The following is a 144,179-nucleotide window of genomic DNA, read 5'->3' on the forward strand; positions in this document are numbered from 1 at the left end:
AAATGTTCAAAAAGGGATAAGCCACAAAAGGTCACATCTCACATCTCAAGACAATAGCTGTTCATAGTGCTCTGTTCAAGCATATTAATGGAAAATTAAGTGGAAGAAAAAAAGGTGTGAAGCAAACCTTTCAAATAAAAAACCCACAACTTAATTTTTAAATGAAATTAAATATTTCAATTTATTTAGCTACATTTTCGTTAGATGCTCGCGTGAAAATCTGTTATACTTCATAAGTATAAAACCTCTCATAGCTTTTATGTGACAGTTACACAGAACACATTTACCCACTCATCTAAAAATATTAATTATGAATTGCTGTAATTTCAAAACCAAAAATCTTGATAGAACCAAAAGACAGAAATCATCTGGGAATTTTTCAGAAATGTTTATTTTCTACAGTTTTTCCAGAGAAAAGGCCATCAAGCTCAGTTTCATAACTCAGATTTTGGGATTTTTTTTCAGGTAAAATATTTGTTTAACCATTGAGAAAAAACAAAACATAACACAAACACCAACAACATTATTAGCTGTAAAACAACCCTGTATGCACAAGACTGCAAACATGAAAACATTTCCCTCTTCCATATCAAATGAGTAACAATAAAAAAGACTCCAGAGGCAGAATGGGAGCAGCCAGGAAAACAAATGACTTTCTATTTTTTACATGCAACATTACGTGAAATCTCCCATAACTGACAACATAAAACATTAGAATGATCTAATTCAGTCGGCATGAGCTTGTTTGAAGAATAAGAATTGGATTCTGACTTTGCTAAAAACTTATGACATCATGTATTTTGGTGTAAATGGTGACTGTCCTTGTTTATAGTCACAAAAACCATAAAGCATGAATTTTATGGCATCATAAGACAGTAAAAGCTCTAATTTGGTGTCACTGTTTGGGTCTTAAGTTTACAGCTACAGAGGATGAACCAGTTAAGACGTCTGTGGTGCAACTTTATTGCAATTTTAAGGCCTCAAAGTGGGATTCTGAATTTCTGCATAGATTTCAGAAAACAACCAGTTTGCTAACGCTACTAAATTAAAGTGTTGCACTGCAAATTAATAAAAAATAGAAAATTAAATCAGTATAAGAATTGCTATGAAGTGAGCATTTAGAGATGAACAGGGAGCATCTTTGCACGTTGTTATTTCCTAATTTCCCACAAAGCGCAGAGACAGTGAACTGCTCACACAGAAGCATGTTTTCACTTGAGGAGACTCTGCAGCATGGCGGTGGCGTACGTTGGCCGAGCCTGCTTGTTCTCTATCGCCCTCTTCAGGTACTGGATCCCGTCGCAGCGCTCCCAGATCTCCTCAAACTGCCTGGGCAGGATCTCAGCGCCCCGCTTCCTGGTCAGACCCGTCTCCTCCAGACTCAGCTCACACATCTCCATGTCGTCTTTACCTTCATGATGAAGGAGGACGAGAAAGCAGAGAGATTTACGCCCAGCGCTAAATATTAAGAAGAAAACAACTTGATAAATGAGAACATTATGACTGAATTACTAAGTATAAACCTCTCAATTAAAAGTGATCTATTATAAGTCCTTGGACAGATTAGGAGAGATTACGGGTAACAAAACATCCTACGTTACATTTTTTGTACAAAATTATTCTTGGATCTCATTATCTACCTATTTTCAGCTGTTTTAGGGTCTCTGTTGCTTTAAATCCAAATAAGATGCTGCTGGCCACGCCCCCAACTCAACATTTACACTCACACATGAAAAATGGCTGCAAACAGATGCGTAATTACAACTATACATCTTTGAAAAGCAGAAGTGGAACCTCCTGCACAACCAACAGTAACACAGCAAATGATTTCTGCAGTGCAAGTCAACAACAAAACACTTATCTTTTCCAACAGCCATTGTACAGTGCATACAGAACCTCCTGAGGTCCGGCATGTATTACTGTATCATGCCATGCTGCATTGATACAGTAATTCATGCAAAAGGAGCCCCAACCAAGTCTAAGCTCAAATTTCTGGACTGTTTATTATTCTGAGGTAATATTTACACTTTTTTGCTACAATCAATTGTTGGTTTCTATCAGCTGTAAGCCAGAGTCATCCAAATGAACAAGAACAAACATTTAAAATATATCAATCTGTGTGTGTGACCAAGCATGATTAAATTTCCTTTGTGTGTATGAAATGATTTTCCTAAAACAAAGCCTTTTGAGGAAACATGACAAAGAGCGAGCTGATGACTCACCTGCGACCAACACAATGGGCTGTTTGTCTGGATGCAGCTCCATCTGTCTGGCTATCCACGGCCCATCGAAGTGGGCGTACCACCAGCCCTTCTTTTTGTTCTGCGGGTCCTTGTACTGGTCAGCGGGTCGGATGAAAGGAATCCGAAAGTATCGCTGCTGGCGGTTCATGGCGACTTCCTGATGCTGGGCCGGAGTTGGAGGAGCCGGGTTCTGCTCAGCTGCAGTTCAATCATTTGAATAACAAATGTAAAATCCAGAGGAAAATCAAGCTGCCTGGTCTGATATAAATCAAAGAATAATATTTAAAAGTTCTTTAAAAAGAGGACTTTGGTTTGGACATAAAGATTTATACTTTATGTCACAAATGTTCAAAAATGTAGCCTGAAAGAGCTTTTTCTTGACTGATAAAACAGGAATTTTCCTACTTTGACAATAAAAGCACAGCTTAGCCTTCGGCTTTCTAAAAAATGATTAGTATGAACTGCAAAAGGGAGGCTGTCATCCATCCAAATATTCAGCTACATAGCATTCAGGTTTTTCAATAAGGTTTACTCTAAAAGTAGAAAACTAGCATTATCTGAGATTTGAGAGGACATTTTGGATCATATGTTTTCATCTTAAAGGAATCACTTTTTCATACTACAACTACATTTTTTTGAAGGAAAAAGATTCTTTAGAGTAAAGATAAAAAAATAGTTTATTTCAATCTCCTTAAGTCCACAAAGTTAATATTTAAACAGACGGTGTTAGCTTACGTTGTCTGGGAGGTTTACTGTGTCACGTCGGATCCAGGAGCTTTACTGACATTTTAAAGTCGCTCTCAAACATTAGCATCATAGCATTAGCTTTTAGTGTTAGCACAACTAGCATGTGACATCTGTTTTTGTCTGTCCGTCATATGGAAAGAATCTACAAAACAATGCTAAGGTGTTAGCCTTGTCAGCTAAAGATGGTCCCATATTTTTATTCTGGCTAAACTCACCATGTTAGAGTGTAAACCCTTCAGCAGCAACTCCACTGACTGCTATCGGACAAAATGTGATAGTTTGGGCAAAATTGAAATGATCAGTTTGCATCGATTTTGACACAAGTGAGTATCTTTTCTGGTAACAATCACATTGAGATCTTGGTTGTTTTACAGCTGAAAGACAGTCTGAAGCCTGACTACCTGGTAGTAGAGTCAGTGGAGTAAAGTAGGGTGTCATCTGCATACAGGTGAACTTTCCTCTTAATATTATTGACCCAAATCTACAATCAAATGTGGCCTAAAATAGAGCCTTGAGGGATTCCTTTTTAAAACATCAGCCTGGGCAGCTATAACCTTTATCACAATATTGACAAGCTTTAGAGTAAACTGTGGTGTCATCTGCATTAAGATGCACTTCAACTGTGGAAATATTGTTCCCAATGTTTTAATAACTTTAACTTAAATAAGGTTTAAAACTGAGAATAACTTTATTAGAGCCAACAGAGGAAAGCAGAGTGTCATCTGCATAATGGTGCAGCTTAGCAGTATTGATCTTCTTTCTGGTTTTATTAAAGCCAAATTAAACATAAAATATGGGTTTAATCTGTCCATTGAGGAAATCCTTTTAAAATATTCAACCTACTGCACCAAGGTCTCCATCTGTAAAGATGAACTAGATGTGAAAATGAAAAAGCAAGAAAAAATCTATGAGAGCTGCTCAGGTTTATGAGGCGTTTACTATAACCAGATTATTTTTCCTGCTACTATAAGTACAACCAGAGCAACAAGGTGACAGGAACAGTAATGCTGTTTACCAACCATAGTCAGTGATAGATTTAGGAGCCCTCATGTCGCTCCCGTCATCATTTTGTTTCTTGTTCTTGGACTTCCAGGAGTGATAAACCTTCAGACGACGGTGGAACTCCTCTCTGCAGGCCGCCAGCAGCTCAATGTCTTTCAAAACAAAGAAAAGTTTGTTAAAACTCACAGAAATATTTACATTTAAAAGGATAGGCTGGGATCTATTGTCTAGAAAATATCTTAAAACTTCAAGATCTTCAGGTTAATCTTCTACCTCAATGGATTTTTAAAGTGATGCATTTAAAAAGCAAATCAAAATACAACAGAAGAAATTCCCCCAGATTTGGTCTCTTGCTGATCATTAGATTAGTTTGCAGATTGAAATAAGTTTCCAGCTGGTTTGTTTCACAGCAACAAAATTCCCAAAATATGCCAAAGTTAGCTGCCTGCAGAATGAGTCTAAGTGTAAAATATCTTCTTTAACATAGTTTGTTATATTACAAACACAAACCTAACTGGCCTTTTATTGTTACTTTAAAAATATGGCCTCCATGAAGAAAGACATCACTGAAAGAAAATTCATAAAACATTTACTAAAAAACTAAAGTTTTAACCTGCGTGGGAAACGAAGTGGGAGAACCTTAAACACACTTAATGGAACATGGTGGTGGCAGCGTCATGCTGTGGGATTTCCCCTTTCAATACAGAATGGGAAGAAAACAAACTTATGTACTTGCACTACCTTATCACGCATAAACTGTATGGTTGCCAGAAAAATGTTTAATTCAGGAATTGATGTCTTAAACAAATGTATTTTAACCTAAAAAGACTTTATTGACCCAAAAAGGAAACAAAATATTGTATTAACTCATATTATTTCAAATTCTTCAGATTTATTGTAGATTTACTTGTTAGTAATGCCACTCATAAAATCATTACCAGATCAATATTGTCATTATTCATTAATTCATTAACATTAAACCTTCAAACGTTCACAGCTAAAATGATTGTGAAAAGTGTTTCTACAAAGTTTTGACTCAGCGAAGTAAATGCAAATTAATATTCTTCATATTTTTACTTGTTTAATAAAATGCACTTTACATTGCATTGGTGTAAAAATTTAGATGGAATTGTGTTAAAGTTTGTGAAAAGGTTCTGCTGATATGAATACTTTTGTAGGTACTGATTTCACTTAGATTCTGAGGACAAATGATCAATGCATTGAAATGAATTAATAAATAAGGTAATGATGAGAATCTGCCACATTTCTAATGAGGTACTTGTGAAACATCATCGACACCATTGTGGATAATTATCCAGATGTCCTTGGAAAGTCGAGGCCTGATGAGAGTTTAGCATGAAGAGAAGCATCAATGTGTAAATCAGCCAAAGGTTGTCGGGTTTTCATGTTGCCTCAGACTGAAGAGGAAACATTAACAATCCTTTTACTAAGAAACAGTTTCCTCTCCTCGTCACGAAGACACAGAAATGAGCAGCAGATGCAAGAAAATCCTCAACTTTGCTCTTTTGATGTCTTTTTAGGTAAGACATCGTGTTCACAGCTGGAGTCAAAGACGATCAACAGACACTTTGGCAACTAAAAAAAACAAAACTATCAAACAGATGTAGAAAGATGGCGCTGAATGAATTTGGTTATTATTAAGCGCCAAATATGAGCTGGTGCTGAATTACTTAACATGGTGCCTGAAAACTGTAAGCAGGTTGGGAATGAAGGAGGGAAAATATAAATTTCATTAACAGCTCTCACACCTAAATCTGCTGGTAATGGAGGTTTGAGAGCTGAACAGGATTCTCACCACAGGAAGTGTTGATGACATCTCTCAGCTCAGCATACTTCCACTTGCTGAGATCGTACTTTTTCACGCCGGCAGCAGCTTTGGTCGCCTGCACCTGAGCACCCCTGTGGTTAGGAACAGACGAAGGTGTGTGAGAAAGGTGAAACAGAACCTGCAGGTGCAGACAGGTAAGGTGGGAAAGGTGAGATTAGTAGAGAAAAAGTAAATGTTTTGCATGTCACTAAGGTGATTGATTAAGAAAATAATTCAGTGCGGTTGAAGTAGTACATAATAGTCATATATCAAATATGACTTGAAATAAATTTGACTTCAAAATTGGGCCTCTGTCTCTTTAAAAAACTCCTGCTCTTTCTGAAACTCTGCCTTCAGAAGTCATTACAACATGGCTCCTTTATTAACCCTTTAACAACATTTTAATCAGCTTTTCACTGAGGAGTGGCTCCTATAATGAGCCCAGCGGAGGAAATGTTCCACCAAGTGTTTGCTAATTGCTGCTGGCTAGTCTGAAGGGGCAGAGTGGCTGTTCTGTGAGGTAGAAGCTCAGTAGTTTGGAAACTGCAGCTGAGAGGTGGAGCTGCGTCTCGAAGGCGGGGCTAGGTCCACCCAGGCGTTCTGCACAGCTTTTTGATGACAAATGACATAAATAAACAGCATTTCTCTGGTGGAAATGAGCTGCAGATCCGGACTGGAACCGGAACCGGTGGCTGGTTGCCATGGAGATTAAAGGATTTCTCAAACATGCTTGGAAGAATCAAAGCAAAATTCCAGGTTTGTTTCTGATGAGGGAATAATATGACATGAGGTAAAGCTCAAAAAGTTGATTTTACTCAACACTGCCCCTTTAACATACAATCCACTCTTTTCTTACTTTAGTTTAAATAACATTTCAGCTGTTTTTTTCTGGATTGTATAATAAATAGTTCAGTAAACATCCGACTCAGATCGCAGAATTTTAAATATATTACTATTATTATTATTATTATTACTACTATTATTGTTATTGTTATTCTTGTTTCTTATATACGTTTTTTGTCTTTGTGTGAATCTTTACACCTGACGCTCCTGAATTGGACAGTAAAGCCGTTTCTCTTCTATTCTTGTTTTGTATTTCTATTCTGCAGAACACAGAAAAAAGAAAAGGGAGGCAAAAGACGCAGTGCTTTTATATAAATCAGATTAATAGCACCAGATGTAATTTCAGCAACTTAACAGATTGCTCTGTTCTGATCTCGTGTCTGCAGCCCTCCTGCTGAGTGGAACCAGCTAATTCCATAATAGGAACGAAGGGATTTGCCTCTGCTAATTACAGTCAGCATAGTGTCTCTGGCTGCTAATCTATGAATCATTGGATTATCTTTTAGAAATCTTACTGACTGGAAAGATGAAACGGATTTGGGATCATTGTCATTCCGGCTGCGACTTGTGCCTGAGTGGAATGGTTGTAAATCTGAAAAGAAGCCTTGATTTTGTCGCAGGGAGAAGTGGAAGTGGAGGAACGGCCAGCTCTTTGCTCCTGGCAGCAGGCTAAAGGGAAAACTCCTGGCTGAAGAGAACAAGCGGAAGAGAGATCTTCTCCAAGAGCCGTCTGCATATTTCTGCTGCACAAACGCTCTCCTCTGTTCACAGGCAACGCAGATTTAAATATGATCTGCAAAACATCTGATTGCTGTCAAGGATCAGCTGAATCATAAAAACATTTTGTGTTTAACCCTGGCGTATGGCTGAGCGATTTTTGGGGTTTTGAAGATTTAGTTCAGATTGATTGGGATTGTTTTCATAGTTCAGAGTTCAGAGTGATGTCAGCACGCCCACGGTGGCCATCTTGTTTCAAAAACATGTTTTACAGCTTTTATTTGTTTGGATTTTGAATTCAACTCTACACTAGACCCAGGATAAGATTTTATTTTTATTACAAGAATAAAGTTGTAATATTAGGAGAATTAGGTAGTCATTTTATGAGGTAGTCATTATTTGAACAACAATGACTACCTCATTTTTTTTTTCAACCTGAAAAAAAAAAATCTGATTTGTGCCACTTATATGTATATGGACCTAAACTGGATTTGACTGTTTTCAAAGCATCTGCAGTCTGAATGTATTTTATCTGACTTTCAAGTAAATGACAAGAGACATGCATCATAATTCTGCTCCAGAAGAAGCTAGATGTGGTAAATCAGGATGTAAACAAAGGCTGAAAATGATAATTATGAAATTATGAAAGAAGTCTGTCAGTGGAGTGCATCACATCCAGACACACTTCTCTGCAGAAGTCGATGCTCCACAAAAGGCCGTTGCTGTTTCTTTTCATCAGCTTTATTTGTGATCTTGTGACGGTGCTGTCAGCTCTCTTTGCTGAATAAACTATAAAATCCATCCACAGGCGGCCGTTTGTATTTCTGTCAACAGATGCTGCTGCGTGATGTCAACGTTCTTCTTCTGTGCATGCGGATCACTTTGGGGTCGTAATCCGTTCACACAGAAGTCTGACTGCGGTTGCAGTTAATTAGTAATATGAACAAAAATCAAAATCTTAATTTAGCATCTGCAGAAATGAGCCAGCACTGTGGGGATCATTATTACAACATTTAATTTCTCTATGGGGTTAATAAAGTACTTTTTGATTTGAATTCAATTCATGACCAAAGTAAATACAAAGTAAAAAATCTTATAACTAGAAAGTCCTAAAAAGCCTGAAGACATGAAGACATGATTTTACCACCAGTTCAATCAGACAATGTGATCATAAACAATATTCTGATTTCACTTTCATTAAAATTAAACATAAATGTACCAATCATATGATAGATAATTATAAATGACAAAAAATCAGCATCAAATCATCAATAATGTTGATTATTAACCTCAATAATTTGATTGAACAAGTATAGAGGAGTAGTTTTACTGCTGGATTATAATCTGGTATTCATTTCAGGCAGCTGAGAGATGTGGTGCTACAGCAGGGATTAAGAGAGTCTAGGATTAAGTGAGCGACTACGGCTGGCGTTAGGTCCACCTGCTCAGGTGTCTTACATGACTCTGGTTGAGGATGAAGAGATAGGAAGACCTGAAAAGAAGTCATCGCTGGAAAAACACAGCAACAGGAAGAGGTCAGTAACTTTTGACTTTTGCACGCTCAGATCGGCCTGGGCGGGCGTTGTGCGTGCGGCGCCGTGCGTCGGCTGAGCCTACCTGCGCAGGCCCGCGTCGCCCTGGCCGTCCTCGCTGATGAGCTCGGCCTCGCTCTGAGCGATCCTCATGGCCAACTCGCGGTCGCGTCTCTCCTGCTCCACCATGGCGGCGCGCTGGACCTGCTCCTCGCGCTCCAGAGCCAACTGTGCGTCCAGTTCTGCCTGCAAACAAAAACCACAAAACACACCTCACCTCTACATCAGGGGGGTTCAAACTGTGGCCCAGGGGCTGTTTGAGGCCCTCTGGGTGATTTTGTTTGGCCTCCAAGCTCAAGAATGGAGCGAATTTGAGATTCATTTTGAGATTTTTGTGAGGGCTGTGAGGGAGATTGGTGATCAGCCGATTGTGAAGCCGATCTTATCTACCTCAACAAAAGCCTAAAAATAGATTTATCATAGAAATTGTGAAAAACCTGGTTTATATTTTGGATCAACAATGGTTAGAGAAGCAGCATTCAGCTTCTATGCACCTAAAATCTAGAACAAACTTCCAGAAAACTGTGAAATAGCTGAAACACTGAGTTCCTTTAAATCAAGGCTATAAACCTGCCTGTTTAGAACCATAATAAATAGAAAGTTAACCAACATATTCGATGTGTGCTGATGACAAAATGCAATGTTCACTATTAGTTTTCACACCTGCTGGCTATACATGTTTAAGATTTTTAGAAATGTTTTCTCGACATAAAGGCCTTTGAACTGCCATGTTGCTGAAATGTGCTTTACAAAAAACCCTGACTGACTGATTTACAGATTCATTTTTCTACAAAAATTAAGCTACTTTTCTTTGCTAAAATACCGTCTATCTGGCATGTTATTGAAGAGAGATACATCTTCTCAGTTTTAATTTAAAAACATAATGTGGCTCTCGAGTTTTCTCAGCACGACAGTTTGGCTCTAAGGGCAGAAAGTTTGGAGCCCACTGAGCTACATAAACATGCTCCTGTAAAGCTACTGATGCTGCTTTGAGTACCAGACATTTGGTAATAATTACAGTAATATTTAAACTCCACAGGTTTCCTTCACTAGTTTTATTCTCCCTGCTGTGCAGAAGAGGCCAAGAAAAAGCTGGAAGCAGGGGATTAATAAAACTAATTAATCTGATTTTTTATTAATTTTGTCAGCATTGCATGGAAACTTTTTAGTTAAAGTTCAAAAAACATCTCAAACCTGAATAACTTTTTCCTCCTCCTTCCTCTTCTTCCTGTCTTCCTCTTCCTGCTTTCTTTTCACTTCCATCTCTGCTTTTCTAAAATGTTGAAACAAAAGGTTTTTCTCATTGCAAAGAATCAAATCCATCACTTACTTATTATTGATTTACAAACATGTAATCGGTTATATTTAGATCTTTTCCACTCACAGCCTTCTGTCCTCTTCCTCCTGTTTACGTCGCTGCTCTTCCTCCTCCCTCCTCTTCCTCTCCTTCTGCATCTCCTCCTCGATGTGTTTCAGTCTCTCCGTCTCTTCCTCCTCCCGTTTCTTCTTCTGCATGGAGGCGAGCAGCTGCTCGGAGCGTTTCACCAGCGCCTGGTACTCGGTGTCGATCTGCTTCCAGGTCATCACCGTGGCCTGGAGGTCAAACGGGAACAAATTAAAGGTCACGGCAGGAAATGAAAAAAAAAAACTCTGGTTACCTAGCAACAACCTGTTGAGTAACTTGCGCAGCAGCAGATTAAGGTTACTTATTTAAAAATGAACAGAAGTGAAAACTGTGGTTAAAACATGGAAGGATCTGCCATCAGTTGGGAGTTTTTCAGATATTTCAAAGAAAAAAAATATCAATAATTGTAAATATCGACTTATAAGGCTTATAATGCGATACATTTTTCAGTCATAACCATTTCTACAAGAATTGTATTTATTTTTTATTTTTAAACTCAAATATTACAGGACATAACACTGTTATCTTGCATTTGTAGGAGTAAACACCACGGAGGTCAATCATAATAGTGGTATTGATTAGCAATGTTTCCCATGAGGCCATGTGTTACACAGAGTGACAGTAAGTCTGTCAGTTGCACTTTGCAGGCTTGATGTCCAGTTCCTCTAAATATCTGCAAGGCATTGTGGGGATTCATTAGGATGAGTCTCTAACTGTGTCATGAAGAGGTGAGATGACAGATGTATAGAGGGCTGAACGACAGCCACTGGCATCTGATGCATTATTCACGCCACGCCAACAGCAATTGCCGAACCTTCAGAGTAACGTGTGTTTGACAGCAGGGATGCTAATAAATCAACAGTTAGCATGGAAAAAGTGTTTGGAGCGGAGAGAGAGAGTAAGAAACCAGGTCAGTGGCTCCTTAGTGTCAATCAGGATACCAATGAACACCATAATTACATTTGGTAATTACATACAGGAAGCCGCAGCGCACAAAAATGGCATCATTGCTACTGGAGAATTTTGAGCACCAAATTCAAATAGCATGAAATCGTGTTTCTGATTATTTGCTGCACCTTAAGGGTTCAATAATAAAAGGTGCATATTGCATGGGGAGAGCTGGGATTTACCTAAGCAACTGTGATTGATCACTGAGCAAAACAAATTCAATAAGTTAAATTATTGGAGTCTTTATCACAAGCTTTTCTCCGCCTCAGGTGATTGAAAACATTGATTCTCAGAGAAAGAATGAGAAAAGGGCACAAAACACTTAAAAAAGGTTATGGTGTGTTATACAAGGATGAAGGCTTCGTCTACATCCGCATCTCCGCATGTACAGAAAATAAAATCAAATAAATATGAGTCAGAGGCTTAAGGAAAAAAAAAAGACCTTTGTCTTCCATGAATAAATATGTTTATGAAACTCAAACTGTTTAATGTAGATATTCAGGGTTTATGCTGGTTTCACCAACTCAAACTTAAGACTTTTTAAGACCATTAAGGATCGAATTTAAAACCTATATTTCCACCTAAATGTATGAATTTTGTAAAAGCTTGCTAGCTAGCAAGGGTATGTTAGCAGCTAGTTAGCGTTAGCCTCAACTGTTCTGAATCACAAATGCATGAAGACGTCTGACTTTTAAACCTTTACCTGACTGAAAAAAACACATGAAATATACGAGATGAAAAAGCCCTGTAGAGACAAAATTTAAGACCTTTGATTAACATATTAAAGGCCAATTTACTTAAAAAAGTAAATCAATTTCAGACATTTTAAGGCCTCACTTCAAATACATCAATCAATAACTTGATTATCTAAGCATCAACAAAAGAAAAAATTAAACACATTGTGCAAATTTCAGATAAATAACTTCAAATAAATTCAGATGGTTGCTCCAATTAAAATACACTATGTGAACAATTATTAAGCAAGTTTAAAGTTTCTATTTATAATGTAAAATTGACTTTAAGTGACTTTAAAAAGTCAAAAATTGGAAACATTCTGAGTCAGATGCATGATGTCAGAAACAGCCAAGATATTGAGGACAAAACAATCAAAAACAGAGAATCAGGGAAAAAGAAGCACAAACCAGCAGAGATTTGAGTAAAATCAAACATGAAACTGAAATACAAATCTATTCTGTGCACTTTTAAAATATTAGTTTTACATACAATAAACGTCATTGGATATTGACACAAAAACTGGTTCTTAGTTCCAGATGGAGGAGTTTCTACCTTGATCTTGGCTAACAGAGTGTCTACGGCTTTGGCCAGCTCTGTAGCTTGTTTGGCCATCTCCTGCTTCCCTTCCTTCAGTCCGTTCACCACCTCGTTGAAACGCTCCATTTGCTTCTTCAGCTTCTGGACTTTCACCAGACCTTCAATCCTGAATCAACAGAGTAAAAGAATTACCTTCCTATCTATAAAAAGCCTTTATTTTAAAATGGATGTTCTGTAATGAAAGAAGGACTGCAGGTATTTTATGTTTGAATCAGTTCAATCAGTTTCAGTTTGGATATTAATAGTTATTCTAAACTCTGTTTGCACTCGGACATAATTAACGTCTCTAAGCTAATAAATGTAGCTGATTAGCAGTAAATCAGCCATGCATCAGTGGGTATGTTGCTACATGGTTTGAATGCATCAATAACCAGTATTTATAGTATTTTAGCCAGATCACTGAGCAGAAAGCTGATTACTTTATTTTTTATACATCAAAAATGGTTCCATGATTTAGAGTCTGCTACAAAGCGTTTACTAAAATCAGATAGACACAATTTAAATCTAAATATACAAATCAAAGGAGAATTCAGTTCCTATTTGGATTCTTTTATAAAAACTGCTAATATTTAATAGAACTACAGCAACGTTTACAGTTACATCATTATAACAATACTCAAGTTACAGTAAAAAGTACAAGGTATAAAAATGTTTCTAAAAGTTTTTATTTTCCAAAATCTTACTCAAATAAATGTAACTGAGAAAATCTAATTACTATGCAAAACAAAGTAAACAAAGGAGACTTTTTTGTTTTGGGTTCAAACCAAACTGCTGTGCTTTTCCTCTCTGCTCTGAGTCAAACCAACCTGTTCCCCTCCTCGCCTGTGGGGGCGCTGCACCAAGAGCCACTGACGGAAACGACACAAACACCTCCAAAAAACATCTTTCTTCATGAAATGTAAATAAATATGGAGTGGCGTCATATTTTAGCAGTTGTAGGATTTCTCTTTAGTTTTTGGCTAAAGCCCATGAGCCATTTCTCCTGCTAGCGCTAGGCTAACGCGTTTGTTTAGGTTGTGTTTACCCAGAATGCTCTGCGCTGTAGTCCACTTTCTGATTTTGGAGCGGTCTCTGGTCCGCTTGGTGTTCACACATGCATTCGAAACAAACCAGAGTTCACTTGAACCGAACAGAGACCGAGGTTTGTAGGCGGACCAGAGTGTTTACGCATCCACACTTTCCCAAACGAACCAGTTTCTAGGCAAACGGACTGCAGTTGGATGAAAGTGGACTGAACGTGTTTGGTGTGAATGCAGCCTTAGAAGCAAACAAAGCAGAAAGAAAAGAGGAAACTCACCTCGGCTTGTGTTTCTTCCTACACAGCCACATGCGGACCGACTTCTGAATCTTAATACAGGCTACAGCTCTGTAATGCATTTTATTCCTCACTGCAAAGAAACAAAGATACTCAGTGTCACCAGCTGCTTACTTAGATTTTAAAGAGAATGTAACCTGACCATATATTTCGCTCTGACTCCACTGAAACAGAAATGTGAGAAAAACAGAACAATGCACGGCTGCAGGTCTGCTTGGGCAGCAGATTCTGGTCATTTGATGCTTAAAACCAAGCTGGACCCGGGCGGTTCTGTCTGAAACAGTGAAAACCAGCGGCTTGGAGCTGAGCATAAATAACCAGGCTGTGCTTCTACAGTGGTGTTGAGGCCGGAGGCTTTAATATTCAGACAGAAATGAAAAGTGGTAAATTTAAAATGGCGGACAGCCACAGGCCGCTTTGTATTTGATGCTACAGTAAAAACACACAGAATATCAACTTTACCATAACAGGAACAAGCAGCTTCAGCTTCACCACTGAACACATGAACCAAGTTTTTTTTTTATTTTTTAAAAGAGACACAATTTGTTCCTTCAATCACTGGCGTTAAATCAGACGAAATGTTTCAGATTGGCTAAGAAAATGATTTCTGTTTCCAGAATAATGAAAGATGTCATTTCTAATGTTGGTGGAATTTAAAAATGTCTATAATTTTGCATAGTATTCAGTATTATTGTCTTTAAAATGAAGGACTCTGGTCAAACATGCTGACTAACTTCATAGTATTTGCTATAATTCTGACAGAACTGGTGCAACTGGGTCACACACACTTTACTATAACTCAGAAACTTAAAATCATTAAAATCATTTAATCATCATCTTCCAAAACAATTTAACTGTGTTAACTTCAAAAATAAAGATCTTTTTCTCTCGTCATTCAGACATTAAGCAAACTGAAACAAATCTGAGCATTCAAACCAAACTAAAACAGGAAGTATTTACTCTGATTTAAAATTTAAGGGGTGTCCAAACTTTTTGTCAATTTATATTGCGATGTTTTTACAATTTGATAATGTAAAAGTTTAATTAGCTACATGTCAGATTTATTTTGTTGGAAAGGAACTTAAAGGTTTTTCAGATTCCCTTGATTAAAATAAACGTTTGTTGGGTGTTTATTGAAAAAAATAGCAGAAATTTAATAAAATAAAAGCAGGATTGAGGTGAAAGATTTTGTCCTTGCAAAAAAAAAGAGTGGTTATTTAAAAATACTTTGTATTTTGATGAGATCAATTTGTCTTAAATCTTTCTGTCCCAATTAAAAATAAAAAATCTATTGCACAAAATCAGTGCAGGGACACAAATAAGTGATCAAACTAACCTGCTAACTGAATTGGGCCTATGTCTCTTTAAAAAAGGGAATAACAATATAACATGATGTGAAACTGAGAAAAGATGATTTTCCTCAACATTTCCCCTATAATTTTATGCAAAAAGCAGAAAAAATGTTTTTTGTTCGTATCAGCGGTAAACTGTAAATCATTGCTCATATAAAGTGGTAAACAGTTTTCGTACAAACATGAATTAATAAAGATTAATTCCACGTTTCACACCACAGCTGTTGGCTCATTCTGCAGCTTTTTGGACCTACGTTTGATGACAGACAGGCAGCACCACTGGACCTTCTTCCAGCGGCTGCACAGCAGCCACTTGTTGACTTTCTTCAGCAGCTCAGCGAGATGCTCTGGATCGGACTTCATGATCTGGTCAAACTCAGCAAACTGAGGCACAGAAACGCGTCACACTTTCACTCTTAATGGAGACAAATTTCTGCTACACATTAAGAGTAAAACATCACCTTTCCTGGGCGGAAGAACACTTTGGTTAGTCCAAACTTGAAGTCTTTTTCATTTAGTCCCAAAGCTTTGAATAAAGCCTGTAAAGGATCAGATCGACAGTCAGTGATGCGTCATTAAAACATTTATTTTAATCACTTTTAAACAAGTTAATCGACAAACAAACAGAAACAGAAGAGCTGACCTTGCAGAAGAGTCGAGGATTCAGCCGTGTGAGTTTGTCTGGCATGTAAGCCTTGTACATGTTGTAGAGTTCGTGGAATGGCGCCCTGGAGGGGAAGCCGCCCTGCATCAGGTCCAGAACCGAAACCATCCCTAACAGGTCCAAACACACAGACAAACCTTCATTTATCCAGCATGCATACAGCAGAACGTCCTTTAAATGTTTGTATCAGGATGAATGGATTCGGCAAATTTATGTCCGACAGAAGCTTTTGTGCAGCATTATTAATCTATATAAACATGATTTTTAGCAGCACAACAGTTCAAGTGATGGTTTGGTTGTGAGTTTATGTTTGATTAACTGATTTTTACTTTTTTTTTTTCAAAGTTGCATCAATGCAGTGACTTACCAATTCTAGGAGATTTAATCACAAAATAATAAAATTACAAGCATCTATTTACTATGACTGAGGGCCATGCTAATAAAAAATAAATAAATAGTCAGGATAAAGTCATAACATGATAAGAATAAACTCATATGAAAATAAAATCATAACACTACAAGAAAAATGTCAAAATAATACAAGAATAAAGTCACAATAAAACCAGGTTAAAATCATAAAATTACAAGAATAAAGCTGTAATATTATAACTTTATTCTTGTATTTTTTTATTTTTTTACTTTCCTAGAGTGGCCATAACAATTCATCGTAATTTAGGAGCAAAATGGGTCCAAATTAAAAACTTGGACAGAGTCACAGGTCAGATTTAAACATTTTACAAATAAAGTTTTTTCTTCTTTCTCTTCACATAAATAGAAGAAAAGCCACATAACAAAAGCAGATATGAAGTAAAAGTGAAATAAAAAAGTCTTATGTATCTTTATATCTCTATATTGTTGATGTGAAACTTAAAAACCTTTGTGGATAAAATCCCAAAGCATAACAAACTTGTAAGAAAAGTTAAGCTGTAACGCTTTCCACAGCTTTTTAATTTAAATTAATCAAGTTTGAAGAACTGCAAGTAAAAATGTATATGTGCATTTTATCGTTTATATAATTCCTGAGCTGTTTTTTTGTCATAAACTTAGTTTCCACCTGAGCACTGCAGCTGTGAGAGGATCAGCGCTCCTTCGAACTGATGGCTGACCATCTTCAGGTTCGGTTTCACGCAGCGAATGAAGCTGGAGCCCTGCACACAAAATGAATCATAAGAAGATCCAGTTATAACCACCAGCTTCATTTTTAACTCGACAATGAGAAACTCTGGACTCACCGTGCTGCGGAGCTTCTCAAGGAGCAGGTTTAGTTGCGTCTGTTTGTGCAAGAAGAAAAACTTTAGGCAGAAGTTTTAAAATAAGAGTGATATGCAAGAGGGAAAGATTTTAAAATTAAATAAACTGTTCAAGGAGAAAAAAGGATATATTTCTCCAGAGTCCAGAGTTAATTTTGAGAGATGTCACAAAAGTGAGCAAGAGAGATCATATTACACTGCAAAAACAAAATCTTATCTAGTTTGGTCCAGTGCAAATAACTTAGTGCACTAAAAACATCCAAAAGCTTGTTGTAAGTAATAAGTCCTTAATATTGAAGTACTTGTTCCACTGGCAGATTATTTCACTTATAACAGGAAAAATGTCTTATTTCCTCTAGTTTTTAATTTGCTTTGGAGATGGTATTTTTGTAGTGTATTGAGGAGAAATGTGTAACTTTCCAAATTCTACCTAAATTAAAAATAAATACTAAATTATATTTTTGGTTATTCTGTTATTTAGTAAACAGAAATGATTTTTAACTAACCTAAAACAGTTTGGTCTCAATTTTTGGCTTTTTCATGCTGTAAGTGAAATAATCTGCCAGTGGAATGAATTATTGACTTAAAACAAACTTTATTTCTTGCTGAAAAGTTACTTTTAAATTGATTTTGTGTTATTTCAAATGTGCAAAAGTAGTTAAAATGAAAACTAGGCCAAAAATACTTTTGGTATTTGATTTTGTGTTTTTGCAGTGTACATCCTGAGTTACTACAACAGTTTAATAAAATCCCACGTTACGTTTTTAAGATCTTAAGTTGTTATGGAGGATTTCACAAATGTTCCTGAGTTTTTCCTTCACATATTTAAAGTTTTTTTTTTTGTGAGATCTTGAGTTGCTTTTTTCAGATCTTCTAAAACTTTTTCTTGTTTTGCAAGAAGCAACAATACTTAGAGATTATTTATATGTAGCTGATTTGAATGAAAGCTGATTTATTCTAATAAAACAAAGAACAGCTGTTGTTTTATTTTAGTTTCCGTTGCTGTTGCTTTAAAACTCCCTGTTTTTATACCTCAAGCTGACTTTTTCCAGATCTATCCACCAAGGAAGGTTTTCTCAGAGGAAAGAGGTGAGACTGGAGGAAATCTAAGAGGAGCATCCGAACTAAGGACAAGAAACTGAGAAACAGGAAGGAGAAGGGAAAGGAGATTAGAGTTAGCTCACTTTCTACTAGTCTGAAAAGAAGCTTAGAGAGATTAGAGGCAGCAAATAAACAGAGAGAAAGTGAAAATGGGTGGATTTCACATTCTGATTTCACAAACTAACTTTGACAAAGTTCCTGCTCAAGCAAAACCAATCAGATATCTGTAAATTAAATACTTCATGTTTAAATCAGATCAGGAAATTTATTAAGAGACAGAAAGTAAAAACTGGACACACTTACATATAAAACTAAACAATAAAAGTTCATTCTATAGTTTGAGATAGATTAAAACTGCTGTGCTTTATTTTTGTCAGTCCCTCCAGTTTTAAGCAATAGCAGAAATTTACGCAAAATCAACGACTCACGCTTTTTTTCTAATGCATAGTTGCAAGTTTTTTGCAATTTCTTTTGCAAAAATGATGAAAACATTGGGTTTACATGATTCTACCTCCCACCTGCAGGTGGCAGTATGTTCTACTCCACTGCTGCCTCAGCCTTTCTTAATGTCAACGTCAGGGATCGATGTGGCGAGTAAAATAAAAAAGAGCTATTTAAATCGCTTAAATAATAAAAATTTCTCATCTTTTTTTCTTCTATATGTAGATTTTGGATGAGTTTAATGGAAAAAAATATCACAAAATAATTCCTTGCACATATTTCAACAGTAGCTCCACAATTTCAGTGATTTTTATTGCAAAAAAATTTACAAAACAATCGAGAAAAGCTGGAGGGTTTGTTTAGGATGTGTTGATTAAAGTACCGCTTACTGCAGGAGCCATTTGTGGCCCTTTTAAGAATAAAATCATCATTGATCAGGTTATAGCTTCTTAATTAGAAAATGTTTGTCATTTAAACCGTTTCTTTTTTATTAGCCACAAACCTTTTAGTCAAAATCAGACTAACCCTGGATAAAATTCTCCTTTTTGTAACTGAAAACATTTTATGGAGCACCAAAGTAGAAAACATTTGGTACAAAAAGTTAAAAATAAACACCTGAGGCTTTTTCAGATCTACAATAATCTTTTCTACTTTGCTTCACTGAAATACAACAGCTTTAATTCGTTTTTTGTGACGGCGAAAATGAAAGAATTCATGATAAAATGATGTTTGACTTTAATTTGAAAAAAAGAAGAGAAAATTGTGACCTCAGAGTTTTTCCAAGTTGCCGATTGGTGCAGAAAGGGGCGACCTGCGCCACTGACCTTGAATTTGTTGCCGACGCTGATGAAGCCGAGTTTGCCCGCCTTCTGTTTGGAGTCCTTGGAGGTGCTGGAGTTCTCAAACAGCTCTCGAACAAATTTGTCTTTTGATTCACACACTAAACTCTCCAAGGACATGTGGAGGGCGTCATTATTCTTCTCCACGAACCGCGTCTGTCAACACAAGCGCATTCGCATTCATTTATGTAGTGGAAGGCTTCGTTTGCCACATACTGATGGAGCGTTAAACCCAGTGAAGAATGGGATACGTTCTGCACATACCAGCAGGTTTCTATATGTGACGGAAATATTCGATAACTCAAAATATTCACTACCACAAACGTCAGGATTTGACACACCAACTCAAACTGACGCGTTTTGGATCTATAAATTTACACATTCCTCTTTCTACAACAATCTGACTTATTTTTTGTTTAATTAAATTAAATCAATTAAATCAAAGTCTAATTTTGAACATAGCAGTTGCCAGAACTATTTTGAGCAAACATTTCCGCCTGTCTAAGGTTGGAGAATCAACCGATTAATGAGTTGGTGGACAATACAGACATGAAATTTTCAGTTCAAAGCTACTAATTCATCCCAGAGGGAAAATACACTTAATTTTAACACGATATTTTGTGATAGTATTGTGATAACAATAAAAGTGACAATAAGAAATATTTATAATTATTTTTTAGACCCACAAACTCAGATACTTCTCTTGAAAAACATACCAATAGGTAAATAACACAGAAAGTGTGATTTATGTCTCTAAAAAGCAAATTGTATCTGAACTTCAACACATTTTTAAATGTATTGATTTTTATTCATTCTGTAGTTGAACAAATAGTGGAACAAAATTGTAAAATTACCAACCTTGACAGTTTTGGTGGGTTTTAAACATCATTAATTAGAATTTATTGTGACGATAAATCAGAATTTGTTTATTTTTCATCATAAATTTGTTATAATGAAAAACGATGCGATGTTTCTAAATCTGATAAAAATTTCACAGCAAGTCTTAAAAATTGCTTAAATTTCTGTCCAATCATATCGAACCCAAACAAATTTGCAAACCATAGCGGCAAAAAAATATTAATCTCAAAAACGAGCAAAGCTGGTAAAGATCCTCAGACCTTCAGCTGCAGCTGTTCAACACCATTCAGCTCATTTTCCTTCACCTTTACACCATTTCCTGTTGCTTTGTCACACCAAACCTCAATAATACACATTAAAGTGAGGAAACTCAAAGGGTGTGAAAACTTGTACAAAAACAGCAACTTCTGGTAAAAAATATTAACGTTATAAATACCGTTTCATAGCAGACGGCTCCTGCAAAGTGGCGGATCATAAAACCTTCGTCGTCTCGAAGGTTCCTGTGGATCGCCAGCTTCGACTTCCTGGGCACCTGAGCGGGAAAGGAAACACACATTTTGGCTAATATCATCCTGGATTGGAGGAATTTTTTCCAGAACTGTTGTTATGTCCTTGGTGTTGAGGTGAGCAGAGAGCTACACTTTAAGAATACGCGCATCCTTTAAAACTTAGTTCAAGGATTCGTTGTACTTATTCAATGAGTGTGCTTGAATAGCAGGCTCAAGAATTTCTGAATGCCACTTTCATCTTGTTGAGTTTAAGTGCTGTGAAAGGGTCCAAACATTGATCATTCCAACCAACAATGAAACAGAAAAAAAAAACGGAGGCAGAAATTGAGGGAAAATTGAGGAAAAACGAGCCTCTGAAAAGCTGCAGAAGACGTGCAGTAGAAATGTTGGCTCACAGCACATTCAAACTTCATTTTTCACCCTATTACGTGCACAGAATAGTCTTCATTTAAGAGACAACAATGGCATCGCTGCAGCCAGCCACCTCTAATGGCGGGCTTGAATAAGTGTCAAGGCTAGAGTCTTTAAAGAATTTCATGTTGGCAGATAATCAGGCAGACTGGCAAACAATATGGACAAAGACGGCGACCAGGGAGGGACTGGGACCGTGCGTCACTCAGAGCTGCAAAACTGATCACAACGACACCAAGAACAGAACATAGACTCTCTGCATTTAAACCTATGCAAACCAAGAGACTCAAAAGAATCAATCATTGCAACTAAACAGTGAAGTGACGATGTGCGACTTCAGTACCGCAAACCTAAAACAGATTTGATACGTTTGGTTTAGTTGTACAGAAGCTCAGACTGATTGTCATGATAAGAAATTTTTCAAGTAATAAAATGGAAATGCAAGATCAATGAACTTTAAATTCTAACGAACATTTAACACTGGAGCAGGAAGACATTTTAAAGATGCAAAATAAATAAACAAAACAACAGAAACAAATAAAATGAATTATAAAGTCTCAGGATGCAAAAATATCCTTCAAAAAAAGGACAAGTTGAGACCAAAGCAGCAGATTAAAGACTTTTATCATCCAGTTCTTGGTAGAAAGAGAGAAAAGAGAAAAACTATAAATCCCACAAATGGAAATGATTGATCTGTTTTTCATCTGTCATGTGATTAATTGATTATTACCAACAACAACATTGCATTTGTTAACCTACATACATTAAATAAACATGGTGTCATCAGAGCATATTTTATCTTTCAATGCTGAAATCATTTCTCTTTGGTTTGCTTAATCAGAAGTGGAGAAACATCTGTAACGTAAAACATTACCCGTTTCCAAAATAATCACAACTTGCCAAATACTTTGCTTTCTTTTAATTGACTCAACTTAAATAGATTAACTCATTAAGCATTTTTTAATCCAAAAGTTCCACTTGTTGAAGATGAGTACGAACCACAAGTGGATGAGAATTAAGTTGTATTCACTTGAAATCCTTCCAGAAGGTTTTGTTTCACAGTGAGGTCACGTCTTCCCAAAACACCAAAAAGACCAGAAATGAGGCCAACAGAAAACAGTCCAAATGTCTGACCGTCAGTCTGAAGTGATCCTTGTGTTTGGTGTGAACGGCCGAAGTGAAGTGCTGATCGCTGGCCTGAGGAAGCCGGTTCTCCTCATCCAGGATGTCCAGGATTCCCACCAGCTTCGCCTCCACGAGATCTGGACAGAAATTTAAAGATCCACCACAGGATTACAGCTTCTGTTTACACTTAACGTCCAGTAACTTATGCTGAGTAGGGATTATGATTGGCTTTGCTGATGTTGTGAGACATCAAAGTTTTACGTCTTAAACGAACCTTTCAGACGAGTTTCAATAAATTGGGTTCATGATTGAGAAATTACAAAATCACAAAATGTTTTTCTGACTTTGGGATTCATTGAAACTTCCACTGCTCATCATTTCTGAATTTGATTATTTAAAAAGTATAAAACATGTTCCTGGATGCTCATTTATACACATGTTTGAATTATTCATCCAACACGCTGTTCAGAGAATAATGTTACAGCCAAGGACCTTAGAAAAATTAGCATGAGCAAGCACCTGTGCATAAATGCAGAAGATTGATGAGTGAATTAATGGCCATCCCAAACGGTCATTTGCAAGTCATAAATGTTATTCACTGCTGTCAGTTAGCCTCACACCTGAATAATCACAACCTTTGAAATACAAATCAAACTCATTCACCTTGGTACGTGGACTACTTCAACTCATTAATTCCAGGATTGATTCGAGGACAAACGGAACCAAAACAAGAGGCGTAATCTGAGCTCCTCGCGGCGCTGAGGGGCCGTAAAACCCTCCGACACTCAGCGCACCGTCTCCCTTCAGTCAAACAGACACGGACGCTTTGGGAGGAACAGGAAGTCTGCGTTTCTGCATGTATCGGCTGTGACGCGGATCCCAGAGGACGGATTCAGGTGAACGCCGCGTGGCTGGGCGGATATGAGGGGCGAAGTCATTTCAACACTTTATAGAAACATTATTTCTTAGCTTCATTAGCGGCATTTTCTAAAAATATTAGCATGCATGTAAAGCAGAAGTGATAGTTATTGTAAATGGACACTAAGATAACATTTAATATTTTATGTATTTGTTACTTTAATTTCCATTAGAACTGTACATAAATAAAGCAGCATTAATACTGTAAAATTTGGTTTCCGTCTAATTCAGTACTTCAGACGTGTCAGAAATAAATAGAAAGAGGAGAAAAAAGCATCAAGTGATAAACGATCTCAGGATTTCAAGTTAGCTGCTCAACATCTTTATGTTGCAATAAATGCTTTTATGTGCAGCATCAACATTGTTATTCCATAAAGTTGCGTTTTAAGTTGGTCCAAATTTTTCATTTTCACCTTCCCACTGAACCAGCATCATTCTGTCTCATTTTTCTTTACTACTGAGCAGCGGTGTATTTGGGGGATTCCTCTGAATAATTCAGGTTTCTTCTTCCTAAAATCATTGCTGTGAAGCACATAATTAATCACAACTGAACAGTGTAACTGAATCTACTGCAAATTAATATGCAAGAAAACAAATTAGTGCAACAACTTCAGTGTACCGATGCGTATTTTACTTTAACAGAGCTGATGATGAATTTACAAACTGTAATAATGATTCCAAATGTTCATGTAAATAAATATCCTAAAGGTTTCAGTCAGAAACTCACCAATGCAGTCCTGGTTGTCCACATAATGCACCTCGTTCACCCCCAGCCCTTCCCTCTGGTAGAGCTCCTGCTCCTGTTACCACCAAGACACAGAAATCAAACACTGAAAGAAACTCTTCCAGGTTTTCAAACAATCCAACAAGCTTCAAACTAACAACTTCTATATAATAAGTACTGAGCAGAACCAGAATTGACAGCCACTAATTAAATGACATTACAGGAGAGGAAAAAAGCTGAAATTAGCACTCTAATGGGAAAGCTCAAAGGAAATGTGGGCGTAGAAAGCGAAAAAGAAAGCAGAGTGAGAGAAAAATCGTCCGCATGCAAACAATGTTTCCTTTTTTTGCGTTTGGCTCATCACCCACCTCTTTGAGGATGCGTTCGTTGAAGAACTGCTGCAGTTTCTCATTGCAGTAATTGATGCAGAACTGTTCAAAGCTGTTGTGCTCAAAGTATTCTGAGGAGCAAAAAACAGAAGATACATTTCAATTAAAGCCCTGACAAATAAATGCAAAGCTGATAGTAATTATAGGAACGAGGAAATGAGTTTCTCCAACAAGATGCCTGGTGAGGAGTGTGTTTACGCATCATATTAGCTAAATTAAAAATCAGGCCACACACACAGGCAACATCCTCCTCAACGAGGCACAAGAGAAAAGAAATGCAGATTTTGGCAAATTACAGGTAAAAGGTACAGCATAATACTAAGGCTGTTGAAGATAAAGAAAAGGGATTAAATTTCTGCTTTTTTTAGGATTTTTTTTTACTTTTGGAGTTCAGAAATAAAACAAAAAAAATTTAAAGAAAATTCCTGAGATTCATCTCGTTATTTTTTCCCTGAAATTTAAACTTTGACCTTCTTGTTTTTTCTAGAAAATTTCTGAAATCAATCTCAACATTTCTCAGATATTTTCAGAATTTTTCTAGTAAATTTGTGAGATTAATTTACATTTTTTTGACTTTTTTTCTTCCATATATTTGACTTTTGGAGCTCAGAAATCTTCAAGTTTTTCTAGAAAACTTCTGAAATTAATTTAAAAAATTAAATTTTTTTTCTAGCAAATTTCCCACTTTTAAGACATTTTAATGTTTTTTTTTCCTAGAAAACTTTTTTCCCCTGTTTTCCTAGTAAACCAGTGTTTCTCAGAGCGGATCTGTCGTTACCAAACCCGGCGATGTCCAACACGCCGATGAAGTTGGAGGACGCCTGGAAGGGGAAGCACTGGTTGACCCGTTTGACCACGTGATCGAAGAGGCGGCTGTACACGGCCTTGGCCAGCGCGTCCCGAGCATTGTTCGCCTGCTCCACCTTTAGAGGAACCCTGGAGGGACACAAAAAATGGGGCAGTGAGAGAAAGTCTAACTGGGACAGCGCCGCTCTGTTTTCACTTTTTCCAAATCAGCCCCATTTCTAAAGTGGCGTCTTTCAAGTTGCTTGGAGCTTAATATTCCAGCTAGGAGTTTAGTTTTAAAAGAAACCTGAACTTTGAACTCTACCTGAATCTCTAATGGCGCTTTTCTCACCATTCATGTTCGAATTATTCACAGAGGTTGCCTGATCTCACAAAGTGCAGGTCAAAGAGTTCGACTGAGCTGTCCCAGCTGGGAAGAAGCTGAATTTTAATTTAAAATAGCCCCTTTAGCCGTTTTATCTCTTTTCCTTCTACTTCCTTTTGTTATTTGGCTCAGAAAGCCCTTCAGATACAGAAGCCCATCTAAAACAATCAGCCTGTTAGCAGATTTTCTTGTTTTTACCAAACAATTACTCTCATTGACAGTTAATTTCATCAGCTGCAATGTTTCATCTGATGAGTTAAAAGACTTTTCCCTCCCAGGGGACGCCTGGATGTATCTGCAGCTTGGTAACAAAGGGGCCCCGCCCCTCGCTCCACCTGCTCCCCAGACACCGGGGCTTCAGTGCGCTGCAGCCACGCTCCCCTGCCTCCTCAGACACAAGCTGCATTATTGATGTGGAGGAAACACTTCCAGGCCAGGCCAGCAGCTGGCCCCTTCTGAAATATTCATCTGCCAAACATGGCATCACCACCAAAGTACAGAGGAGCAGTGTTAATATCATATCCTCATTTGCATACGCTCGTTTAACTCACGGGGCATGCAGAGAGACAGATTAGGAAAAAGAGAAACATCTCCTTTAGCTCAACTCTGATTATTTCACTGAAATCACCTCAATGTTTATCCTTCTGACTGAAGCAGGACTGGTTTCCTTACTTGATAACCGTGCCTTTGGCGCCCCCTGCTGTTGTGAGCATAACTCTAGTTGTGAGGCTGACCCGCAGGTCGTCCTGGTCCAGACCCAGCAGCTCCGCGCAGAACTTCAACGTCTGGTCCGACTGTTTCTTAATGGTGCAACCACCTGGAAGCAAAAGCAATAAAGTAAATAAATAAACAACAAAACCTCGTAACCGAGGCGTCCTGATAGGGTTTTGTTTTTACTGGAGTCTTGAAACAGAGACACGACCTTCACAACGGACAACAGAAAGAAACTGACCAATAAACAGCAGCATCTCCATTTTTATTACCTCCTCAAACTAAGTTGCTGTTGAAGGGCTACAATTTACTTTTCAGTTACAAAAATGTATGAAAATACCACTTAGATTTTTAAAAAAACAATTTTTATCTACTTTGTTCAAATAAAATAATGACAAAACGCAACATATACACAACGTCTTGAAAGATTAGACTTGTCACAATATCACATCTTACTGGACAATAAATTATTGTGATAGACAATGTATCATTTTTCAGGTAATATATTGATAATAGAATAATAATGCAAGTTCACCATGAAGTTTAAAAGATATTTTAAATATCCAAAAGCAATAAATAAAACTGAAACAAAAACCAAACACAACCAAAACCCAGATATAAAGTGGAATATTGTTCAAAAAACATTAAACATCAAATCGGAAGTTGAGCTGATTTGAATTAAATGCAGAAAATAAATTTTGTCATAAAACCTGAACTCAAATTTTAGGTGCTAGAACAGAAAATAGTGTATAATTGTGGGGGAAAAAACATACATTTTAAATGTGGGTGTGTTTTTGTAACAAATAAAAACCTAAAAATGTTTCCAAACATTTGGATTTAGATCACTTCCTGATACCAACTCTGGAGGAGCTGCAGAGATTCGACTCTGAGATCTAAGTCACAAATCTGCACTTTATGGGAAGAAGAAAGCAAACATCGCTATGATGAAACATGGTGGTGGCAGCATCATGGTGTGAAGATGCTTTTCTTCAGCAGTGGAGGAGAATCTGGTCAGAGTTGATGGAAAGATAAACAAAGGTAAATCCAGGACGATCCTGTTAGAGGCTGCCGAAGACGTGAGACTGGGATGAAGGTTAATCTTCCAGCACAAAAAGTACAGCCTGAGCTACAATCAAAGGTTTAGATGAAACCAGGACCCAATCCAACTGAAAAATCTATGGCAGAACTTTAAAATGGATGTTTACAGAAACTTTGTGTCCAAATATGACAGAAGAAAAGTTGAAAAACGTAGGTAGAAATCAATATAAACTACTTCAAGATCATCAGTTGCATAAAACAGCAAAAAAATAAAAGGTGGAATTGAATGATGCTTGTAAAGCCGTGGAATAAACTGATTATCCAACCCAGGGTTTGTGTTTTTTAGAGCCTAAATAATAAAATATTCTTGATTATCGCTTGTTTCTCACCTGAGGAGCTCCCAGTTTCTTCAAAGTCGATGTTTCCCAGATGCAGAACCCCAGCGACGACCCTGAATAGGTCCAGCTTCTCCGTGTCGTTCAGGCCGATCTTCTTCATCGCCACACACATCCTGTTGAAGTCGCCCTGGTCGTCCAGCAGGGGGTCGCGGAGAGCGCCCAGCTTCACATGCTGTGGAGGAGTCAGGAAGTAAACCGAGGCTAAAAAATTCAGCTCAGATCAAGTCACTCAGACACAGGGATGCACGGATATGAAAATCTGGACCGATATTGATATAAATACTGCTGTTATGTACGATGGGGCTGCATGACCCCATGCAGCCCCATCGTACTGCTGATCAGCTGATCACTGCTGATGCCTTGCAGCACTGCTGCAGCACTGCTGCAAGGCACATGACAAACCTCCAGAAATAAATGGCAACAAGATGGAAAGATTGTTTATTTTGGCCCAGTTTATTTATGTTTAATTGAACCAATACCGATATGTTAAAACTAATATCGGCCGATACTGATGTTAGTGCCGATATATCGTGCATCCCTATTCAAACTTTACACTATAAAACTGCAAAACAGGTTTGAAATATGAAAAACAAAGAAATGCCTCCACCAGCAGAACTCAGCAAGCTTTATAGAGCAACAGGTTTATCTCTGTATGTGTTTTTTACTTTATTTTTCCACCTTTGGAACAACAAAAACAACAAAATGTTACTAAAAGAATAAAATAATGATCCATGAATATATAAGAATGGTTCTGCATCACAATAAATCTTGTAAAGTGATCACTGAAGATGAATTGTTCTTCAGTATTTAAAAAAGGAGGACATTTTTTTTTTCTAAGAGGGTGGCATAGCTGCATGTGAAATTTGCATGAAGTTCTGCAGCCGTGCCTTCAAGGTCTGAAGACAGCTGAATAATTAAGCAACACCAAACCCAGATCCAAGCTGGCATGCAAATGCAAAACAAAAATAAAATAAAAAAAACTTCATGCACCCATTTCCTGTTTTCACTAAAAGCGAGAGCATGGAAAACTCTGACGGCAAGTCAGAAAAAACACAGGAGGAAAAACAAATCACCTTATTTTCCTGTTTATTATCAGCGACGGGACAGAGAGGAAATGACATCATCAGGAGAGGAAATGACATCATCAGGAACGAATAAATCAGTTTTACTTACATCACAGGACGTTCATCATTCAATTACTGATTATGGATATTATTAGCAAACAATATGATTAACACGACTGATTTCAAATGAAGCAGTTTTTATTATTACAGATACAAATATAACCTATTAAGTTTAAAAGACAATGTATTAGGATCTCACTGAAAAGTGAATTTATTTAATTGTTTCAAGTGTTAATTCTGATTATTCTGGCAAAAAGTTAATAAAAACCCAAAATTTCTCAGAATATTTTCATCAGATCAATAGGAAATAATATTTTTATACTTTTATTTTGAAGTATCCAGACAGGAAATAGTCAAAAACATGGTGTGGAAGTCATGCAGCCAAGGTCCTTGTTAGGGAATCAAACTTTGATTAACAATAATAAAAAAACAACAACTAATGTTTATAAATACAGATATAACAACAAATGAAGGTTTTAAGAGTTTCTAATTGTTTGATGTAATAATTTTAATGAATTTTCACTGCAGAGTGATACTAAAATTAACAGCATATTCTTTTTTATATCAACTTTTCTTCATTAAGTTGTAAAATGTGCTTTTTTTAACAAAATAGTCTATAAACATTAACATTACATGAAGGAAAATGCTAATATTTTATGCTTTGGCTTTATTTTAAAACTTAAAATTCAACTTTCCCTTCCGTTACCTTTTGTGGCTAATCCTCCTTGTGGCTGATGTAAACAACTGTGTGCTGAGCAAAAACACTGCAAAAACACAAAATAAGTCCTTTATATTGATAAAAGTATTATTTCCACTGGCAGATTATTTCTCTTACATTTTCCCATGTTATAAGTAAAATAATCTGCCAGTACAACCGGAACTTTTTCATTAATATGAAGGAATTGTTGACTTAAAACAAGGTCTTCTATTCTGCTGAAGTTACTTATAAGTTAGTTTTGTCTTATTTCAAGTGTGCCGAGATATTTACTGGGCAGGAAAATAAAAATACTTTGGAATATTTTGTGTTTTTGCAGTTTGCCAAGTCAGCAGTGTTTCTGCATTGAAGCCTCTTTTTAAATTGATCTGATGTAATTTTCATATATTGTGGGTTTTCCATTAGCTGTTAGCTACATTTATCATATTAATGAACAAAATTAAAACCTTAAAATGCACCACCTTCTGTATAACAAATCTATTTTCACCAAAACTCTGCAGTTTTTACAGAAAAAATGAAATAATTTGTCCCTTTGAGAGGAAAATAAGTTTTCCTATTATTTTATAATATTAATTAAAAAGTTTTGCTACTCCAAACTACATAACCATTTGTCTTAAAAAGTAAATTTGCACTTTAGAGAATCCTCGTTACCGCTGAAACTAGAATATTTCATTTCTCTGCTAGTAATTTATGGTCTAGAAACACCATAAATTGAACGTTAGGGGGACACAGGAGGAACGTTACCTCAGCACTCTTGCGGCTCTGTAAGATTTGTTTATCAGAGTCCTTACTGGCGAAGTATCTGGTGCATCCTCGGTTCAGGTACTGCAAAAACAATCCAGACAAAAACTGTTTAATAATGTCAAGATTCGGAAATATTAAACTCATCCTTGGTGAGAAATCCTGATTTATTGCAATATTATTCTGAATAATTAGAAGGAAGTGGCATGACACAGCAGCTTCTGCTGATGTGGAAGAGGCCTTGGGGACTCGATGCTGGTAAACATTTACAGGAACAGCCTGAGGCGGGTTTTGTTCTGGTTTCAGATCAAAAAAAAAAAAAAAAAAACTTTTTATAGTTTAGTTAACTGAACTGAAAATAATCAGTCAGATGTCAGTCGACGCAATATTGGTTGGCTACAAAATGTGTCTGCCATTTCTGGATAAGGTGTGTGGTTTTCACAGAAAACAATCTGAAACGTGCGGTGTGCATTTTTATTCCGATTCCCTTAAATGTTCTTATTGGGGTCTGCAGGAGTATATATAATACAACATTTCAGTTACATAATATGAATGAAGCTATATCAGCCGATTGCTGAATATTATAATAAAAAGAAAATTGTATTGATGTTTTTAACAATCTTATATCAGTTTTATATAGAAATGTATATTTAAATATGCAATTCCCAAATAAATAAATTTAAAATCTATTTTCCAAAGTAGATTGGTCAAAAACAAAAATCTTTTAAAAACTTTTGGTGCATAAAGCTGGTAGAGACGGATCCCAAAATGAAATCTGCTCATTAAAATCTGTAGTTTTAAAAAGACCAAACATGACAAACTTGAAGGACATGAACACTTCTGTGAGGAGCTTGTTGTTGCACACTGACCCTGAAGTTATCGGGTGAGTCGAGGTGTAACGTCTTCTTCAGGTCGTCAGACGCCCCGGCACACAGCCGGTAGAAGATGTGGTAGTTCCTCTCCTCGTTGCTTTGCATACAGATCCTGGATTTCTCCAACAAGTAATGGGAGACGAATCCACCCACAACGGCGTTCTGGTGACGCACAAGACAAGTTTTGCAGCAGGTGTGTCAATGAATAATTATTTAGACACTGCAAAAACACTAAATCTCACCAGGTGTTTTTGGTTAAGTTTCTACCGCGAATATCGCAGTACACTTGAAATAAGACAAACATAACTTCCGAGCTGGTTTTAAGTAAATAATTCGTTATATTGATGAAAAAGTTCTACTTATAAGTGGACATTTTTAACTTATAATATGGAATAAATGTCTTGTTTCACTGGCATTATTTAATCAAAATTAAAGATCTATTGTCTTAAAACAATACAAGTTCTTTGTAAGTTAGTTTTGTCCTATTAAATGTGCTAAGATATTTACACTAGAAATTTAACCAAAATTACTTTATTTCTGCTTTAAGTGTAAACAAACCTGAAAAAGTCATCACCACTTACTTTGTCATTGAAGTGAATTTCTACAAACTTCCCAAACCGACTGCTGTTGTTGTTACGGACGGTTTTCGCGTTTCCGAATGCCTCCAGAAGGGGATTTGCTGGAGCATAAAGTATAAAAATCACAGTGAGAATTACCCCAAAAGCACACATAATCCAGCAGTAACGTGGTCATGGATTACCTTCCACAATTCTTTCATCAATATCTTGACCACTGCCATATGTTGTTGTCAGGTATCTGCAGGATGAAGCAGAAAAATAAACACAGATGGTGGTTTTACCTTGCAAAGCAGCAGTGCATGCTGGGTATTCAGCTGCACAGTCAACAATGAAGTTAGACACAGTGATATTGGTTATTATGTTTATTAAATATTGAAGCAGTAGTTCTATGTTTTAATGTTGGATTTGTTTTCCCGTCCTCAGGAACATTTTTATTACTAAAAAGCTGCAGATCAGATTTTCTAATTGTGTCATTCATAAATTTAAATTTGTCTCTGTTTGGTTTGCAGGTCACAGCCTGAGGAAGAACTCAGGTGATAAGACTCTAGATTTAAAATCTAGATTTTGTTGAGAGAAAACATCTGTTTAAAAGTTTTTTTATCTTTAAAATGTCTAAATTATTAACTTCATGAGAATAAAAAGCTTCATAATTGAATTACAAGTCAAGAATAGTTTTTATATTAATAACAAGACCTTATTATTATGTATTTCACTGGATGCGATTTAATGAATCACTATAACTAATGTATTTATTGTTCAAATTAAAAAATCTGAAATGTGTGGCATGGATTTTCCATTGTAGTATTATTTTCTTAAATTCCACTTTTTCCATTTTTATTTTCCTGAATATCTTTTTAGTCATATTTATTAATACAAAAAATTAACCAAATATGATGGGAATGAGGTCGACCTTAAAGGAAATGAAATTGTAACAGATTGCTTGAACATTAAATGGTTTTAAAGGTGTTAAAAAGTGTTTCCAATTAGTTTTTCTAAAAATGAACTGAAACATTGTGAGCTAAACTAGGATTTTAAAAAAATTGATTATAGTTTAACTGAACACCAAAATATTTGTCAGATAAAAAATTTGCAAAAAGTAAAAGTGTGTTTTATCTACTTAGGAGACTGGCAAAAGCAAATGGATGCAATGGATTTTACTTATGAGTATTAAACACAAACGCAGTTTAATCTTCAGATTTGTATTTGTTCAAATGTTTGACAACCAAGTATTTTTCAAAGCACAACTTTCTTTTTGGTCTGCAGCACCAAATAGAAATAAAATGCATTAAAGCATTTATACACTCAGGGTAAAAATGTTCTGAAGGTCATGAATGGTTTTATGAAGAATTGGAAAACTGCTTTAACAATAACCTGAAATAAATCAGAGCACAAGAGGAAAGAAAGAAAGAGGGAATACCTGAGGACAAACTTTGTGTTTTCAGTCTTTCCAGCTCCAGATTCACCAGAAACGATGATGGATTGACTCATCTTTAAAACCTTCATGTCCCTGTAGGCTTTATCCGCTACAACAAACAAAATGGAGCACTGATTATGTCATTTCCTATTGTCCGTGCACATTTATTAAATAAAATAATGCATTATCTCACTTATTAAACTGTAGTGTAGAACATAACAGAACAAGTTTATAGAAATCAAACATCGTGGTGTGAAGACTTTCAAAACTCATCAGTCCTCCTTCCTGCCTGCTTCTGGACATTCAGTGTCATCCTCGGTGAGCAGGAAGTTCAAAGTTTGCACGGCGTTTTTGCAAACATTAACCTGCACGGCGTCAGTCTGACAGGTGAGTTCTCACCTATAGCGAAGACGTGGGGTGGCAGAGTTCCCAGCGACTTTCCTTGGTACGACTTGATGGCATCAGGCCCGTACAGTTTCGGTACGTCATAGTAAGGATTAACGGCTATCAGGATATTCGCCACATACGTCTGCAGGAGAAGCACATGCACAGTTAGAGCCACTGCAGATGCATAATTTAGATTCTTCAACAAAAACATTAACAGAGGTGAAAGAGAGAGCACTGAAAACGAGCAAGACACACCTTCTACTGGTTTTCATGTCTTGAATTTTTCATCTACCAGCTGTTTCTAATTTCCTAAGTGAGTCAGTGAGGTAAAGGCCGGGTTTCCGGGTCTGACCCGGGTCTGACCTCCCCCCGGTACCACCTGGAAGTTCTTCCCAAGGGAGTCAAGGACGGAGATCCTATCTCTCTGCTCTGCAACCTGCTACTTAATCCAAGTCAGTACTAACATTTCTGTACCATAATAACAACCTAAGTGCATGCAAGGAGAAATTAGCTGGTATGATTTTCATCATGATCTCCTCTGAGTGCCAATAATCCGACCTTTTTCTGATCAGGGAACACTCTTCAGTGTGGACTCTTCCACTTAGCAGAAAGTAGCACTTATCAATATCAGGCCGAGGAGTGGAGAGATAAAAACCTATTAAACCTATTTAATACCACATGTTTGTGATTCATTCAGGCTGGGAGAAAGCAAGAGAGAGCAAGATTTCAACAGATAACAGGAAGGCTAAACCAAGCTGCCTATTTTTAATGATTTTAGCTTATTTAGTTTCTATTAGAGGTGAGACTTTGCTTCTCATATAAATACTTGAAGTTGGTAACAGAAGGAAGGTGATGAATATTCTGAATTCTGCTCTTATATCGTCTTATATTGCAGTTATTACAGAAAAATCAGCACCAGCAGATCAAAACTTTGGAAAATATTCTGATCTATTAATTGCTGTAGTAAAATATAATATTTTCAAGGCTGTAAATTATAGACAGAAGTAAAAACATACATAGATGTGGTCCTTAGTGTACCGAATTCTGACATTGTTGAGAAGCGTGGCTTCATTTAGGTACATGAGGGAACCTGAACGGAGAGAAAGGAAAGAACAACTGAAGTCAAATTATAAAAGAAGAAAGTGAAACTTTTAAAAACTGGAAACGTACAGTTGTCATCGACGTGTTTGTTGACATCATCCTCTGCTGGGAAGACTTGGTTCATAGGAGCCAGAAACGTCTGAAACATGAGCCACATCAGTGATGGTAACATTTACACCACGACATTTACAAGAACAGAAACACAAGGCGTGTTTGGTTCAGTTATGCAAACATTATTTACCCTTTATTAGCTGCTACACTGCAAAGACACAACATATTACTAAGTATTTATGCTGCAGTTTCTAGTGCAAATATGTCAAATAAGTCAAAACTAATTTATAAGTAACTTTTCAGCAAGTTAGACGAGTTTAAGTCAGTAATTTTTTAATACTCTTTAAAAAAGTACTAGTTCCACTGGAAGATTATTTAATATAAAATAAGACATTTTTCCCATGTTATTAGAAATAGGAAATAGTAGGAAACATTTTTAATGGGGCATAAAAGCCAGATGTGTGTGTTAAGCACAGAGAAGATCAAATCAACCCGACATAAACATGAAGGATTGATCACGCTTAAAGACGGCAGTAATGATGTTCAACGCTGCGTGGATGTGTTAGTTACTGCTGCTCTGGCTGCTCGTCTCTGAGTCAATGGAAACAAACTCAATGGAACGAGTCGGCTGTGAGAGAAACAAGGGGAGACATGGCAGCGTGATGAATAATTTGGAGGGAGAGCAACAGGATCTGAACATCTGACTGAGTGAGGAGCCGACGATGATGATCTGGGCCGGCCCAAGGCATGTGCAAATGAAGCGGCTGCTTAGGGGCTCTACACCACCAGAGCGAAAAGCTAGCATGATAAAAATATATCTTTGTTTTTGAATAATACAAAATAAATGCTATTACACATGAAAATAACCACATTATTATTAGAGTTGGTACATACATAAGAGGTTTATCTTCTAAATTCAGTGTTTAAATAGTTAAGATAATATGGCACACTTTTATTGGCAGATTATTATGATTTTAATAATAATCATAATAATGTGCAAGTGGAAGCATAACTTTTTCATCAATATTAATGAATTATTTTCTTCAAACAAGCTTCTATTTTGTGCTGAAAGTAACTTATAAGTTATTATAGTGACTTATTTCAGGAAGGCCTGTCACGATAACCAACCAAACGTTATTGCAATAAACGATAATATTGTTATTTTGAGACCGTTTTATCAAGTGATATAATGTTAATGGCACATTCTCAACGATCAATAAACTTTAAGTTCTAGTGAACATTTAATGCTAGAACTTGAAGACATTTTACTTAAGCAAAATAAATAAACAAAACAACATAAATAACAAATAAAATAAATTTTGAAGTAAACAAAATTGTCCTTAAAAAATGGCCAGTTGAGACCAAAGAACCAGACAGAAAACTTTTGTCATCCAATTTTTGGTAGAAAGAGAGAAAAAAAAAAAAAATTATAAATCACGAAAGGGGAAATTATCTAGTTTATTTTAATTTATTGTGCGATTAATTGATTTATTGCTTATTGTGACAATTATTCAGGGTATCTGGGGTGTCCAGGGTATATTACTGTGTTTTTGAAGCGTATCTCACACACACAGAGTGACCTAGGAATGACGAGGCATCTGGTGTTGATTTTAAAATGGGGGCCCGCATCACAATTTGCTCAGGGAACTAAAATCGCTTTGTTCAGCCCTGATGAGGATGACGGTGAACTCATAGGAACCAATAAAGCTGCTCTATTATTAATGGTGACAAATCAATCAGGACAAACATAAGTTTTACTCCTACACTGTATTTAGGTTTCATAAACTCCATTATATTTAATGGCTGGCCTCCACATCTCTATATTAATGCTTGGCAGTGTAAACCCGGCCGGCTGCACAATGCTGCATGGTTTATTGCCACAGGGAGCTGGTGATCGTAAACAAGGGGAGCTTTGTGAGCCTCCTGGAGGATGTTGGCACAAACACAGACGTGGTCATCCACGATAACGACTGTGTGAATAACGGCTAACCAATAAAACCCGACGCAGAAACACAGCCGCTAATGAGCCGGCTGACATGTTTCAGGGGATCAGACTCTAAAACAAAGATGTTTTCAACTTCAAAGGGATTTTTTTCATCACACAAACAAATATTAATGATCCTGAAAACATTCCAGCTCAGAAATCAGGAACTGATTTCCGCATGCAGATGGTTTGCAAATGCATAATTTTCATAGGAGCAGGAAAAGTTCAGAGGAAGCAGTAAAGTCGAGGTGAAAAATGCAGCGCTGCATCCCTGGAAGTAATTAAACAAATTATCTGCAGCAAAATATGTAAATACAGCTGTGAGAAAGGGATGGTGCTGTTGTACGTTTCCACTTCATGATCGTTGCCAGTTTTACTTAGCTTAATAAAATAAAAATAGAAGTACTTTTAATTTTCAGTCATTTGGAAATGTATGACAATTAAAACACAGGAGCTTCCACTGGGTAGAATTTATTTATTATTTAATATTTAAAATAACTAAATTAACATCTGGTAGAAAATAGAAATAAACTGTTTTTGAGGATATTCTAAATTATTGAGATATATCTGCATTTGTTGCATTGAAATCAACAAAATGCAGCCATTTTAACGGTTATGCAAACATAATCCATTTTCTTTTTTTTGCTTTTATGCATTTATTTATGCCTGTTGTACTTTTTGGATGTGCTGTTTTTATTGTTGTACTGCAGTTTATAGCCCCTGTTTCCTAGACAAATTTCTCTTACGGGAGACGAATACATGATCTTATCTTATCTTCTGTGTTGTATGATAGCTGAACTGATTTAGCATAAAATTGTCTTGTGTGTTTGTAGAAAAGCTGCAACATAAAACACTCTTATTTTAGGAAAAGACACTGAATTTGTTGTGTTTCTGTATAAACTACACCTTACAGTTTAAGAAAAAGCTCCTATCAATACATTAAGACAGAATTTCAAAAGATTTATGAAATTATTTAAAGAATAAGAGGCATCTAGTAGCTGCTGAGGCGGTGACTCAGGTGCAACAGGTGGCCTTCACCTCCTAATGAGCTGCTCTCTCTCTTTCTTTCTTTCTCTCTCTCTTTCTCTCACTAGGCAACGCTATCAGCACACCTGCTGCTGCTCTTTACTTATTTATGTTTCTGTACATGTGGTCTCTCGTGTTTCTCCCATTATGCACGTTGTTGTGCTGACGCCTTCCAGCCTGAAATCACACTGGAGACTGGCTGAAGGAAAGTTACAGAAATATTTATTCACAGAATTTATTTTTGGCAGAAAAATTTGGGGTAGAGCGAACGTATGCTGCGTTCGCTTCCACCTTAGAAATGTAGAGCGTATGCTCCTTCACCCTCACGTCACTTCCTTCGGGGGACTAGTAAGGATTTCATATTTATTTGTTCATTACTTTGTAGTAAAACACTCATAATTTTGATGTAATTACTATTATTTTTCTTTGTTAGCTATACTTCAAAAAGTTATTTTTTTACTGTTTTACTGCGTTTCTATAAAGGTTTTCCAGTTGGAGTCAAAATAATAGCATTCAGTTCATAATTATTCTATATTTTATACTGTGCACAATGATACATTTTGCATGTAAATGGAGTAAATGTCATGACCAATGGTTATATTATATGTACTAAGTGTCATTCAATGGTAATCAGTGATTTAGTTTAAAGAAATTCCCAGTATTGATGTGAAAAACACATTTGGCAAAGTTTGGAGACATTTTTGGATAAATGTCTCCAAAAAACCTTGAAACGCCTCATTGAAAACCTTGTATTGACAGCGGAGTGGCGACACTTTTGAGAACAAAGCACAAAAATCAAGCCGATGCACATCATCTTTCTCGCTGGATGTTCAGAGTGAAACTTGATTGTGTGCTGAGAGTCGCAGTTTGTGTGCAGCAGTGCGATGACCCACCTTGCCCTTCTGGTTCAGCGGTTCTATGGTGAGCGCGTCGGCTCCTATGTCAAAGATCATGCCCAGCTGGAACCCATCGGTGGGGTGGGGCGCCCACACTGGCTTCCCATCTTCCATGGCTTACCTCCGCTCAGCCGAGCCGCACCGCTGCTGAGAGAGCGACAGGAACAGGAAGGTGGGTAACAAATAAAATAAAAAACTGTTTTTGCAGAAATATGCAAAGTTTTTAGCCCCTGATTTGCATTTTTTACATCCGTTCATAAAACCAAACCTGATTCGCAGCTTCTAAAATTAACTAACTTCCAAATGCATCTTCAAATGCACAAAGGGCGCTTCAGTCTGTTATCAGAGCTGCAAAAACTCAAAGTCTTACCAAATACTTTTGGTCTAATTTCAAGTGCAAATATCTAAGAACTCTTGAAATAAGAAAAACTAACTTTTCAGGAAGACATATATATATATATATATATATATATATATATATATATATATATATATATATATATATATATATATATATATATAGGAGCTTGTTTTAAGTTAATAACTCCTTGATAATGGTGAAAATGTGCTATTTCCATTGGCAGATTATTTTACTTATAACAAAATGTTTTTCCTATGTTATAAATAAAATAATCTGCCGGTGAAACTAGCACATTCCATCAATATTAAGAAATTATTCAGCTAAAATAAGCTCCTATATCTTGTTTTGTCTTATTTCAACTATACTAAGATATTTGCACTAGAAATTAGACCAAAATACTTAGTAAGATTTGGTTTTTACAGTGCAGTTAATAGTCCTACTCACCAAATTTCTTGTCTAATACTAAACAGATTGACATCAGCTTTCCATATGTTTCTAAATCACATTTTCTAACATCATCTGACTGCAGTCTGTTAGGTGAAACAGAAAAGCTGCATCAGAGTAGCTACTAGAACTCAATGCTGTCAGCAGTGACATTTCCCAGTCCTTTGCATTAGTTGATTGGGACTGGACCAGCTGCTGCTGTCTGCTTTGCTTTCCACTAACCTGTTATTCCCCTTCTGATCTTATAAGAGAGGATTCCCCAGTCCAATGTGACTGAGAATACGCCCCGCAGGGTTCCTGCAATCACTCCAGGGGGTAGCATGACCTCAGGTGACCCCACATGAACATCCCAAATGAAGATTATCAGGAATAGTTAACCGGATTTAAATAGTTACAGCTTTAAAACTATTAAAGTTACTGTTTGTTCTGTTTAAAGCTGATTTATTGCAAGGGTGACCAGAGTAACACATCTCTCCTCCAACTGGGCTGCTTCTTAAATCTGGGCTTCATGGAGCACTGCTGCCTTTCTGTCTTTAGCTAGCATGTCAACATTTACTCACCCCATTCAGTGTGTTAGGTTTAGCTTTTCTTTTTATTAAAATTAGTTAATATGCTAATGTTTCCTAACAATGCTAATATTAGCATAAAGGATAGCATGTTGACATACAGCCCAAAGCCTGTAACATACTCCATTCAGTATGCAAAAACAAACACAAACAATTATTAAGTAATAAGCCAGTGTTAGCTAAAATGCTCTTAATTGCATATGGGTAATCACTAGCATGTGGACAAACATTTCTCATTTATTATTTTAGCTAATTATAGCAATGTTACCAACACTGATGTAAATTTTAGCTAATTTTATCTGAAATCAGGCAACATGCGTTTCTTAAATATGCTAATGTTAGCACAAAGGATATCATGTTGACATGTAGGAACATACCCCACTATGAACACTGCTGTTGTGTTCATAGTGGGTAGATTCAGCACATGCAGTGATGTGTAAAGGTTAATGTAAAAATCCTGTTTAAAAGGTGATATTTGTTGGCAGTTATATTCCAAGTGATGCTTTGTATGCTAACAGCAAAGCCTGTTGGATGGAGTAGATAGTCGCACCCTGCACAGATGTGAGAGCCAACGCCGATAAAGGTCACAGATGGTTTTGGAAGCATTGCAATGAAAGAGAAAAACAGGGGTGAGGAAAATGTGACAACAGCAATTGATTTTGCTGCATATTAATTTGCTGATCACAGTATTTGATGATGATACTGGCATAATTTCCATAATCATGTAAAAACGTTGCGTTCTTATTATAGCTGGGACTTTAACATGATAATTTTGATTCGATTTTAACATAATTATTCACTTTTTTATTTAAATTTTCTGAGTGGAACCTTTGGATTCCAAAGTTTCTGGTATATCAGCAAACGGTGATAGACGACAAAGTTGCTTCTCTTCCCCCACTAGAAGTTAATTTGTGCTTTAAAAAAAAACGATCTGATTGGACGCTAACAACTATAAACATTTGTAATAAATCTTATAGCTGATATTCGTCTTCAGGGGTTGGACATTCAAAAAGATTGGTGATGAAACTACTGATAAAGTTCTTCAGATCAAACCTGTCAGACATTACTGTCACACCATTTCTCTACATTTGTTGATTACAATGTTTGAGTTGAGGCTGCATAGCAATGATTTAGTCTAAACAAACTAAATTTAAGGTCTCTAATGTAATTTTATAGAACATAACTTACTTAAGCTGATATGAGATACCTGCAGCATGATAAATTATATGGCTTATGCAACTCGCAGTATGATACAAGGTATCTATACTTAAGATTGCAGCAATAATGTGCTGTATGACTGCTGTCAATAAAAACAGGAAAGTAGAGTTGCACCTATCAGATTCAAATTTTATATATTTTTAAAAAGGACTATAGTTGGAGTTGTGCTTCGTCTTCTTTAATGTGAGCACTGCTCCAGTCTGTTAGGCTGCCCCTGACCTTCATCTGACCTTTATTAAACTAAAAATGTTCAAGTTGTTTCATGTGCTTACTTCTAAATTTTGAAGCATTTATTGAATAAGGAACATATAAAAAAAACAGATTATATTTTTTGGCCTACTGCTCAACAATCAAAGGTGATTAAAGGAAATTTGGATTGTCTGGTGAATTTATTGATGCATCTCTACAAAAAAAACATTTAATCTAAGTATAATATACAATAGAATATAACATACAATTTGTCAAATTTGGGTGAAAAGACAGCAGTGCATTATTGCACCCATTTTAAACAAACATTGTCTTTTTAAAATGACTTTATACCATAACAACAATGTAAATGTTTGTAACTTTTTCTGTGGATCGAGACTCCAAATTATTAATTTAGATTTTCATCAATATTATTGATGCTCCTATCTTGCAAGTTAGTACACTTGAAATAAAACTACGATATTTGAACTAGAAATTAGACAAAAGTAGACTTTGTGTTTTTGCATTGAGGGAAGATATTTCAGGATCAGCCACTGAACCCAAATCAAGAACAATAAGGAACTGAGAACTCTTTATGGTGGCTTATAAACGCTGATAGTGGCACAAAATGTGACGTCAATAAGAAAAGACAGGAAGCCAGCCATTAAAACGGCAAGAAATCAAACCCAAATCAGGAACCAATGTTGACAAAAAACCACATGGACCTCTAATTTTTATATATACATAAATAATTAGAGCCAAATGTTGAAAGCAGTTAAATTAAAAACCACAGCAGAGTGGTTTATCCCCGCAGTCGTTTATCATCAGCCTTGAAGTGGTAGATCAAGGCTGTGAGGGGGAAGAGGAATGGAGTCACTGTTTTTGTTAGATGGATGATAACGACAGAATTATGCTAAAGTTCATAACCTTGATCTGAGTTTATTTACGGTCAGGGCCGGCTCAAGACTTTTCAGGGCCCTCAGCAGATTTCCATTTGGGGGCCCCTCACCAACAACTCAACTCAAAGTGCTTTGTCATCCCTAAGCTACTTTATGTGTGTAACACACCTGCTATCATTACCATAATTGGTAATTATTTTACAACATTCCAGTGTTATCATGACTGTTAACCTTACAGGAGGAGCAAACTAAAAGAAAAAATGGATTTTGAAATGCAGATTGGTATTTAAGTGTGCTATTTTATTTTAACTATTTGAATGTAAGATCAGCTGAAAAACACTGAATTTACAGTAAATAAATGTTGGGGGAATATTTCATGTCCCTGGTGGTGTGGAGGCCCTAAGCAGCCTCCTAACTAGCATATGCCTTGGGTTAATTCACTTAGGACATAAACAACTTTTTCAATGTTACTTTAACTCAAACTCTGAAGAATACATCCCAACTCCTCATCAAACCATGATCAGTTCTTCACCCAGAAAAACGTTGACTCTGCAGCCTGAAATCCTCTTAGTATTTGACCCTAATCCAAACAGAGAGGTGATAGGCTTCAAGTTGGACCAAAGTCAGCCAGCCATCAGCGTATGGACCATGCAAATCAGAAGACAGCAAGTATGCAAGTGTCCACGGACACTAGCTCAGAGTTTGAAGCAGGACACACTAAACACGCCTCTTGTTTCCTGCCACTTGTTTCCTGACTACAGCAGGCCAAAGGGAGAATGGAAAACTGGACAGCAGTGAATACTGGGAAAAAGCAAGGTTGCACTTTTTAAAAAGGTATAAAACACTGGGTCAAGATAGAGATTTGTATTATTGGAGAAGATTTAAAAGAACATTTCAAAAACTGTAAAGTTAAGCATTGACACAAGAGGGCTGGCCATGACTCAACATTGAATGAAAGGATCTTGCTGCGTTGTTCTATCATGAAGTAAGAACGCAAATTTACTTTTAAGACTCAATAAAACAGCTAAAGTCCGAGGAAATTATAATAAACCAACACTATGAATAGAAATTAAAATTCACATGACAAATCATTTAATTAAAGAAACCTGAGGGAGTTTCTGCTAAAGTTTGATAAAATCCCGCGCGCTTACCGTTAAATCTCGTTCAGATGGAGCCGTTTCGGTGCAGAGGGACCGTGACAACTTTCATGCCCCTCATACGGATCTGATCCTCCGCGTTTCCTCGCGCTGCTGCGGCACAGGACGCCCAGATGAAAGGCTGCAGCAGAACGCTGTGTTCGCGCCCCGGTGAGCGCACGTGACGTCATCCTGGAGGTGCGTTAAAGTGCTGCTCGTAAGATCCCGTGTCAGGTAGATTTACTGGCGCTTAAAGGCGTGGAAAACGTGCGTTGAAGACAATAAATAACTAACAAACTTTTGAATATTTCTCGTGGGAATATTGTGAATATGGTCTTATCTACAAAGTTTTTTAAATCGTTTCGTGTGTGTGGATTTGAAGTTTATAAAGTCTGCACAAAGTTTTCAAAGGGGCTGGACATTTTTCTAACTGTAAATAAACAGCTTTGCTCCTGTGTAAATTCATATTCAGTAAGTTTGAAAAACAGTTCATTTATTTCAACAACTCAGTTCACATGATAGAAGATGGATGTTTTCAAGTTTCTGTTAATTATGTCAATTTTCTGCTAACGGCGAATGAAAACATGACATTTAAGATCAAAAATATTAAACAATATCTATCTATCTATCTATCTATCTATCTATCTATCTATCTATCTATCTATCTATCTATCTATCTATCTATCTATCTATCTATCTATCTATCTATCTATCTATCTATCTATCTATCTATCTATCTGTGCTTATACATTCTCATTTTTCATATCCTATTTATATTTGGTAGCTGTAAACAAATCATTTTGTTTATTTTTTGTTGTATCATTTTCAAAAACTATGAAGCTAAACCATCAAAACAGATTTAATTTAAATCACTAGTTTTTCTGAAAAACGTTGCCTGTTTGGACCACTTCATTCTTTAAAAAATATTATGATGACCCCATGAAACTAAAATAATCATTTATTTGAGTTGCACCAAAATATAGCATCAATAAATAAACATTAAATTCAGCTTGATTAAATTTCTTCTGTGTTGTGTTATTGATAAGAAACTTTAAAAATATGACAGGAAAGTGGGGAGGGTTGGTTGCATAAATGCTGGGCTGGACTCTACAGGTATAACACTGAAGCAAAGTAACAGAGAGAACCGATGACCTCTTCATCGGCTTTGATGAAGTGGCTGCAACTGTTGCCTTGAGAGTCATGAATATTTGAGAAGCAGGTAATGTAAAACTTTTGGGGGGAATTTTGAAGGAGACACTCAATCCTCAGCTGAAACAGTGGCTGCCACAGGGTTTGTAAATCTAATTAGGACATCGGATACTCCCACTTTGGACCGTATCTGATTACTAACACAAGATGACAGCATGTTCAACAGTGGCTGCACATTTATTTTTTGATACCGTTTTAATACCAGGTTGGTGACGTTAAGAAGTCCTGGACACAGCAGAAAAAACAAACAAAAGCACCACAAAGACACATGCAGTGAAACGGTTCAAATACCAGAACATGCCAACAGGACCAACACGTTGGATCCAGTTACCGTACTCACTGCTTTTATGGACGCTGGCGCCCTCAAGTGGTCAAAGAGGTGAAAAAGCTGGACGCAGAAAAATACAGGAGCAGGACATTTAGGTTCTACAAATAAGTTTAATAATGATAAAACATAAAATCAGTGAATTGGAAAATCGAAAAATTATTTCAAATAACACTTGTCATGAGTTTATCTTTATGAACTGAATAACTAAAATGAGTCATTTATTCAATTATTTTCTAATTTATGGAGCATTAGCTGTACAAAAAAGAGGAAATCCAACTTCATTTCGGTTTTGTTTCAGCAGAAAATTACAACAGCAAGTTAGGGCCATTGTTGACAGAAACAAAAGGAGGAATAAATTTCCACCAGAAAACTTGCAAATTTATGAGTTTTAAAAGTTGAATAGATTAATGATTAATGTCAAAATGTCTGAGTTTTTGGCAGCAATTTAATCTTCCTCTTTTTCTCTGTCTAGAATAGCCCTCATATACTACCTCAGTAAAAAGATGAACACGATTTTTATGTTTCTTTCTGGAGAATGTATAACCGGTTTATTAAAAATAGCAGCTTTATCACCAGATGTTTAGCTAAAATATAATGATGCACAATTTTCTTGAAATAGGCGCTAAATCAGGGGTGTCAAACTCAATTTCACCGAGGGCCACTTCAGCATATTGGCCCCCCTCAACAGGCCACATTTACGGTACAGATCAGGAGTGCATCCTTGCTAAAACACCCCAGACAGAAGGTTGACTTCCCTCATTCAGTTCTGTAGAGGCTTATAATGAGTCAATGGTCCAGGTGTGTTAGAGAAGGAACGCATCTAAAGCTGCAGATGGTAGCTCTGGAAAACTAGACTTGGGCAGCCCTAGCATAAATGTATAAAAATACAATGTTAAAAATAAATTAAACACCTCATATTGTTAAATAACTGATTTTATGTACTGAAGTTTTAAATATTACATTTGAGTTTCCATGGATGTAAAATTACTGCTCAGTTTAAAAATTACAATATTTAAATCAGTGTTTAAAGGTAAGCAAACAAATAATAAAAACAAGTCACATGGGCAGACATTATAGACTTTATGCAAAGATTTAGTCTCAGAGGCAACTGAAACCAAATAATTAAAAAAACCCTTTCTGAATATCATCTCATGGTCTCTGAACTAAATGCATCTTTCTGACCGGAGCTGACAGCGTTGTTGAAGAGTTAAGGACCGGACGCTTTGGAGCGTCTGGTTAGGAAGCGCATTACAAACCTTTGGTTGAAATGTAGTTTGTAGTCAATTCGTGCTCAAAACCTATTTTGAGCATTACGCCATAGAACTGCCAATTGGTAATTGAAGTAAAGTAGCTTCGATTTCAAAGAAGCCGACATTGAACTCGATTGGCAAATGAACCATCACCAAAGAGAAAGGCTCTTGTTGTCTCACTGCACCCCAAGAGATGCATAACCTACAAAAACTGCTTCTGTCTGGTTTCGAACCAGAGACCTTTAGCGTGTAAAGCAAACGTGATAACCACTACACTACAGGAACTGAACTCCTCTGCTTTGATTCAGTTTGAGGTTTCAAAGTTGATGATGTGAGATGCAACGCATGAAAATTTCAACTGAGGTTTGCACTCAGATGCCTGGATTCAGAGTACAGACCATGACACCACAGAGCCTTGTTGACCTTTAGTAAACACCTGTGATGTATAGAACATGCAAAATCTGTTTCTGTCTGGTTTCGAACCAGAGACCTTTAGCGTGTGAAGCAAACATGATAACCACTACACTACAGAAACTCATGCTGTTTGCAATGTTCCTGGTAGATGATCCACATTTTGTTAGTGACTAACGCCAACAATGGGCATGGAACAATGTCAAATATTTACAGATCCTCTCAGAGAGCACAGTAACTTGGTGAACAAACTGTCAGACTTATACTTGTGCCTAATTTCATATTACAATCCATAATCTAAGCCTGGGATCAAAAAATGTATTGAAGATGTCATTAGCAGAGACAAGTGGTTCTGCAGAGACTTGGCTAAATGGCTATAAAATAAAATCAATACTTACAAATAAAAGATGGTTCAAAAATAAAATTAACACATTAAAATAAAAAATATCTCTGAAATACAATCAACACTTGAAAATTAAAAATGGTTCAAAGATAATATCAACACTTCAAAATACAAAATCTCTGGAAAATAAAATATTATGTATGTTGTTTTGAAAAACATTGGAATATAAGCATTTTATCAAATCTTCATTGTGGTGAGATCATGTAAGTTCTTCTTAAATCCATGGAAACTCAGCAGTTTGTAAGGTAGGTGATTTAGCTCAGCAGGTTAGAGCACCGTGCTGGTAATCCTGAGGTCGTCGGTTCAAACCCCATATGGGGCAATTCATGTGTAAGGTCTTTCAGACAATCAACACTTCAAAAATAAATAAGGGTTCAAAAATAAAATCAACACTTCAAAATTAAAATCAACACTTCAAAATAAATAAGGGTTCAAAAATAAAACCAACACTTTACAATAAAAACTGGTTCAAAAATAAAACCAATAGTTCAAAATGTATAATGGTAACTGTTTCTGTTTGTTCAGTCCATAAACTAAGCCTGGGATCAAAAAATGTATTGAAGATGTCATTAGCAGAGACAAATGGTTCTACAGAGACTTGGCTAAATGGCTATGAAATAAAATCAATACTTACAAATAAAAAATGGTTAGGAAGCGCATTACAAACTTTTGGTTGAAATGGCGCGTTAAATTCAAGTCTCCATTACAGACCAGAGAAAACTAAAGAGAATGCAACGTTGTGTTAATCCATTTGAGGAGCCGGTAGTTTATCTTGAGGAAATAAATGACGATGCAAAAGTTAATTAGACTGTAACATGCGGACTGCGGACTGCGAAGAATTAGAAACCGCTGGAAGAAACTCATCCAGCGGATTTAACAAATGGAGCCTTCTGGGTTCACGTTACCCTGGAGGAGCTGTAGACGTAACATCTGTCCGTTTCGGAGAAGCAAAACCACGCAAAAATAAATAAATAATCCCGGTAAAAGCGCACACCGGACCGCACAGGGTAAAACACTCACAGAGTTCAGTTGATCTGTTTGGACCAGACAGATCCAACTGACTGATGAATTAGCGCAGATTTTTCTGCAGATGGGAACCAGGAGGAAGTTGTTCAGACCCCAGCGGGTGAAGTGATGCTAATTTAAGTGAAGTCGCATAATTTAATTTATTAAAAGTTATTGGGGCCTCAGTCAGTGGTTTTTGTCACTAAGAGAAAAATGTAGATGCATTTATCTGTTTAATCTGGGATGGGATCTGGATTCACGGTGAATATTAACTAAACCGCATAAAATGCGACTAAATAGCCGATGTTAATATGATTGTAATTTCACGGATAAAAATAGTACATGACCGATTTTTTTTATTTTTTTTTATGTTGTCTGCCAAGATAACGGGTAACAAAAAAAGTCTAGCGCCACCTGCCGCCCTGACACCAACTCACACATCTTCATTCACAGTCTTACTTGTAAATCGATGTTTCTTTTCTTGGACGTTTTGATGTTAACTTGTCGATGTCTCAGTTTTATTCGCTGGGAAAATCAATAAGCAGCTTGAGGTGACTCTGCTGCTCTCTAGTGGCGAGAAGCCGTAATGTTGGCTGGTAACAATCGGAATGCATTGTGGGAGATGTAGTTTGTAGTCAATTCGTGCTCAAAACCTATTTTAAGTCAATGTCGGCCTATAAAATGCTGGGGGGGGGGGCACATAAAATGACATGGCGGGCCACATGTGGCCCGCGGGCCTTGAGTTTGACACATGTGCGCTAAATGAACAAACAACTACACTGAATTACACAGGAAACTATAAAGATATATTAATTCCTTAACAGAATCTAAGCCTTTAAACAAAACCACACTTAAAGTATTATGAATTATACATATACACATATAACTGTAAAGATCTAAATGAATAATTAAAAGGCGTCGAATGAGTGATCCAACTGAGTCTGTGTATTCAAACTCACATCCATCACAGGCTGCTTTCTCAGCCAATTATCTGCAGGGGCCCCAACTGCTTCAGGACGTTATCTCTGAACTGTTTATAAATGTGCTATCACACACACACTCTCTCTCTCACACTAACTTTCACACACACACACACACACACACACACACACACACACACACACACACACGCACACACGCACGCACACACACACACACACACACACACACACACACACACACACACACACACATCCAAGGAGGAACATGGAAACTTTTCAGTAAGACGCCCAGAAATCAAAGCTCCTGCAGATCTCTGGACGCTGGAATCGCCGGTCTGGTCTGGAAAACACTCGTCAAGGTGAGCGTCAGATTATCCAAAGGTTTTAATCTTAGACTGTGAAGTATTCCTAAAAAGGTTTTCATAAAATAAATCATGTGTTTTGTCTCTGCTCCAGGGTTATTATGTGGACCTTGTAAAGGAACGACTGTTGTTGAAAACTGCATTAATACAAACTTTTACCAAGTATTCTAGTGCAAATATCTTGGAGGAATTAAGACAAAACTAACTCACAAATCATTTTTCCAGCAAGATACAGGAGCTTGTTTTACTCCATATACCTTAATATTGATGAAAAAGTTCTAGTTCTACTTGTGGATTTCATTTATAACACGGGGAAAATGTCTGGTTGTGACGTTTTAAAATTTATATTAAGGAATTACTGACTTAAAACAAGCTTTATATCTTACTGAAAATTAACTTGTAGGTTATTTTTGTTTTATTTCAAGTGTTCTAAGGTATTTATACTAGAAAACCAAAACTTCTCAGTAGGATTTTGTGTTTTTGCAGTGAATCTAAACATCACTTCAGCTCTGATCCAGGTTTGGTCCTCTAACCTAATATTTTCTAATCTTTTCTGTTTCTCCAGTAAACACATCATCCAGTCCATGTGGAAGAATGGCACGATGGAAACCTTTACTTCATATGACTCTGATATCTGTGATGATGACGAGTTTATTACAAGTGCAGCTATTACATGGACAAGTGGCAGAAGACCCCTGTACAATTCAGATCCTTGTCCCTGGACTCAAAGGCAAATGATCCACACGGAGCATAATCTGCTTTCTCAGCACAACAATCATATTAAAGGTGAAATATGTCTGACTGGATTTTCTGCTGCTGCAGGAGAACCAGGAGAAAAAGGACAAAAAGGAACGCCTGGCAGACCAGGACGAGTCGGGCCTCCAGGAGAGAACGGTAAACCTTCACGCTGCACTGCAAAAACACCAAACTTTAGTCCAGTTTCTAGTGCAAACATCTTAGTACACTTCAAATAAGACAACTAACATGCAAATAACTTTTCAGGAAGAAATATGAGCTTGTTTTCAGTAAAAAAAATCCCTATATAGAAGAAAAAATACTTGTCACATTAACAGATTATGTCACTTATAACAAGACATTTTCCCCATGTTATAAGTGAAATGAAACTTGCACTTTTTTATCAGTATTAAGGAATAATTAAGTTAAAAGAAGCTCCTAAAAAGTTACTTGTATGTTAGTTTGGTCTCATTTCAAGTGTACCAAGATATTTGCACTAGAAACTACACCAAAAATATTTGGTAATACTTTGTGTTTTTGCAGTGTTCTCCTGAATATTTGTTTGTTTCCCTGAAGCCTCTTTTCTGTATTGTAAGACTTGCAGCAGTTACCGGGGCAAAGATCACATTTCTTGTGCTGATAATGTGCAGTTAAGTTGCGTCCAGGCCAGCCACAGATCTCCATGTGTTTACATTTGGGTGAAAAGTTGGAGGAGGAACGGTTTTAGGAATGCAGGGTTACTGCAAGAGTTTACTGCAGAGATTAATAAAGCCTGAAGGATGTTTCCAGATTGGATCACTATATTCTGATGTAGGTGTTTACAGAAAGTATCTAAAAGCAGAACTTTAATCCAGAATCAGATACATTTTTATTTAAGTTTGGAATGTGTTTATAATGTGTTTTTCAGGAGAACCTGGGCGTAAAGGACAGAAAGGAATTATGGGACATCATGGAAAATTTGGCCCAAGTGGAATAAAAGGTACATGCTGGTCAAAAGTACCTGTGTAAATATTTTATATATATATATATATATATATATATATATATTTATATATATATATATATATATATATATATATAATTTTTTTTCTTCTCTGGCAGCTGTTTTTTAGCTTAGCTGCTGGTTTTTTAATATGGTTTAGACTGTGGTCATCCTGAAAGCTAACGTTAGCGCCGTTAGCTCTTCTAAAACCAGTCTGGGTTTATTTTGCTGTGGTGTACTTAACTGTGTCCAAGTTTCAGTTGTCTTGTTTTGTGAAACTTGAGGAATCTGCAGTAATCCATCTTCATTTATTCCTCCCACTGCCCGACCAGCAGTCCCATCTGGGAACCATTTCCCACCTACATGGGCTCGTCTGCAGGCTTCCTAACGATCCCATGTCTTTCCTGAATATCACTTTGATGCCTTGAGATGTTGTCATTTGAAGAAGATGCCGACTGTTTTTGGTTAACACCTTCTAAGTGGACAGTGAATTAGTCTAAAAAGATTCACAAAACGTGCAAATATCTCTTTGTATACTTAAAATAAGATCAACAAGTGTACAATAAGATTTCTAAGTATATTTGTAAGTGTAAGAATTTTTGTTTTGTTTGTTTTTAAATTACTCATACAGTGGATTCTCTTCTAGATGGGGAGAGCAACCAAACACACAAATAGCAAAAATGCATGAATCCTTCAGACCCTCGCCAGGTCCACCATCGTTTTTGTTTTATTATTCCACCAATGGAATCAAAGCTTTAACTGCATCACTGAACATCTGAAATGAATATGACATTTACTGACAAAAAACAAAAAGTATGTCTAGCAATAAACTTTCAAGAAAATATTAGTTTTGAATGAATTCTCCTTTTTTCCTCAGGGGTTAAAGGTGACATGGGCGACCCAGGACCAACAGGCCCTAAAGGAGAGCCAGGTTAGACATAAAGCCACTTTATTCAGTTTAACAAATTCAAAACTTGTAAAGTGGCAGAGTGGTAATCCATCACACCTCACCAGGTGTTCCATGTGAGTGCGCATCGATGAGGAAGATGATTGGAGAAATGGACATCGTCGTGGCCCAGCTGTCCTCAGAACTGAACTTTATTAAAAATGGTATACTCTAAACATTCTACACTAACATTCAGCAAAACTTTCTCTTAAAAGAATCATTATTATGCAATAACTGTTCATCCAAATGTAATTGGTGTGCAAGTCAATAAGAAATTTATAGAAAATCAAGTGGTCATTTCACAGCACTGCCCTCCCCTGCAGCTGTTGCAGGCATAAAAGAGACAGACAGTAAGGTCTATCTGTTGGTGAAGGAGGAGAAGCGCTATGCCGATGCCGAGGCTTTCTGCCAGGCGAGGGGGGGGCACCTGGCCATGCCGAAGGACAACGGAGCCAACGCGGCCATCGCCAGCTACATAACAGAGGCGGGCCTGAGCAGAGTCTACATCGGCGTTCACGACCTGGACCAGGAAGGGCTTTTCACCTACGTGGACCGCTCCCCGATGAGCACCTTCAGCAGGTGGAGGCAAGGGGAGCCCAACAACGCCTACGACGACGAGGACTGCACGGAGATGGTGGCGTCCGGGGAGTGGACCGACGTGGCCTGCCACCCCACCATGTTCTTCATCTGTGAATTTAACAAAGACTCTGTGTGAGAACGGGGATAAAACCACACAACTTGGGCTGGAATGATTAACTGGTCATGAATAGTCATGATTAATCGATGGTTGAAATAATCTTCAACTAATTTAGAAATTGATTAATCATTTACTGGAGTGCACAGATTTGAAAAAGGTTTGCTAATAGAAAAACTTACTCAAAGATGTAATTAAGCCAAAACTAAAAAAATATATATATAAATTTTGCATTTAAGATACAAAATATGCATTTGTGTATAAATCTATTCTATCCAGTCAGAACTTCTAACTTCACCTGATTCAAAAATCTTCAATTTAAAAAAAAAACCTACCTCCTATAAAGAACATTGTCCTACATAATTATGAATTGGTTCATCCAAAAATAAATAAACCTTACACCGTTTTGACGTTAAGTCAAGAAGAAAGGTCTTGGCTTTTCACATGTTGACATTAGATGTATTTTTTACAGTGCAAAAACACAAAATCTTACCAAGTATTTGAGTCCAGTTTTTAGTGAAAGTACCTTAGTTGCAAAATGACATAAAATAACTTTTTAGCAAGATATGAGTGTTTTTAGGTCAGTAATTCTTGAATATTGATAAAAAGTACTAGTTCTATTTTTTCATTTATAATAAAAATATCTGGTAATGAAACTAGATGTTTTTATCAAATCTCATAAATTATTGACTTAAAACAAGCTCCTATATTTTACTGAAAATGTGTTTGTTTGTTTTGCCTCATTTCAAATGTACTAAAATATTAGCACCAGAAACTAGTCAAAGATTTTTGGTAAGATTTTGTGTTTTTGCAGTGCAGCTGCAGACGCATCCTTTGCTACGAATGATTAGGTTGTTTAGATTTTAGGCAATAAAATGTTTATTTTCTTGCTTAAAATTTGAATTATTTATTTAAATGTTTTATGTATTTATGAAAAAAAGCTTAAGTGAAAAATCTGCAGAAAGTACCATTTTTAATCAGACTGTCAGAATCACTGGTAGAATAATTGATCACTTAAATAATCGTTAGTTGCAGCCGTACATGCGACTCAATGCACTGAGATCAGTCTTCATGTAAACATTAAGGAAACGACTTGCAACATGTACAAACAAGAGGATGTTCTGTTTGATTGTGGATCTAATAAGCTATTTACTTCTGCGCTTCCAGGATCCTGAGTTTGTTATAAATTCTTCTCATTCAAATCATATCTGGACTACCATATTCTGTTTCTCTTCCATCTGCATATTGAGCTTTTATGGTATGCAAATATCCTGTAAGAGTCTCATTCACAAACAGGACAAATAAGCAGTGGGCTATAGATTGTGTGGAAAAATATCCAATTAAAAACACATCCAGTTTCTGCTTGAGTGATTTTAATCAAACAAATAGAATGCAGCATGCTTTCTGCGTTTTACACGATAAGAAATGTGCAGGTTTTATACAATAAACAGTGATGGATACACAAGAAAGAGGACATTATTTCCTACTGCTGAGCTGGCTGGTTTTATTCAATGCAGCAATGCTGCAGCTGAGAAAAACCCTGAGAGTGAAGGAGAGAAGAAAACCTGCAGAGTTACTTTTGACAGAAAATAATTTCACTTCTTTAACATTTTTGAAGGCAAAATGTTTACTGAAACAACATTGGTGCACACAAACAAAATCGATAATAATCCCCATATTCAGTTCTCAAATCAAATCAAAATCATCTCAAAGGACAAGTTGATCAAGGTGCTGCACTGGTACACTGCAAAAACAGAACATTTTACCAAGTATTTTATCTTGAAACAAGACAAACTAGTTTTCAGCAAAATGTAGGAGCTATATTTAGTTAGTTTTGTTTTATTTCAAGTGTACAAAGATATTTGCACAGTGCAGGACTAAAGACAATCATAACTATTTCTAAAGGTTTTAAAAATTACTGTCTGAAAACTGAATTTGTTTTATGTCGTACTGTTCCTACCTGCTGGAGCCTCCACTGCCCCTCCCCCACATGTTGCCGTGTGTTGTAGTTTGTAGTCTGGCTGAGAGAAGTCAACATTTTCCCTGGTTTACGAAACAGAACAATTTGGCTACTTGAAAACATTTCCAGTATAAATTTGACAAAAACTTGAACATTGTTTGTCTGGGAGGAGTGGGCTGCTCTTCATCTCAGACTCAGTTGGTTGTAGGAAATCCCACAGGATCGAAGATCAGTCATCTGCCACACTGGGAAGTAATTCCCACTCTGACCTGTAGGGGGCTCCAGTTTGTTTTCCAAACAGATGTTTCTGTAGACTCTGTCCTGAAAAACAATCTTACTTTAGATTTGTTTTTTCGCTTTGCGTTTTACCTCAAGTTGCCTTCCACAACCTGCCAGGTATTGTTTTTAAGATATGCATCCCAGCTGAGATGATATCCTAATTTGTGGCTCTCTAGGAAAAGGAGTTTGAATATGCATGATGCACGTCTTCAAATAAAACACACCAGCAGTCCCTTAAGAAATGAATAATTAATGCTGAGATGAATTATGCAGCCACATGACCAGGAGTTGTCTAGCATAAACCAATTAAGTGTCATGGTTGGTTCAATCTCTGGTTACCTTTGCAGAAATGAGAATAAACTGTTTGGAGGGTTGGTGAAACTGTGGAAGAGTAAACAATGGAAAACTTAGTTGCACAAACAGAAGTAAGAGACAGTCTGAAGCAAAAATGTAAAAAAAAGTTAAGTGGTTATGTGATTTTTATTTTAAAAAAATGGAATATTAAATCCATTTTATTGAGGATTCAGCATCAGTTTTTTTGTTTTTACAAGCACTGCTTGTAAAAACCTCATTTGCTTTTGCAACTCTTCTTTAAATCTCTGATAGTTTGGCTAGAAAGCCGGTTTTTAGAGAGATTTTAGATATAATTCTTTCTCATTATGACTGATGGAAGAGATGGTTTGAATTTCCTCCTCTTGTGACAGTAAAAAGCAAATATTTATTCATTTCCAAACTCATCAATACTTAAACATGTTTTGACTTTATCTGGTTCAGCTGTGGCTATTTTTGATGGAAAAATATGCAGGACAGCCGTTTACAATCATTTTACTCTTTCTGTGGTCAATGTTAATGTTAAATGTATTTTTATAGCACATCTTCAGCAGCTCAAACTGCACAAAGTGCTTCACAAGTCAAATGCAAACAAGGAATATGGTCCAGTTTTGTAACATATAACGAGAGAAAAAGTAAATTAAAATATAGGCACATTTTTCATTAAATAATCCAAATCTAAATTGAGAATCCAGTTTTGATGACAAAAAGTTTAAAACATACTTTATTTTTATGTTTTGTACGTCTTTATATTGTATGGGTATCCTTTTTTTAGTCAGAGGCCTTTTCAGCTTCGTTGTAAGCCTGACTGCTACTGCATCAAAACATACAAAAACGCTGACTCTTGTTGCCATGGAAACAGCTTTTGTTCTCTAGAGGACGCAGGTTAACTGGCAACGATCAAGAGGAAGCCCACAACAAGAAAACAGACGGAGGATAAGTTTCAAGATGACGCCCCTCCCCTGTGGGTGAATTGTTCCCCATATTACCAGCTCATAGATCCAGTTACGGCTCCAGTGGCTCACGGCATCCCGGATCCACTTAGACCAGACTGGACCGCCTGCAGGTAAACATGGCGGTGAACCCACGGATAACTGCGGTTCTTCCTCCGGCCAAAACCGTCACCGTCTACCGGAATGGAGACGCTTTCTATCCCGGGAAAAAAGTAGTGCTGAATCCCCGGCATCTGTCAACTTTCGACAACTTTATGAACACTTTAACCAGACACATGGAGGCTCCGTTCGGCGCCGTCAGGAGGCTGTACACACCCACGGAGGGCCACAGTGTGCAGGAGCTGGCTCAGCTGAAGCATGGGGGCTCCTATGTTGCAGCGGGGAATGAACCCTTCAAGGTCCTGAAGTAAGTAAAGTGGGATTCAATTAGAGTGATTGGATTATAGTAACTAGTTACTTTTAGCTTTTTAGATTAAAAAGGAGCAAATTCCCTCCAAATGTTTTTTAAAAAAATCAAAAACTAAGAAATCAAACTCAGAAATGTCCATGTTTTTTTTCTACCAAGTTTTCTCCTTTTCTAACTCAGAAATAAAAAAAAAACAAAACAACAACAACAAACAAAAAAACAAGAAAATTTCAGAGATTGATTTCAAAATGTTATTGTTTTTCTGGCAATTTTTCAATTTTTCAAACTCCATAAAATTTCTGAGATTAATAAAAAAAAAATCTGATTTTGACTTTTCAGACTCAGAAATCTCCTAGTTTTTTTTTATTTTAAAGAGATTAATTCACACACCTGCAGTTCAGAATACACAACTCCAGAAAGTAATGTTTAGCATTATTATTATTAGCTATTTTTAAAAGCGATTTAATAGCAAATTACATTAACCATTAATGTAATTCCATGTTGGATGCCTGGTTTCAGTCACAATATTTGTATTTTTTCCCCAGTTACTGTGGAATAGCCACCATAAACCAGCAGAAAAAGAAAAATACTATGGTAAGAACAAATTTTACACTTTTGTTCAGTTGAATGATCATGCTGCATCACCATGAAAAACAGTTTTCATGAAGCCTCTGCCATATTTTGAAGTATTACAATCAAATTAAATGTTGAATAAATGCATGTGGACAAATAAGTTTAAATATTTTTAGTGCCTTATGTTACTTAGCACTTGGACAGTTTGGTGGTGGACATGTGAAGAAATGAGGCACAGACTGGTTTTAATGTAACAACGAGGTTTGACAGAGATAGTAGTTTTAAATTCTGTTCCTAACCTTCAACTCATTTACATTAAACCTGCACAAAGATGAGAAAAAAGCTAGTTGTTGTGTTTACATAAAATAAATTGTAGTGTTTTGTCTTGATGCATTTAATGAAGCTAAAAAAATAGGATATTTCATCATGATTGTTTTTGCACAGATTAAACCTGTACCTCACACCAGAGTAGTTGCTTCATCTCGCTGGAGGAAAACCAAGGATGGAACTTGCACAATAAAGTGAGTATTGATGTGATTCCTGGTTCCAGAGTCCTCCCAGTACAGTGACTGGTAGGCCATTTCAGGGGTTTTTGTTTTACAGCGTCTTCAGCAACGGAGAGCTGCGGATTCCTCCGGCTCGGGTCCGGATCCCAAAGCACACTCTTAAAAGCTGGGACCGTGTTTTAACCATGGTGACGCACAAAGTGGAGCTTCGCACCGGGGCAGTTTACAAGTAAAATCAATCATCACTGTGACTTAAACGAGTGTGAAGAGAGACAAGAGGCACATTTTCTTTTTTGTTGTTACTGCATTATGAATTTAAAAAAAGTTGACTGAAGTGCTCAACGTGTTGCTGCAACACAATATGAAGCTACTCAGCAGACTTTTCTGTAAACTCAGTGAAGCTCACTTGATCATTTCTCAGTATTTGTTTTCTACATTTTTCTGTTTTATTGATTCAAACAAAAACAAGCTTTTGCTTTGGTGACAGCAAAAAAGGTGTAAAACATTTTATTAAATACATCTGCTAATATTTCTCTGGCTCTTTTCTGTACCTACCTGAGTTTACTCATATGTCTTCCATAAAGGTGTTTATACCTTTTGCAAAAAGATTGGAGTGACAACCTTGTATGGATTTGAAAACAAAAAGAAAATAATTGACAACAATTAAACACCAGGAATCTTTGAAGACAACCAGAGTAAACAGGGCAGGGTTGTAGGGTTCAGATTTAATACTTTTTGCTTCACATTCTCTCCAGGCTGTGATTATTTATATTGTTAGTGTACCTCTTCCTCTTTTTTCCTTCCACTTAACTTTTCATTATAAGGCTTGGATCAGATTTGGTGACTCATGTTTGAGACTCTTTAGTCACTAAAATAAGAATGACTACCTTTAGTCAAACAGTGTCTTATTGCTGGACCTGAATGTTAAAACTGGTGTGATTTGTGGTATATAATTTATTTATTTACTTTTTTTTAAACTTTCCAGGCTTTGCCGGTTAGACGGTCGTCCTGTCAGCGGATCTTCTGAACTGGAGAACAACCAGCATTATGTTGCTGTTGGACCTGAAAAGTTCAAACCTCTCCCATATGAACGGTGAGTTCTCTGCTGAAATTTAGTGAAGAAACATGATTCAACTGAATCATCATGAGTTTGTGTTTTTGCAGTGTATGAAATAATTTACATTTATAAGAGTCTGAAAAAGTCAGATTCTGATTTCTTGGTGCTTCTCCAGTCTTTTTCTAGCAAATTGATAGAGGTTGTTTTTCCACGACTGAAAAAAAGAACAACAAAATAAAAAAAACAGCAGCACTAGATTATAGATTTGTTGTGAAAAGAAAAAAGTAACATTTTTCCTTTTGCCCCTGCAGCAAAGCTCTCCTGCTATCTGCTCGAAACAAAAGACCTGTAAATAATACGGTGAGTACTCACACTTCAAAGTCAACTCCAGTTTGCCGTCAGGTTGTTCGGTTTCTCATAAAACGTGAAGCTGATACAGTCTCCCCCCACGTCTGCCTGCAGTTTACTGCTGTAACACCTTGGTAAAATCACAACCCTTTGCACACAAAGCATTTCAATTAACATTTCCCACTTGTGCACGACTTCTTGTGGGGGCGCGATTCGTTATGAAACAGAACTATCATCAATCACTGTCTGCAGAAAGCATTGAGTTACCATCGCTTTGCACTTTGATGGGTAATCCCCAAAAGAGACAGGCTGGTCCACTTGATCAAGTGCGCTGAGCCTTGGATCATGCTGCATGCAGCCGTGGGACTTTGCTTGCTAGGGGGGAGAAAAAAGATCCCATTCGAAACTAGAACCAGGACAATTTGTTTTGTGATTAAGTAGGCAGTGAAATGTTTTGAATCCATATGAGAATTTGCTCTGCTGTGGGCCAGAAAAGAACACCAAATCAGATGGTGAAGATGAAAACATGCCCAGTCAGCAGGTTTCGGCGCACAAGGCCCCTCCTTCCTGTGAGAGATGCGTCTGACATCTGATTTTTCTAACCATGAAAGATGGCAAGGCTGTTGCAGGTGCCAATTTTATTAGATGGAGAAAAATACCCCCTGCCCTTATCTGTAGCAGTACCTTCTGTTGAATGGCGTTCTGTTCAGATATATGGATTGATATTAGCGGTGTATTAGAATGAGCTGAAGTGTAGGCGCTGTAGTAAGACCTCTTCATCATGTTAGCAACCGTCCAAGCAGAAAATAATCAATGAAAATAACTTTGTCATCAAAATAAACTCATAAAATAACCCAGAGCTCAGAGGGAAGTTGTTGCTGTTTCACCTGTTGCCAGTAGGTGGAGACAGAGACAGATCTATGGCTGTGATTTCGCTGGAGCAACACTCAGCAGGCATGGTGCGGCTGCATTTTCCTTCTCTCCTCTCTGTGTCTCATGAATCTGCAAGCTTGAGCTGCTGGGTTAATAAGAATCTTCCATAGGGGAAAAATGCATGCAGAAAAAATGACTTGCTCGCCCCTGATCTGTCACTTGTTTAGCTTGCTGATTACACAGCCCTTTATAGGGTCACATCTATCGTTAATTTCACTTTGACCTCACAAAACAACAGCAGTCTGGCTGGGAATGCCAGTAAAAGCATCCCTTAAACATGCTCACTGGGGCTGTGTTAAATGTAACCTTGCAGCCTGACGGCACAGAGACGCCGTCTGTCCTGCTCTGACCGTCTCTGCAGGAATGATGGGCGTTTGGTGGAACGTTAATTTTCAAAAGGCCAACATGTTTCACTTGAATGAGTGGAGATGTGAAGTACAAAAAAGAGAGAAATGCAGATGGAGAGCAGAGAATAGCATCAGGTCTACTGGAAACTTCTCACCAACTCATCTTAGATTTACAGAGAATGGTCTGAAAAGAGAGAAAATCCACTGAACAGTTGTGCAGAAACCAATGCCTTGTTGATGTCAGAGGTCAGAGGAGAATGTGGAGATACATTTCTGAATGTACAACAGGCTGAACCTTGAAGCAGTTGGGCTACAACAGCAGAAAACCACACCGAGCGCCGCTCCTGTCAGCTAAATGCAGAAAGCTAAAGCTAGCAAGCAAATCAATCAGAACTGGACAGTAAGAGACTCAAACATCTGATGAGTTGATATCAGGTCAACATTCAGACGAGAAGGTCAACATTTGGCATAAACATCATGAAAGTACGGATCCCTCCTGTTCAGGCGATGGTGACGATGTCACTCTTTGCCCTTTAGTACCAACTAAGCACAGTTTAAACATCAAACACCCGAGTGTTGCTGGTTCCCAGGAGAGTGTTCCCATCTTTTGATGCTTCATGTCACGAAGCTCAAACTATGACAATGAATTTGCTGAACTGCACATGCCTCCACTGTCACCAAAACTCAATCCAATAGAGCAACGTTGGGATGTGACCAACAGGAGATTCTTATCATGGTGTTCAGATAACTCCGACACCTGGTCGGATCTGTGCCACCAAGAATTACTGCTGGACTGTTTTGTTGTCAACTTACCATTCAGAAACCACTTCCTGTGTTCTTGTTGGTTGTGCAGGAGGCTCTACTTCTGCTTTTCAAAGATGTGTAGTTGTATAATTGCAGCCATTTGTATAAAGTATTAGTACAAACTTTGAGTTGTGGGGCACAGCGGGGGCGTGGCCAGTAGCAAATAATTTGCATAAAAGTGACAGAGCCCTAAAATGGCTCATTCTGAACACCATTCAGAACTGAGGTGAAAAATGTAAAGAACATGTTTTGTAGACTTATCCCAGCTTGTTTTAAAGGAACTTAACAGGTCACCTTTAAATCTAACTCTGGCTAGAAAGCCGGGCAGAGAGACGTAGGAGTCATGGGTATAATCCCTGCCCATTACTTCATGCAATAGTAATCATAATGTACCTGAAGCATGTAGTAAAAATAATCCACAGAGGTTTCCTGACCGGACTGTCCAGACTTTCTGTCATCGGCGACACTTTAGTGCTGCTCCCCATTCCTCGGCTCCTGGCGGATGATCTCAGCGGTGAGGGGAAGCAGCGCGGCCCTGAGGGAAGCGGTGCCTCCGCGCTGCTGCCAGCATGTCTGCTAACTGTGAAGCAGCCCTGGGAGTGGCTCCCACCGATCCCACAGCCGCCTCGGCTGGAGGCCGGTCGGCCCGGTTGTTTGGGGCCTCCGTTATCCCCCGGCTATCGGATCACCCTGTCCTCTCGTTGACTCCTGTTCTCTGCTACTTGAGAGGGCCACAGATTGCTTTCCTCTCTGCCCTCCCAGAGACCCTGTTTGTACTAAGTCTGGTACAGGCTGGGGCCTCCTGACACACAACGTCGTCTGCTCCCACCGGACCCGGAGCTGCAGACATGTAACCCAGAAGAGAGGCTGGTTGCATGACCTCAGCTTTTCCACCGACGTGCCTCCACTTGTGCGTCTGCTTTCCCAGATCTGCTCTGGGTTTTTCCCCTTCCCAGCGCTCTCCCTGAGTGATGAGCCCTGATTCAGTGTTGATTTAAATGGTATCTATTTACATCTCATCACCAGGCTGTCAGAAAGCAAAACAAGCTGTTCCATATTTGATTGGCCAGATGTGATTTGACTCGGAGCTTCATGGTGACGTTGTCTCACGTTAGTCAGTGAGGAGCTGAGGTTAGAAACCCGGACGGTTCTCTGATCTCCTGTTAGGGTTCTTAGAGTCTGAACTTGCCAAGGATCCAGTTTTAGTGATTTCCCAAGCCCACTATGCTGAGCTCGATGGGAAAAAAGTGACTTATTTAGGGAAGGGGGATTAGAGGGCGTGGGGTCAAGTTGGAGGGTCAGGATGAAGTGTGTGTGCGTGTGTGTGTGTGTGTGTGTGTGTGTGTCTGATGGAGAGAAGTGGAAGCTTAGGGATACAACAACTTTTTTAGACATGCTATATTATCAAAATATCAGGTATATGAGCTGGCGATCAAACTAAGGTTCCCTTGATGTAGTGAATATGAAAAATGGCTCCTCTTACCTCAACCCCCCCACTGCAAACCTACAGCATGAACTCCATTTCAACTCTTCTTCACTAAATACACAAAGCAAACCTCAATCTTCTTTTTGTTGTTCTACTTCTCTTCCTGAGTCCACTAACGGCTGCAGGAATTCAAAGGAATATCAACAGACGTTGCCTCCGCATTAAAGCAGGCAAACAAGTGAAGAAGGAACTGGGCTGCTCCCCAGACTCCATGTTAGTGAGCTTGCAAACAGCAGAGCCAGGAGTGTATTCTGGTGGAGATCAGTGCAGCGTCCCCTGAGCCAGCTCAGGGACCCCGCTGCTGAAACGCAGAGTTAGCTAGCTCACCGCGTTTCAGTGGGTAAGGGAGACATCCCTCACCTCGCTACCTACAGAGGGGAAGAGGAGCCTGCAAGGAGAAAACTGTCTTTTGTGGAAGCATTAATTCAGATGTGTACCCTGCTGTCTGAACATCAGACTGAACTCTCTCTGCTTTTCCTCTCCTCCTCTCTCACTCCTTCACTCTCCCACTGTGCGGCTCACTCCCAACCCCCCTCCTCTCCTTTTCTGTGTTTTGTTTTGCTCTCCCCCTCCATCAATAACCTTCTGCCGTCTGCTGCTGAGGAATAAGTTATTCTGTGCAACTCCCTCCCTTTTCCCTTTAAGCTTGTTTGGATTTTCATTGTTTGATCTGGTTTGATAAATAAGACAAATGCGGTTAGAAATTCACGCCTGCCCCATTCCATCAATAAATGATTTGTTTGCCACACTCCCAGGTGATTGATAGGTTGAGTGTTTGTGATGTATTGAAACCAGAGGAATTCAATAACAGTAGAACATGTCAGCCCATGAAACACTAAGGGTAAAGGAAAATGCAAAAAAGCCCTAATGTAACTTAAAATATGTTCGCAGTCTGAATAAGTTTTCAGACTTGATTCCTTATTAAATTGTCTAAAAGTTTTTTCCATCCATCCAGCTAAAAATTGCTCCTTTTGATTTTGCTTCCAATCCTGATTTGGGCCAATTCACTCATGAAATATCAACGTATGTGACTTTCTGCTGGTAAGTATCACTTTTTGGAGTCACAGTAACACATTTCCTTCCCGTCGACTATTAGTAAAAAATAAAAATACAGCAGAAATCAGTCTGCTTGTCGGAACAAATCGATAAAGCGTCCATACAGGATTATAACTACACCACGTTTAAAGTTGAATAGTTAATAACCAGAACTGCAAAGAAACAAAAATAACGTTAAATATGTTTTCACTCAGTTGTAGGCACACCTCTGCTCGTTTTTATGTGCAGCGCTGATGCTAACTTTGAAAACATTTAGCGCACTTAGCTTCCTCTAAATTATTTTCCAGGATAAACTCTAAAACATTAATTTACTTGGCTGTTTTGTAAACATTCAGTAAGTGTTGAAGTTTTGGTTATCGGTTGGATTATCTGCAGTTTGTTCTGTACCCAGAATGATTCGCTGTCGTGTCGCCGACACATGGTGGATATCAACATGGTTGAATTTAGCGCTTTAGCATTAGCTTCTGCTAAATACCATGTTAGCATTGCAGAACTGTTTATGACTAGTTCAACTAGCACAACTAGCTTCTTTTTTAGTTGTTTTGTTTCACATAAAAATCCACAAATAGGAGAATAGGTTCAGTTTTAATAAAATACAATGAAATAGCAGCTTAAAAAATTAGGAAATTAAATAATTTTAAAAATCATTTCATTCTGAGAGCTGTGTTAATGGCTGAATCATAGAATCAGGCTACCAGCTCAAGTAGGCAGGGGAGCAAAGTCTCTTTCTTGGTTTTTTTACTTTATAATGCAGAGTTTTGCGTTGCTTTGCTGTTCCTCCACTAGAAGCCCAGAGACATTTTCATGGCTATTTCAGGTTGACCAAGCATGGAAATAGCCCATAGGTCTGTATGTCCTGTCAAAATTCAACCAAAACAAAAACTCAGACGTGATGCCAATTTAACCCATTTCATCACCTTTAAACCACATGCAGACGTCAATAAACATCTTTTCTTGGATTTCTTTCCACCTGCTACTTTTCAACCACAATTTAATGTTAGGATGGACGACAGTTTAATTTTTCCTTTGTCAATGTACATAAACTGATTTAGTTTCTGCTGTTTTGCCAACAAAATTTCAAAGACAGGTCAGAGAGAAGTCAGAGGAAATGTGATTTATTCTGGTCTCATGTTTTCTGCTGTCTCGTCCCTTCGCTGTGTGCTCAGGTATGCGATAGAGAGGACCTTGAGCTCACAGTCGGGGGCAAGATGAAGGAACATGCAGCCAAGACGGAGCGAGTCAAACAGCAGAGGAAGGTGTCCAGAAAACCAGCACGCGTCACAGCAGGAGGCAAGCAGAGCTTTTCACTAGCAATGTTTCTCCTAACGCTTTGCTCTCCAGACTCCTCTTCCTCTGTGTTTGTTCCTTCATCACAATCTTCTTCACTGTGATTATACTTAAAGAAACCTGCTGCCTTTTGATTACAAATTTATATTATGGGTTTCATTTTTGCACGTGTCCAGATGGCTGTGCATCACTGTGCTTTCCTCTTTGTGTGTGTGTGAGTAAGAAGACACTCATCTGGTGTGCAGAAAAATAAATCCTCTGAAAGGTGAAGGAGGTTTCTTTGGATTCCCAACCTGTTCTGTGGGTCCAAACGGAACATATCTCATCACTGTTTGAAATTAACACGACTTTTCCTGGTGAATATTAAACAGAATGAGGCTTCAAACGTTGTTAAGGAAGCTTAAATCATAGATGAATTCAATCAGGCCATCTTATGGGAAATATATCCCAAAAATCTTGTTCAGATATGAAATGTTTTCATTTTCTCAGGAATTAATAAAACGTTGGTAATACTAAGCTGGTTTTAATAAGAAGTAAATATGTTTTTTTTCTCACTATGAAGTAAAAGGAATAACTTCTGGTTGGTTGTCATGGAATTGAAGGAACAGTGTTGTTATAATTTATAAATAATAAAAACACCAAATGCAGAAAGTTGCCAAAGCAGAAACATTCATTAAGCAGCTTGTCCAAAATGTTGGTAACACTTTATTTGACGGGGTGTGAATGAGACTGTGCCATTATTTACCGAATGACACTTCATGACATGTCATAAACATTCATAAAGACTTCTTTATGTTGACAACAGATGTCATGTCAGTCTTATGCTCACCCCTTCAAATAAAGTGTTACCAAAATGTTTTACCCAAATTTTATCTTATGCATGAAGATCATACAGAGCTGATAATCAAACTTTAACACGGATGTGGAACTTCATTAAACTAAAAGTTTGCAAAGCAGCAAAGTAAAATTTAAAGGTCTAGAATCTCCCTAAAATGAATTTAGGGGAATCTAAGTGTGCTAAATATTTTCAAAGTTAGCAAAGATGCAAAAGTGCAGAAAGAAAAATTAGCTCTGCTGTTAACTGAACTGCATCTGTTAACCTTTAATTTATGTGTTAAAATTTTCCAGTCAAGTTTTCATCATGGTCAGGAAAACATTGTTATTTAATCTGTGTTATTGTAAATTATATGGATGTCCAATTTTCAAAACCAAATTCGAAAACAAAATAAAATTCCTGATAACACTTCAAATAAACTAATGTGAAGTCAGAAATGTTGGAGATGAAAATAAAGATGCTGTGTTTGTGCAACTGGACCAAAAAAAAAAAAATAAACTAATGAAAGCAAAAAAGAAAGTTAGTAAAAACCTTCATCAAGCTGAAGTCATAGAAAATGATCCATGATGCAGGAGAGCAGAGCTTCAGTCTGTGGTTCTGAAGCTTGATCAGTACCACCGTGTTGAACCGTCACTGCGGTTCAACACGGTGGAGGCTGAATGCTGCTGTGGGCCATGATCCCTGTTCCAGTAAACAGATTCACTGAGGCTATTAATAAAGTCAGACCTCTGCTGAGGCATGTAGAACAAAACCTTTTCCTGAGTCGGAGCAGGAGGCTGGAGTTGATCCAGATGAAGGCGACGTCATGGTGGCCTGAACAAACAACCAAACAAACATTACAAATCTATAAGTGCAGTCAGACGAAGCGCAGCAATAGTTCTTTCCCTTTTTGTTTGTTGTGTTTTATTTTGAATATTTAAAATGTCTTTCATTTCCAGGGTTAAATGTTCTTTACAGAATTAAAGTTAGTCTTTGAGAGGGTGAACTTGGTTTTTTATGCTGTTATTATATTACGTGAAAATTGTGTCAGAACAACAAAATTTGTATTTTTCTCAATTATTACTTGTATAATTTACCATGACGATGGTGATCGCTGGTCGTGATCTCTAAGGTTTTCCTTTCCATGAGTTCTTCCTTGACGTTGATGGTTCCCAACTTTCCTAACAGTTTTTAATAATGCGTCAGACAATGTGCAGCCTAATTTGAGGAGTTTCAATAATCTTTTTAGAAGCCGATATTTCGACCTTTCTTAAACAGACACACATCTTTTCCACAGGGCTGCTGCTCATTGCATCAGTGGGTGTTAAATAAAACATAATCACCCAGGCAGCAGCCATTTGCCTGGTTAAATCCGGGTGGCGACTTGTTTTTTGGTCATGCAGTGTATAATAATGGGGCCTAAATTCTCTGAAATGTAATGAAAGGGAAAAGTCCCATTTCCATCAGATAATACCAAAATGGTTTACCATTACCTCATAATACCTCTTGTAGTTTCCTCCTTATAAACTCCACTACCAGGAGCTAAATTTGGCATTTTGCTCATTACTGATTCACTCCATTAGATCCTTAGAAACACGCGGCAGCTCCGTCACCTGGTGAAGGATCAGACACGTCTGCTTCTCTTTCATTCTGTTGTTTTTGTGAATTTAATCTGGAAACAGATCTAAAAATAATGTTTAAATGAAAACAACAACAAAAAGCAGATCTCAAAGTATTGTTCTGTACAGTTTTTAGTCTCATCTCTGCGAATTCTAACAACCGCGGTTATTTATTATTAAAATGAAATCACCTAAGGCAGTTCAGCAGCGTGTTTCATTATTAAAATTACACCCTGGATCAGTTTTAGCAGCTGCTGCCAGAAAAGGAATTTGTTTACAGGAGAAAATCTGTTTAATGTAACAGAATGAGCTAAATCTCGACTAACTCGGGAACGCTTCCCGTCTGTGGAAGGATTGTAGACGGGGGGAAAGATTCACAGCGATGGCCTATATCCTGGTCCTTCCTCTCTAAATAAATAAATGGCTCAACAGCAGTATTGATCTCCTGCGAAGTTGAGCAGGAGAGGAAAAAAAAGGAACGGGGCAGAGAGGGATGGACGGGGAAACGGTAAAACGAGAAGGCAGACAAGTAATTGTGATTAATCCCTTTTTCCTCAGCTGACAGCGTATTTAATGCAAAAAACAAAAGAAGGGAGGTGGAGGGCGCGGTGGAGGTGCAGGAAGACCCCCACCTGAAGGTGGACCTGCCGATTGATCAGGTGAGACGTAATCCCACTCAGCCGCCACCTAATGAGCGCGTTAGCATTCAGGTTGCTCTGTTTACCACATGGGAGTTAGCTCTGATTCCTAAAGACAAAATGTTGGCACAGATACCGGCTCTGTGAAGGAAACGCAGACATGCTGAATTATTCAGCCTGACAGCATGTCAGCAGCTGGAAAACTATGTTTTTTAGTTCATGGAGTCAGATGATAATTCATCATTATGACAAGCTGTTTATGTTCTCCCCGCTAAGCTTTACCTTCCTGGGTGAGAACGCCTGACTTGATTTTATGTTTACACTCAGACTCATAAATGCTCACTAGAACACGCTGCATAAACAGAAAACTGCAGAAAGTGCAGCTGAGTAAAGGAGGGTGACATGCAAGAACACACCCACTGATTTCTGTTCTTCATATTTTTTCACATTACAGCCATAAACTGTGTATGCTGTTGGGATTTCATACGTTAGACCAACGCAAAGCGGTGCATGATTTTAAAGTGGAAGGAAAATGACCCTGCATGTATTTGAAACAACAGCTGTGTTTCCATCAAAGCTTTCTGTGTGTATCTTGAAGAATTGCACTAAAGAAAACTTGATGGAAACTAAAGATGTTTTTCTGTATATCGGTATTGGAAGTGAAAAAAGTAGATTGGCATTTACTGAAAATGTCAAAATTCTAAAATTTTCTTCTGTTCAATTTAGGTGGTTTTTGACTTTTCCAAAAAAGATTTAATGTGCTGAAGGGGAGAGGGAAACATTTCCTGAATATGTTCTGATGTAGCAAACATTCAGCTGTTTCTTTTGTTTGTGTCTGTCTGGATGTTTGCAAAAAAATGTCTGAAAGCAACACAGGCACGAGAGATAAGCGTGAATAATAGCTGACATAGGACAATGGCAGCATGCATGATAGCAACATATTCTGGAAACTTTCTCCATTATTTTTAACATTTTAAAAGTTCACTCAAAATTCACATCACATTTGGATGGAAACAGGAATCTGGAAATTGATGTTCACCGATTTCCTCCATTGAATCTGAATGAGTTTGAGCTGTTTTGTAAAGCAGAATGGTCAAAACATTCATCGTCTCCATCTGCCAGGCTGGTAGAGACACAAACCAGAGTTCTGACTCTGTCAGGCTGAATGTAAATGAACACTCTTTAGATGTCAATTTGTAAAAGTTTTGTAAAAGTTTGGAAAGCCACGTGTCATCTTCCTTCCACTTTGCAGTTGCTCTCTGCTCACTGTTGGCCTATTTCTGTTGCGAGGCACAGTGTGTACCATGGAGGCTCTCATGTTTTCCCCTCTGAGCAGGTTGAAGCGAAAACGGTTGACGAAGAGCACGAAGCCTCTGACAGCACTGCAGACAGGAAGAGTTTAGACGCCTCGAGTCCAGAGAAAACTAAGGCTGCAGGTTGCAAGAAACAGGTGAGTACTCTTTATAATAAGTTTTATGTAGTTCTGTCTCACATTCAGTTCATTTTCACTTCTTATTATGTCCAATTTTCTCATTTGCTCTGGAATTAGGTCACATGAAAATGGCCTAACCAGTAATTATGGTAATCATCATTTTCCTCGTTGTGTGAGGGTCATGCAGACCTGTTCCCAGCAACCACGGTTCCTCTAATACGTGCATAACCTGTTTATTTTGCCTCAGTGGCTCTCTCTGTGTATTATTACCGGAAAATCTATTCTTAAGGACAAGGGAAGTCAGCAGAGTGCGCCTCTGACAGGCAGATTAGATTGTGAGAGCTAGATATATTTTTGTTTGCAGAGAGTCGGGTTTGGTACATTGGATGGAGCCACAGGAAAGGTAGAGGCTGATCCTGCTCTGCACCTGATTTGTGTCCTTTGTTATGGTTATTGTGCGTGGTCACGGTGATGAAGCGCGGCTGAGCCGAGCATGCAGATGTTTTTGCACAGATCTCTGCTTCCCAGAAATTACACTCATTTAAATACACTTATTTTACCCTAATAATCCTCCAGGGACAGCAGCGGCGCCGCGCCGCGCCGTGATGGATGCTAACAATAGTTGGGTGATATTACTATTCCCCGCAAATTCATTCAGCTTTGAAAATGAGAAGATATTGAGTCTTATTTAAGCAATCAATAACCATGAACAGTTCTTTTTAATGAAAACTATAATTTCAAGCAGTGGCAATTACACCGCAGGGGGATGTTTTGGTGAGGTGATGATTTTTGCTGCTGTGTGCACTTTTGCAATAAAGATATTCTGTTTGGGATAATTATTGACTTCTGGGGCCAGTTATGACCCGGGCTAAAGACCTCATCAATACCTTAATTCATCAATTATTACTTTTAGCCTCACAGGAATGTTGCTGATTTAGACTGACTATGGATTACAGGGCATGACCATCAGATGGTAGAAAACAATAATAATAATAATAATAATAATCTGTTTACAGACTCAGCGACTGTTTGTGATTGTTTCCTTTCCTGACAGATTTTCCTCCATCTTTTAGCTAAATGAGACGGACGTAAAGGAGAAGCTGGACAAGCTGAGATCCTGAAGACTGTTTTTCGGGAGACACAAGCCTTATAAACTTATTCTCAAACCTTGAATTGTTTCATATTTTGTCATGTTACAATCACACACTTTTATCAGGATTTAATCCAACAGACCTTCAAGTAAAAAAATAAACATCTTTAGAAGATAAAAAACTGAAAAGTGTCTCTTTTAAGGAGGAAAGTGCAAACAGAGCAAGCAAATGTTTTTCTCCTGTTTTGCTTAAATGAAAGACGTACAAATCTACAAAAGTAAAATAAAAGGGGGTCATTAAAAAGAGGAGAATCTGACTCTTTTCTCAGATTGAGACCAGATTCACACTCAAATCTGATTTTAATCACATTATTAAAACTTAACTGAATACGATTTTCAAATGAAGAGTGACCTAAATCATGTTATTTTTATTGCTAAAAATAGACTAAGTATTTTCCAGTTTTCTTCAATCAAGCCCAAAATAATTTAGCAAAGTGGTTGGATTTCTTTCAACAACATGCAAAACCCTTTTGAAGTTCTGGACCTACAACGATTTACACATTCAAAAAAATCGGACTGTTTTATTTATTTATTTTATAAATATTTGTTTTATAAATATTTTCATGCCTACATTATTGTTGATTGACAAAAAATGCCAATCAGCAAAACCCTCAATAAAACTTTTTGACCTGCATTTGGCTTCTGCTACAAAAACTTTGGACACACTTGCTCCATACAAAGTGGATTTTGAAAGAAATATCTTTACTTTTCATTGGGAATTAATGTCATCTTAGCAGGCAGACCCACAGTAATGCTGGTGATATTAAAACTTGACTCGTCCTGTTCATTTGGAGCTAAACAGACTGTCGGCGTCTCAGCAGCCCCATCGGCGTGTGAATAATAACGAGGCCTAACTGCAGAGCCATGACTCATTCTTCCTGCTGAGATCCGACACGTTTCCTCCCACCCGGCGCTCGTATACGCCCGCAAGATGCCCCCTGTGCTCTGCATACGCGCATGTATATAGTAGATATTGATGACCAAATTCAATTACATGATTACATTTTCAGCCGGAGCTTTAAATGATTTATTGCATTGAATTGAAATGCATTTCCATACAGCTCCCCAGCACCATGCTCGTGATATTGACCTGTGCGATCCGGGCCAAGTAAAGAATAACGAGATTCAGCGTCTCTGCCAAGCCAAGATGTCCGCCGAGAGTTAGAGCGGCCAATCTCAGTGACAGAGAGTGAAAAGATGACGAGCCGGAGCTTGATGCTCATTCGTCAGGCCTTTTCTTATGAGCGCCTGACGGGCCGTCGCCGGGCGGTGGAGGCTTCCTCTGGAGTCGGTTAAAGTGCCGATTGATTTCCTGACGTCCGTCTGTGTTGGAGACGTCGTCCACTTTCAGGAAATGTGAACACGAGTAGATTTGCACCTTCTTGTTGCAGCATTGTGTTTGCAACTATCATTTGTTTTGGTTTAACAGTATTGGCTGACCCATCTACCAGTCAGCTAAGCATTTTTCTTAATTAATATTGTTAGAAATGCCAATGAAGCTGGAGATGTCAGATCAATCGTCTTCCTCTTCGTAGGAATTTTGTGAGGAAGAAATCGAACCGTTATTGACCCAGGCATTGATCAATTCCTGCACGTCCATTTCATTTGTCTTTCCTCTGGTTTTCCTGGATGCTAATCTCCTGAAGCCTGAGTCGCCATGACGATCGGCCTTGCCCGGCCTGCGTCGCCATGGCGAAGGACGCAGCGTCCCCATGCAAGGTCAGCCATGATCGGCTGCAGACAATGTCAGCGCCTGGCTGACAGAGCCCAGCTCTCCTCTACACCTCAGTTACTGCTAGAGATGCAGGTTATTGATTAATTAGTTAATATAAAGTTGATTGATATTATTGATCAACTAACAATTAATTGATCATTGATTCCTAGCAAATGTTTGACTTTGGAAAGGAGTATTTTTCTTGAACATTTCTGAGATTAATCTCAAAATTTCAATGTTTTTTCTTTCATATTTTTGAGCTTTGGATCTCAGAAAAGTCTGTTTCTCCTAGAATATTTTTGAGTTTTTTTGACAGAATATACTCATTTTTTCTGTCTACATTGGCCCTAATACAGTATTGTAGTAATCACATTCTCACCTTCGAAGCAAATCAGTAATTTTTGACGTGGAAGTTGACGCTGCTCCATCATGCAGCTCAGCTGAATGAAGCACCGTTACGGTGAAACTTAAGGAATTTATCATTTATATTTCTAAACAGAACAGCATAAAGTCCATTTAGCATCCCAAACCGGACTCTGTTTGGACCGTTTCTCTTTCCTGTTCTGGTATGACTCTGCCATCTTTGTTTCTGTATCAATTAGCTCTGCTTAAATGACCAGCGGCGCCCTCTGCTGGACGGTGGCCAAACTACAACACTGACAGAATGTCTAAGTGGACATTATTAGTTAATCGACTGGAACAAATTTTAATCTATTCACCATTAAGTCAACAATTAACCAGAAGTTGATTAATTGTTTGCATCCCTTAACTGTACAGAGATGTTCTGGAGGAAATAGTTCTGGTTTCCCGTCTGGTTTAGTGTTTTAGTGTGAGAGGAGGAAGATGTGTTGTGGTGCGCTGATGCGTTCAGCAGACAGAGATTCAAGGCTGAGCTGCTAGTCAAGTCCCAGTTTCTGTTCCAAGTGAAGTTCTGCTCTTCTGTCTTTGAATTTCAAGAAACATGAGCTTTGTTCCAGATTTACTGCATTTGTGGGGAGAGTATTACGAACCTGATATATCACCGAAAGGTGAGAAGGCTGACAGATTTACTGATTAGAGCTGCATATGCATGGAATATGACTAGATGATGATATGAGAATGTGATTTATGTGTTCCAGGAGAGGCAGGAGGAGAAGGAGGCGTCGACCGGGCTCAGAGTACGGTCACGGATGTCCCGCTTTTTCAAGGGTAGGTTCATCAAAGCATACGGCCTGGGAGCAGCTCCAGTGGCGGGGCCTGGGTTCCCCTCCACAGAGCCTCATGCAGCCATAAAGAGAGCACCAACACTCACAGCGGTACCAGAACCTCCATTCCTCTGCATGTCAGAGGAGCTGCAGCTACCGCTCAGCATCTGGAGAGTTTACACCGGGCTTTATGGGGACCATCTGTTTGACTCGCCCTGCATCCCAATCTCAGTTGATTCATCCTCCTGTTAAAGGAACCTGCACATTAAGGCCTGACATACTGACAGCCAGGGATATTCCTGAATTACTCCTATTTTTTATTTTTTTTTTAAATTTGGAAATACCTGAGAAAATAAAAAAATACACAGCAAAAACACAAAGTATTAGTGAGATAACAGCAAGATGTTATCTCACTAGTAATTCCTTAATATTGATAAAATAAAGTTGTAGTTCCACCGACAGATTTTTTTTCAGTAATAAAAAGACATTTTCCCCATGTTGCATGTTAAATAATCTGCCAGATGTCGATTATTTTACCACTGGCAAGTAATATTGATACTTTTCATCAATATTAAGGAATATTTTATTTAAGTAACAAGGCCCTATGTGGTGCTGAAAAGTTACTTATATGAGTTAGTATCTTAGGTGTTCTAAGATATTTGCACTAGAAACTAGAAATACTTGATAAGATTTTGTCTTTTTGCAGTTTGACTATGACAAAAAAACACTAAAAACATTTTGGTTTTCACAAGAAAAGCATTTTTCATCTCTATGATTTCTTATCTGCAATAAAACTACATGGTCTCTCTTTTATGTAACTGATCTATAGAGAAGCACATCTGAAGGGAAAACTTATGTTTGAGTTTGTATTAATGCAAACTCAACGTTCTGTGCCTTTCAGTCACTGAGGCCAATTTTATCCCAATTACCTTCAAATCACCGGCTTTGTCTGTCGGACCCACTCTGTGGTTTCCAAGCCTCTCTGAGATCTCCTGTGAGAATACCGGTGGTGTTTAAATGGAGCTGGATGTGAAGCGCTGCAGGCGGTCATCAACGTCTGCCCTTCGATCCGACGTCCGCTCTGTTGGCGTGACAACAGGACTCGCTGCTTCCTGCTCTGTCCCGCAGGTTTCCATCCCTCTGAGCGTCATGAATGCTATCAAAAAGCTGCAGACGGGAAACAGGCAGGAATTTGTATTAAACATCTCCCAATCGTGCTGTTTACATGCTACACATTCCTGATATTTGTATAAATTGATTGTCTTATTGACATCAGGTTGAGATACGGCCCTGTACTCTGTGGTACTAGTCATGATTTCCCAGTAGAATATCAGTGGGCGGTCTGCACGTGTGTGTGTGTGTGCACGCGTGTGTGCGTGCGTGTGTGTGTGTGTGTGTGTGTCAGATAAATCACTGCATGTTATTGCTTGCAGAACCGAGGTTCACATACAAACTCATTTTTGTCAATATGACAATATATTGCTGCTTTTTGGCTCCTGAAGGGTTTTGCTTCATTCATTTCTCCTGTTTTCTACATGAAACTAGAGACTGGATCTAATTTTCTCATTTCCGATACGATATCTGAGGTTTAGTATCGGCTGATACCGATTCGATACAGAAAATAGCTGAACTGATTTAAACCTTTTCATTTTTAAACACTAGCATGGTCAAACATGAAAAAACAACTTTAATTTGTTCAGTCAGTGCAGTAAAAAAATAAAATAAATCATAAACTAAAACTGACAAAGCAGTTTTAGTTTTTTAGTTATTTCACATGTTTGGTCAAACATGTGAAATAAACTGCAACAAATCTTTCAAATGTTTCATAAAGTACGATGAGGATTTTTAAATATAATGTTTAATAAATAATAACGCATGACATCACTCAGAGCACAAAGCATAGAATTAGACTGAATAGATCTGCCCTTATGGATCATTCACACTGTCACTGATATATGATCTAGAATTTTTTTCAATATCAGGACAGATTCAGATATTAATATCGGATCGGTGCAACTCTACATGAAACCCAATGTTTACACTGCAAAAACACAAAACTTTACAAAGTATTTTTGTCTAGTTTCTAATGCAAATGTTTTTGTACAAACAAAAACTTCCAGGTAATTTTCAGCAAGATAGGAGTTTGTTTTAAGTCAGTAATTCCTTAATATTGACAAAAAATAACTAGTTCTACTGGTGGATTATTTCCTTTCTTAAATGGGGAAAATATCTTTTTATAGGTGAAATAATCTGCCAGTGGAACTAATTATTTTAAAATTAATATCAAGGAATTATTGACTTAAAAAAGCTCCTATGTCTTGCTAAGAAACTAGATAAAAATACTTTTGTGTTTTTGGAGTGCAACTGGAAACTCAGAGCCGAAGTGGAAAGAAATGCGAGCTGCTGCCTGCTCGGCATGAAAATACCAATATTTATGTCACATTTCATACCTGGGTGAAAACAAAGCTTTGTCTACCCTCAAAGTTTTGGGTCTGTGTTTTTTTCCTACACTTCGCTCGAGGAGCCCCCATCAGCAACAGCAATACATTCCCGCTCATTCAGTTTGGCTGAGGTTCTCCTTCAAAAGTTATTGGCAGCAGGTACAATGGCCCTATAATTTATGAGAACTGTTAAGGCCTCTGACAGAAGTTGTAAAGCATCTTGACTGATTGGGTAGATGTGAGATGTGTGCCGTTATGGCATATTGTTGCCCCGTATGCGTGCGCGACATGCAGATAGTTCCTCGACTTCCTCTGTCACAGATAAATTACTCCACACAGTCAAATTAAGTTGTTGTAAATCACCCGGCGGACCCGAGAGCAGTCCCCAGTGACGACCTTTACGCCTCTTTGACTTTAACTCTTATTTATGTTAATCACATCTGTATTATACTGATGGTAGAACTCCATCATTAAAAAAAAGCTACAGAAATGGAGAGCTTGATATTAAAAAAGTCTTGATAAGTCTGCTGCTCAGGACTTTATTTTAAAATGTTCACTGATCCATTTTCTTTGTAATTCTGTCTCATTTCAGGACTGATAAAATTGTGATGCTTTCTGTTTTGGTTGGTGCATCTTTCAATTTAAAAGGTACGTAGAATATCATTTTTATCAGTAAGTTTCTCATCAGTTTAGCTTTTAGACTAAAATGTCTCACATGTCAGCAGCTCTCATGCATCAAACAGCAAAACTCTGCAAGGCGAAAAATAACCGAAACATTGTTTTATTTAATTCAAATAAAAAGTGACTCAGATATTAAACAGATTCTGTTACACAGACTGATGCATTTTACGTCAAACTCACATCTGACTTTCCTAGAAATGTAGAAAATGAGAGAAGCATCGTTATCTGCCTGTTTATTTGTTTTTATATGATTTTTACGTTGCATATGCAGTCCTTCCTATTTCAGTGTTATTCTTCAGGGTTTGGTTTCGTCAGATCCTTGGTCTCCTGTTCATTTCATCAGCTGTTCTGCGTTCCTCTCATCAGTTATTCCTGGTTGCCAGTCATCCTCCCAGTAGTTAAAAACCTCAGTTTTTTATTTCTCCTCTTTGGACCCTCTGTAAGTCCTGGATATTGCTCTCTTTTTATTCATAATTCCACATCATTTCACACGCTCCTCCCGTTCCCGCCTCGTAAACACCTTCATTTGAGATTGAAATGATATTTATGGCCATGTCATGGTTTATACAGCCAGGAGGAAGACTGCTGAGCTGACAGTAGTCCAGCAGACGGACACACAGTACAAATACTCTAATCTAAGGAGGACTGGTTAAGAGGAAGATGAGCGCCAAAAACGAAGATGAGTTTAAGTTAGCCTTTAAAGGGGCAGTATTTTGTAAAAATCGACTTTTTTAAAGCTTTATATCATATTGTATTATTATTCCCCATAATGTGTGTAATCAGTCTATTTATGGTAATACACAAGTTTCTTATTTCAAATTGAATCCTGAAATAAATGAAGTTTTAGATGGTACTCATATATTGTGCCTGTATTTTATGTTAATCCAACACATTTTTACACCATTACAGCTTTAAAATCTCTAAAACAGCTTAATGAAAGGATCCCTGCTTCAGTACAGATCTGCGTTGTTGGTCTACTACGTTTCCCCCTTCAACATTCGTTCTGCTTTATTCTCCCAACAATACAGTTTTTATGCAGGAAAGGACCAGTTATCATCTGTCACTGATCGTCTTTGTTAGCTACAGTAAAGTTAGTGGAAAACGGAGGCTTTTCCCTCTCATTCATCATACACGCGTCATCAGAGGCCTTCGATTGTTCACTGCTCCCAGCAGCGGTAAGCCTCTTTTCCACAGTGAAAAATAATAAGTTCCAAAGGCGGCGTGTGGAAAACGAGCCGCTGTGATGTGGAAGAGGCGCCCGGCCGCCCGCCCGCCCGGCCGGCTGCGTGTGTTCCCTGCTGCCCGCACCGAGCGCGCCGCCGTCCAGCTACACATTAGCTTTGATTGTTCTGCGTTGGGCTTTGAACCGCACCTCCACATGAAAGCCAACCTGGTCCGCAGAGCGTCCACTGCAGACCGGAGCCGTTGCTTATTTGCTCCAGGCAACATCAGGCCTGGTTTTTATCTTTACAGTTCTTTACCATGCTGAGAAGAGCGTTATACATAATTCATCATACAGCACATCTTGTGACAGCACCAAGTCTCTGCTCCATTTTAATTTAATGCCTGTTCTTTTCTTCTTCATCTGTTGTTGACTGTGGTCAGCGGAGCAGCACGGAGGTATGCCAGGGCTTTGATAGCAGCGCTTCCTGTAGCGAGGGCATGGCCGCTCAGTGTGCCTTCTCTCTGCTGCTTTGTGTTTCCCAGTTTCAGAGCTGCAGACATGGCAGCAGTGCTACAGGCCCGACGTCCTTGTTCTCATCCATCTCCGGAGGCCGGCTGCTCATCGACGAGACAAAACCATGCTATGAACCAAATAAAAACGTCTCGCCTCTTGACAGCCCCGCTTTGGATATATGGCCTCTTATTTCAGTGAATATATTGCATAATTATGTGCTGTTATGAATATTGCATGCAGCCTCACACTGAGCGCATGCTAAGATGCCTAATTGCAGAGTTTAATTATTTAGGAGCAAAGGTCCTGCGCGGGTTTTGGGAGAGGAACTTTTGATAAATTATTTTTTGTGGTTTTCTGATGAATTATTTCAGCGGGCTTGTGTCTAATCAGCAGGCATAGTGGACTTACTAACTGCTCTTGAGAGGGACTTATCATTCCATGGAGAGGAATTACTATGCTGATTAAATCCACTGAAATCAACTAATAACTTAATGTTATTGGAGTGGATCAGAAAAGAGCCTCTTGCAGCGGCGCGGGCTGGAAGGAGGGCTGCTGCCTCTGACCTTGGGGCTCAGCTTTAATATTTCGCCTGTGATGGCAAAGCAGAGCTCGTTTTAAACAGTGTCATGCAGCTTTACTCTATAGTGCATAAGAAGCACTGCTAGGAAAAAGTCCACAGAGGTTGACTAAACAAGGAATAATAAACTAGAACTCCCCAAGTAGCCACCAGGCACAGCTGCTTGTGTAACAGAACCGCTGCCGCCACGCTCACCAGAACCGACGCCCACACAGAATATTCCCGCCTCATTATGCTGGATGTACGCTTCAGACAAACTCAGTATGCAGAAAAGTTTAGGGTTTGACCTCGATGGACTAACCGAACTTCACTGAGCGTGTTGCACCAAACGAGGACCAATTTATAGATTACTGTGGGAAACCTGCATGAACGTTTATTCTGTTGTTTTGCTTTTTTTGTCACCTTTTAGATCAAACTAATATCTATACCAGACAAAAAAAGAGGCTTTGTTCAAATGATTGAATTAAATAACTGGTAGGTCTGTCACAAAAACAAATTTATCTGAACAATTGTCCCAGAAGTTATTGTGATAAATGATAATATTGTTGTTTTGAGGTCATTTTAAAGTAATGTAATGGTAATAAGGGCATAATAGCGCAAGAACACATTCTCAAAGATCAATAAACTTTATATTCTAATGAACATTTAACACTGGAACTGGAAGACATGACATTTATGCTAACACATTTGTTCTTTTTTTAGTGCCATTTTCATGCACATCTCTGAGACCTTGGTTAGTTTAAAAGTCAGTTTTTAGGACGGCTACAGTTTAAATTTAAGTTAGAGTGGTGAATGTATCAGCTTGATTTATTTTGTCCTTTAAATAAAACATATATATATATATATATATATATATATATATATATAGAGAGAGAGAGAGAGAGAGAGAGAGAGAGAGAGAGAGAGATTAGTATTCAACATTCAGGCCTATTTTAACCCTTGTGTTTACAAAAGGGGTCCAACTGACCCCTAACCCATATCACTTGTATCATTTGCCTCAGTCCTCGCAGGCGCAAGGGTTACATTTTAAATTCATAATTGAGCAAATAAACAGTAAAAATATGGATTTGTTTCGACTGAGATTATGTTAATAGTATCTAATAAACAGTTCAGTTTTTAAAGAACTGAATTGTATGTTCTTATTGTCTCAGAGCTAATTGTTTTGCTGCAAACAGCGGCACTCTGACCCGTTTACCTGCAGCTCGTCCCATAACAGGAACAAACCCGGTCGGTACCGTAGGATCAGATGCAGGTTCCAGGTTTCCCCCAGAAAACTTGCTACCCCCGGTGGCAGTCAGTCATCCAGAGGCCTGCCAAAAATGTTTAAAGTTGACAGGAAATTTGAAAATATCCCTTGATAATTATGTGTTATTGGAAGATTGAAAGATTAATATCTGAACACCAACTATAAAATCTTAAAATATGCAAACATTTAAAGACAATTTAAATAAAAAAGCAATGCTAAGCCTGGTGGGGGAACAAGTAAAGCCTGGTGGCCCACCAGGCTTATAATGCACTGAGGCAGCAGCTGGCTGCTCCTCGTTCAGCTCCTCCAAAATGCATGTGGGTAAGAAATGTAGTCAAGCTGCTTTCCGCAATCCAGAATATGTAAATAATTGATCGATACTGATGTAAAGAAGGAGGAGTCGTTTGTTTTGAGGGCAGCAGTTTAGTTTTCTGGCATTTAGCAAATATAAATAATTTTGGGGATTCTGACCGACCTAAAACAAGAAACTTTTAGTTTGATTCAACTTCAAACAGAGAGAAAAAACATATCTGCCTTTTTATTAGGTGTATGAAAATATCTGGTTTCAACAGTAGATATTTTTCAAGTTTAGGCTTTTAATCAAGCCTAAACTATATTACAAACCTGTGCAGTTTGAATATCGAGCAGTTTCAAGGACTCTACAGAAATCAAGCACTGGTACAAAGTCTGTCTTTCTAAAATATAGAAGTTTGAAGTTTTAATGTGGAAAAGTTCAAAGATCATGAATAGTTTTACAAAACAGCTGCAAAGCAGCTAAGCAGGCTGGTTCCTTCAGACCTCTCAGAGTAATAGTCCCATTTTAAACCGAGTCTCTGCCTTAGTAACCATCCAGCAGTCTGGCAATCATTTTCTCCTGAACAGCTTTGTGCAGCTTAACAGCTTTTGAATCAAGGACACGCCACCATAAAGCACTTTCTATGAGTTTTTAACCAAAATGAAAACAGTTAAAGGTCATTTCATACAGCAGACCTGCACGTCTTGAGGAGCCGTATTGTGACCAGAGCGGACGGTGGCGTTATAAAAAGACTTTTCTTTCATGGCTGACATCATCCGGAGCTACCAGGAGGCCACTCTCCTCCACTCTGCCTCTCCCAGCGCTGCAGCTACCTACTGTCTGAGGCTAATGGCTGGACGCACGGCTAAAAGCTCTCAGTGTGATAACGTAATGCGGATCGGAGAGAGAGGCAGAGGGATGGTTACTGCAGGGAGACCATATACGCTGATTATACAGGGATGAGGAAATGGGCTAAAAATAAAAACAAATGGAGATGCGAGATGATATCACTGACCCCAGATTGCTGACGGCGGTGTCTTAAGTCGGGTCCAGATGGTTATGAGGCCGGGACGGTGGACTTACTGCTGTCCTCTCTGCTGATGTCATGCTTAATAAAGGAGAGTGGCGTTCTGTTCTGCAGATGCTCTAATAAATGATGAATATCAGATTAAAAACGCTGCTTACTCTTATCCTCCTGAGATCCATGCAGCTCAACTGCTGTAAACATACTGTGATATTTTATCTCCAGCATATGCGGTTGTTTTTACTGTCTCCGCTGCAGGTCCCATATCCTGCTAACGCCGCGCACATGAAGCCTCGTTTGGCCATTTTTGCTCCTTTTCCTGCTGCTTCCTCTCTGTCCGTGTCCCTCTGCCTCCCAGCCTGCCTGTGCTTAGTAAGATGGATGTGTGCATTCCCAGGGCAGATGGTCGTGTTGTTATTCCATGTACCCGGCTCACACTTTAACACCCAGCCGTCTTGTCTGGCCTGATGGGGCCATTGCCTGGGGAAGGAACTCTAGCACTGCAAAGTGCAGTAAATGTGTGTCGTGCAGCTAAGTGCAAGGACCCTCATCTGTTTTGTCAGGAAGTGGCTGTGCAACAAAGACACTGGCTGCTGTGTCAGTTCACTATGTGCTGTTGTTAGATTTACGTCTCAATGAGAAAATACCAGTTAGGATTTGGTGTTTGCCTTTCAAACATATTCACATATTTTGTCCCATTTCAGCCAGTAAACCTCTGTTGGTATTTTACTGGGATTTTATGTGATGGACCAACAGGAAGCAGCTGCTTTTCAAGAACAAATGTGCACAAAACTTGAGAAAACATTTTTAGAGTTATTTGTGTTAACATTATATACAAAAATATTAAAACTGTATCTTTTATGAAAAATATATATTTTTACATATTTGTTGAAACTGTCACGTATGTCTGTTCACGTCTGTGAAAAAAAACAAACATGTTTTAAATAAAAGTTACATTCTGCACCTTTAAAATCACATCAACAAGCAACGGATGTAAAGACTCAGGATAAATATTCATGTTTCAGCCACAGTATGGATTTGGATAAATAAAATATCTATCTATCTATCTATCTATCTATCTATCTATCTATCTACCTATCTATCTATCTATCTATCTATCTATCGAAGCGTTGGAGCAACATCTGCAGCATTTCGGGGAAATTGCAGTTGGTAATTTTATGGAAAAGCTACAAATTTGATGCTTTCAAAAGACAAATTTAACTTTTGATGAACTGTGGGATGTTGCTGCTGGATACAAACGGGCATGATGTGAAAGTATTTCCATTTCAGTTTTGTGGAATACACATATTTCAACATGACTGAAAAACCTCAGCACAACTTTTCACCAAAGAACTAGTTTTTTCATAATTTCTGTTTTCATTAAGTAATTTCAACTTGTGTCCATAAAAACATCTGAAAAGTGTGGCGTACATTTGTATTTAGCCTCCATGAGCAGCCGTATGTCTGCTAACGTGAAAACTGAACGTTTTGCCTCTGTTTTTACCGTTTCAAGCTTTATGAGATTAGGTGTGTTAGTGTGGGTGAAATTTGAACTCTTTCCCAAGATTCTCACTTCGATTCAGATTGGACCATGTTAACATATAGATATGACTTGATCTGAACCATCTTGATGCATCTGTTGACTGGTGAGCAGTTGACCTACCAGGTCCAGACCTGGTGGACCTTCCCACAATGGCTCTAAGTAACTCTGAGTGAAAATAAAAATGAAAAACAACCAGCTAATGGTTTTAAACAAATGCAGGTTTATTTCAGGTTTATTCCTGCAATATTTGCATTGAATTTCCATAAAGTTCAAACTGACTGACACTAAAAGTGGCAGTAATATGTGATTAGTTTCCATCCCACAGACAAAAAAAATAAAGATGCATCCTCTTTCTGCTAAACTTTGTTTACCTTTATTTTAAATCCTCAACGTAGAAATAAAATAAAAAAATTACCTTTTAAAATCATTTTCCAGAGTTAGATACTTAAGATTATAAGTTGTCTTTTTTCAATAATTAGTCTTGACATTTCTGGCTCTGAATAGGTTTTACTCGGCTGGTCGCAGAGGAAAAATGTCTTTAGGTTGTGAAGGTTGCAGATTTCTGACCGATCACTGAACCCGGCAGAGCAGAAGATCTGATGAAACCTGTGAGTCTGAAGAGCCTCCATCTGCTGACTGCTACGTCCAGCAGGACAGAGCCGCAGGACGCTGCTGCACCAACATGGACCAAAAATCTCTGGATGACAAATCATTTTGCTCAGATGTCTCCATAAAACACTAAAATCTTTTATATTTTTGCACATTTCAGCTCAGATAAATGCAGATGTGAGTTTCTCAGTGTGTTAGCATGTCTTCTGGTGTGTGTGTGTGTGTGGCCACCGTTTCTCCCCGGCTAATGAAGAAGCTGGGAGCGTGCTCCGGGTCACAGTGGGAACGCGCGCATCGAGGTCACTTCAAAGTCGGGATAATGACGGATTAAGTCTAAATCGCGGCCGTGTTTCAGTCGCCGCCTGTCGCTTTGCATGTTATTAACAAATCATTGCAATATCATCCAGATAAAATGTGTCAGTGTTAATTTCCCCCGTCCGTCTCACTCTGGTCAAATCCTCCACATACAGATTAGTGGATCGTGGTGGGCCTTTTCATCAGCCCTCCATGGTGATGAAACATCCTTTCATTACTGTCCATATATGCATTCATGTTTTAATGAACTGCTTTCTTTGCGGTTCCTCGTTGCAGTGGGCTGTGTGTGTGACAGTGATCCAGCTTTTCATTCATTACAGCCTTGCAGCTGGCAAGCAACAGATTTCACCCATGGTTAGTTCAACCCAGCTCTGGAAATCACCCAACGCCCACAGAGCTCAGCCTTCAGCGGCACAAAACGAAACATGAGACTCTTAAAACTCCTGAGCTGAAATACAACAACCTGCTCAATTTGAAGGTTGTTGAGTTACAAAACTTTTAGACAAGCTAGAGAAATAGATGTTCCGTAAGATTATTCTGCTGAATAAACACACCAAGATGCTGGAGAGAGAGACAGAAAGACAAGAAGAAACCTGAAGACAAACGGATCCGAACAGAGCAGAAGAGAATCACAGGAAGAGATATGAGGGGTGACATGCCTGCACTCCAGAAGTGATGGAAATAAAACTGTAAGACATATGGAAATTACACTAATATTTCCTCAAAGCAGACATTCATGGTTACGTTTTCTGTAGAGTGAAACGTGTATGAACAGGAGCATTTTGTTTGAGGTCAGATTGTAATCCGCACTGTGGCATCATTAGATTACACAGTGAAACTGAAGAAGGCCAAGAATAAAGCTTAAATCACGATGATAGAAGAACTGTGAGAAATAAAAAAGCTGAATCATTTGAAGATAGATTCATATCTGGTGACTTTTCAAACAGTTGAGTGTCGTTTCTGGCAGAAGTAATAAGCTGCCAAAGAGCACAGAGGTTTTCCTGAATTTTGTGGAATTAAAAAAATTATTTTTTTATTAAACTTGAAATATAAGAAGAGGTGAAAATATTAAAATCATTCTCACCGAGCTGCAGAAATGAAACCGTCTCTGACGCTGTCATCAGTGACGCACCGCAGCAGGACTAACTACTGGAGATCCACTCAGACTGAGCCGCCTGCTCATGAAGGAGAGGTGAAGATTAATGCTGGAAATGAAACCAGCTGAGAGAAAAGGACAAATATTGATTTAAATGATCTGATGATGTTTTTTTCTCCTCTACAATCCTTAACATGCCTTTAGATGAGACCTTATGGATCATTTGGAGAACAATTTGAGAATCTTAAGGTTTTTAACTGACATACTGCTAATGTCAGATTATGACTTAAAACTAACTTTTATGTATTTTCCTTCTTTATGGTGGTCAAAAGCAGAACTACTTCACTTTTAATTTTAAATAGTAAGGGACATTCAGTTCTGTTTGTTGCACTTGATTTTATTTTGGGGTTTTAGAGTAAAGGGAGCACAATGCAAGTACATGCCACACTTTTCATAATTTATTTGCTAAAAGCTAAACATGTCCTACATTTCTTTCTTTTTTAAGGCAATTTAAAACTGTAAACACTAAACAATAAAGGACCAGGTTGTGTAAATAATTAGAGAAAGAACAAAAGAAAAAATGTGGAGAGAAAAATTCATGAACACATTTCAGCTTTGATCGGCTGCTTCCTTCAGGAGTCATAAAAATGGATCTTAATCTGAGCTGATCCTCCATAACGTCTGACTGAATCAAACCTCTGAACATTAACTTCTCCGTGGTTCCTTTTCCGTTTGCTGCTCCAGATTCACAACCTCTGTCCAGTTTATCAGAGTCAAATTTCATTATAAATAAATCCCAAACCTGATCACAGATATGAACTATAAATAAATCTAGATATTTCTCTGGCTACTTTTATGAAGCTCAACTTTATTACTGTTGCTCAAGTTTAGAAATCTGGCTTCCAGGATTGATGCTCATAATAAAAAGATGAAAATAATTATAAGCCTTTGCTGGATAATATCTCCAAGCAGAGGCTCGTCATGGTGAATGTAAGGCTCAGTTCAAGGTTTCTTGTTCCAACAGGACCAGTAGTGTTGCTGGGAGTACTGGGGAGGATTCCAGCAGGTGAACGTCCAGCACCAGGATCCCGTCTCACCTGAGTTCCTCCACGTTTTAATTGGCTCCATTATGGGATTAATTTAGCACATTTCCTCCTTCCCCTCAAGGCTCCACCACAAAGCCCCCAAAGTCGCTCCATCATGGAAAGCTCGGTGTCAGCGCTCCGGCCGGCCATCACATTCCACTGGGAAGTTTTCATTTGGCTGCAGATTCCCGTTCAGTGTAACCTCTGCACCTTTGACTCAACACGCCGCCTTTAAAAGGGCAGTAACTCAGTTATGGATGATTAGCAATATTCCTTTGTTTCCTCATAAATGCTCTGTGTGCATATTTTGTTGCTTATTATGCTTTATGAGCTTTGTAGGAGTTTTTGCAAGGTCTGCAATTCGTTTCTTGTGAGCTTCTGTCTGCATCAAGTCCACAAATCGACTTATAAAATCTATTTTATTTTCTCAGATTTCTCCTGTTTTTGCCTTCATGTCAAACTTTATCGTCTGAAATCATTAAAACTAAAGAACGGGACAAAATTCCTCCACACTGATGGAAAAGACAAACGTCCATTTATCATAAACACTTTATGGCTTTTTTCTGCTGCTATAAAGTTGTTAGATTTAGGACAGAATGACGTTTCCACACAGATAGTTTGATAATAAAATATGTTTGATGATCTGAAAAGAAGGAAGAACAGAAGAAATCTGGAAGAAACAAATACCTTTACACACCACTGTACATCTGCTGTGTGTGTGTGTGTTGCAGCTTTTCATTTTCAGTGTATTAGAAGGATTTTTGTTTTGCTTTTTCCTCTGAAATCAAACCCAACAGTGGGGCGAGTGGAAAGAAGCAGCAGGGTTTGAATCTGCTGTTTGTGTGTGGGTTCACAGATATTGGTTTTATTTTGTTGCTCTCCTCAGAGGATAGTGTGGAAAATGAGAAGAAGATGGGAAAAACAAAGTCCGTGATGTTAATCTGTCCTGTCGTCGCTGAAATCTCGCAGGTTTTATGCGGCTCCCTGACAGTCAGGCGAAACGGACGGCGAAATGCCAATTTTACCACACCACTTGTTATTTGCCAGCAGCGCCGGAGACGTTCTACCTTCCTCCACATCCAGCGGCTGCGAAGGTGTTGGAGGCAAAAGTGTGTGTGTGTGTGTGTGTGCGTGTGTGCGTGTGTGTGTGTGTGTGTGTTTGTTGTTTTCTGAAGGTAGAGAGAAGTTTACAAATGGGATCCATCATTTTTCATGCACACGGGTGACATCCCTCCGTCAGCCAATTTCACTCCCAAAGCCCACTCCCCTGGTTCATTGATATCTGCATTAGGGACCTTTGTTAAAGGTCTCATCTAAATGCATTGAAAAACGCCTCGCACCTTCTGCTGTTGGAAGTGTGTGTGCGTGCACGTCGCCTGTGCAGAGATTTGCAGACTTGGCTTTGTCTACATTAAGGTTAGTGTTTGTGGCACGGCGACTCGGTGTCACTGAACCTGAAAGGGAAAAACAGCTTGTGAGAAAACCATCGACAAAGCCAGCAGAGAAAGCTGCTGCTGTTTGTCACCATGTTGCTACTGGCTAACTCTCATGCTAACAACAGGACTCACTTTTTAAAATCTATTCAAATTAATCTCAAAGAATGAAACATGACCTGTGAACCCGAATCAAGAGGAGGACATAAATCATGTTGAAGTAGCTAATCTCAAATTGATATAAATATGACAGTGAATTCTGAGTGAAGTTGGTTGAAGTAGGCTCATTAACCAAAACACTTCAGAGCCACTTCATTTTATTCCACTAAAACCAGCGCCGCTCATTTCCTGCACTCATGCAGTCCTACAGTTCACAGCAACACGGCTGCATCCCTGGCTCCTATTAAACAGATTTAATTTGCTATTCCTGTCCATCTACTTTACAGAGCCGCGCTGCGATACTGCAGAGGTGCCGAGGGGCTAATGTCGCTGTCAATCCTCCATCCCCTCAGCTACAATCTCATGCCTTAATTTCCACACACATCCAAGTACCCTTGAGCTGTAAGAGGTCTCGTTCTCACACTTGAATCAAAATTGTTGCAAACTTACTCGTTACTCGGCCAGCAATTTCACAACACTCTGCTTATGAGAAACACTGAACTTTTAACCCTTTCTCCAGAGCCGCTGCGCTGAGGCAGAACCACACACCGAGTGTGTCTCATATATTTAATATGAATGTGTGTCAGGTATTTCATCGGCAGCCTGGAGGCAGAGGCGGAGCTAGAGGGGGGGCCGGGGGGGCCAGTGCCCCCCCTGTCATCTGATTGGCCCCCCCAGTGGCCCCCCCTGATGATTGACATGTAACAGCACCAGGTCATTCCTGTACATTATTTGGAATCATTCTAAGCCAACCTAATATCTAAAGAAGAAAAACAATAATAAATATATGAAAAGAAAATGTATAAAACTTTATATAAGTCCATGTGATGAAATAAATAGATTTACATCAGGCGTGATACCAGCCTCTTTTATACTTTTACTCATAATAACGAGCTGATATTGATCTCCTGGATGTTTCAAATGTGCTGCGCTGTGGTGCAACTCAAAGGCTAAAGCCCTTCAAACCTGGTGGTTGTAAAACACCAAGAAGTTATTTACTGATCCTCCATAAAAAAAAAATAAAAAATACGAAGAGAGGCCGACAATGTTCGTAGTTTGGAGCAGAGGTGGCGATAGAGATTTTTCGTTATCCGTCAAAGAAAAAAATAATTTTATTTCCAATTTGTAGTCATCAAACGAAACATTTAGTATTTCTCTGTGAGAACGTTTTTGAAATCAGGTAACATTTCAAGAAATGACGTGATTATAAGACGGCAGAACTCTGATCGTTTCCTGATCACTTCCTTCGGCCTGCGGGAGAAAAACCCCGCAGAAGCGGATCAGCTGCTGGTCGCTCCAAAGCCTCTGGTCCGTTAAAGCGTCCAGATCAGAGGTGATTCCCTGACAGATATTGTTCTTAGTATGATTAATAATGAGCTCCGCGATGTTCTCTGTTCTCTGCGTGTAAAGTTGAAACTGCCTGCGCACCAAGCGTCAGCTGCGCTTGATCACAGTCTGGACAGAACCAGCGGACTGCTCTCTGTTCTAATTAAGACGAGGGTAAGGAGGGAATCTGACATATTAACTCAGTTAAGTTTTTACTGGTTTTGTTTTTAAAACACCATTAACGTAAACAGTGTAACTATATTTTGTATATTTCCCATAACACATAAAGCAGATAAATGCATCTAACTTTTTCTCCGTAGTGACACAAACCACTGACTGTGGCTCCAATAACTTATAACAAATGAAATTAAGCGACTCCACTTAAATTACCATTAATTCACCCGCTGCGGTCTGAACGCTCAGCTTCACAAATTCTTCCTGGTTGCATCTGCAGAAAAATCTGCGCTGGTTCATCGACAGATCTGTATGAACCAAACTCTGCGAGATTTTTTTTTTTTCCCTTTTTTTCCCCCCTTTTAACCATGTGCAGGGTTCGGGCGTTTTTACCAGGATTTTTTATTTTTATTTTTTGCATGGTTTCGCTTCTCCAAAACGGACAGATGTTACGTCTGCCGCGCTCCTTCTGAGCATCGCTCTCCTTCTGGGTGCGGGAGGGTAACATCTTCAACTCCATTTGTTAAAACTGCAGGGCGAGTTAAGTTTAATTCTTCGGAGCGGCGGAGCCGCGTCCGCATTGGTTGTGCAGCGCACTGCGCATGGATCTAATTAACTTTTGCACCTTTATTTAGTTCCTCAAAATAAACTGCTGTCTCCTCTGTTTAGACTATAAATGGATTAAAACAACGTTGCATTGTCTTTAGTTTTCTCTGTTCTGTACTGGAGACTGGAGTTAAAGGCGCCATTTCAACTAGAGGTTTGCAATGAGATTCCTAACCAAGGTGTCCTGACCATCACTCTTCAACACGCTGTCAGCTCTCGGTCTGAAAGACGCATTTAGTTCAGTGTCCATGAGATGATATTCAGAAAGGATTCTTTTTTTTTTTATTGATTGATTTTAGTTGCCTCTGTGATGAACTCTTTGTGTAAAGTGTATATATATATATATATATATATATATATATATATATATATATATATATATATATATATATATATATATATATATATATATATATATATATAAATAAAGAGAGAGAGGGATGTGCGCACATAAATTTTGCCTTTTGCCCCCCCAGAAGTAGTCCTGGCCCCCCCTTGGCCCCCCCAACTTTAAAAGTCTGGCTCCGCCACTGCCTGGAGGTAGTCAGGAAATATCTCCTGGCACTCTCAGAAGATATAATAAGAATAGTAATTAATAAACTTGATAATATGAAATTGACTAATATATTGGTGCTTGAGGACATCCCTTCAGTGTTGTCCATGGGGATTTCATTAAAAGTCCTAATCTACACATGTTCAGTACGAGTCAACCACTCAGAATGACTTTAAAGTTAATTGTTTAAATGAACTTTGCAGACTGTAGGTACTTCACCGTACAGTAGCAGCTCAGCGTCCCTGGATGTTTACCAGGTGAGGCGCAGAGGGAGCATCTGTCACTGTCTGAACTGAATACACGTCTTTGACACAAGCTATTATTGTACGGCCCAGTTTCAGATACGACAACTGTAAAACTGGGACTCAAACCTGTCAGTGCGGCTCACTTTGGTCTAATCTGATCGCCTCAAAAACACCTTTAGGTACTTTAGATTTCACTTTAAGAAAAAAACAACAAACTACAGGTCATGTTCTACCAGTTGGCCTCTGAAAAAGCAGATGACAGAGTTTTTAAATTACTTTAAAATCTTTAAAGAGCTTTTAAAATAATTTGCAACTGGAAAATAAAGTGAATCTACAATTTGTTCAACTATTGTTGTGCATGTTGTGCTGGTTTCTTCATAAATAAAAGATTTTTGATTGTATAAGAGTACATTGACAGATGGTTTTCTCAAAATAACATAACCACTGAAGTGTATTTAAACTCTGATGAGTAAAACGTGAACTATTTATGTGTAGAAAAATGAGGCTTGCATAACCACAGCATTGTTCTCCAATATGCCTTTGAGTAACAATGCTGGTCAGAACTGGAGCAGGAACGCTGACAAAATATTAGAATTAAGTTTCTCCATGAGATGCCGGTTTATCGCTGCTACTCTGAGTTTCATCTTCTGTTTTTAATAAATTACCAGATAAATTTTAAATTTATGAACTTAAATTTGAGCTGTAGTCTTTACTAGTCTTCCACTTTTTAGTGGGTTGATGTTCTGAAACATCTCAACTCCTTTGCGAACTTTAGTTGAGCTTTTTCGTTTCATACTTTTTCTCAAATTTTCTCACAGATTTGAATAAAACTTTGTTGAGCTACAAACTCACAATGTAGAAGGAAAAGTTGTAAAAATTAATCAGTGTACGTCTTTAAGCTGCCCTGCGACAGACTGGCGACCTGTCCAGGTGACCCCGCCTCTTGCCCGGAACGTCAGCTGGAGAGGAACCAGCACCTCCTGACCCCACCGAGGGACAAGGGTGGAAAGAAAATGGATGGATGGACGTCTTTAAGCTATATGAACTGAAATGTCTGCCTCTTGCTGTGCTGATGCTCCGTTCATGGGAGAGAGTCTGGTCTTTAATGCAGTTGGTGATTTGGACTCTTGGAAACTTACAGGCACTTTTCTGCTTTATGGGGAGGAAGAAATTCCAGAGCTGTTGGACGTGAAATCAGTGCAAGGGTCACTGGCAAAAGAAATTGGATTTTATGCAGAGTGTGCCTCAATAAACAACACTCCCAAACCAAAGGTAGACGCTGCTGGCTCTTTCTGCCCCATCATTATTTCTCATATATCCCAAACTAACCAAAAGCAGTGCCTTTGACAGCTTGACTGATGAGTTTGCCATCCTGAATGTCAAAAGGAACGCTCTCCCACACCTTATCTCCCATTTCACATTGTGAGTAAGACTTTTTTTTTTAAATGGAGAAGCCATAGACGTTGTGATGAGCATTACCGGATGATAATGAAGGGCACGCTGCTGTAGTGTCAGCCTCAGCAGACAGACTGGCAGGCAGGAGACGGCTGCTGGCTGCTAACACACATCCATTCATGCATTTATGTGGCCTTATGTCTCTATCTTGGTTCTGCAATAAATGAGCATATTTATATATTTTCATTATGCCAGGGTCATGATTTCCTTATCTATCGCCGCCTGTAGTCGTGAGGCGAAATGTCAAGGGGTAATCAAGTCAAATGTGGCTTTTGTTCAAGTGCATATTGGTGTCGGTGCGATGCTTACTCCTGACATGTATAAAACAACCGGAGAATGTTGGTGTGCCGTTTGATTATTCATATGTTCCACCTTAGAGTCACACATACATTCATAAATAATGGAGAAAAATAGAGATCATACATACTTAATGTTTATGTTTCCACCCTGAAAGTCTCACTGCTCAATGAACAATTTGGGTTTGTGTGAGCGCACTTGAAATTTACCCAAGTCAGGTTTAGATTTTACTTTTTCTACTTTTTTTTCCTACATAACTCGCCATATGTTGTATGAAAAGAGCTTGATGAGCGGCGTGCCTCGGAGGACTGTGTTAAGGATTTCCAGTGATCCTGCCTGTAGCTTGGCATGCAAACCTGCAAGCACAGATGAAGGATAATGAGGTCGGATCCGGGTCTGAGCGGTGGCTGTTAGGCAGGAAGCTGCATATTTATGATGGCTTTAAGAAGCATTTATTGCCTCGTTTCCATCAGAACATTGTCTGCAGAGACCTGACAGCTTTCCTTGGAGATTAGTCTCAGATAGCCCCTGTTAGGTGGTGGCACTCTGGCTAAATTGCTCTTCCCTCGATGGTGTGTTCACCCCGTCTCTAGTTTTCTGGGAAGCCTTTCTACTTCTGTCTCTTTCTCTCCAAACATATGCAGTCGACCCCTTTCCCCATCTATTTTTTATCCCCCGTCTCTCTCTGAAGATTTCCACACTTGATGTCACTTCATGTCCTCCAGTCCCACTGATACAAATCAGGGTTAAAGCATTTGTTTACTGTGAAGGAGGGAAGAGAGCGAGAGACACAACGCCGCGCTAAATGTCAAGGATGATGAGGTGGGTCAGAGCTGGCGGAGCCGCTGCGATTAGGCCCGTCTTCGCACGCCATCGTCACAAAGTCTGACAAAAGCAAATCGACTGCACAATTTATGCTCTGGAGGCCTAAAGTCTTCCAGTTCCAATGTTTCACTAAGAAATTAAATTCATATGTTATCAGTGGGAACATCCTTTCTCCTTTCATTCCAGCACACGTATCAGCAGCGAAGGAATGCACCGCGTCAAACCGAGGGTTCACACCAGGGATTATTGGATTTCTGCTTAATGTGGTTTTTTTGGTATTTCTGAGGACAACATCCACAAACCCAATCCTGTCTTCTTGCTGTTTGTTTGTTTCTTCTAGTCTCTTTTAACAGTTTACATGAACAGACCATGGGGATAAATGTCAAGCAGGAATCTGGAGTTTCAATGTATTGAATATTTTCTGTAAACCTCATAATTCTTCCTACACACCCTCAGTTACTTGGTTAATCGCCTCTTAGCAAGTTTCAGAGAAACCTCAGAGAAGCTTCATGTTGGACCACCATGCTTATCAGAAAGAGCAGAGCTGGTTTAAAGTCCCCATTTAGAGTCGCTTTCAGGTGTAGCTCACACATTTTCAGCAGGATTAATTTAGTTTATCCTTTACAAAACCAGTTCTGATGTGAGTTTGGGATCGGAACAAAACATGTTCCCAGGCGTCAGCTGAATTTCCATGTGGACGATATGAACAGCTCCGTATTACAGACAAGCTGTCAATTTTGAAGGAATCGTTTTTATCCTTAGTCCAGCGGCTCGGTTGTGGCTGGTGACCCTTGACCCTCGGTGGTTCTTGGGTTGCTCTGATGCATCGTTTCACCGGGGGGACAGTAAAGGTCTGATGGGTAAACCTGATTCACTACTCAGTGCCGTAACAGGATAATGAACGCCAACGCACTCCAACTTGGTTCTGGAACGGATAAATGAGCCAACCAGTGAAAATCTGTGGCTGCGCTTAAAAGCAGCCTGTGCCAGTAAACCAATACATTTAATTTAGCTCTATTATTCTGATAAGAAAGGCGGTCAAGCATTCAGAGGTGTGATGAGGTTACAAAATAGTCTGAGATACAACGTACTCAGAGATGTTTAGCCAAATGTTAATGGAAGAGTATTTATATTTTGGTTTGTGGTTCCATCACTTGTAAGAAGGAAGCTTCTCAGAAGCACTGGAAGGAAAGTATTATCTTGAAACTCTTGAGAAATATTTGATATCCATGTTTTATGTCTTTAACCACAGGAAACAGCAAATTGCCGTCTTTGCGATCTGATAACCTACAGTATGTTCACGCCTGGATGTTTGCTGAACATGAGCTATATGACTGTTGAGCCGTGTGGCGGCTGCGTTCTCATTCAGCTCCTCATCAATAGCAAACATCTTTAAAGCTGTCTGAATTTGGATTACAGAGCAAGAGGAGCATCTTCACCATCAGAAGACTTAGCAGATCGTTTAAAGACCTTTAGTACAATGTTGATTACGGCAAGTCTCAGTTTATAAAAATCTATACAAGGGCCTGAAGACCTGGGCGTCGTGGCAACAGGACATGTGGGGAATCTAAGAGCAGGAGGAAGGCAATTTCAACATGTGGTTTTTTCTCTGATTGTTTTGTTAAAGCTAGTTTTATTGCTGTTGCTCAGCTTTTCTCTCTGTCTATTTGCTTTGGGTTTAAGAAGTCGCCCAAGGTAATTTCTTCTGTTTCCACCCTGCAGGGGAGTGTTTGATAAGCCACTTCTAAAGCTGCCCAGCTGCTGGCTGGAGAAAAGGGAGCATGGTTTAAATTCTGCACGAGTACATTTAAAAAAATAAAAATAACTTGCAGTTTCTCTGTAGTTTACCTTTGTATGTCCACTCCGGGAGCGCAGCTGTTTGTAAGCCTATCTTAAGTAAACACTGATAACATCTGAGCCATAAAGATGCCGGCTTTCTTTTTCTTTTCTTAACCTCTCTGTTCCAGTCGTGCCGCTCAGCCTCTTCACAGACAAAAGCGCAGCGATCCGTGAGCTCAACACAGTTAAGAAAATAGTTTTTTGAAGAATTTAGTGTGGGTGGGTAATTGGAGGTCGATAGGAGGCAATGCTCCACGACACGGCTGAACCGAGAGAGAGGAGGCAGCCGCGCGTCAATCAGCCGGCGTTTTGCCCGCATTGCCCCTTAATTTAATCACTGTTTAATTACTGCTGTCCCCTGAGGGGCGCTCTGCGAGGTTCAGCTACTGAGCTTTTCCTTTTCCTCTGCCTCCATCTCTAGGCGTGTTTCCAGCCAACAGACAGTCGCTCTAACGTGTGGCGCTCTCTAAAACCTCAGCGTTATTTCAATCTCACCCCAGGGCTTTTTGCACAAATCTGCTGATGAGAAGGTCAAGGGAATGCACATATGTGTGATGAAAGGAAGCATGACACCACAAACACTAATTTCATCCACTTGTGCAAGGTAAGAAAAAGCAGGAAGTGTCGTAATGTGCAGGCTGTCAATGGCCACCACTTCAGGACCGCTGTGGTCAGTCTGAATGCAGACTGACCGCTGTGGTCAGTCTGCATTCAGGGCTGGATGTGGAGGGAAACATGGCAGAGATGCAACTTATTAGAAAACACAGGTGAAAGGCATCATCAAGTTTTAAATAAAGATTTAATCAGTACCCATTTATATATCAGGGAAAATATCAAAAATGTTTTTTCAGTAAATATATTTTAAATGGGCCTTTTGGTGTAAAATTAACAGTAATAACTAAAGTCACAAAAAAAACTGACGGAAACATGACGAGTAATTATGAAAGAAAAGGTAAAGAAAATCTCAGCTGGTTTCGGAAAAAGATAAGCAGGTTGAAGGTCCAGATAAATATCTAATTTAAGTCTAAAAGAAAATCAAGGGGCAGAAAAGAGGCTTCCACATCCTTTAAGACTTGACAACAGTTTCTCATCCAGTTTCTTCTGATTTCTCCATGTGTGGAAAATATCACTTATTGTCTGAAAAACACTGAGGTGTTCAGTGCTTCCTTCCCCTGCAGCCAAATAGAGCACATGTGGTGATTTCTCTGGATTACCAGAAGCACACTACCACAGAACCAGCACTGGACCGGCGTCACGGGAATATCTCACAGTTTAGCTGTTAGGCTACAGCAATCAATAGAAATTTAACATGGTAATGATCAGGTGCAGGAAAGGCTGGATCTCCTGTGACTCTCTCTCTTCTCCAGTTCCCAGAACATGGCATGGAGCTCAGACTCCCAGAGGCCTGAGGGAATCACGGCTGCAGCTCTGAGCCGCACATCAACCCTCAGCTGAGGATTACAGCAGCAGAAACAAACAAGGCGTTCTGCAGGTCCGCGCCGCAGACCAGGTCGGTAATGAAGCCACTGATGGCACACGCTTATGCACAGGCACACACACTCCAAGTCCAACGACGTTCATCCACTCCCATCCTGCAGAAGCTTGGAGTCATTTTAGCCTGTGCTGAGGGTATAATGGGACAAATAGAGATGCTGGTGTGTGTGTGTGTGTGTGTGTGTGTGTGTGTGAGACTGATAGATGTGATGCTGTCTCTCTGGAGGATCCATGTTGATAGCTATCGCCAGAGGAAGAGGGTTGAGACAGTTGGGACTTCTGGGCATTCAGATTGGAGTGTTGACAGGTTTATTATTGAAGTTTGCATCCCTCCCCACCCCAACACACACACAGACGCACACACACGCTATCTTTCACTGAAGCGGAGGTGTCAGGCTGTGATTGTCACTCTCTCCTACTGTAGTTTTGTTCAGGACTTACAACACGTCTGCTGTCTCCACACCAGCTGGTCTCCCGAGTCTCTGGCAGCTATTTCAAGGCATCAGGAGGGGACGACAATAACACAGATGAATTAAATGGCCTAACACTTTGTTGTTTATATACTCAAACTTGTTAACAATTGTACTTTCAGAGTTGATGCCAGAACCTAAAATGAAATTGGCTGAAGTGGTCTGTGCCAACTGCAGTCCCTTTGAGCCGGTTTGTTTGTGTCGAGCAGGAAGCGCCGCCAGAGTCCCGCAATTTAAGACCTCCTGCCTCTGAACGCCATAAACTCTCACAATCATATTGTAATGAGGTCTTATCCATCATGGTGCTGTTTACTGTGTAATCAGATAACATTATCAAACCGAAGCTTAATCAGAGCCTGGTGAAAAGCCACTGCTGTACAACCTGCTGGCATTACTCTTCTAAATGAATGGATGAGAGAATGGGATTTAAATCAGGACTCTAGATGTTAATGCCTGGTTGGGCTCCCTGCTGAATTACTTTCTGTGGCGGCACAAAGAGGTGGGGGAGGAAGCCATGTAATGCAGATCAATGTCTGTGGAGTTCTGTGAAAACCACAACACAAGACGGACATTTCTCATTTATTAAGAAGGAAACATTGGTGTTTGTGTAAATATAAATGCTGATATTTAAGTCCTGCCGGTAACTGTGTCCTGATTGGCCACAAGAGGGAAGCAGCTGGTCACAGAGAGACGGCCGGTTGCAAGTTCATGGACAGAATTACACAGCTGCATATTGGTAAATTAGTTAAAAAAATATTTCAGAAATTACATTCAAAATTAAAACTGACTAAAACTCAGATAAAGCTGAACAGATATTTACATGCTCTGAGTAAAAATATATATTTTTCCTCTCTGTGAAATTAAATTGGACTAAACTTTTGTTATTTTTGGAGAACCAAAGTTATTTTGTTAAATGCCAGAATATGTATGGAGAGATTTTTATAGAGATTCTCTATTAGCTTTTTCTTATTATTCTAAAATTTACATTTATTTCTTGAGTAAGCTTATTTTTATTTCTTTAAAAGCTTATTTTTCCCACCAGCTTCTCAGAAGTCTGAAAGGCTTCCGGTCCGATCTTGGTGCACCTGACCCAGGTTAGCCGTCCGCCTCGCTCGCCACGCTCAGGGCTTCGTGATGGACTTCCTGTCTGATGTCTTGAGACATATTTCGATATCTTCTTCCCTCGTGATTTATGATGCGATGTTCCTCCTGCAGTGAAACCAGATGGCAGTATGATCCTCCCCCCTCTGTGCTTCAAAGCTGGGATGCTGTTTCCAGACTCGTTGTTTTTCTACCGAATGTCGTTTTGGACAAACGTTTTCATTTCTCTCATCAGATCTCAGATCTCTACATCTTTGTTCCTCAATACATTTGCTTCTTCCTCTCTGAGTGGCCTTTCAGTCCATGTTGGAGCAGAACTCACTTCTCTCTGGTTAATGATGCTCTTACCAGCTTAAAGGCCTTTAGGTTTTGTTGTTGGGTCTGTTTGCTCACTTCCCACCACAGAACCCATCTCCGTTTTGAATGCTGAACCTTCAGGCATCTGGACGGTTCCCTAAGGATGAACCAGACTTGTTGACGTCCATGGCTCTCCTCCTGATATCTTGGCTGATTAAATTTTTCCATGATGACACACATTACATCGTCGGTGTGTTTGAGGTGTTGCCGTAAAGTAAGTTAAAAATGGTCCAACAGTTCAGATAAAATGGAAAGTTTTCATTAATTTGTAAAAAGTCCACTACTCTGCAGTATCCCAGCTGTTTGGGGTTCAGTGTGAAGTTTCCACAGTCAGTGATGATTTTGGGTTCTGTGTCATCTGCTGGTTCTGGTCCACTGGGTTTTCTGGAGTCCAAAGTCAAAGCAGCTGCTCACCGATTTCAGAGAACTTCATGCTTCCTTCTGCTGCCAAATTTTATGGAGATGCTGATTTCATTTCCGAGCATGATTAGTCCGGGCCCACAATGACAAAGCTAACGATCCCTGCCTCCGTCACCATGGTAACAACGTCAAGCTGGTCTTACCCGACCAGTTCAGACCAGTTCTCTGTGAGCTTCAGGTCTGTGGGACCTGAGCTGCCTGAACGCCTCAGCAGAACCACAGCATGATCTCCTCCATGCCACGCTGCATTGATGCAGTAACTCAAGCAAAAGGAGCCCAGACCAGGCAGCCACGTCTCTGTCTTTATGTTTTCATCGTTCTGATCCGAAGTTGTGCTGGATATTTTCATTGTCTGTCATTTTAACTGAAGGGGATGAAAAAAAACCTGTCAAATTTTACAAATATTACATTTTAAATTGCATTTAATTTTCATTCAGTTTAGTTAATATTCAGATGAATCCACATTGTGCCATCAGACATCAAGCAGATGAAAACATGAAACTTCCGTCTCTGCAGTGACCATAACGACTGACTGCGGCTCCAGAAACACACAACCAGCGAAATTAAACAACTGCACTTAAATTATGAACGACTCTCCTGCTGTGGCCTGAACGCACCGTCTCACTACTTCCTCCTGGTCTGCAAACGACCCAGAAATTTTCTGTTAAAACGATTCAAGTTCTGATTTGTCAGAAACTGAATTTTGGCTTTTTATTCACTGTAAATCAGAATAATAAAGAAATAAAAACTAAACATATATTAATCTGTGTGGAATAAATATATAAAACATTTGTGCTTCACTTTCTGATGTCTTTTACTGAAATAAATTAACCTTTGGTTGATATGCTAAACTCCTGGGATGGAGCTGTTTTGATTCAAACGTGTTACCATAAACCTTACTTTAATAAATCATATATTTTATTCTTTCATTTAAATACAGCATGATCTTAAGAGAAGAGGAAAGCTCTGTGGACACGAAATCTAAATTTAAAGGTATTGGCTTTTATCATTAATAAGAGGGTCTGTGATCAAAGGTTCACAATACTCAAAAGCAGCTCGGTTGCTCTCAGAAGGGGGAGGGGCGACCAAGTGCTCTCCAGCCAGGCTGAGTAAATTAGCAGATCAGCTAATCAGGATTCAGCTGGAAGATGGAAGTTAGAGCAGACTAATTGAAGACAGATTTAAGGGGCATCCATCTGGATGTTGCAACGCTCCTCTCTCGCTCTCCTTAGCAATATGTGTTGAATTTTAATAATGTTTTGTATATAACAGCGTGCGTATACGTGGAGCGAGGAGGGGGCATGAGTGGGTGGAGATGGACTTTTTTTCTCCAAATGAGGCCCTGAAAAGACTCAAACATACAGGGAGAAATAACTCAAAGGAAATGTGGAGCAGACTTTCCATTTTCTTGCCCCCTTCGCCTGCCTCTGGGGGAGGAGGGGCGGCGGGGCGGGGCGGGGCCGGGACCGCCACGCTCTTCTGATAAACATTACATGTGGGATGTTGTCAGCACCTGCTCAACGCGGCACACGAGCCAATTAAACGTGAATAGGTGGATGTTGTGGTCCACATGATTAGAGTCCTAATCCCGGGTGTGTGGGCGTGTGGACCTGCTCACGTTACAACTCCAGGTCTCTTCTCTACCAGATGGGAGCCTGCGGCGCCCAAAAAGGACCAATCACCGTCATCCACTGAAGTCATTATAGAACGTCATATTCTGCAAAATCATGTTTTAAAGATGAAATAGATGGTGAAAAACCAAAATAATGTGCATTATTAGAAATGTGCTGCTCTGATGAACAAACTTTATAAAATATGGAAATTATCTCAGAGAACAGCAGTAAATGCTAAAAGTCTGATTTAACTGTTCCCATATCACTGCACTACTACCACCACATTTCACCCAGAAACAGCTTTTCATCTGTCATGCAGTGACATCTGATCATTCTGAGTCTACCTGATGCTGTTAAACTACATAGAGATTTATACAATAATTTCACATATTTACCAGAAACACATCTCTGATGTTGAAAAAAAGTCAGCCAGGAAACGAAAAGTTTTTCATGATTAGAAGAGTAAAATTACAGGATCCACACTATTCACTGGAACTGAAAATCAGAAACATGAATGAAAAAAACCTGAGATTAATGTAAGTTTATGTTTAAGTGGTAGATCTTTAACAGAACAACACTGTGATTCATCCCTGTTCCTCACAGTCTCACTGTTTTGACTTTATAATGTCTGAATATTTTAGCTTTACTTTTGTAAATTTTTGCCTTTAATCATTAATTCACAACTTTTGGCATCAAACCAAATCCCTACAGCTTTACTTCTTTGTGGCCACACAAAAAAAAAAAAAAAAAAAAAAAAAAATATATATATATATATATATATATATATATATATATATATATATATATATATATATATATATATATATATATATATATATATATATATTTATTTATTTATTTTTTTTTGTTTGTTTTGTAGGATAGCTGTTCTTGAAAAAATCTGATAGTTTGAAATTGTGGAAAATGTTTGATAACCCAAAAGGTCAGATCTGATGGAACCCATCATGTTCAGTGAGAACAGGTGAAAAAATATGTAATTTAGGATAAGCAAAAATGTCATATTAGATTAAGATAAACCTCTGACAAGCCGTGCTTCAAATAAAAACAAAAGATTTAATTTAATCCATTTCTATTAAATGTGCTGTGCCTTCGTTGAACCCTACATGCAGTTTATTCGTGTTGTTTACCATTTTCAGGTTTTCTTTGAGTTGTTGCCGTTTCTCAGTTTAATATTTTCTTCTCTGACCTTCATCATTCCTTCCTTGAGCTTTACAGCTGATCCTAATCTGACAGTGAAAATACTGGAGCGAAGCGCGCTGTCAACATGGCAGTCACAATTGCTGTTATTTTCCTCCAGACCTGCAGGAACAGATTTTCAGCAATCCTCTGAGGCCGTATAAAAAGATATATATATATCAAAATCTGACCAGTCAAACTTCTGGTAACACCTTACGGTCACGAAGTAGCTTTTAAGTTGAAAAAGAAAGTTTAAAAAGAAATGATGAAAAGAGGAAAGATAGGAAGTTTGATGTGATTTTAAAGGACATTTATTTGCCATCTCTGTCTGAGCCAGACTGAACACGCTGCACTGCTGTAACAACAAAGTTAGGAGACAGAAGGAAGTGAGAAATAATTAAGAAATAAGTTTATTATCTTGGATACGAGTTGTAATCTCTCTCCCAGATCATAGAGATCTGCTGCTTTGAAATGCATGGATGCATAGCTACACGAAGCTGTTGTAAAAGGGATAAAAAGCGTTTCTACAAGGTGTGTGATTTCCATCCCCACAGTCAACATGCTGCACAGCTGGATGCAGATTGCCTGCTGAGGCTCACAGTTAGCGTAGAGTAATAGCATACGTGGAAAAGCGGCCCTGGGACAGTCCATGTCCTCACATAAGACGTCTATTTGAGAAGAAATGATCCAGCAGTGGCAGTGATTGTTGTAATGATACATCCCTAACCAGACATTTTTCATAAATGGAACCTTGGATGTGGGCCTGAGAAAAATCAAAAATGGGTATTGCAATGTGCAGAAGCAATTTAGAGAAACGCTTCTGCACTGAATGCTTGGATCGTGGCTCGGATGTGTGTGGGTAATAGAGTTCATGTTTGGGGATATTCATTCACATCATTAAAGTTTAGAAGGACAGAACTGCAGCCACAGTGACAGAGAAGTTTCTTACATCTGAGTTTCCTCACATTTCTTTTTGACTGATGGGTTTACATACTGAAAATGAACTGCTCTGGCTGGAATACATGACGACTTTAACACATGTTTAACACGGTACATGAAGGCTTCATTCAGTGCCATTTCCTTCTGAAACGCAGGACTGAACTTAACCTGAGGACATGACAATACGACTAGAACAGGATGTTAATCCGCCTGCAATCATGAAATTATTATAAAGCGATTAGGAGAGCAGAAACAGCATCTGTCCATCTACATCTCACAGCATTTGGAAAATGATCTGACGTGTACAGACTGGTTTATGTTAGAAGTGCCTCTTCCTCTGTCACTGGTGACAGAACGAGGCGACAGCAGAAACTGAATTTAGCAGCATGAATGTCTGCAGTTTTGATGTTTGCATCTCTCTGATGGTAGGAAGACAAACTTCCCTGAGGACCATTATCTTATGTTGCCTGTCCTTCTCTGGATATTTGCAATTTGGACCATTCTCAAGTAAAACTGAACCAAACAGAAGGTTTTTTAAAATGCTGAGTCTCTGCACCCGCCAAGTTACCAACAAAACCATATGAGGACAATGAAAGAGGCAACCAGAAATGATGGCAAACATCAAGCACTGAAGTCTCCATCACTTGATGTCAACCTGGTTAATTTAACCTCCACCAAACTTTGGTGAGTTCTACCACAGCGTATTAAGGCAAAGTAGACAGAAAAAAGGAAAGGATTTCTGAGATTAATATAAAAAATTTCTGAGATTTTTTAAGCTAATTTTTGACTTTTAAAGCTCAGAAATTCTTTGGCTCCAGGTTTGTGGTGTAAATTTACTCTCTTTTTTTATGGCCCTAATGCAACATTGTAAAATTTTTCTTTTTGCCACGTAAAATGACTCTAGGTATGTTCATCCTGTGTCTCTATGTACAGTGTACCGCGCCTCTTGTCCAATGACTAAGCCTGAAAAGGTGGGTATAGACAGTGGCTGGATGGATAGAATATTAACTATGAGATTTCTTAAAGACCATTTAGAAAACTTTCATTTTTTAAAAAGTCCATGTGCCATTTTCCTCCCACTTCACAGTTATGCACAACTTTGTTTTGAACCATTTCATAAAATCACAATAAAGTACATTAAGGTTTCTGGTTGTAATGTGTCAAAATGATGTGAAAACAGAGAATTAAAGGACACAAATACTACAGAGACAATGTGTTATAAACTTTTTGGTGTGATTTTTGTAAGCATAACCCTGCCTGCAGAGCGGCGTTCCTTCAGCGGTGTTTCTACTGTCACCAGCCTGCTACACATCCTGCTCTGTGTTAAACACACCAAGGTGAAGTTGGACACTGACATACATTAACTTTGACCCTGACCAAACATTTACATACACAAACCTCCTCTGCTGATCCCCCATAAACATGACACACGTGTGATATGGCTGTCAGACGCCGGTGAAGGCTCTGTGACCGCCTGACACTTTGACAGCGCGTGGATGCCGACGTGAAATTTTCTGTGTAAGGTGGGAGGCGTCTGGAGTTTCAGGGATCTTTGATTCGCTTGATGGGATGAGCGTCTTCATGCTGCCCTGCTGTGGCTGTGCTGGCTTTGCTCCATCCCTCAGGTCAGCTGGGGTTTAATTGGCTGCCTTAAATATTCATGGGAGCATTGAGTAGATAAATGAAGGTATAAGCACACTGTAAAATTTTCAATAGGTCAGGTGTCGCTGACTACACTGGATACAATTTACTGTAAGATCTGACATTCGCTGCATTGCCAATTAATATGTTAAGAGCCTGAAAAAGATCCCAAATGACATTTTCCACTTCTGCATTATGAAGCAATCCACTCTTAGATTGATAACTTTAAGACTAAAGGTGGGATGCAGTGAAATGTGTGCTTTATGAATCTATATAATTCTGCCATAAACTCCCACCTTTGATGCTTTCAGTCATTAGATTTACCTAATTCAGCTGAGAACCTGAGCTTTGTAGAAAAATCAGTTTATAACCCGACATTTAAGCAACAACACAAAAGAAACCAAGTCAGTTCACACCATCTAAAGTAGGTAAAAATGTGAAAAGGATAAAAACATACAAAAAATAGCATAAAATCAACATATAAACAGTTAACATGGCAGAACAAAACAGTTCACTGTTTGTGGGTTTTCTATGGAACGAAACTCCAAATTATTTATGGAAAATCGACCTGTTCATGGATGATTTGTTCTTCAGGAAGTAAATGCAGAAAATGCATTTAGGAAATTTGAAATATCTAAAAGCAATGCTACTTGGCTGATGCTAGCAAAGCAGCCAATCCAGGAGCAACATTAGCGTCCCTGGCCGCTGATTGGCTGGGTCCCCAAGAGCCAACATCAGGAAGACTGTTAGCTTCTGCAGTGGTGCTAACATGCATGTAAATGTATGTTTGAACTATTTAAATACGGATCCTGAAGTATTTGTGGATTTCATTCACGATCGGTTCTCTGAGTCGTGTGTACGGAGGGAGGGGGTCCACTGCAACGCCCCTAAGAAACCATGTCAATCTGTGCATCTGGGATTGTATAAACTAAGAGAAAAATATAGATTAAAATTCAATTCATCCACATTTTGTTCAAAAAGTAGTAGAAGTATCCCTAATGCTAATAATATATGGATGATAATATTGCAAATATAACAAAAATACCAACTAAACTGGGTGAAATTATTGTAATAATTATGATTGGATCAAATCATGAAACACTAAGACAGACTAAAAATGTTTGACTGATTTTGTTAGTTGTCCTGACGCTACCGTCACTGTCTTTTTATTTATCAGTTACCATAGCAACACAATCAAGCAGAAAGTTAAGTCAACCAACCACATGTGCCCCTCCTGCCAAGGTTAGCAGCCCCTCACACGCTTTGCCTCCATCCCTCTCCTTAATGACTTATTTGATGATAATTAACCCTGAATCCTACAGAGACGAGCCGGTGTGAGATTGATGGCCCCGTCGGCCCACAGCACCTGTTCTGCTACACGGCCCACGGTTACCAAACCACGGCCAGATACGACTGCCCCGGAGCCCTGCATGCTAACGCCAAAGACAAACACAGGGCCTCCCCAGCGACCCGGCTGTTCTGAACAGCACAACGCTGTGACCATAACCTCTGATTACACTCATTACTCCAACCACGGGCTGGTGGCGCGGAGCGCAGCCTGTGCTTCGTTTTGGCCCAGTTTCTGGTGTTCAGTTAAATATCTAATAATACTGTGTGAATAAGTTTTTGGCAATAAACAAATACATGCTGTGTGGATGTCTGAAGACATTTAGAAAATCTGTAAGGATAAATGTGGAAACAGACATCTGATTATCATATTTTATCATTTAGTTTGTTTATCAAACCATATTTTGTTTTGGTTTATTTGCTGCCGGAAAAACAAACCATCTTTCTACTATTGAGTGACATTTCCAGTCTTTACACATTTGTTCACTGTAACCATGAACATATGTTACTTCTGTATTATTTTTTTTACATTTAAACAGTTTTCCCATCTGCAGGTCTTCCTCTCAACATGGAGGGTGAAGCGTTGGCCTCTGTCATGCAGCAGGGGGGATTTGGGAGCAGGAGGGGGAATAATCAAATGCAGGAAAGTGTTTAATTTTTCATAAACAGAGGAACCACCAAATGCACACAACTAACAATGTACCCCAAAGCAGATGTAGAGCGTTTTTAATTTATGGAGAACCGAGCAAAATGGGCAGATGGAGCAAGAGGAGGTGGAGGCATGCTAAGGGACTTTTCTCTCTTCTCACCTCACAAACAACAGAAGCCTGTGAGTGTGCCACCAACACGCACAAACACACTCCCACACACCACTCAACAACACGGCTGCGTGCACAAATGCAGACATGCACCACCCCCCAATAGTTTACGGGCACATGGCCCAAAGCCGCCATCCTTTCCACTACAAACACTCACAGTCCTCAACTCAACTCCTTTTCTGCAGCCCACCAGAAAACTCAAGCTGATGCGTCGCCCTCCCACGCAGACACCACGCTACTGAAAATGATTCCACCAACATCAGGTCTTCCCAGACACACGGACAAGTTCCCTGGGATTTCACTGGACTCGGCAGAGAAGAGCCAGTAATGAACTGCCTGGTGCGCTCTGCCGAGTCTGCAGCAAGTAGACAGACTTCATTCTGCTGGGCCATATGCAGGTATGAATATGCATGGGAATCTGTCATACAAGCAACAAACACAACATATATATGATGTCAAAGGTCATGGGTGTGAGCAGAGAGACTGGGTCTCTGTTGGACATGAAGGATATATTCAGAAAATGTGGTCTGACTGTGAACTGATGATGTTTGAGTGCAGTTCCTGGCTCAGGAAAACACTGATTGGCAGTGTGAGCCACCTGCTCGGATGTTTTCATGGTGCTTTTCAATAAATTACAACATCCTTCCAAAGCAGCGGTGTACAACGGTAACTAAGAAGTTAGTTCTGCTAACCTTAAGGCAACGATAAAGTGATACACCAACATGGTATTTAGTGGAAGCTAATACTAAAGCGCTAAGTTCAATTCAAATTATATCTGCCCCTGAAATGTACAACCCTCAAGCACCAACTTAACATTATAATAAACATGTTCTACATTCCTTTAGATATAATTGGTGTTTAAACCTTGTTCTCCGCTGTCATTGTTTTATTTTGTTCCTTGTTTTAAATGTTGGAGGAAAAAAAGTTGATAACTGAAACTTCAACACAGATAAACTTTATTCAACTGAAAGTTAACAAAACGGCCAAGTAAATTAGCACAAAAAGCCGAAAGCCTTACATAGGGGAAGCTAAGTCAGCTAAATGTTTTCAAAGTTAGCAAAAGCTTAAACAAAAGAACTTAGCTCCTTTGTTAGCAGATTAGTGGGAGTGTGCCCATCACTGTCCAGAGGTATTTTTGTTTCTTAAATTTTACTACAAACGTTACTCTTCTTTTTTTCTTCATCAACAAAACAGTGAAGCTGATTAAATGATGGTAAAACTGGACAATCCTGGAAAAAAAAACAGTTTGACAGCAAAAACTTGAGACTGAAGCCACCAAAGCCACAACGGACAAGTCAAAGTCCAAACCTGAAACCTGATTGAGAATCTGTGACAAGACCTCCAGGGAAGAACAGATTAAATTCCAGTTTCTAAATGTGCCAAGGTGGTAGAAGATTATACCTAACACTACATCTGCTACTGTTTTAGGGAAGAAATGTAAGTATACAAAACACTTTTTTTATTTTGTAAAAAACATGCATCATGCATTCTTCCATTTCCCAATTAATAGTTCTGAGACTTTGAGTGGCTCTCTTCAGCTCAGCCTCCTTTTTTGGCTTCCTGCTACTGGAATCTGGTAGCTCCTCTCCCAGGCTTTGCTAATTGACTCGGTTTTGTTAAAGCAGAATTCGGCATCGTCTCCCGTCTGACTCACCACCTCGTTTCAAAACCCACATTATTTTAGTATAAGAAATGAAATCAGCAGAAGAAAACGACGCGTGCCAGGCAGCAGTTCCAACAAGCCCAACTATCTCGGGCTTGTTAACTATTTATTTGCATCGACATTAGCTAGCATTAAGCTTCACCAAAACACACGCGTCCCCGGGCATGGCCCAGACGGCCTCACCGTCCTGCAGCCTCTCTGCTGTAAATTCCCCACTTAAAATTTCATGATCTCCGCTCGGCAGGATACCACTTCCATCATGAAAGAGTTCTCAAACCTAATAACCGTTACTTCTCTGGCAGAGCCATCAAAAACCTATTTGTTTCAACAAAGGCGCTCTCCCCCATGCAACGCTGCCGGGTAATAATGCCAGATAGGTTTTAAGGGCAATGAATTGTGGAATTACCATTTTCTCCTTCCTCTTTATTTCTCTCTTTCTTTACTCTCTCTTTCTCTCGCTCAAGATCATTATATTAAACACTTAATTATTCATCGGTAATGCCTGTCATGGTGAAATATTGTCCTGTGCCAATCTGAATGCATCATACTGCCTGGACCTGCCTCTCTTCCTGAGGTTAATGGCACCAGCCTCACTTGCATTAGCTTGGCTAAATGCAGTGTACCTCATAAGTCAAAGTTCCCTAAGTGAGTGGAGGAGTCATCACCTCAAGCGCTCTCTTTTTCTTTCTCCTTCAGCATGTGGGTCAGTGAGATCATCCTTGCACAAGAGCTGGCTTAACACACACACACACACACACACGTATACACACTTGTGCACAATTGATCTTTATTGTTTTGTCTGAAGGATGGTTAGGGCTTGATAGAGGGCTTTGCATCAGGACGGCGCTTGCCTTCGAGGCTTTTAAAGGTGAGGGGTGAATGGATCCACTATTCATGCAGAGTAATCATGGACTCGAACATCCATCGAAGTTCCCTTTAGGGTTCAGACTGTTATGACTGAATTATGAGACTGACATCCGTCATTTCATACCACATCTTCAATTTGGATGGACATAAACAGGATTAAACAGATTACAGGAGATAGTGGTGACAGGCGCTCTCAGGTGTTCCTCTATGTGCTAATACACTCCGACATGCAATATTTCTTCTGCAAATATGCAGCGCTAACAAAAAATGATAGTTTTGTGCACTTAAGCAGATTGCATGTTGATTATCTGCCTGATATTGCTGAAGTGAAATTAATTTTATCACCGGTTAACTGGGCATTACGGATAATAAGAAGTCCTTTTAAAGAAAAATAAATAAAATGAAAAGAAATGCTGACATATGAAGAAATGCCTCCATATCATTGCAGCTTTTCTCTGTTGCTAATAAAATTACTCTCAGGATCAATTTGTTTTGTTGGAAGGGAAATCAGTCGGATTTCACCTGTGTTAGACGACATGGGGGAGAAAACGGGCAAAAAACGGATGCAGGAGATTAATACTTGATCTTAAAAGCAAATATAACTCATTATTTTACAGCCTTCTTGTTAAACATGCATGACTTCATGTCAGCACATTATTTAAAGTGCCAGCAAAAAAAAGCTCCATCCCTGCCTCCATGCTTACCTCACCAAAGGGGCATCGGGTAAAGAGAAGGAATTATTGGAAAAGGTTGAGGTCTCTTTCTGCAGATTGTGCTCCCTCTTAGAGAACTATAATGAACACAATGTGCTTACATTTGATCTGAGTCTGCAGAAAATGTATGTCAGTTGTGCACACTAAATCATTATGTGTGTATACTTTTACAATGCAGAGAACAAACCAGGTTTGACCTTTCAGAACTGCTTTCCTCCCAGAGTCACAACAATCTCTCATCTCATCGTGATGGCATTCCTAAATCTTTAAAATATCGAGTTTTTAGCGCCTTATTGTCTGTGTGAAATCTCAAATATAAGTTTGTCTGCATACGTAACAATTTGTTCCAAGGTGCTGTTTTTTTTTTGTTTGTTTTGCTGACTGAAAGCTTCAGCTTTTTCCCCCCCACAAAGTTATTTGTCTCTAGTTTAAAGAATGTAGTCTAAGAAATAGATGCATTTTGTTTGGCTGTGTGTAATGTGAAACAGTCACATGCAGTCCCAAGTCTCCTTCTGATTGGCCAGTCAGGACCTCGTGATGCCCCCTTCCCTCCACAGTGAACACAGAACCAAGAAGTTTTGCCTCTTGCTCTCGTGCAAACCTTTCTGCTCAAGCTGGTTTGGTCTCAATTGGCCAACAAGGTACCAGTTTGGCTCCTTTTAAACCATTTCTTTATCAGTGACTCACTGCTGAGTCCAACAACACATTGGAGTGATGAAACTTCTGACCTTCACGTCACAGTTGACTCTCCCCACCGCAGAGCTCATTAGTGAGTCATCTAATCTCATTAGATGATGTTGGGAAAGCGATGGCACGGCACAAAAAGCAGCCCTGCTTTTCATTCCCCTCTCTCCCGGTTCAGTTTGGATCGGATCAGGCATGAGTAGAGGACAGGCGGAGAACCCCAATAATCCTTCTCCTCTAATTGCTGTGGATACCAGTATGTTCACTATCTGCTGCCTTTCATCCCAGTTGGTGTTTGGTCGGAGGCTTTCAAGTTGCTTTTGCTGATTTGCTAAGAACTTTCTGATTCTTAGTCCAACAGAAACGTTTTTCCCTTGTAGATTCAGTAACAAACTTCCACAGACACGGCCGACCGACGTCCCTTCTTTTGAAACTTTCAGCAACAATCCGAGTTTCATTTCAAGTTCTGCACCAGATTACAAAAGATTTCTGTGCAGGAGGCACTTTATCCCATTTGTGAGGTTCGGCATGAAGACAGCAGCTTTACCAATCACCCAAACCTCTCAAGCCTTGCACATATAAAAGTATTTCTTTGCCAACAGGATGATTTTGTTTTTGCAGTCACCTAAAAATCAAACAACCCTCATTCACTTTCCTGAACTGAGTCTTGCATCTACAACAGGTTTACTGATACTCATGTATGTCATCCTGCAGGTCCTTTTTATTTCAACGTTTTCTGGCAGTCTGAGTGCCAAGAAGAAGCACAACAGATTTACTTTCACCAGTGGAGCATTACGGCTTTCGCTGAAATGCTACATAAAATTTTATTGGAAATAGCTTTGTGTTTATGTATACGGAGATGGAAAAGGGAAAAACATAAAGAGAAAAGAAGAGAAGTGGAGCAAGTGGGAGATAAGAAAAGAGAAGGATAAACACCAAGATCCTGCAGATCCTGGTTAGTTTACACATTTTCTCTGTGGCTCGTATTCAAGGCTGTATTTATTCACTATGCTCGTTTATATAATAATTCACGTCACCACACATTATTTGCCCTCTTTCAAGGTAATAATATCTTGCCATTGTTATGCATAGAAATATTAAACCATATATCAATGTTTAGCACCACATAATGGACTGAATCTGCATGCTGATGTTTTCATTTCAGCTGGCCTTTGGCTGTAATGAAACGATTTCATGCTGCAAGTTATTGAGCAAAAAATATTTGTTGCTATTCTGACAAATTATGGAAGACATTTGTGCTACAGCTGAGAGCAGAAACTCACATACACCAGTGAGCCATCAGTAGGAAAATCTCCCTGCCTGATTTTCAGTCTGGGTGCACTGGGTGGCTGGCCCCCACTGCTTGGCCCTTGGGGTTCTCTTTAGGATCAGCTGTTGCTAGCTGAGCCTGAAGCTAACAGAACACTGGGGAGCTGCAGGTGGGCCTGATTAGCTCTGCATGGAAGAGAGGGGTCAAGGGAAGGCAGCTCGGGTTACCTTTGCTTAAGAGAAAGGAAGTTAAAAGGGGAGGGGAAAGATCAGAGGAGTCTGTGGCTGAAGAGCAAATGAGTGGTTGAGGCACAGTGAGGTGGGAATTAGACACATATCAGCCAAAGTCTCAGTTTTCCTGCAATCAGAGACACCTGGCCTCGTCTGACTTGGTCAGGATGCTGCAGCTGAGCTGTGCTGCGTCCGCCTCGGTTTCTGCAGCATTTTAAGCTGCAGTCCAGGTCACAACCAATGGTCAAAGACGGTTTCCCTTTGAGACATAATCCAATTAACTTTTGGAAAACTGTGAGTAGAGTTTCACATCCCTTCAAAGCAGACATGAACTCTGGCAGTCTCTGTGACCCTGGATAATGCCACCTGATTAAGAATCGCACCATGAGCTCCAATCCCACCTCTTTGATCAGGAAGAATGTGAAACTATTTAAATGTGTTAACAAAAGATATACAGGAGGGGAAATAAGCATCAACGACATCCAAAATATATTTTTAATTGTATTGCTGACATTAAAGCAATCAAGTCATTCACAGAAATATGTACAAAACAAAACTATAAAATGAAAGAAACCCATCTGCACCAAGCTTTGAACACGTGAAGAAAAGAAGCTGAAAAGCTTTAACAGCTGAAAGGACACCATCCTTCCTCCTCAGTAATTAAAACAACCTGATGGCCTGTGAATAGGTTTCTCATTACCAACATAACACACATACTGTAAAAATCTTATGAATGAAAACAAAGAGCTCTCAAGACCTTTGCAACTTTAGTGTGACAAAACATTATGGTATAGGTTACACATCCTCTAAATGAAGGGCCCAAAGGGCCCAACTCGGTTCTAGAGGGAGAAAAACATCCTAGATCAGCCATAAACAGGTGCAACTCATGTAGATTCATGATGAAAGGATAAAAGATCTAGCAGTGAATGAGAAGGTTGAGTTTTTCCAGACAAACAATAAGAATGAACTTTAACTCAATGGCCTTTCCGTCCATTTACTGTGCAAGTCTCCACTGCTGAAGAAAAACATTTAAATGTTGCTGCAGGAGAATACAGTCTGGTCAGATGAGACCAAACTTTCTTGAATGTATTTGGATGATAACAAGAAAACAAAGCTGCTAGAACCGCCTGGTCAATCAGGGCTTTGAACTAAAGTTTAGAGTCCATGAAATAAGCTCCTGCGGACAGTTCCTCCTTCTGGAAGATATCCTCAAGTTGTCAATGTCAAAACCTGATTTTCTACAAAACATTAAAAAATCTTCAGGTTAACAGTTACTCAGATCTGCATCACATCCACTGTGATCCTGCAGATAGTTGCATGATGGAACTTGTGTTTGTTTCTTGTTTAAACTTCATTAACTCTTTAACACTCTTAAGTAAACACAAAACAACAAAGTGAAGTGAAACAACACAGGAGCAGGTTTAGCATGCATAAGTATAGAAACTGCACTACAGGGACCTATCTGATTTATTCATATTTACACAATCATAATTGCCTTAGGTGATGTTTCTGCCTGTAAATACATGAATATTTATCAGAATTTTTTTTAGATATACAGTTATATATTTGTTACACACTTTTATATTCATGTAAAATGTTGGAGGAGCTGAATTATGAAATGACCATTTCCATTTCTGAAGCAGATCTTGGTATCATAAACTCGTGGCGTGCCCTACTGAGCAGACCCGGCCTCGGAGACATTCCCTAAATGTTTGCTAAAAGCCAGGCAGCGGCTGGCCAATAATGTCCTTGCATAGTGATCAAACAATGAAATTTAATCAGTGGCCCCCGGTCTACTTCCCATAAAAATGTGTTCTCTGATATAAAGTTCATTTCTATGAATATTAAAGCGGCATATCATCTGTTGAATATTTCATCTGATCTGCACATTTAATAATGCAGAAAGAGAATTGAACATTGGCCTCTTTTCCAAGATGACTTTGTCCACTATTGTGTGCATTGCACTTTGCATTACAAACTGCGGTGTCTGTAATGTAACAGTTAAAAATGGGACTTTCTGCAAATCAGATTATGCTACAGCTTCAGGCATTTCGGCTGTCATTGCAATGCCGCGTGTCAGAGTGATGAAGGTTAAAGGGGATGTCTAAAGTGAAGGCAAATGAAGCATGGCATTCTTTGACACCTGCTTAGTCTGAATATTTGTCGGAGTTAGCATTAAATCAGCGACGGCTTGGGGCAGAAGCAGCAGATTCCTGCAGATATTAACCACATGATTGTTATGTAAGGTTTGCACAGGTTTTATAAATTGCTTATCTAGAAGCATTACAAATTGCTTGATAACAGGAAAACCCTGCACATTCCAATATCATTGTTAAATATTGTGATTGCAAGCGCTTTTCCCGCTACGTCTCTTTTTAATCTGTGATAAAATGTTCCTTCCACTCTCCCTGAACTTCAGGAGCTTGATCAGAAACCTGAAACATTACGCCACGAAATTCTGCTAATTTGATTTTCCAATGGTCTTTGCAATTCAGCATATTGTACCGCTCTACTTTTTTGACATTATACGGATGCAAATTAAGTGTAGGCATGGAAACCTTGCTGGAAAAAGCCCTGAGGCTTGCTTCATTCCCCTCTCAGCCATGTTCTAATTGTCTTATCCTCTTCCCTTTTAGTTATTTGCTTCTCCCTCGTTTTCTGTCTCCCTCCTCTGAATGTCTTTGTATGGTGCTGCTATCAAGGTGATAATTGCATTGCCAGTCCCCAGTAAGAGACATTCTTAATTATTCTGGCATTAGGCGGTAGTTATGCAGGCAATTAATGCTTGACTTCACAATTATATACTTTGTTTGATTGCCTTTTATCAGCAGGATACAATGGGCTTATTTGCAGCTGACAAGAGGAACTCTACAGTTTCACACAAAAGATAAGTGATGTGACAGTCCCTGTATGGCTTCCATTCACATGCAAACATCCCATGTTGCATTGAAGTGCCTTTAATCTCACAAACACTCAACATGTGATAATAGTTGCACAGATGTGTGTAGATGCTAAATGAGCTGTCAAACCTTAAAAAACAACATCTTAGGTCAGTCGGTGCAAAAACAACACTCACCGTGAAAATGTAGCACACTAAAATGTGTAGAAACATTAACTACTGCAGATAATGTGAGTTTGTGAATCACTATAATCTTCTAAACCCACTCACACATTAAAGCTGTTGCATTTGAACAATCTGTAAAAAGTGTTAGACGACAATTCAAATAAGCTGCCAAAACATTTCAGTCTTAAATTTCCACTTTTTAGAATTTTCATATATTGCTTAGAAAGATGGATGGATGGATGGATGAGTAGATGGACAAACAGGAGGATGGATGGAATGAAAGGTGTGTAGGTGAACAGATGGACGGACAGACAGAATGTTTGTAAATGTGAGAGGAAAAAAACTCTTAATCCAAACAATTTTGGTTCTCTGGAAAGCAGCACAGGAATCCTGATTCTCAGCCCATCAGACTTAGAAAGTGCTGTTAATAAACAACATCATATTTTATATGCTGCATTATAAGTTGAGTCAGGCCTAATTACTCTGCAGTGTACACCTGGCACTAGCAAACACTTCCACATTCCTCCGTCTTTAAAGTCTTGGCCCAGGCATCAAAGCTGCCTGGTTTTGATGATATTTTGGCTCTGCTTTTTGTTGGCTGCTACATAAACGGGATTAGAGTTACATGTTCAAAAGGGGGGCTCTGCTCTTCATCTCACCAAAACAGGATATTAAAAGTATTTTTCAGTGTCAAAGAAAAATGTTAGCACAAACAGGCCACAAAGACATCAACGATCATCACTTCCTTTTTACACTTTGCTCCTCCAGCTGTTATTATTTGTGACACTTGCATCAGATTCAAATCTACACTCACCTTTAAACAGATGAATCCACTGCCTTTCTAGTTAAGAGCACTTCTTTGGACAGAGTCTCACTTAATGCTGTTTGCATGCCAACCTCATTACAAACTAAATTGTGTCCAGACATTGCCAGTCAGCGCACCAGATGTCCTATTTGATTAAAAAACTCTCCCCATGACACCTGGCAGAATGGACTGAACAGAGAAGTGAAAGATGGAGGCCAGCATTCAAATGGAAGTCCACTTGGTGCACACTGTTCACAGATGGGCTTTACATTGTTTTCTAATTGCACACTCATTCCTTATACTGGTCTGAATTGGTGGTTGTAAAAGCTTGGCTGGTTTTCCACAGCTGCATTCAACCATGATGGGTGTGTCAGGGCTACTGAAGGAGAGTGAAATAATTAGGCTACCTTACAAGGAATATCTAATTACAAAAACCATAACTGAGCATCAGGGTGGATGGTTTATGTGAGAGACTTTTCTGAAGGACTCATTCACTCACGCTCCAGCATAATACTCAAATATTTTTATACTGTTTGGATAAAGTTTGAAGTAAGATTAGGTAATATAACAAAATCCCAAAGATCCCACAGAGTTTTGTTCAATGTATCACCTGAAGATGGAAAGACAAAGGAGCAACTGCAGACCTATGAAGATATGGAAGTCTTTCCTCATATTGAAAATGACAATATGAGGAAAAAGACAATCAATTAGAGAATCAGGCAGCAGCTCCCTGGTAACGCTGAAGGAGCTGCACAGACACAGAACTCAGGAACTCCAAAAATAAGTCCGTTACGGAAGATGGTAGCTTGGTCATTCCATTCCTACGTAACTCCGATTTGTCCTACTGAGCAAAATTTCTCATTTCATCCTGGTCACTTCTGGACTGTTTCTGCACTGATGGTGCTTGGCAGAAACCAAATCGTTCTACGCTTTGCTTCGAACAGAGGATCTGCACTCTCGGCCATTGAGAGTCATGCTGTGGTTATGTGCTCCTTCACCAGGGACATAGAACTGGTCAGAGTAGATACATACAGGGTTAAATGAAGAGCAGACCTTGAAGAAAACCTGCAGAAGAGTTGGAACTGGGGTCGAGGTTCACTTCTAGTAACAGAAAGACAACTGCCCTGATGATACATCCAGAGCTACGATGGAATAGTTTAGACCAAATTCATGTGCCAGAATGGCCCAGTCAAAGTCCAAATCTAAATCCAATTGGAAATGCCTAAGAAGATTGTAAACTATTTCTTACTGGTGCTTTCCATCCAGTCTGAACAAACTTGCAAAAATCTTCCACTACAAACCGTGGAAGAGTTGAGGATGAAGTTTGAAATGCCGGCAGTACGTTGCCAGTTTTCCACAGTTTAATTGTCTCGCTCGTTTAACTCTAATGATCATTGGAGATATTCAGCCTGCTGAGACGACAGCAGCTTGAAACACAACAGGCGCTAATAATGTAAACATCCCTGCTTGACATTTAACCAAACACAGGGAGCACACACTGCCATACACACACTGTAACAAAACACACACAGGAGTCACTATCCATCCTGCAAGACATACATCAAGACCACCATGTGGACATCAAAGATCAAATTACACCTCCTGGTTAGAGACACATTGATAACCCCACCGTCAGTAGGAATCCAATCAAAATCTAAATTGTGCCCCACTAAAACTGCCCCCTTGATTAGTTCTCCTATAAAATCCATTTCCTGCCCACATGCCTATTTTAGACTCTTTATTTCCCCTGTGGTATCAAGCAATAGGTTCTTCCAAGCTCTCCATCTCAGAATGCCTGGTCCGATGTCCATCTGTCTGTCTTGGGTGCTTTTCAGGTGCTTGATATTTCTGTTTGCCCCTCTGACCGTCCCCAGAAAGAGCCCTTCTTTGCTCTTTCTCTAAAAACTAAGTGCTGAGTTTAGCTTTGAGTCGACTGAGCAAGAAGCAGAAAAAACTGGGCTCCTCTAAAACAGCATTTCTTTATAACTTCAGTCTAAAACTGTCTTCAGAAAGTGAGCTGTGGCAGATATAAAACAGATCATCTCTCCATACTTGCCCTCATATTTAAAAAAAAAGTCAACACTAGTAATGGTTTTCTCTATTAAAATCATTATATGCTAAGGTTTATAAAAAATTCACGCTTTATACCTTGAGTAATAATTTGCTTTGATGTCTTTTCAGTTATTTTTATTCCCTTTAGCTTCCTGTTAGTTCTAGTGTCTGTATTTGATTCCCTCTAGCGAGCTCTTGCCCTTTATTTCGAACGTCGTCGTATGAAGAACAAATTATATTTTGAGAATTACCTCAGAGCGGAGAATTGATGATGCAGTCAGACGTTTTTCTTTTTTTTTCTACAGGGTAAAGCTGAGACTTTTGGGCTTCTGGAAAAATAAATAATTGAATGTTGTTACACAGAGTGTTGATTCTTCACTGTAGGCAGTTTTAAGCTTTAAACTACTATATGGAGTACAACACAACCAACTTTCAGCTCTCTACAGGATGAGCTGCACAATAAAAGCTTGCTGTTTAAGGATTCATTCATTTTATTCTGGGAATCAGATGGCCCAGCGACACTCTACTGGTTTCACACTGGTTCAATTCGCTCACACAAGCAAGTAAAAAAAAAAAAAACAGCCTCATAATTACCTCTGTGGCTGCAAGAGGGCTCTATCGAAGGCTTGAGATGTACAATATTAAACAAAGAAGATATATTAGAAAGTTAAGATGGAGAGTTTGACAAAAGTGGGCACTTGTGGCTAATTCATGTAAATGCAGTCATATTCTCATGTCCCTGCAGGTCTGCAGCAGCAGATCCATTAGTTACTACCTACAGCGCCCTGAAAAGGGCTCACACCCATTCTACTCTTAATTCTGTTTACCAGAGCCATTTAGCAGTGGACTTGCTGGTGTGTTTCGCTGCGTATCACCGTTGTGCACTAGTGAAGGCAGGTCTTTTAGCCTACTTCATGCTGTCAAAAATATTCTATTTAAGTTTTATTTTCTTATTCCTGCAGGTTTGACAGTAATCAGGTCTGGATGTGACAAAATCTAAGCTCAGCTTTTTAGAAAACTGGACTAATCTCAGTTTATTTGTGACCAGGCAATAAGGCAATTCTAGAAAAATCAATAAGCTGTACTTTTTCACAGCATTGTGTGAGTTTGTGTCTCTTTTCCATCTTATTCAAGTTTCATCACAAACATTTGTAACATAGATTATCTTTATTTGTACTAAATACGGTTAATTTCTATTTTTAATAATTGTCTCCAACACATTGGATTTATTCACCTGTTTTATATTCTTCTGTCTGCGTTTGGAAATGTTTCTCAGGCTTAATAAAATTTCCCAGTGGGTTTTGTGTGGAGTTCCATCTGTTTCAACCTTTGTCAATATGAAAAGTATTCTGCAAATGAAGTTTGATTTATTGATTGACTAAAGCAGATTCATATGTATTAGAACGGCCTTGTCAAAGTTCAGACCTAAACTCAATTGGGAATCTGTGGCAGGACTTGTTGTCCATCCAACCTCAGTGAGTTTGAGTTATTTTGGGAAGAAGATGAGCCAATACTGGAAGCCGCCAGACGTGCAAAGTGCGTGGAATTTCATATATCTAATGCAAATACTCTTATCTTATGTATTAAACTGATATTTGTCCATCTAAATCTTTAGTTCTAGGAAAACAAACCAGAGTTGTATCAATCTTTCTGACCCTCATCTCTCCAGAGCTGGTTTAGTTTATGGTTAGCTTCCATTAATCTTCTATCTGGACAGAGGAGTAATTTATCTTTGGATGTGACAAAAGCCGATTTGTTCACACAGAAATGCCTCTGTGGGTAAACATTTTGTCACCACGACCAAATTCAATCTGTCCTTTTGTCCAACAGCAGCGTGTGACAGCCTGACATGCTGACATATGTGTACAACTGTCTGTCACATATATAAAGCTTACTAAAATGGAAATTGACCATCGTCTGATGTTTTACAACAGAATTACCTCATTTACTTTATTGACTTTATTGACCTCCTTACAGCTGCTGAGGCGATTCTGGTGACCTCAACCCTTAAACACATCGGGGAAGATCAATACGCCGAAGCCAGAGTTCAGCCGGCTCCCCCTGCCAGGCGCATTGCAGAATGAACTCCATTAAAAGTTTCCAAAGCCAAACAGTCAAACGTCATTTGGCTCGGATGTCAGAAAGCATCTGCCAGAACCCCCCAGACACGCCGGGACTGATGCAGTTTGTTTTAGGGGGTTTTAATTGCAGCTGCACCCGTGCCAATAATTCAAATCCTATGTAGGAGCAATTTGCTAAAGGCAGCAGCTTCGTTTGAGATTCAATTCAAAGGACAAAACTAAACCGAAGGCTGCCTGACAAACAAATTTGTGGCTGGATGAAATCTGCTTCTGTGTTCACAGCTGCCTGTCTGGATCTGAGGAAAGAAAACGGCTCTGGAAGCCCTTCAGTTCTGTTACAGAAAACATTTCTGTGTGGACTAATTAAACTATTTATTTGCTTTTTCATTACTGAGTAAAAATTCACATCCGTAATTAATATTATCATCTGTTTTTCTGTCAAATCACAGTATTAAAGCTGGCTTCTGATTTGCCCACATTGTACATTTTACTATGCATTTGTTCATTTTGCACCAACTGAAACTTAGATCAGCTAAAATCTTTTCATCTTTGGTTGGATTAGGTTCAGATCTTCTAAGTCAAAGGTTTTAGATCAGGGGTGTCCAAAGTGGGTCCTGGAGGCCCGGCATCCTGCATGTCTTAGTTCCTCCCTGGTGGTAGAAACAACCTTTGCAGAATGTTGATGATCTGCTTAGGCCTCTAATGAGCCATCATTGGATCCAGGTGCATTAAACCAGGGAGAGCACTAAAACATGCAGGATGCCGGGCCTCCAGGGCCCACTTTGGGCACCACTGTTTTAGATCAACAATATTCTAATTTAAAATAAAAAAAAAAACATACAGAATCCCAATGCTGCAATATGCATGGCTTCAAAACCTAACACACCTCAAGAAGTTTGTGCTCAAATTAAAACCCACAAGTAGAAGAATTCAGGGGTAAAAAGAGAGTAAAATGGTCTTTTGTCATTTATTTTTCAGAAATTCTGGTTTTTATACTTTAGATGATGGAATAAGAAATGGATTCCATGCTGGATTTTGATGTTTTCCATACTTTTCCAGGATGCAGCATTCAGTTTCTATGCACCACAAATCTGGAACCAACTCCAAAACTGCAAAACTGCTGAAACACTGAGTTCATGTAAATCAAGCATTAAACCCACCTGTTGCCTTTGATTGATAGTAACTGGAACCTTGATCAGCATATTTGATGTTTATTTGCTTGATGATTTTGATGTTGACATTTTACAAAACATTTACAGCTTGTTTCATAATTAGCTACTGTGTTATGTTTTTATGGAGTAAAGCTCTTTGAACTGCCTTGTTGTTGAAATGTTCTATATAAATAAACGGGACTGAAGGTTTCTACAGTGCTGGCATCAATCCCAATACGCAGCCTTTACAAGCCGACTGTCAAACAACCAATAACTTCTTCCTGTCTGATGCCAAAATAAGAGTCTCCATCGCCTGTAACGACAGGTGAAACTGAAACAGCAACAAGTATTTTCTCTTGATGATGAACATCATGGCGCCTTGGTGCTGGAAGATCTTGTTTCCCCCACAGTCACTTTTACAGCCAGTATTGGTTTGACAGTGAGGACACCTGCCAGACATGCTGTTTGTCTCTTGAATTCAGAATGAAATTAGCCTCTTGAGCTGCCATCAGAGTTGATTCAGTGTTCAGTAATTGCATCCCCAGATGGAGGAGCCAACCTGCCAGAATGTGACAGACACATCCAGCCTTTACCTTCTGATGAAGGTGTTCCTGTTTGCTACTCTCCCGCTCCACCCGCTCCACCCATCCCTCCCTTTGCTCCTCCAGCAGCTCCTACTCTCCTTATCAGTCGCCTCACTCTTTTCATTCCCTTCTCTTTGGCTCTTCTGCAGCTACTGTTGTTGCTCCAGTCTGCAGCCAAGACTCACTTTCCCTTCTATTTGAGAAGATAAAGCCATAATGGCTCTCTTTGTGCTGCTGCTGGCCACTCAGTCATAGAAGCCCAGTCAACAGATAAATATTCCTTAAGCCCATTTTCCTTTATCGCCAGCTGGGTTCAATTAGTGCAGGTTCCAGTAGTTTAATGAATGTCCTGTGTGGCCTCTGCTCTGCTCGCCTCCCTTTAAGGATCTAACTGTTTTACTGGTGTGAATGGTTTGTGCTCCGTGGCCTGTGGATGTGTCTGCCGGTGTGACATGTTTTGTTTGCGGACTGATAAATGGCTGTATAATGCTGCTAGATAACAGTTTACAAAGGGTGTGGGGGCTGGAGCCGGGCCCCTCCCCTGAGCTCTGCAAATCTGTGACGTTTGGGTGACACTTTGTCACTGTTTGCTTTTCAGTTTCACTCCTCTCTGTTCCTCTTTCCCTCCCCCTTCTTCTGTAAATGGATATTTTTTATTCGGTGGCACCTCGGTGGAGATAGGCCGTTGGGCTCCTGTGTGCTGGGGCAGCTGGCTGGGGGCTTGGGAAGGGATGAAGGATAACTAGATTCAATCGGGCGTTGCAAATCAACTTTTCCACCAGCATCCTGGGAGGACCTGATAATACAGGTTTCTAATATCTGACCTGTCTGGCAGAGAGGAGGAGAGGGAGAAGGAGTGATGGGAGGTGGGAGAGAGAGAGAAAAAAAATGCAAGCAATGGAGGCAAGAGAGAGCAATGAACACATTGATTTGATACGGCTAATAGTTCTGCAGTTGATAAGCGCCCTGGCGCCAGTCACAAAAATGAAAGGCTGGCAGCAGAGTGCAATAAATTGGGTCTAGCTTTTTTTTTTTTTTTTTGTCTCATTCAGATCAGAGTTTGGAGATGTATCAGAGGAGTTTGGCAGACAGGGCATCAGCACGGCTTCCTGTTTGTGCCTCTCCACCTGTCATCTTTCATCCTCTCTCCAATCTGAATAGGATTTGAAAACCTCAAACACTTTCAGAGGCTGTTCATCGGAGCCACAGTCTGGTCTTTGAAGGGGGGAAACAAGACGGGGGAGCGTGGCAGGTTGAGAAATACGGCCGGGTCTCAAATCGGGACTTACTCTGGCTGTTCTGAGGGATCAGGTCCAATCACATCCACCAGTATGAACACAAGCCTTGAAAACGTTTTCAGCTTCACTTTCTGTCACATCACTACTATAAAGTTCAATGTATTTCAACAGGATGTCATGTACAACATATAGTAACTATGAACTACAAGGAAAATAATATATGGGGTTTTAATAAATACCAATATAAAATGTGTGTCAGGAATTTTATCACAAAACAAAATCATTATATTAGATTATATTACACTCCACAGGAGTGTAATATAATCTCAATGTAAATCCAAAGGTTTGCAAGAGAAAATTAGTGAACAAACAGCAACATGAAGATCGATGACACAGCAGACAAGTCAGGGAAGTTCTGGAGAAGTTCAGACCGACCAGGACATGGATGTCCACTTAAACTGACAGAGCTGGCAAGAAGAACATTCACTGTAATCCATCTCATAGGTTCATGGTAGCTTTGGAGGAGCTGTAATGTGTCATAAACTAACCATCAGGTCTGACCTTCGGTAACATGAAAGAAAACCAACAGAAATCTTGTTTACAGTTTGCCATAAACCATGCAAGGAAGAAGGTTCTCTGGTCAGATGATACTAAAATGCACATCATCCTCAAACACCAGCTTAACTGTTACACACGGTGGTGACAGCATCATGCTGTGGGAAAGACTGTCTTTACCAAGGAGACGAATGCTGATCTGCAAAAGACTTCATACTGGGGTGAAGGTTTAGCTTGCAGCAGATACTGAGCCTGAACATACAGAATAGTTTGGATTAAAGCATATTCACGTCTTAGAGTGGCCCAGTCAAAGTTCACATCTCCATTTTAATGAGAAACTGTGGCAAGACTTGATGCAAAGACACTGACTGTGCTTTAGCTATTTTGCACATTTTTTAAACAGCATTCAGTAATTATAAACAGTTTAAAACCAATTACACGAATGTTAATCTCCTTTTGAGTCTAAAGCTTGAAAGTTGTATCCACGCACCATCAGCCCTCTCAGAAGAGTTTGTTTCAGAAAACAGAGAAGAAGAAAAATCATCCTGAGGTTTGGCCAGACAGACAGGGCAAAGCATGCCATGTCTCTGGAGTCTCCATGCAGAGCAACAGAGCAGGCAACGCCACTCTGACCTTTCCTGATGCCACTAGCTAAGACAGAACCAACGCAGGCGCTAACGAGACGCTGACATGGCCTGACAGCCGGGGGTGGCCTGCAATTATTTTGGGGGAAAAGGCAGCTTGTCAGTATCTGTAAGTGAGTGAATGTCTGGAAAGCCAGTGTGAAACATTCAAAGAGTGCAAACATGTGTCACCATCTCCTGCAGGTACTTGTGCGGTCAACAACGCCTCCCCACATTAATGATTGATGTGACCTCAGAGAGGCCATCATGACACATTTAAACAGGTGATTTTGCTCATAAACTTTCTCAGCACGTTGAAAGCCTTTCCTTCAGTTCAGTTGAGCTTTTTTCTCATATGCTCTTTTATAACAACTTGGTTTTTGTTGTTTTTGGTTTGAAAAAATAAAAATTTTGATGATTTTTGCCATTAAGTTTCAGATTTAGTTCATATTTGTAGCCTGAAAACAGTTAGCTTCCTTTTAAATTAGCAAAGAGTCATGGCTGAAATACTTTTGACACATTTAGTCATAAATAATATTATCTTGAGAAAATGTTCCAAATTTTAACTAAATTGTAAATTCCAAAATCATTTCAGGAAAAGAATTAAGTATTCTATTGAAATATGTACGTAAAATCTGCTTAGCATGATTTGGTGACTCATTTCTCCAACTTGTAAACTAAATATCTAGAAAGTTTATGAAGACATTTTTATGCTATTTGCTCACATAACATGGCTCTCTTGTGTGTGTGTGTGTGTGTGTGTGTGTGTGTGTGTGTGTTTGTTTCTACTTCACGCACTTCTCCAACACTCACACACAAGCAGAAGGTGGAGGCTGCCCCCTACTGGTGCTGCCGAGGATTAAAAGAGAAAAACAAGGCGCTTGTAGTGTTAAAGTGTACTTTGAGAGTTTGCTATGAGACAGATAACCTGCTTCCAGTGCTATCTAGAAACAACCAATCAGAACAAGGAGGCGAGTCTTAGCGCTGTCAATCACTATCAGCGTCGCGCTGATCATCCCCCATGGCTGGGTTTCTGCCAAAGCTATCATTAGCTAGGGCTGCCACCTTTCAGGCTAGCCTTGGTGCTTTTTTTTATTGTTTTAATGAACAAAACAATAATGAACAGAAGCTGTGTCAGACTTTCATGGAGATACGCAACATGACCTGATGAAACAGTTAATCGGAACATTTATCTGCCAATAAAGGACAATTCCATATTACAGGATGGGTGGCAGCCCTATCATTAGCTAACATGTAGTTATGTTGGCTAACACTAGCATGTCAACTTTCATCAATTAACTACAAGAGACAGAACAGAATAACAGCTGTTTACCAAATTTGCCTAATATGCAAACATGCTAACTTGCTTGCTGGTTAACATGAACTAACTCTCTTTAATTAGCTAGCATGCACACAGTCATTAACTTTAATTCTAGCATTAACTGAAAAACTTATATAGCTTATAAATATTTGCTTGATTTATATTGGTATGCTGGCTTACATTCCCTATCTGCTATTACAGATCATGCATAGTATTAGCAAAATTAACATTTCATTGGCATATTGGCTAGGTTAGCACATTAGCTAATATTAAATAAATACAGTACTAATAGCTGCACATATGCTATGATTAGCTAACATACTAATAGCAGCAATACCATGCCAATAGCTGTTAATTTAAAACAATCATTGATTTACATCTAACAAGGGAAAAAAAGAGTCTGGACTCATTAAAACGCTGATGAAAGGGGCCACATTTGAAAAATGGAAGCTGTAATGAAAAACAACTGACACCTTTTTCTCATCCTCTTGAAGACTGAAGCAGTTCAAGAAGTCCTTCATTCCGAGTGCAATGAGCCTTTTTAACATCCTCTGATTCCCCCTCCACCATCACTGCACACTTGTATATGATTTCACTCCTACTTCTTGATCTATGCTTCTGTTTTTATTTAATTATAAATTCACTATCCTGCAGCAAGCATGGATTGATAATTTAATTTCCAGTAAACAAAAATACATATTTTAAAAAGATGAATTTGATCTTAAGCAGCAGTCTTGCATGACAAAGCTTTGGAAATAAAACCTTTGATCCATTTGATGCAAGCTGCCTATAATGGTCTCTCATCATGAGGTCACTGAAACCCTCAAGTGCCACTCTGGCTACAGGTTGCACATATCAAAGCCGTCGCATCGAGTATAACAATAATCCCAGAAATGGGAAGCATGCATCAAAGGAAGAGAGAAGTCCAATCAGGATGCCGGGTCAGGACCTTACTTTGCTGCCTGGACAATAAAAGAAGGATCTGAGCTCAGAACAAAAGGAAGACTTTGGGGTGACAACATCTGAATACCGACTGCGCCCCAACAGAGGAACTAGCCTTAGTCCTGATTCACAGTGGAGCTTCATGTGCGTAGTCTGTCTGTAAACACCAAAAATCTGTCTGTACAATCAGTTTGTAGAAACTACAATCAAATGAAAAATAATTATTCACTTAAGCCTGCCTTATATGCTTTGATCAGTAAACTCTTTGTGAATTAAGATAACAATTGTGCTCAACATCAAGCACTTCAGTCATGAAGTTTCTCTTTGGTGGGAATATGTACCAACTTCCAAGGGCATAAATCAAAGAAATAAAAGGGAGTTGCTGCTGCTTTGTTGCAAAGGCCACTTGGCTCAGATTCATCACTGTCTCTGCTCACTGCAGTGTCTTAGAAGTCTCAGTGCTAGGCAATGTTATTGATCTGTGGGAATAAAGTTTTAGCAGTATGGTTGCAGGACTTTAAAGACTTCCTGGAAACCAGGCTGGACACCTAACATTTAGGTCCCTCCAAAGTGCAGTGGAGCAGGTTCATACCTCCTCATTTCATAAGTTCACCTGTCAAATTAGTCTTCTTAAAAATGTAGTTATGTATTTATTTGTTTTAACTCGATTAGGACAACATTGCTGGGATTTATGGCAATGTAAAAATACAACCTAAGCTAAATTGTCGTCTTAATTTTGTTGCTTTGCTCTGTAATTGGTTGTAAATTCATGAAACAGGCCATGTTTTCCTGAACAGAAAGAAAGCAAAGGTCACTCAGAGGATTGCTGTTTCTACCATCTCATGGTGAGCTCTTGAAATTCCTGTCTACCCTCTTTCTGCGACTGCAGTGGACTCTTAACGGAGATCCATTGCGCTCCCTATGACAAGAAAATAATGTATTTCTACCACAGTCTATCAGAGAAATGACTTTGTAGGTAACAGGAGGAAAGAGCCTCTAGATCAATATGTTTCAGGCAGCTGTGAGTGTTTTTGAAACTGAATTTCCACCTTCCTTTGAGTTGTTTTGACCTTGATCTCCAAGAAGATATCTCTCTGCTGCTCCCCAGTTTTCACTGCTGCCTGATTATCCTGTGCAGCATGAAAGATAACCTGCGCGCTGAGCTCCACTTTTCCTGCCCCCCCCTCGCGGCAGTCCTCGCTATTATCTTGCCAATCCAAAAACAATAAAAGATGTCACCATGCGGCTGTTGCACACCTTTGTTCTGCGCACACCCCTCATTATTATCATTATTATTCCCTTGCTGTCGAACTCTTCTTGGTAGTAATTGAATTTAAATGAAGAAAAGAAATAGGAGGAATGTTCTTTTTAGGATTTTGTTAGCATCTGTTCATTTAAAGACTTGGTAATTTTAATGGCCCAGGTTTTCAACTATAAAGATTAGAGACAACCAAAAGTAGAGGTATAAAACAGGTTGAGAGGGTATTACAAAATTATGATTAGTTTATAGCAAATTTCTCCTGTTGTTAAGAAAATGTGCTTGGATTATTAATTCATCGTGTGGCTCCAGCTTTTGTATGTGCAAATTGTATTTCCAGTGATTTTCAGAGCCGCTTTTTGGACCAAAGGAAATAAGCATGAGTGCATGATGGGATTTCTGCCAAAGTAAACATCCTGCCTTGCCCCCAGGTGATTTGCTCAAAGATAGGTGTTCACTGAGGCATCTACAGATAGAAACAAGTCTTGTGACAGTTCACACGGAGCAATTCGATGCATGCAAAAATTAAATGATATGCCGCAGCCAGGGAGCACTCCCAATGAAAACAAAATCAGGGCATTAGCATGTTTCAGCTGTGCCTCAATCAGTGTTTTCCAGCATCTCTGGTTTTCACATCCCTCTGTGGTTTGGAGACAGATGGAGCAAAAAAAGCAACCCCTGTTGGATATTAGAGTTTTTTCACTCCTCACCTTTTTTTGCTTCTTTTTAATGTTATGATTCAGTCAAGCAAACAGACTGTCCATACGGTCATGCTGAGACAGGAAGGAGCATCAGGCTCACAGCAGATTTGACAGATGCAAGGTTTCTGTTTTCCTCAAAGCTGATGGACATTTAGATGCAATCATGTTTATTTCAGATTAATATTATGTACAGAACTCAAAATGGAAGAATAAAGTAGAGGAAAACTAATGTTTGTGGCGGAATATGAAAAAATTGTTCTGAAGGATAAATCCTTTATCTACTGAATGATTCCACTCATTTTTAGCACATTTTACACCCAATTTTATTAAAATAGGATCCGTCGGTTTTCCAGAGTTATATTTATTACTGAGTTGCTTAGTCAATCTGAATGGCATTACATTGATCTCTGGTAATAAAGTAAATTATTGTTTTGGAAACTTTTAAACAGGTTTCTGGGATTTTCTACTTAAACGTCTGGAATAATGGCAAAATTAAATGTATCCTCTCTAAAAGTGTGGCTGAAAAACAAGTCCATGCATTTTTTACTTCAAGGTTGGGCTACTGGAATTCTTCACCATCAGGAAGATTATTTATCATAAAGAGTTATAGATTAATTACAGCTTTTCGAAGGGCTTTCTGATTTTCTAAATTACCAAACATCAGATAATTTATATAACGTGTTTTAATGCATATTCTCAGACATCACTGCTTTAGAGACTAATACATCAGGGTCATAAATTCCTTCATTCACCAGAAAAGACTCAGGACGCCGTCAGAGAGATCTGTAAAAAATTATCAAGCTAGTTTGTGAAAACCTGCAGTGTTTATGTTCATCACATGTGTAAGTCAGTGCAATACTGACCAAATTTACATCCAGTATCTGGTTTATTTCTACACCATTTCTGTTCAAACTGGGAGAATAAATGTGTAATTAACAGACCGGTGCAGCGCAGTGCAGCAGTGATAGATAGGGAACAAAATGCATCACATTTTTATCATAACTGGAGCGATGCTGGTGATTGTGAGGTGCACTCCTGCTGCACCCCATTTATTCTGAATGAAGAGGTGACTGCTGCAGTTCAATGACCTCTTATCTGATGCTGTGCCACTGTCACTAAAGCCATCAGAGGGAAAGGATTAAGCCTGCCTCGTATATCGACATAAGTCCTGAATGCACATAAACACACGCACACACACACGCACGCACGCACGCACACACACACGCACACGCACGCACACGCACACGCACACACACACACACACACGCATGCACATGCACATACCCTGAGGGATATATAGCAAGTCCCTCTGAAAAACATTAGCAGGCATCACTAAGTCAGAGCTTCTGGATAGGAAGATATGTTTTGATCTTGTGAGAAGATGAACAAAAACAAAAGTCGATAGAATTCTCTCAGCTAAATATTAAACAAATCAGCCTCCTCTGCTGCTCATCTAACACTGTCAATAGTACAATTAGATCATATTAAAGTGCTCTACCAAGCATATAAATTATGTGTTGTTAAATATCGAACCGGCGTCTGCTTTGTCGTTAAAGCAGAGAGGTCACAGGATATCAGTGCATATTGCTCTTTGGGAGGAAGTGAATTACTGTTGTTCCTCTGCTAGGACAAACAATTATAACTGAACAGTGTAAGAAAATATTAATTCATGTTTCTCGCAGGACTGGAGCTCTGTGTATGTAAAAAGTGAATTATGCTTCAGAACTTAAAAGGATCCACGACTAGTTGAAGATGTTGGCCTAAATATGTTACAATTTTCCTATTACTTAAAAAAAATGCTGTTTTTGATACACCAAAACTAATTACTTCAAAAATGTACATCTTTTGTTATATTTTTCACCCATGGAGGGCGCCATTTTTTCACCGCTGGGTTGATGACGCACAATGGTCCATTCTGTACCGGAGTGCACAGAGTAAACACAGGAAAGCCAACTTTATCCCAGTAGTTCTTTATCATATTGCGTTTGACTGCTGTCATTTTACATAGTGCCACACTGTGTCACTATCGGCTGTGATAAAAAATAAAAATTGAGACAGACTCTGAATACTTTTCCACATGAAAGAAAGGAGAGCGCAGTGCGAGAGCCGGGCAACGAAGGACCTGATCTGGACCCTGGACATTTCTCCACAACCCTTTGACCCATTGATACCAGCAGAACCAACGAAGGCTCCAACAGCCAACGTTAAGGTAGCGTTAAGGTGATCGCTGCCTTAACGAGCTAAAAATAAATGCCGTGCTGCCGCTGAAACAGGCAGAGCTGGAGGCTCTTTGAGATGCTAACAGGAGCTATACTGCCTGCGGTATTGACGTCACCGATCGACCAGGTCCATGGAGGTCCGGTGTCGGTGGTAATTAAGTCCAGTGTGGCTGTTACCACCGCACCGAACTCTAAGCAGCACAGCTGATGCCGAAACAGAGACAGCGCTATAGACGCTGGGAGAAACGTCAAAGACAGACAGAGCTAATGGAGCTATTGCTACTGGAAATGCTAATGGAGCTATTGCTACTGGAAATGCTAATGGAGCTAATCACCGGTACTGTAAAACCATTATGACACTGAACGAAGTTCAGACCCTGTTAGCTAACTGGACACAGAGCTACAGAAGTACTTACCGGACCACACAGTCCGACCAGAGGTGAGTGTCATTCATTGTTTCATTATGAACCTGAAGGCAGCAGCAGCTCCTAAGACCAACTCTGTCCTCTTCCTCTGTTGGCTCCTTCTCATCTTCATCACCTCTTGTTATTTCTATGGTCTGATCGTTTTCAATGCGCTCCGGTTCAAATTAGAAAGGCTTAATAACGGTACTCATCACTGTTTTGGCAATTTGGAGGAACCAGGCAGTTGGAGCTTTACACGTCATTTACCCAGAATGCATTGGAGTGTGAAAAACATGGCGACATTCTTGTGAAAATATTTTATTAAAATGTATAGAAACTAAATAACCTACAGTATTATTACCGTATTGTTTTTACATCTGAGATAAATATTTCCCAAATAAGGTCTATTTTTATAACTTGTTGTAGTTCCCTTTAACTGATTTTATTAATTTTATTAATATTAAAAACTTAAAAACTATGACTAATTGGCCCTTAGCATTGCTAACAACTTATAATTTGTCCCTCACATGCATTTGCATGAACATTTTGTCTTAATGGAATTAAACAAACAACGTGTGTGTTTATATTTTTGTTCTGAAGGTACTGCCTGACTTCCCTGACTTTAGGTGAGTGTGTAGTTAAATTGCATTTGTTCACACATTGAAGCTTGATTACCCTGGTTTAAACTGTCATCATTTCCTGACAGTATTTGGTGAGAGAGATAATTTGTGAAAAAATCAAGCTCCTCTGCATTCTCCTGGTGGTTCTACTGCCATCTGCAGAAGAACAACCAATCAGAGCCAGGAGGAGGGTCTTAGTGCTGTCCATCAGGCTCCTTTGCTCTTCAGTCTCTTAGGGTGGAAGGTTTTATTTCAGTTTTGAGTTTGTGTTGCACTCTGGGTCATGTTGCCTAAAAACATTTGGTGTTAAGTTTTCCTTTACATCATTCATGTTCATATTTCTGCTATCCAAAGCTTTCTGCTCTTGAATAATAGCTCTTAACGAGAGACATATTGACCAAGGAGAAAACGTTGGTGTCATAACTGATAAATCAGCATCTCAACTCAACATCCATAATTCACTCCAGTGAAGCACTTACTGTCTTGGAATAAATTGGAATATTTAAGCAAACAGATATATGCATAGTGGCATTTAAATAAGTGATGCCTTCCACTCCCAAGTGTTCTCAAATCACCAGAAAACAGAGTGCAATCCTGTATACAAGTTTCATGCACTGGCTCTAGAAAACCCCTTTTATTTTTCATACTCCTACCATCCATTAGCCACATCTCTTATCCAGGAAGAAATACAGTTCCTCAAAATGTTAGGTCAACTGGAACATTAATTTGCCATGTTGAAATATGATTTGCAACAATGCATATGGAGGCACTGCATCACATGCACTGTTTGTCCTCACAGAGTTCATTTTTATTTAGAGATCATGAAAGTGTGAAAGATTTCCTGGAAAAGGAACTATCATCATCATGAACATATCCAATACTTCTATGAATATATCAAATTAGTTAGCATGTTTTTTTAATGTTATGTTGTTTTTTCTGGATTCTGCTAATTGATGTTTTGTTGCTTTATAGCCAGGTTATTGCTGAAGACAAGAATTTGCTATCAGCCAACTTGCCTGCTAAAATGAAGGTTAAATAAAATGACATAAAAATAAAAAAAATAATTGTATATTAAAAGCACCAGTTTCACCAGAGAGAGTTTTTTATGCTCCAGAAATAAACATCATCAAAAATTGTAATTGACTAAATGTTCTGTTTGCTTTTTTTTTGCATAATCTCCGCTCTGTCAGGTAGCGGAGCTGTTGTCAGCCGGTTGCCATAGTAATGGGTGTATGTGGGTGAAGCCGACACAGAGAGGGAGGAACAATGAGAAGAATCTGAGTGGTTTTGAACTGGTTTTTGTCATTATTTTTGCTTTGCTGTGGCGCACTACAGGCGCTGTAGTTTCTAAAAGTTCAATTTAACATAAAAACTGGACTAAACTAGACCACTTCATTTCATAAAATATTTAACAGACTGTCTCCTACAGCAGCAGGTTAGTGATCTTTTGCAACTTGAACAAACTGACAGAACACAAACATTTTTGTGACAAATTCTTTCACATCCCACATCAGAACAGCATGTTTTTGTGGATATGACTCAGTCTGTAGTAATGGCGCCTGCAGGAGCGCATCACTAGCGACAGCGGCTAATAGGCCGCTGGATGTCCAGTCCAGTAATGCATGTGTCTCTGGTGCATGACTGGCACACGTGGGCGCTCAGGAATCTCTTATGATCCCAGGCCAGTACCACGATGGGTAGCAGTCCAGTTAGTCCATAAGGCCTTATTGGACCTCATTGTCTAGTAAGGCTTTTAGAGAGATCTGTAAAAACATCACCATCACTGTTTCTACCTACAGCTTCTTTAATCGTCTGTAATGTGTAGCAGTGATGGTTCAGAAGACAGAACTCTGTCTGAGGCGAGTTTAGAGCAGGAGGCTGATTTATCTGGAGGGCTGGGGGGAGTTTTCCTCCTTTTGCAAGCTTTAAGTCAGGCTTCTGCTTCGACCCATGAGTTACTTACTGAGTGGGCTCCTGCCATGCTTTTTCAAATGCTAATGACAAGCAGTGCTGAAAGCCTCAAATTGGGCCACGCAATTCAGCCTGTGGTGTTTGGTGAGGCCCCGTTCGTGTTGGAGACCATGGTTTTTGTCCCTCTTACCAATCTCTGCTCCCACCCCCAGCTCACAGTCTTTTGTGTGCTGCAGTAATAGGCACAGATGTTCCTCTTGCCTTACACAGGACCACTTTTCTGCTAATCGCCACCTTGTATACGGACAGCTTGCACCTGCCTTACCAGCTCTCTCCTCAGTCCTCCATCTTCTCATTTTTTCCCCCTCTTTCTTTCAGCATTCTGTTTCTCGACCGCAGTAATGTGGCCTTCCTTAATGCCCCCCTGCAAATTTCAGGGGCTACCTCTCAAGCAGGATTGTTTAAACTTTTAATTATTCTGGAAAAAAGAAAGAAATGGAAAGATAGATTGTAAAAAGGGAGGCAATGCTGTTTTTTGGAATGGTAAAACCTCAGATTGACGCGCCAATTCTTCCACCAGCTGTAGAGAATTTGGAACAGGACACCGCTGTAGGAGCTCAGCCAAACCTCAGTGCTGATGGAGCATTTAGGCCGCCTGCCTCTATTGGACCAGTGGGTTTTAGTGAGCAGAGGGGCTGCAGGGAGGGGGTGTCAGGCTAGAAAACTGGACCAAAGTGCAGCCTGCTTCATGGCTCCTGTGGCTTCGTGTGATTTACCATTATCTCCAAATTGCACTTTCAAACCGAGTGTGGAAATGGCGTAAAATCTGCTGTCTGCAGGCTCCTGGAGAAAAAGAAATCACATTCCTCTAACCTGATGCTTTTCAAGCAAAATGAATCTGATAAGTGCATTGATAACCTTGACATGTGACCATGGCAGGTGCCAGGGGAGCATAACGTTTTGCTGTGTGTTAAGTTTGAATTTGAATCCACATTTAACAAGAAGCAGTGAGAAAGTTTCCATTTCTTCACAGCTGATAAACCTTTCCTCTCACTTTACGTCGGTCTGTCTTAGTCTTTGTTACTCGTCACAGTAATTCCTGTGCTGTTCTAAAGAAGCATCACTTACTTATTTGAAGGCTGTACTTCATGTAAATCCTGTTTTATCTGAGGTTTCCTTTAAGTAGTTTCCTCTTTCCCCTGATTGAACAATGCACATCATTTTGCGTCAATAAAAATGTTCCAAAGGCTATTTGAAAAAATACTTTGGTGTGCACCTTTATAAATCTGTTGAAAATTAATATTCATTCAAAAAGTCTTATTTCATGAAAGAATAAATTCAGAATGTTACGACTTTAATCTTGAAACATTATGGCTGTATACTCGTACTATTACAACGTTATTCTAATAATTTTACCTTTTTTATTTTCTTAGTGTGGCACTAATACCAAATTCAAACCACATTTTACTGTCCTCTCATTCTCAGTAAATAGATTTATTGTCTGTGTTACATTTCAGTCATTTATGGGAGGCCCCTGATGTCTGAACAGCGACTTAGTTTGCTTCTGACTTGGGCCGGCTGTGACTTCGGTGCATTTTACTTCAATATTCAAGCTAGTTGAAGATGAGGCGATGCTTGCTGGGAGGAGGATGGTGACTGACAGAAACACTCAGAGTTTGGGACGTATTTTGACAGTTTTCTGGCTCAGCAGAGGCCTCCCCATCGCGTGTCTGAGCTGAGTGCATCATAACTTAACCATGACCTTCACACAGCATGGGGTGGGAAACAGATGCAACACAAGGAGAGCTCAGGAAATGTTCCTCTTTCTGATCCCAGTCCAAACATAATCATGAACGTGTGATAAAACTGAGGTTTATTAATATCATAACACCTGTAAGAATGTTGTGTTGTTTAGTCACGAATATTAAAATGCCAGGTTTTGTGGGGTAAAAAATAAGAACGTAATAAATACATTTAAACCTTGTTTTTAACAAATAATCTGAGATTTGTTGTGGTACAATTTAAAAGAAAAAAAAATTTACAAGCAGAATAAAAGAGAAATAGTTGCACTACGCTATGTGTAGCAGAAATCTGTCAGATTATGAAGACATCTGCTGTGTTTATCTCTGTTGAGGCGACGCCACAGATTATCTGAACCAGAGATTTAGTTCTCTGGTTCTGCATTTCCTCTCATGCTTTGGGTGAGTTTTATGTTTAGACCCAGAAATGCGGAAACTCAGTTTTCTACCAAATGTTTGATTAGTACTGAGGAGAACTTCACTAAGATCAATAAAGCATCCCTTTTATCTGAACTAAAGTAGTCAGTGAGCATGATGCTGCCACCACCGTGCTTCACTCTGATTATATTTTTCATCCTGTGATGCCCAAGGTCAGGGAATTAAATGTTGCTTCACTAAAGTTTTAGTTTTAGGGTGCACCACATCAAGATCATGAATGTCCTTAAAGGGCCGGTTGTGGCTGAATGTATAACATAAAATAAACTAAGTTCTAAAAATGAAACAATATTTAACATACATTTCCATTTCAGACGGATTTTTTAAAAAGTATTTTGGCACAAGACCAATAAATTGCTCTGACCAATTAAAATAATCTTTAAGCACAGAACAGTTATTAAGAGGATCACAGAAAGAGCAGCAGGTTCTTCAGTTTAACACATTTGGTTCAGGGGATCGACATGTAATCAGGTTGCAGCTTTTAATGTCAGACTTTTTTCTGCTATATGTTTGTTTTGTCCGCAGGAAATATTTGAAATAATTTAACATTTTAACAGATGTTTGTACTACCAGGTTGACTCTTGAAACTCTAATTTAATCACAAATGATGAAAAAAACCTGCAAGTAAACAGCCAGACGAGTCACCTGATCAATGACGAGATATTTACTGAAGTTAGAGCTGTACAGTAGGAAGTAGCACACACACACACACACACACACACACACACACACACACACACACACACACACACACACACACGCACACACACACACACACACACACACACACACTGCCAGTCCTTGGCCAGCAGACTCTCAGCGTGATTATTCAGCCTTTTGTCGACTGTTTGATTGCTTCTCTCAAAGGGCAGAGCCCTGCAGTAGCTCGCATGCAGGATAATTAGTGTTGTGATTGTACTCAATAACTACAGGCCTGTTTGCTGAAGCCCATAGGCCACTTTGGTCAGTTTGACTTGATGCGCACCAAAGGAACTTGCACTCACTGAGCCAATCAAGCGAATTATTGCAGGTTACAAGGGTTTTTGATGATGTTTTTTTTATGCAGCATGTGTATGACAAGACTGCTGATTCTTAAAAAAAAACTGCTTCACCTTCCATCTGGTGAGTCGCCTGATTTATATTCTGTGGAGGGCAGAACCTACCGGGTTTATAACACAGAGGACCGCCGTCTGATCACTTTCCCTCGACTAGTTCAGTTGATGCTGCTGTCAGTGAGAGAGTTTGACTTCAGCTCATTTATTTTGATTTAATTTGAGAAAAATTGATTAGCCGAGAAAAAAGTTTGCAGTTTTAGGTTTTTATTGGAAAATGCTTCTGTAGGTTTTATCCTTTCTGGTGCTTCTGTCATGTATTGAACAAACATGTCCATTTTATCGCTAAATTATCTCAAAGAGACACATAGATATATTGATTTATACTCGTTTATGTCTTAGTTTTGAGTTGGAAAAGAGCAGAGCGCCCTCTCCAGGTCGGGGACAAAGTGGAGGAGGTGAAATGTTTCAGGTTTTTGTTCATGAATGAGGGAAAAACAGAGCTGGAGGTCCAAAGTCCAATTGGTGCTGCAAACTTCTACCAGTTGATCTGCATTCCCAAGATAAATGAAGGATAATGGATGAGCAACAGATATTTGATTGATAGACTGATCCATGTTTAAAATCTTCATTATCAATCCTGTGAAGTTTTGTAGGACATTTGCTGCAAAAATATAAAATATTAAAGTATCTTCAAAGCATTTTTGGTCTATTTTCTAGTACAAACTAAACAAAAATACCTGGTAATTTTATATTTTTACAGCATCCTTTATCACACAGATGGTCTCTGTGAAATAAATAGTTTTTTTTATTAGATTTTTTTTATTTGAGGCTTTTAGAGTAAATGAGGCTGAAAATAAAAGCAGTCCACACTTTTTTCAGACTTTTCTGCTGGTCTGTCTTAAAATCCCATCAAATAGATTTAATTTTTCTGTAATGTGACTAAAAGCAGCAAAGTCCAAGGAACGTTTATATTTTATCTGTACTTTATTATTTCATGTTTTATCATCTCGTGCTCACGTTGGTTCACAGACGAGCGTTGTGTGATCAGGGGACATTTTCCTCCGACATGTTGGGGTCAGAATCCACGTCCCAAAGTCTTTGCAGACTCTAATGAATATTGAACGCTCCATCTCTTTTGCCTTCCAATTAATGAATAGATGTTGGTAATTATTTGACCAATACGTCTCTCCCATGACATGTCCCATATCCATCACTAAGTTAAAATTAAATTAAAATCAATACATCTGGTAGACTCCTAGGACACTGCTGGTGTTTTCTGTGTGTGTGTGTGTGCGTGTGTGTGTGTGTGTGTGTGTGTGTGTGTGTGTGTGTGTGAATAACAACTATTGATCCCTTCTGGGGAATATTCTTTTTTTATCACCTCCCCTCCTCAAAATGCACATACATTACACAATGAGATAAGAACCCGTCCCGTTCTTCTCCTTTTAGCTACATGCATTAGCAGCTGTTGGTAAACCTTGTTTGCTCCCATCGTCTCGTCCAACGATATGGAATTGAAAGCAGAGCTGTTTCTGATGAAAACATTGGAGGAAAAAAGCAAACGGGTTCCGGAGTCGTTGTGGAGAGAAGCTGCAGCTCGTTGTGACCGGAGGGAGGGAAGCAGGCTGGAGATAACGTGTGTCAGCAAACACTGATGGGGCTTTATCACCGCCAGGCTCCTGAGTGGAGGCCGGCCACCGAACGCTCCTCCACACAGAGCGCACATTCCTGCAGGTCAGGGCTCAGGGTTAGCACTGTGTGTGTGTGTAAGTGTGCAGAAGGACTTAGCGCCTGTTTACACTCTGAACGGTTCCGCCGCTCGTTTTGGTTCCCCCCTCCACCATCATCGGCTCTGTTTGCTCCGACCTGTGATAAGCCAGACGGAAAAACTGTGTTTGCAGTTATAACCATAATCACCATTTGTTTACCCTGATCTAAACTTTGTGATGAATCTCGGTTGAAAAGCAACATCTGGCACTGGAGGAGAAGAGTGCAGCAAGTCTTTGTTTCTTTTAACTGAGGGGTCAAACTCAGCTGCTGAGGAGGAGGTGAGAGTTTAGCGCTCAAGAACAGAGTTAAGTTTCACACAAGCATGAAGGGGTGTACTTTCTTTTAACAGATGACATCTGAGCTGCAAATCACACTAAGTCACACTATGAAGCTTTTTTTTTTAAATCTCGGCTCTTGACTTGGTAGCTGTCGCCCTCGTGTTGCTTTAAGTGTTTTCTTCTTGGCAGTAAAGCTGCTGGTCTGCCTGCTGGTCCTGCTGCTGCAGTTCCAGATCCCTGCCAACAGATGTCAGCCTTTCCAGATGATAGTCAGTGGAAAGAAAGCAGCAGGTCCTTCGCCTCAGCAGTCTGCTCTGAGACACAATTAGCAATGCAAAAGACATGCTGATCCAAGATTTACTTTGATACACATCATGTATGTTAATGTGATTCTTTATTGATCCCCCAGGGGAAGCTTTTTTAGGTCACCCCCCCTCTGGGGAGGTCAGAGCATGTGAGAGGGGTCTGGCTGGCTGGTTCTGCTGTGGCACTGTAGCCCAACTTCTGGGCTCGAACCCTGGTCTGAAAGTAGGCAACTACAGGGAAATACACCAAAATAAAGGAAATAGATTGCTTTGCTAAGGTTTTTCTATTACTAACACACTTCAATGTTTTGTATTATGATAGAAAATAATAAATAATACAAATATTCTTTATTGTCCCTCAGTGTGACAGAAAATAACAACAAATACACACATATAGAGTATAAAATATAAAAACATTAGATAATAAAAATACTGTGCAGTAAAGGGAAAATTTCAGCAAAATCAGTCAAGTTTTTTTGTATATCAAAGAGCTTTACACCATAAAAACAAAAATAGAAAACTTCTTACCTTGACCAATAGAGAAACCAGTAATAAAGATGACATTTTGTCAAGGAACTGAACTGGTTAATTAAAAACTAGTGTTAGCATTTTATGTGAGGGAGCAACACAAAGCAGTGCAGGTGATGGATCCATTCTTCATCAGTTTCACTCACATGTCCATGCAGTGACTCAGGTTTCTGACTCCAGAGATCATTAGAAGACAAACGACCGACTAACAGGAACTTTTACAGAAACCAAATAGTGTAACAGTCATGTTTTTAGACCGTGGCAGGAAGCTGGAGAATCTGGTGTGAACTGGGGAGAACATGCAGAGAGACGCCCAGCTCCATCCCAGGACCTTCTGCCAACTCTTCCACCAAATGCAAATGCCTGTTTTTCAACATTATTACAACTAAAATCTAAAAACTAATGAGTGCGTTTGTATTTACACCCCTCATGGTTGCAGCATGCTCTGCTAGGTTGGTTCTAATTTCTTTGATTTGATTTGAATATTTTTGGTTGAGCATGTTTCTCCCTGCTAAAAGTTGTTTAGCTGGAAGGATTTTTGCTGTTATGTTTCTATTTCCAGTTGTCATGATGTGTAACTGTGAGACCAGAGTTGTTTTTTTTACAACTGCGAGCAGCAGATTAGTATCTCAAAAGCACAATTAATCACTTTTTGTACATTTTTGTACTTTCATCTGAGTTTCTACTGCTTCTAAAAACAGACCAAGCCCTTAAAACCCATCCAGATGTTTTTTTTTTTTTTTTTGTTTTTTTTTTGCGATAAGTTAATGGTTTTGCTGTTTGGAAAATGAGGCATTTCAAAAATCTCCTGATTGACTGAAGTCACATTTCACAGGCACTGCGCCGTTACTTAGCAACCCAAGCTTCAGCATATTCGGTCGGCTGGTTTTACTGCTGTATGGGCTGTACAATGGCTGCTGGAAAAGACAAGTGTTTTACCATCTAGAAACCACTGGTTACATTCTCGTTGGTTATGCAGAAGGCTCCACTTCTGCTTTTCAGTCATACACAAGTGTATAATTGCCCATCTGTCTGCAGCCATTTAAACGTGATTGTAAACATTGAGTTGGGGGGCGTGGCCAGCAGCACCTTATTCAGATTTAAAGTGAGAAGAGACCCTAAAACAACTGAGCAAATTAAAATCTCAGAATGATTTTGTGCAAAAAATGTAATGAACATGTTTTATAGAGACCATAGATCATCCTAACCTGCTCAGGGAAGCATAGTAAGTCAACTTTAACTCACGCAGGATGAATACCCCAAACTACTTTGTTATATTATACCACATAAAATCCTATAGAAGGTTGTAATGTGACAAAAAGTGAATTCATTCAGGGTGTGAATACTTTAAAGGGCTGCAGCAGTGCCTGGAAATGCTGGTGGGGAGTCTTTCCTCAGGGTGAGATGACTCTGTTCTACTCATAAAAAGAACTATTCACTCTTTGCATTGCATAATGCCAAAGGCTTAATCCTGTTTAGCTGCAGGGCCTGTGATAACTCCTGCTAATCACGGCCATCGTTATCGTGTTTATCCAGCAGTGACAGATCAGGGGGTGTTAAATGCACGTCACATACTGCTGACATTTTCTGGATTTGTGCAGCATGTTTTCAGAACCAAGGTTTTTTGGACTGATATGTTTTGTTGTAAAAAGAAAAAAAAGAATGAACATTAATCTTTTATTTGGCTGCATGCAGGAATATTAGATGTCTTGGCTTTAACACAAAAGTGTATTTTCTCTGTTTAGGGGCCCGTGAAGCATTAAGACAAACAAAAAAATGCTGTATTATGATTTTTATTGTATATTCTGCCTAATAAACATGAACATATCTGAGCGGTTTGCATGGCAGCTGCTGGTTTCGGTTCCAGCGTACAGCTGTGGGCCTTTGATTTCTACTAAAAAGCAGTTGTTGGGATAATACTGGTGAGCTCATGCACAAACACACAAATCCTGGCTTTGTAAGCAGCGCGGAGTGCAGGGTAAGTCTCTGGCTTCCAGGCAAGAGCTTGTCTGAGAATCTCAGCAGCAGGAAGGCACAAGGTGGAGACCTCTTCAGATCTGGCTGCTATTAACAGTCTTGTGATCTGCTCATGTTTACCTACTCTCACAGCTCTGCGACTCGGGGCTGTGCTGCTAAACATGGCAGCGGGGCCCAGCCGCTTTGAAGTCAAGTTGATCCCTCAGACTACACTCTTGGTAATTGCGCCGTCTTTCTTCTTCTCCTGCGCTCTGTCCTCTTTGACCCGGTCCTATTACCTTCTCGCTTTGTGTGTGTGTGTCTTTGTTTCATTTTCTTTTTCACCAGATGAGACCTTTAAAGATGCAGATGTGGATTTTTTTTGTTTGACTGTATGCGTTGTCATGTTTGGTCTGATGTAGAAAAATAACATGAATGAACCAACAGCTGGAACGACTCAGTACCTAAAACTGTTTGTATTTCGTCACATTGCAGCCTCAAACCCAGAGTATTTGATTAGGTTGGTATGTGATAAACCAACACCATAAAACTTAAGGTTGTGAAATGGAAGGAAAATGATACGTGGCTTTCAAAAGAAAAATATTACATAAAAATCTGAAAAGTGTGGCATGCATTTGTTTAACCTAGAAACAAAATATTTTTCCTTCTCTAAGTAATAATATCCATTACTCAGTATTTTTTTTTACATTGGTTTAGCATAAATGCTGCTTCTCACTTCCTGAGTTTAGTCAGCCAGAAGTTCTGATTCTGATTTAAGAAAAATACATTGTTATTGGTCAAAAAATGGAAAACTAAGTACACAAAAATTACTTTTGGGTTAAAAAGCATTGAAACAAGACTTTACTTCCATATTATAAGAACAACAATGGAACTAATACTTTTCATTAATGTTCAAATATGAATTTAATATTGAAATCAATTATTGTAACTCATGGCTTACAGTAATGATCCAAAAACAAATTAGAGTTTATGCTAAAAAAATGTATGAGGTTCATTTTTTTTTTTCTCAGCAGGCACACCACACTTTTCAGATTTTTATTAGCAGTCGTTCATGTGATGCAGTACTTTGTGTTGGCCTTGCTCTAGATGGTTATGAGTGAGTGGAAGCAAAGTGAACACACGCAGAGTGAAGCGGATATGCATTTAGCACCAGATGTCAACATGGCTGTTTGTTCAGCCATGCCTGCTCATAAAGAAGCTGTAATGACATTGGATTTGGATTAGTTTCCTTTTTTTACCCAGATTTTGTTTCCTGTGATTTTTTGTTCGGTTTCTGATGAGCTCCATGCTCAGTGATGTGCAGCGAGGAACACCTGTGTGTTGTTATAATTACTTTGATTACACCTACTACGGGATGTGACAGCAGCGTGGAGAGCAGGTCCAATTTAACTGCCGCTGAATTTCAATTTCAACTAAAAAGGAGAGAAAATTTGCTCTCTTGAAGATTTGATCAGCGGAGGGATATTCATACGGCGACTTGCTGTGATTTCTGAGCGTAATAAGCAACAGGGAGGCACGCTGAACTGCGAAGTTCAAAGTTCTACTTTCTTTTGCTTTTGATCAGTTTGGTGTGATGGGGATTGGCCTGCATCCAGACGTACGACAGACCAGGGGCCTCGCTGGCCAAGTCTGCTCTCCTGAAAGACTTCAGGTGTCTGATTCAAGCAAATGCTCACAAACAGAAACACAAACACCAGAGGGATGCTGTGTGTGTGTGTGTGTTTCTGTCGTTGGGTAAGAGAAGCCTAAGGATGGCAGGTAGTGAGCTGCGTTGGAGTAGAACGTGCAGTCATGGGCATCTCCTGGTTTATGATGCTAGTCAGAAAACTGACAAGCCAAAGCTGCTTTTTATTCTGCAGCTACAATGTAAATGGAGCTCCCAGCCTCCCCTCATGCAATCACCCCAGACCCACTAACTAGGCGGCAGCGGTTTGGTTTCCCTCTAATCCTTCTGCACACTCTCTTTTTCCATCTGTCTCTCCTGGCCTCTAAACTTTGGGGTTTCTCTCTTTTCTTTTACTGCTCCCTCTTGTCAAGTCACACAGCAGATGTATCTTTCTCTCCAGACAACAGGAACTTACTGCAAAGCGCAAGTAATTTTGGTCTAGTTTCTAGTGCAAATATAAGATTTAGTGTTTTTGCACTGAATGTTGTACATTACACAAGAGCCATAAAGATGATTTTAAGCAAGATATAGGAGCGTGTATTAAGCCAATAATTCCTAAATGTTGATGAAAAAGTATTTGTTTCTTTGGTAGATTGTTTCACTTATGGGAAAAATGTCTTGTATTTTTTTAGCAGTATTAAATGAATTATCGGTTTAAAATAAGCTCCTATATCTTACTTAAAAGTAACTTGTAAGTTAGTTTTGTCTTATTTCAAGTGTACTAGCATATTTTCACTAGAAACTAGAAAAAACTACTTGGTAAGACTCAGAGTTTTTTCAGTGTGAATACAGAAGGGGT

At 39.0% G+C, this 144,179-nt stretch overlaps 3 protein-coding genes across 4 annotated transcripts; 2 read left to right on the top strand and 1 right to left on the bottom strand.

The window, feature by feature from the left end:
• Window positions 1-369: 369 nt before the first annotated feature.
• myo6b (myosin VIb) lies at window positions 370-43,749 on the bottom strand. 2 transcript variants are annotated; one of them, XM_088002600.1, is made up of 32 exons: window positions 43,586-43,749; window positions 38,758-38,904; window positions 34,873-34,942; window positions 34,719-34,792; window positions 33,715-33,844; window positions 33,319-33,424; window positions 32,084-32,139; window positions 31,905-32,002; window positions 31,321-31,485; window positions 30,455-30,535; window positions 27,863-28,043; window positions 26,397-26,541; window positions 25,332-25,489; window positions 24,533-24,624; window positions 24,168-24,240; window positions 22,532-22,659; window positions 20,914-21,009; window positions 19,605-19,775; window positions 17,221-17,259; window positions 17,043-17,136; window positions 15,968-16,098; window positions 15,786-15,863; window positions 15,579-15,708; window positions 13,955-14,045; window positions 12,613-12,763; window positions 10,357-10,565; window positions 10,167-10,245; window positions 8,998-9,158; window positions 5,809-5,912; window positions 4,010-4,144; window positions 2,223-2,441; window positions 370-1,411 (listed from the first exon to the last, which is right to left on the bottom strand). In XM_088002600.1, exons 2-32 carry the CDS (start codon window positions 38,872-38,874, stop codon window positions 1,212-1,214), a joined length of 3,762 nt encoding a protein of 1,253 aa, XP_087858726.1. In that variant the 5' UTR covers window positions 38,875-38,904; window positions 43,586-43,749; the 3' UTR covers window positions 370-1,211. The 2 variants fall into 2 exon arrangements, with proteins under 2 accessions (XP_087858726.1, XP_087858725.1); XM_088002599.1 differs by having other exon boundaries at window positions 38,758-38,907.
• A 5,655-nt stretch (window positions 43,750-49,404) lies between these two features.
• On the top strand, window positions 49,405-54,196 carry colec11 (collectin sub-family member 11). The gene is made up of 7 exons (XM_088002753.1): window positions 49,405-49,476; window positions 50,045-50,209; window positions 50,302-50,373; window positions 51,122-51,193; window positions 52,074-52,127; window positions 52,211-52,306; window positions 52,448-54,196. Exons 2-7 carry the CDS (start codon window positions 50,074-50,076, stop codon window positions 52,855-52,857), a joined length of 840 nt encoding a protein of 279 aa, XP_087858879.1. The 5' UTR covers window positions 49,405-49,476; window positions 50,045-50,073; the 3' UTR covers window positions 52,858-54,196.
• Window positions 54,197-56,342: 2,146 nt separating this feature from the next.
• dcdc2c (doublecortin domain containing 2C) lies at window positions 56,343-74,364 on the top strand. Its single transcript, XM_088002658.1, has 10 exons — window positions 56,343-56,764; window positions 57,310-57,358; window positions 57,782-57,858; window positions 57,941-58,072; window positions 58,829-58,936; window positions 59,212-59,260; window positions 65,041-65,164; window positions 68,153-68,253; window positions 69,569-69,682; window positions 73,647-74,364. Exons 1-10 carry the CDS (start codon window positions 56,478-56,480, stop codon window positions 73,962-73,964), a joined length of 1,359 nt encoding a protein of 452 aa, XP_087858784.1. The 5' UTR covers window positions 56,343-56,477; the 3' UTR covers window positions 73,965-74,364.
• Window positions 74,365-144,179: the final 69,815 nt, after the last annotated feature.

The sequence above is a fragment of the Poecilia mexicana genome, unplaced genomic scaffold, assembly GCF_051168715.1.
Source record: "Poecilia mexicana isolate PSO_F unplaced genomic scaffold, ASM5116871v1 scaffold_22, whole genome shotgun sequence".
Taxonomy (NCBI): Eukaryota; Metazoa; Chordata; class Actinopteri; order Cyprinodontiformes; family Poeciliidae; genus Poecilia; species Poecilia mexicana.

Bases quoted from the DNA above. Each gene is read 5' to 3' on its own strand.
- dcdc2c (XM_088002658.1), top strand. From the start codon at position 56,478: ATGGCGGTGAACCCACGGATAACTGCGGTTCTTCCTCCGGCCAAAACC. The intron at 56,765-57,309 runs GTAAGTAAAGTG...TTTTTTCCCCAG, and splicing joins GAACCCTTCAAGGTCCTGAA to TTACTGTGGAATAGCCACCA. The intron at 65,165-68,152 runs GCAAGCAGAGCT...CTTTTTCCTCAG, and splicing joins AGCACGCGTCACAGCAGGAG to CTGACAGCGTATTTAATGCA.
- myo6b (XM_088002600.1), bottom strand. From the start codon at position 38,874: ATGGAAGATGGGAAGCCAGTGTGGGCGCCCCACCCCACCGATGGGTTC. The intron at 21,010-22,531 runs GTCAGACATTTG...TTTCCCGCTCAG, and splicing joins AGGATCACTTCAGACTGACG to GTGCCCAGGAAGTCGAAGCT. The intron at 10,566-12,612 runs GTAGAAACTCCT...TTTGACCTCCAG, and splicing joins CTCTGTTAGCCAAGATCAAG to GCCACGGTGATGACCTGGAA.
- colec11 (XM_088002753.1), top strand. From the start codon at position 50,074: ATGGCACGATGGAAACCTTTACTTCATATGACTCTGATATCTGTGATG. The intron at 50,210-50,301 runs GCAAATGATCCA...CTGCTGCTGCAG, and splicing joins CCTTGTCCCTGGACTCAAAG to GAGAACCAGGAGAAAAAGGA. The intron at 50,374-51,121 runs GTAAACCTTCAC...TGTGTTTTTCAG, and splicing joins CGGGCCTCCAGGAGAGAACG to GAGAACCTGGGCGTAAAGGA.